Here is a 144,179-nt window from a genome sequence, read left to right on the forward strand (position 1 = left end):
CAGAAAGAGGGAACAGGAGTAGAGACAGGTGCAAGAGATGTGCAGAAAGTGGGAAGAGGGGTGCAGAAATGTACAAGAGAGGTACAGAAAGAAGCAAGAGCTGTGCAGAAAGAACCAACAGAGGTGCAGAAAGAGGCAAGAGAGGTACAGAAAGAGGAGAGAGAAGTGCAGAAAGAAGCAAAAGATGTGCAAAATGAGGCAAGAGGGGTGCAGAAAGTGTGAAAAGTAGTCTAGAAAGAACCAAAAGATGTGCAGAAAGAGACAAGAGAGTTGAATAAAGAGGCAAGAGATGTGCAGAGAAAGGGAAGAAGGGTGCAGAAACAAGCAAGAGAAGTGCAGAAAGAGGCAAGTGAGTAGCAGAAGGAAGCAAAAGAACTGCAGAAAGAGACAAAAGAGGTGCAGAAAGAGGGAAAATGGTACAGAAAGAGGCAAGAGGGATGCAGAAATTTGCAAAAGAGGTACATAAAGAAGCAAGAACAGTGCAGAAAGAACAAACAGATGTGCAGAAAGAAGCAAGAGGGGTACAGAAAGTGGCAAGAGCAGTGCAGAAAGAACTAAAAGATATGCAGAGAGAGGCAAAAGAGGTACAGAAAGAGGCAAGAGATGTGCAGAAAAGGGAAGAAGGGTGCAGAAAGAAGCAAAAGAAGTGCAGAAAGAGGCAACAGAAGTCCAGAAAGAGGAAGAAAGGTGCAGAAAGAAGCAAGAGATGTGCAGAAAGAACCTATAGAAGTACAGAAAGAGGCCTACTTTGACTGTACCATACAACAGACTCATACAAAGTAGCCTAATCACTAATCTGTCTCCCAAGATGTCGTAAAGCTCACTTTTCTCTTGAAGGTTCAATATTCATCGACTGCTCAGAATGTTAGGCCTAACAAATATAAAACAGCAATCCTAAGCATATCACTGTTGTAAGTCTGACCAAGATTTTGAAGGTATCCATACGTGTGTCTTTGCTTTTACCTAGTGACACGTTACATGAAAATAAACTTACAAATACTTGAATACCTGTATTTCAAACAGCATGTTCTTTAAATTTGTGTACAAAAAGGTAGAAGCAAGAGAAGTGCAGAAAGAAGCAACATATGTACAGAAAGAGGCAAGAGGGGTGTAGAAAAAAGCAAGAGAGATGCAGAAAAAAGCACGAGAAGTGCACACAGACCCAAAGAATGTGCAGAAAGAGGCAAGAGGGGTGCAGAAAGAAGAAAGAGAAGGGCAGAAAGAGGCAAGAGAGATGCACAAAGAGGGAAGAAGGGTGCAGAAAGAGGCAAGAGGGGTGAAGAAAGAGGGGTACAGAAAGAGGCAACAGAGATACAGAAAGAGGCAAGAGAACTGCACAAAGAGGCAACAGAGTTGGAGAAACAGACAAAAGAGGTCCATAAAGAGGGAACAGAGATGCAGACAGGCAAAAGAATTGCAGAAAGAGGGATGAGGGGTACAGAAAGAGGCAAGAGGGGTACAGAAATTTGCAAGATAGGTGCAGAAAGAAGCAACAGCAGTGCAGAAAGAACCAAGAGAGGTGCAGAAAGACGCAAGAGAGGTGGACATGTGTGCAGACAGAGGCAAGAGAGGTGCAGAAAGAAGGAAGAGGGATACAGAAAGAGGCAAGAGGGATGCAGAAATTTGTAGTAAATGTGCATAAAGAAGCAAGATCAGTGCAGAAAGAACCAACAGAGATGCAGAAAGAGGCAAGAGTGGTACAGAAAGAGGCAAGAAAAGTACAGAAAGAAGTAAAAGAGTTGCAGAAAGAGGCAAGAGAACTGCAGAAAAAGACAAGAGAGGTGCAGAAAGAGGAAGGAGAGGTGTACAAAGATACAAAAGGGGTACAGAAAGAGGAAAGAGGTGTGCAGAAAGAAGCAAGAGAAATGCAGAAAGAAGCAATAGAGGTGCTGAAACAGGATAGAAAGTTGCAGAAAGAGGGAACAGGGGTGCAGAAAGAGGTAAGAGGGATAAATAAATTTGCAAGAGAGGTACAGAAAGAAGCAAGAGCAGTGCAGAAAGAAGCAAGAGAAGTGCAGAAAGACGCAAGAGAGGTGGACATATAGGGCAGAGGGGTACAGAACGAGGCAAGAGGGATGCAGACATTTGCAAATGAGGTGCAGAAAGAAGCAAGAACAGTGCAGAAAGAACCAAGAGAGGGGCAAAAAGAGCAAAAGAGGAGTGCAGAAAGAGGTAGGAGAGGTGCAAAAAGAAGCAAGAGAGGTACAGAAAGAGGCAGGACGGATACAGAGATAAGGGGGAAAAAAGTACAGAAAGAAGCAACAGAGGTGCTGAAAGAGGTGCGAAGGGTACAGAAAGAGGCAAGAGAAGTGCCGAAAGAAGCAACATGGGTGCAGAAAGAGGCAAGAGAGGTACAGAAAGAGGGAAGAGTGGTGCTGGAAGAGGCAAGAAGGGTGCAGAAAGAAGCAAGTGAGGTGCAGAAAGTGGCAACAGAAGTACAGAAAGAAACAAGAGATTTGCAGAAAGAAGCAAGAGAAGTGCAGAAAGAGGCAAGAGAATTGTTGAAAGAAGCAACAGAGGTGAAGAAAGAAGCAAGAGAAGTGCAGAAAGAGGCAAGTGAGATGCTGAAAGAGGCAAGAGAGGTACAGAAAAGAAAATGGCAAGAGAACTTCAGAAAGGCAAGAGGGATGCAAAAAAGGAAAGAAGGGTGCATAAAGAAGCAAGAGAGGTGCAAAACGAAGCAAGAGAAGTGAAGAAAGAAGCAATAGAGGTGTAGAAAGTGGGAAGACGAGTTCAGAAAGAGACAATAGGGGGGCAGAAAGAAGCAAGAGAGGTGAAGAAAGAGGCAAAAGAAGTGCAGAAAGAACACAGAATGGTGCAGAAAGAAGCAAGAGAAGTGCATAAAGTAGAAACAGTGGTGCACAACCAGGATAGAGGGGTGCAGAAAGAGGGAAGAGAGCTGTAGAAAGAGGCAAGAGAGTTGCACAAAGAGGGAAGTCGGGTACAGAAAGAGGCAAGAGGGGTGCAGAAAAACAAGAAAAGTACAGAAAGAAGCAACAGAGGTGCAGAAAGAGGCAAGAGGTTGCAGAAAGAGGCAACAGAAGTGCAGAAAGAAGCAACAGGTGCAAGAGAAGTACAGAAAAAGGCAAGATAGGTGCAGAAACAAGCAGGAGGGGTGCAGAAAGAGGGAACAAAGATACAGAAAGAGGCAAAAGAAGTGAAGAAAGAAGTAAGAGAGGTGCAGAAAGAGTCAAGAGAAGTGCAGAAAGAAGAAACAGAGGTGTACAAAGAGGCAAGAGGGGTGCAGAAAAAGGTAAGAAAAGTATGGAAAGAAGCAAAAGAGGTACAGAAAGAGGCAAGAGAACTGCAGAAAAAGACAAGAGAGGTGCAGAAAGAGGCAGGAGAGGTGCACAAAGATACAAAAGGGGTACAGAAAGAGAAAAGAGGTGTGCAGAAAGAAGCAAGAGAAGTGCAGAAAGAAGCAATAGAGGTTCTGAAACAGGATAGAAAGGTGCAGAAAGAGAGAACAGGGGTGCAGAAAGAGGTAAGAGGGATAAAGAAATTTGCAAGAGAGGTACAGAAAGAAGCAAGCGCAGTGCAGAAAGAAGTAAGAGAAGTGCAGAAAGACGCAAGCGAGGTGGACAAATAGAGCAGAGGGGTGCAGAAAGAGGCAAGAGGGATGCAAACATTTGCAAAAGAGGTGCAGAAAGAAGCAAGAGCAGTGCAGGAAGAACCAAGAGAGGGGCAAAAAGAGCAACAGAGGGGTACATAAAGAGGTAGGAGAGGTGCTCAAAGAGGCAAGAGAGGTACAGAAAGAGGCAGGAGGGATACAGAGATAAGGGGAAAAAAGTACAGAAAGAAGCAACAGAGGTGCTGAAAGAGGTGCAAAGGGTACAGAAAGAGGCAAGAGAAGTGCAGAAAGAAGCAAGTGAGGTGCAGAAAGTGGCAACAGAGGTACAGAAAGACACAAGAGAGGTGCAGAAACAAGCAAGAGAAGTGCAGAAAGAGGTAAGAGAATTGCTGAAAGAAGCAACAGAGGTGAAGAAAGAAGCAAGAGAAGTGCAGAAAGAGGCAAGTGAGATGCTGAAAGAGGCAAGAGAGGTACAGAAAATGGCAAGAGAACTTCAGAAAGGCAAGAGGGATGCAAAAAAGGAAAGAAGGGTGTATAAAGAAGCAAGAGAGGTGCAAAACGAAGCAAGAGAAGTGAAGAAAGAAGCAAGAGAGATGCAGAAAGAGGGAAGGCGAGTGCAGAAAGAGACAACAGGGGGGCAGAAAGAAGCAAGAGAGGTGAAGAAAGAGGCAAAAGAAGTGCAGAAAGAAGACAGAAGGGTGCAGAAAGAGGCAATAGAAGTGTAGAAAGTAGAAACAGTGGTGCACAACCAGGCTAGAGTGGTGCAGAAAGAGGGAAGAGATCTGTAGAAAGAGGCAAGAGAGTTGCACAAAGAGGGAAGAAGGGTACAGAAAGAGGTAAAAGGGTGCAGAAAAAAGCAAGAAAAGTATAGAAAAAAGCAACAGAGGTGCAGAAAGAGGCAAGAGGTTGCAGAAAGAGGCAACAGAAGTGCAGAAAGAAGCAACAGATGCAAGAGAAGTGCAGAAAAAGGCAAGATAGGTGCAGAAACAAGCAGGAGAGGTGCAGAAAGAGGGAACAGGGATACAGAAAGAGGCAAAAGAAGTGCAGAAAGAAGTAAGAGAGGTACAGAAAGAGGCAATAGAAGTGCAGAAAGAAGGAACAGAGGTGCACAAAGAGGCAAGAGGGGTGCAGAAAGAGGAAATAGAGGTGTAGAAAGAGGCAAGAGAGTTGCACAAAGAGGGAAGAAGGATACAGAAAGAGGCAAGAGGGGTGCAGAAAGAAGCAACAGAAGTGCAGAAAAAGCAAGAGAAGTGGAGAAAGCAGTAAAAGAAGTGCAGAAAGAGGGAACAGAGGCAAGAGAAGTGCAGAACGAGGCAAGAGAGGTGCAGAAACAGGCAGAAGAGATGCAGAAAGAGGGGCAGGTGTACAGAAAGAAGCAAGTAGTCCTCAAGTCAGGCATGTGCCTTTTGCATATATGGTGTCAATCTGTTCAGTAGTTCCTGAGAAAATTGCAGTTAAAAGTACATAAATATCTATATGCGCGCACCGTGCGTGCACGGTGCTCTCACGGGGCGCGCACCAAATGTCCGCGAGCGTAATTCTGATTGGTGGTTAGATGTCAGTCAACATTCCAATCGGTCGAAATCAGGAAGTGTCGGACGCCATTTTGTGTGTGACAGTGAAAAAGAAAGGTGGAGAACGTGAAAAGGGGGCAGGGTAGAGAGTTCCTGACCCCCTAGCCTTTGTCAGGGGGTCCCTGAAGGACCCCGAAGGGTGAAAAAAACATTTTTTTTTTCAAAAAATCGCGGGGTGCGCGCGCGGTGCGTGCACCCCCCTGCCGCCATTTTGAGTTTTAGAGGCAGAAGAGAGCTAAAAACACAAGTGGAGAACATGCAAAGGGGGCAGGGTAGAGAGTTCCTGACCCCCTAGACTTTGTCAGGGGGCCCCTGAAGGACCCCGAAGGGTGAAAAAAACATTTTATTTTTTTTCAAAAAATCGCGGGGTGCGCGCATGGTGCGTGCACCCCCCAGCCGCCATTTTGAGTTTTAGAGGCAGAAGAGAGCTAAAAACACAAGTGGAGAACCTGAAAAGGGGGCAGGGTAGAGAGTCCCTGACCCCCTAGGCCTTCTCAGGAGGACCACGAAAGACCCCTAAGGTCCCCAAAAAAAAAAAAAAAAGTATAAATATTGCGCAGTGCATGCACGGTGCGCGCACCGTGAAAAACCCTTAAAAAAAAAAACATTTTAAACTGTTCATAAGTTTATAGAAGATATTAACTATGCTGTTTAACTTTATCCAAATTAAAAAAAAAGAGCTGAGCCATTCCATATTACAGGATACAGTCAATCTATAACTATATACATAGGTAGTTTATTGTAAAATAAATATATAAAAAATATAATAATACATACATAAATTAGCATTTAATAAACCTTACAAATTCACTAAAATACCCACAGGTTTCACACACGTTATAGTTAGAAATTAGCATTTAAAAAACCTTGCAAATTCACTAAAAAAACATAGGTTTCACACACGTTATAGTTAGGAATTAGCATTTAAAAAACCTTGCAAATTCACTGAAAAACCTTAGGTTTCACACACGTTGTAGTTAGGAATTAGCATTTAAAAAGCCTTGCAAATTCACTGAAAAAACCATAGGTTTCACAGACGTTATAGTTAGGAATTAGCATTTAAAAAACCTTGCAAATTCACTGAAAAAACCATAGCTCCTACCCTGAAAGTTTTGTGGTGATTCGTCAAGCGGGGGCCGAGAAAAAAGGGGGGTCCCAAAACGCGTTTTCCCCATGCAATTTCCCATAGGATCTGTTGTTGAGGCTACAGCCCGAACCGCTGAACGGAATTACACCAAATTTGGCAAAGAGGTAGTCCTCAGTTCGGACTCGTGCCTTTTGCATAAATGGTGTGAATCTGTTCAGTAGTTCCTGAGAATATGAAGGTAAAAAAGTTAGTGATATCTATGCCGCGGAGGATCTGCGGACCGTACACGCACCGTATGCGCACCCTTCCCGAACCGAGCGCGCACCCTCCCGATCGCGTGCTGAATGCTAATTGGCTGTTGAGTGTCTGTCTACATTCGAAACCAGGAACTGTTGGCGGCCATTTTTTGCCTCTGTAGAAGCGAGGCTGAAGAAGCAAGGGGAATAAGTGTGTAAAACATATAAAGGGGGCAGAGTGGAAATACTCTGACCCTCTAGAGGTGCTTAGGGGGTCCCAGAAGCACCCCCTGGGGCCCCCATTTAAAAAAAAAAACGGCGAAATGCGCGCAGGGTGCGCGCATCCTATCGCGTTTGGTGCACGGATCCTCTCGCGTTGGGTGCGCGGATCCAAAAACATGGAAATAAAATATATAAAATAAAGTTTTGAACAAATAGTTAAAAAATTATTTTGAAAAATATAAAAAAATATGTTTGAAAAACCCATTGAATTCAAATAATATTTTTTAATTTTGAAAAGAATTAATTGAAAAAATAAGTTTAAAAAATGGCGATAAAAAAGTATTTTTTTAAAAACATAATTAATGAAATTGACACACTGAATTGGAAAAATATAGAAATCCAATCAAAATCATTAAACATGATATCTTTAGAGATAAGTTATCGATAGGAATTAGCATTTAAAAAACCTTTGAAATTCACTGAAAAAACCATAGGTTTCATGCACGTTATAGTTAGGAATTTGCATTTAAAAAACCTTTGAAATTCACTGAAAAAACCAAAGGTTTCAGGGGCGTTATAGTTAGGAATTGGCATTTAAAAAGCCTTAGAAATTCACTGAAAAAACCATAGGTTTCAGGGGCGTTATAGTTAGCTGGACATTTCCCTCGTACAAAACCCTAGAAATTTCCCTGTTATAGTTAGTTCAGCTAACTATAACTCGCTCCCCCGCAATGCACTGCTGATGACGTCACATATTACATCACTCATGACATGGTTAGTGACATCACTGATCACATCACTGATGACATCTCAAATGACATCACTGATGACGTCATCCATGTGATAAATTAGTGCATCTTCTCACACCCTAATATAAACTTTGATACACCGACTCAAAATTTCAGACGGCCATTTTGAAAACCATAGATACTCCAATACCAATAACTACATACCCACTCATTAACTCTTAGGTCTACATACACCTCCACTCACTCACCTGTACAGTCACTACGTACAAGACTGTCATATGCATTTATACACCTATATAGACACTCACACACTGCCAATCATACATTGAGGTACTGACACACCTAGTCAGTCGTGCAAATAATTAAACACAGTCCAATTTACTCACCTATACAGTTAAACACACTCAAGTTCACTTACTCATAAAAATAGTACCACATTCTTACGCTCTTATACAATCATTGATACAAGCACACACTCATCCATACAACCACTATCACAATCACACACTCTCACATATACCCACTTATATACTCTTACACACATATATACTGCCTTTCACATATGTAGTTAGTCACACATGTACCACTGAGATATACATTCAATCCCTAACACACCCATACATACACTCACCCAACCATACAGTCCATCACAGATGCACTCTTAAAACCATGCACCCATAGAATCACCCACCCACACATCTATGCATAGAATCACACACACCCTACCCACACAAACACTCAGGCATCCATACAGATACTCAGACAACCAATCAATAACCCATATAGACACTCATATAGCTATTCACAAAACCATGCAGCCACTTATACACCAACACACAGACACATACAGACATTCACACAGTTTAGTCACTAGTCTGCAGTAAGATACATTTAATGACTCACTTATAGAGTCAGTTACGCACCTAGAAAATCATCCATTCACACACTTGTACACCCACTCATTCTTCAACAGACCTTTCCCTATATATATTAAACAAATTAAACTGTACAGAAACACATACTCACTGGATGATGTCATCAGTGATGTCACTGACCATGTCATGAGTGATGTAATATGTGACATCATCAGCAGTGCATTGCGGGGGCGCGAGTTATAGTTAGCTGAACTAACTATAACAGGGGAATTTCTAGGGTTTTGTAAGAGGGAAATGTCCAGCTAACTATAACGCCCCTGAAACCTTTGTTTTTTTCAGTGAATATATATATATATATATATATATATATATATATATATATATATATATATATATATATATATATATATATATATATATATATAAATATATATATATATATATTATCTACTGGCGGTCGCCAGTAGATAGTTATAGTTACAACCTAGTTTCCATAGGAAATCTCAAAATTCTATTTTGAATAACTTTGGCGCCGGTTGACGAATCCTCGCTAAATTTTCAAAACTAATGGGGCGCTCTGTTCAGCTCCTACCCTGAAAGTGTCGGGGTGATTCATCAAGCGGGGGCCGAGAAAAAAGGGGGGTCCCAAAACGCGTTTTCCCCATGCATTTTTCCATAGGACCTTTAGACACAGCTACAGCCAGAACGGCTGAACAGAATTACTTGAAATTTGGCAAAGAGGTAGTCCTCAGGTCAGGCATGTGCCTTTTGCATATATGGTGTAAATCCGTTCAGTAGTTCCTGAGAAATAGTAAAATCATATACATATCTGGGCGGAGCCTAACCACACATCTCATTGTGAGATCTGATTGGCTGTCAGCACTTCATCCAAGAAGTGTTGGCAGCCATCTTGGGACCAATATACATGATAGCACCTCATTAAAAAGCATTGCAGTATATAGAAGGTTTTAAGACTTTAGTTACATTATAAATCATTTGTTGATGGTACCATACTCATTTTAGGAATTGTAGTATGTTCTAAGGTGATTTTACCATGTGAAAAAGCCTTCTGCTGGGATATCATGAATCATGTTTGAGAGAAAACTATTTTCACATGCTTTTCCCACAGAGGTTTGGAAGGTGATCTATAAGCTAAACTGAGAGCATGTTTTCTGTAAATTCACATTATCTTTCTCAGTCATGTGAGAATGAAGTCTGACATTCTCAGTAAAACATGTACATCCAACAAGGGCAGAGACTGTCAGTTGATTCCTTTGTGTTCTACTGCAGCTTCCCAGAGTGTTCCAAAGAACAACCAGAGCGCTAACAGTCTTACTTATGACAAAGGTATGGCACACCTGAAGCCATCTTGATTGGAATAAAGTGGTAACATTTAAAACATTTAATTTAGAAAGGAACAAAATGAGAGGGTTCATTTTGCCATAGAATGTATGATTAGTGCTGCAGAAAGAAAAATTAGGGCACATTTTGAGTGACTTCTCAAATCCTCTTCTATTTCATTAAAGAATTCTGACATGCAGACTGAAACATGCACTTTCAATACCAGCAGCAGACTTCCCTGGTGAGCAGTAGCTTTACTACAGTGATCTAATGAGCAACTAGAGTGCTAACATTCTGAATTTATGGCAAATGTGTGACACATCTGAATGCCTTCTTCATTGAATCAAAGTAAAAAAACTGACAGTATGCCTTCTGAGGAGACTGCAGTAAATGAGGAAATTAGGAAACTTCATAACAAGTCTCCCAAGATGGCCACCAGAGACAAAAGAGCCCAAATGTAGCCCAAATATCACCGAGATGTAGCCCAAGTATAGCCCAATGACAGAAATCCCAGAGTGTTTTAAAGAACAACTAGAGCGCTAACAGTCTTACTTATGACAAAGGTATGGCACACCTGCAGCCATCTTGATTGGAATAAAGTGGTAACATTTAAAACATTTAATTTGCAAAGGAACAAAATGAGGGGGTTCATTTTGCCATTGAAATTATGACTAGTGCTGCAGAAAGAAAACTTAGGGCACATTTTGACTTCTCAAATCCTCTTCTATTTCATTAAAAAGTTCTGACATGCAGACTGAAACATGCACTTTGAATACCAGCAGCAGACTTCCCTGGTGAGCAGTAGCTTTACTACAGTGATCTAATGAGGAACTAGAGTGCTACCATTCAGAATTTATGGCAAATGTGTCACATCTGAATGCCTTCTTGATGGAACCAAAGTAAACAAGCATTGAAAATGCAATAGGTCTCACCCTCGTTTAAGTTAAAGCAATTCTGTTTGTAATTAGGTGGCTCTTTAGCTTTGCTTTTATTAGTGTTTTTCAAAATTTCATGTAAATAACATGCATATCTGTATATGTATGCATGCATTTATATTTGTATTTATATAGATATGCAGATTATATATATGTTTATATATGTATGTATATACATATATATACACATACATATATATAAATGCATATATGTGCATATGTGTGCGTGTAGAGAGGTAGAGAGAGGTAGAGAGGTAGAGATGTAGAGGTAGAGACGTAGAGGTAGAGAGGTAGAGGTAAAGAGGTAGAGGTAGAGAGGTAGAGGTAGAGAGGTAGAGGTAGAGAGGTAGAGAGTAGTAGAGAGAGAGGTAGAGAAAGGTAGAGAGGTAGAGAGTAGAGGATAAGTAATAGAGAGTAGAGAGTATAGAGAGAGTAGTAGAGAGAGTAGTAGAGAGTAGTAGAGAGAGTAGCAGAGAGTGAGTAGGAGAGAGTAGTAGTGAGTAGTAAAGAGTGAGTAGTAGAGAGTAGTAGCGAGTGAGAAGTAGAGAGTAGTAGAGAGTGAGTAGTAGAGAGAGTAGTAGATAGTGAGTAGTAGAGGGAGTAGTAGAGAGTGAGTATTAGAGAGTGAGTAGTAGAGAGTGAGTAGTGGAGACTGAGTAGCAGAGAGAGAGTAGTAGAGAATGAGTAGTAGAGAATGAGTAGTAGAGTGAGTAGTAGAGAGTAGTAGAGAGTGAGTAGTAGAGAGTAGTAGAGAGTAGTAGAGAGAGAGTAGTAGAGAGTGAGTAGTAGAGAGTGAGTAGTAGAGAGTGAGTAGTAGAGAGAGAGTAGTAGAGAGAGTGAGTAGTAGAGAGTAGTACAGAGTGAGTAGTAGAGAGTGATTAGTAGAGAGTAGTGGAGAAGTAGAGAGTGAGTAGTAGAGAGTAGTAGAGAGTGAGTAGTAGAGTGAGTAGTAGGGAGTAGTAGGGAGTAGTAGAGAGTGAGTAGTAGAGTGAGTAGTAGAGTGAGTAGTAGAGAGCAAGTAGTAGAGAGAGAGTAGTAGAGAGTAGTAGAGGGTGAGTACTAGAGAGTGAGTAGTAGAGAGAGTAGTAGAGAGTAGTAGCGTAGTAGAGAGTGAGTAGTAGAGAGTGAGTAGTAGAGAGTAGTAGAAAGTGAGTAGCAGAGAGAGTAGTAGAGAGTAGTAGAGAGTAGTAGAGTGAGTAGTAGAGAGTGAGTAGTAGAGAGAGAGAGTAGTAGAGAGTGAGTGGTAGAGAGTAGTAGAGTGAGTAGTAGAGTGAGTAGTAGAGAGAGTAGTAGAGTGAGTAGTTGAGAGTGAGTAGTAGAGAGTAGTAGAGAGTAGTAGAGAGTAGTAGAGAGTGAGTAGTAGAGAGTGAGTAGTAGAGAGAGTAGTAGAGAGGGAGTAGTAGAGAGAGAGAGTAGTAGAGAGAGAGTAGTAGAGAGTAGTAGAGAGTGAGTAGTAGAGTAGTAGAGAGTGAGTGGTAGAGAGTAGTAGAGAGTAGCAGAGAGTGAGTAGTAGAGAGTGAGTAGTAGAGAGTAGTAGAGTAGTAGAGAGTAGTAGAAAGTGAGTAGTAGAGAGTGAGTAGTAGAAAGTAGTAGCGAGTGAGTAGTAGAGAGTGAGTAGTTTAATTTAAAAGGAACACAATGAGGAGGTTCATTTTGCCATAGAAATTATGATTAGTGAGGAAAAAAGAAAAATTAGGGCACATTTTGAGTGACTTATCAAATCCTCTTCTATTTCATTAAAAAATTCTGACATGCAGACTGAAACATGCACTTTCAATACCAGCAGCAGACTTCCCTGGTGAGCAGTAGCTTTACTACAGTGATCTAATGAGCAACTAGAGTGCTACCATTCAGAATTTATGGAAAATGTGGGACACATCTGAATGCCTTCTTGATGGAATTAAAGTAAACAAGCATTGAAAATGCAATAGGTCTCGCCCTCGTTTAAGTTAAAGCAATTCTGTTTGTAATTAGGTGGCTTTTTAGCTTTGCTTGTATTCGAGTTTTTCAAATTTTCATGTACATACCATGCATATGTATGCATATATGTATATGTTTGCATGAATTTATATTTATATAGATATGCAGATTATATTTATATGTTTATATATTCACTGAAAAAACCATAGGTTTCACACACGTTATAGTTACGAATTAGCATTTAGCATTGGCATTTAAAAAACCTTGCAAATTCACTTAAAAAACCATAGGTTTCACACATGTTATAGTTAGCTGGACATTTCACTTGTAAAAAACCAATGAAATTCCCCCGTTATAGTTAGTGCAGGCAACTACAACTCACGCGACCGCAATCCATGTCTTCTTCCATTAATCTTTAGCTATACATATATTACAAATATTTATTTTTCATAAAGACACATATGTCATCAGTGATGTAATATCTGACGTCATCAGCAGAGGATTGCGGTCGCGTGAGTTATAGTTGCCTGCACTAACTATAACGGGGGAATTTCATTGTTTTTTTACGAGTGAAATGTCCAGCTAACTATAACATGTGTGAAACCTATGGTTTTTTAAGTGAATATATATATATATATATATATATATATATATGTATATATATATATATATTACCTACTGGCGGTCACCAGTAGGTAGTTATAGTTAGGACCACGTTTCCATAGGAAATCCGCAACATTCTATTTTGAATAACTTTGGCGCCGGTCGACGAATCCTCGCGAATTTTTCAAAATAGGTGGGGCGCTACGCTCCGCTCTTACCCTGAAAGTCTCGGGGGGATTCGTCAAGCAGGGGCTGAGATAAAAGGGGGGTCCCAAAACGCGTTTTTCCCATGCATTTTTCCATAGGACCTTTAGACACAGCTACAGCCCGAACGGCTGAACAGAATTACTTGAAATTTGGCAGAGAGGTAGCCATAAGGTCAAGGAAGTGCCTTTTGCAGGTCTGGTGTAAATCTGTTCAGTATTTCCGGAGAAAATAGCATTTAAAAGCATATATATATCTATATGCGCGCAGGGTGCGCACACCGTGCGAGCACCCTAACGTGCGCGAGCGTAATTCTGATTGGTGGTTACATGTTAGTCAACGTTCGAATCGGTCGAAATCAGGAAGTGTCAGCCACCATTTTGTTTGTTTTCAGTGCGAGAGTGAAAAAGGAAGGTGGCGAACGTGAAAAGGGGGCAGGGTAGAGAGTTCCTGACCCCCTAGCCTTTGTCAGGGGGTCCCTGAAGGACCCCGAAGGCAAAAAATTTTTTTTATTTTTTTTTTAAAAATCGCGGGGGTGCGCGCACAGTGCGCGCACCCTGAAAAACACACACAAAAAAATTTTTTTTACAAAAAAAAAAAAATAATTCGCAGGGTGAAAACCAAAAAAAAAAAAAAAAAAATAATTTTTAATACGTAGTTTATTGTAAAATAAATATATAAAAAAAATAATACATAAATAAATTAGCATTTAAAAAACCGTACAAATTCACTGAAAAAACCATAGGTTTCACACACGTTATAGTTAGGAATTAGCATTTAAAAAACCTTGCAAATTCACTTAAAAAACCATAGGTTTCACACATGTTATAGTTAGCTGGACATTTCACTCATAAAAAACCAATGAAATTCCCCCGTTATAGTTACTGCAGGCAACTATAACTCACACGACCGCAATCCTCTGCTGATGACGTCAGATATTACATCACTGATGACATATGTGTCTTTCTGAAAAATAAATATTTGTAATATATGTATAGCTAAAGATTAATGGAAGAAGACATGGGTAAATAAGTGTCTAAATACAGTATTAGCATCAGCAGAGGATTACGGTCGCGTGAGTTATAGTTGCCTGCAGTAACTATAACGGGGGAATTTCATTGGTTTTTTATGAGTGAAATGTCCAGCTAACTATAACATGTGTGAAACCTATGGTTTTTTAAGTGATATATATATATATATATATATATATTACTGGAACTCCATAATCTCCTTTTGTCTTTTGAAACAGATGGAGCACGGACCACAATATCAGCGATTTAGAATTTTATTTTACCCGACAAAATTGTACGGCAGCCATTACGCGTTTCAGCCCCGGAGGGCCTTGATCACATGACGCGCTCATGATGGACCACATGATTTTTAAATAGTTTTTTTCCTTTTCATTCAAAGTGACAATGCTATTACAATTGAACGCCCAAACATAGATACATATATCTGAATAGATTAGTATATCAAGTTGCTCTGACCACCAATTGTCTGATTTCATTCATTTTACAATATGTAAACATTTTAGATTTTTGTAGACAGCCAGCTCTGTGCAACATAGCAATGAACAGTGCAAATTTAACATATCGGTATAAATACCTTCCGATTGTACTGTGGAAATTTGGAAAATATATCTGCTTAATGTTTTATCCTGGCATGAATGCCCATTAAGAACCTGATATATATATGCATTTAAAAAACTTCCCTACCTACTACACCAAAAATACAACTTCAAAAAAATGAACAATAGACAATAATTTATAAAATAATACAAAATTAATTAATATATAAACAACTAAAAGAGGCAATCCTATCAATTTAAAGATAAATCAATTAAATAATTTACAATATCAATAATCTAATTAATCCATTAGCAATTTCAACAATTATTTAACATTTTATTAAAAATGATTACATTATTGACCAATAAAATCATTTAAATAATAATCACATTTACATAATAAAAACACAAAATGTGTAAACAATTGAAAATAAATATTAAACATTCTTCCCACCCTCTTTCCCTAGAAACCCATCAAGCTAATAAAATATACATTCAAATAATCTAAAAGAAATCCTTCAATATATTACCAAATAATAAAATACACCACACTTAAAATTAATCACACCCACCTAACATTAAAAAATAAGACCTTCTACAACAAAAACTAAAAAAAACACAAAATAATTTGATAAACAATATTATAAACAAGTAAATTAAAAAAGATTGAAAATACCTACAAAATCAATTATATCATGCAAGTTTTTTTCTGATCACAATATGTTTGACAATATATTTGGGTTTCAGAATATTTTTGAAAACAACATTATGGTTGAAATACGTGTCCAATTAGATCAGGGAGGGAAGGCCATATTAATTTTGCACGACTTACCAGCCGCGTTCAATACGGTGGACCACCGTATACTTCTTCAGCGGCTGGGATTGTTGATAAAACCGCAGATATCCTTCGGTCATACTCCATTAACAGAGAACAATCTGTGATGCTGAACGAGCATAAATGACTCCCCTTCGCCATGCCGTGTGGGGTACCCCAGGGATCATCACTTTCCCCGACCCTGTTTAACGTATACATAACCCCATTGGCCAAACTCATACGCTCCCTTGGTTTCACAGCCATTTGCTACGCTGACGACATGCAAATTCTTGTCTCCCTAGCCACAAAACCAGAGATCGTGGCAGCACGTTTTAACCTTTGCATGAGCCATATCATCAGCTGGATGTAGAATAACTGCTTAAAATTGAACACCGGGAAGACTGAAGTGGTCATGTTTGGAAGGGACACTTCACTTTGGAACTCTGCTTGGTGGCCTGGGACAGCAGGGCCCTGCCCCCAGCCTGTAAAGAAGGTAAAGAACCTTGGAGTCCTGATCGACAACCATCTTTCTCTATCAGATCAGGTCAAAAGCATCACCTCTTCGTGCTTTGACACTTTGAAAATCATTCGGAAGATCCTTCCTTTTATTTCTATGCCCCTCAGGAAAACAGTTGTTACTGCCTTGAGTTTGTAAAAAATTGACTATTGTAACTCACTCTACCTTGTAGCCAAAAAAGTGTGATACATAAGCTGCAGACTCTGCAAAATGCCGCCGTCCGGCTATTACTAAAACTCAATAAATTCAGTCCTATAAGTCAAGTCATTCTGGAACAACTGTATTGGTTGCCCATTCCGGCTAGGATCCAGTTTAAATCTATGTGTATCGTACACAAGACCCTGCACGGGCGGGACCTGCCCAGATCAGCCAACACATTAAGCTCTATACCCCACAGAGAAGCCACCGCTCAGCATCAGCGTCTCTGCTTGTAGTTCCGAGGGTAAAGACGTTGAAATGGGGCGACAGAAGTTTCTGACATCTAGCCCCCAGGTTATGGAATTCCCTGCCCCTGCATCTAAGTAACCAAAACAATCTGCTACAGTTCAGGAAAGAACTTAAGACTTGGTTATTTACTCGTACTCAACTGGCTGGCTGATTTCCCGGTTGCACTCCATGGTAGCAAGCACTAAGATGCCACGGCATACATGTGCTCTATAAAAACCTACATTTAATTTCATTTCATTTGAATTCTGTTTCACACAACAGTAAGGCCTACTAATATCATTCTGTCTGCTGCTTCCACCCCACTCAGCAGAGGGGCTGTCCAGTACTGTCTAGGCTCCGCGCTCTCCCTAGTCATGTCCCACACTGTGCGTGTGACTGTCTGTAAGGCTGTCCAATATTCAAAGCTGTGCGTTCCCTCTCGGTCACTCACCCAGATGTCCAACACATTTACCTTTAGAAGCACAGCTGGAGGTTCCCAGATGGCATGCTCCCAAAGGTGATATTTCAGGGCCATAATGGTTTCATTCCTCAGTTCTACTGTGGGCACAGGAGTGCAGAGTCTCTGTCGCTCTCCGAAACTCAGCGTTCTCTTGCAACCTACTGACCAAAATGATCAGTATTATACATGGTATGTCTTTGGCCTTTTCAGTTCCTATTGGAGCCGTATGTTCACTGGTAACCCTCTTACTCAGATTGTAAACGGGGGCTTAGACAGGTGCAATCGTCCTCTGCTGCAAGCCACACCCCCAAGCCACACCTTCTCACAGAAAAAAGCTTTTTGAATCATTCCCTATGACTGTTGTATCCCTGTGATATTTCAAATCCAAGACAAAGCCATTACACGTCTTATGCATTTCATGGTTTCAACATACTCCTGCACTTCTAAGGGTACTTTAAAGTGCAATATATATGTGTAGTTGGGTTATAACCCAGTGTTAGTTCTGATTTACTCTCGAACGACCTGGGTAAACCATGTTTAAATGTAGATCAGATTCATAAAGCTTATTTCTGAAAAGCTATGAAATCACTCCTCCGTCTCGAGCTAAACATAACTACTCACTGGAAATGCATTTTGAATCAACCTTAGAAATTCAGGAATTATTCACATCTAAGTTAGGAGCTCGACACAACTAGTTGCAGAAAAAATATTAATGGATCATACCTATTGTCACAACACTACTAATTGTTTCTGCTTGTGAAGGTTAATTGCCTTTCCTAGATATTTGAAGAAGGCTCATTAAGTCATAAATTATGCATTTATGCCATTTACTAGAAATTAGGGATCTTCCTATGTTGTGAAAAACATGCATTTTGCACATAATTTGATAAGCTTTTAATTTGTTGTAAAAAAATTATAGTGGCACACATTCTGTCAGGAACTATGTAGAAGTAATTTACACCTGAGAAATAGTGATAAAAGGGCATGCATGCAAATAGTATTTGTGGCGTGGTGTTTTTGAACCTTTGATTACATGCAGATCTGATTTACCCAGTAAAATTAAGAAACTTATTTTGCTGAATAACCCTATGGGGGGGGGGGGGGTGTTAACAATGAAATGGCCCAGCAACTCGCTGCAAGCAATTTAACTGCGCTGAGCTGTGTCATTTCAACAATGCAGGGATGTGCTTCATTAACAAGAATATGGTGCTCTCCTGTGCTCCCTTGTGCTGGTGCTAAAAAAGCTGCCTAGCGCCAACTCAGGCACCCTTTCACCATGGGGCAAGGGTGCCTGCATTGCAGGGATGATTGTGTTTGCGCAGGAAGGAACACATTCCTGAACCAAAACAATCATTAATGGTGTTTTGATCCTTCTAAGTGTGCTGCAGAATGCAGCACACTTAGAAAGAGCAAAACATGATGGGAAATAGAAGTATTTCTCCTTGTGGTGCCACATTAATGCCTCCTTTTGAAAGGTGTTAGTTTTTGCCGCTGCCTCAGATTTACAGATCCATGTAAATCTGGGGCAGTGTCAGAGAGCAATGGGTGTTACCTGGGAATGCCGACAGCAACACCCATTTCTGTCCCCTGTGCCGCAGGAAACTGCTTCGAGGCTGGCCATATTTACAAGACAGCATTAAGCCATGTGAAGTGGCTTGGCCCCACCTTGTAAATATGGAGCAGGGCACAGCGGCAGCGAAGCTACGAAGTGTTGGGGAAAAGTGACGCTCCGGTGGTGATATGCCCTTGCAAATATGCCCCTAGGTTTTACATTCATAGCTGCATTTGAAACTCTGAATTACTGTCTCCAAAAATGTTGACATACAGTAATTGCTTGCCCTATGGCCAGCAAGGAAGAATGAACAATACAAATGCCTCATGGAGGGAACTTTTTTAGTAGTCCCAGAGCAACCAGGGTTACTTGGCTCAGAGTGTAACAGTAAGAGCCTTTTATCTGTGATGTCCTGGGGCTTTATCTTATAATGAACACAAACCTGAGCATCAAGTGCACCTCTTTACCACTTGACCTTCAGGGTAGTAAAGTTGAGCAGTCCAATGCTTACTGAGAGAGATGATGGGAGGTAGAAATTCAGAACTCAATAAGACACATAATAATAGTCAGTAAGTCATTGTCAAGTAATTGCTTCCATTTAAAGGCAGGAGAAATTTACTTTCAACACACAACACAATACTGTCCATAAATATCAGAAGGTAATAATATTGTACTCAGCCATCAAAGATGTAATTGCTGTGCAAGGGCACCAGGTGGTATTGGCTTAGGTGTGTCCCATGGCTTAAGTATATTGTAGACTCAGTGCAAGCTAGGACTCATTTCCCTCTTGGAGAAATGCGATGTGTCAGAATCTTAACACACCCATCTGGTTTCCCAGTCAACTCCTCAAAGTGATTGTGGCTTTGTTTCTGGAAGAGCCTGAATTGCCCCAGATGCAAAGTTCTCTCTGCAGTTTCTCAAAGTTGCATTGTACCATTTGTGTCCTTGGCTGGCAGGGCCCTCTTCTGCTGGCTGGGATGCAGGTGTAGAGGTGTGTCAAAATTAAGTAATTTGCTTTTGTGTAAATATTCAAAATGTTAAAAAAAATTACACAAAGGTATATAAAATGCAAATCCATCATTAGGTGCAATATTTTTGTACAAGAGTCATCCTCGCTTCCAAATTTTTGATGGAAGGACACGCTTTGCAGTAAAATAAAATAGGGCAAAAAATAAAAGGTGCAAGCAACAGGCTCTTGCTTACTGGACATTTGTGCTATTATTGCATGAGATAAAATGTTCCTGCTAATGATGCACAACTACAGGATTTAAAAACAAAAAGAAAAGATGATGGACAGAATGCTGAACAATGAAAACATTCATCCCCAGTCAAAGATCTGGGTTTAACCCGTTGTTATTATGCTCACCACGCCACCCCAGTTCTGCAGCCATGTGCAAATCAGTCTTGACCCAGCTCCTCATGGAAGACTGCCAAGACAAGTCCTCCCTGGACTGGAAACAAGCATCCTGGGACCGGGTTCAGGGTATCACCCCTCATCAGCCATGCTAGCTTGCATCCAGTGGCACAGTAAGCACAGGACCCACATTTTTGCATACCCTTTCCACTTAGGGTGACAAAAGCAAAAAGAACAGATGATGGACGGAATGCTGAACAATGCAAACATTCACCCTCAGTCACAGATCTGGGTTTAATATTTAAATGTGGCCTCTCTTGGCAGAGGAATAAAGGGATGTTGGTGCAGCAGGAGCAGCCTATGTGCCAGTCTTGTCTTCGCAGATGGTCTTGTCAGTTGCAACCTCCAGGTCATCAGGGTACACACCTCAGCAGTGAAGGAGCACTCAAGCTCCAACAATAGCTGTGGTGGTACCAGACCTTCAGACATGGCAACCTGTCGATTTTGCAGTGTTTGTTTATGGTAGAAGGCTTGATGCGGTTCATGTAGAGAACTATTTAGAGATACGGGTAACCTTTCACACACATCACTCCAGGCTCACGCCCCAGCAGTAGCTTACTCTCTCTGGATATTCTCACCCTGGGAGCTCACTGTCCTTCTCCAAAAGCGGCAGGCATACTTCTTTCCTCCCACAGCAGGCACACAGGTCTTTAGGCTTGTAGGCAGAGCCACAGTCCCTACAGCAGAAAGTGAATACTTGATAGCCTCTGCCCTCAAGAAGACTGACTGTCAAGTAGAGGTGTACAAAATTTGCATAGTTTGATGTTGCCTAATTAAGCATACGTTTGGCATACTTACTGTGAATTACACGTAATTACACAAAATTTAAATCCATAATTTAGCACTATATTTTAACGTGGAATACATCCTTGCATCAATTTTTGATGTGAGGAGGCATTTTGTGCTAAAAAAACAAAAGCACCAACCACTTGTGCTTTGTTGTTACCATCTGTTTGCAGTAAATTTGTTCCGCAAATGGTGTGTATTTTTGCAAAGTGGTGAAATGGCATGATTTGGGGATTTTCATATGACAAGCGTAATGCGATTTTCCTAAAAATATGCAAATTACACCAGTGTAATTCAACATGACACAGAAATAATTATTGGTCATGTAAATTCAAAAACACAGTATGTTGCCTCTGTTGCTTAATTTGATACACCAAACACGTCCACTACCTAGTATGAAGGCATACTTGGTGCAGCTCTCCAGGTCACTGGTCAAGTCCTGGACCTAACATTGTAAGAGTCAGTCCTAGGCCTGGGTGCAATCGCTAGATTAGCATGATATCATGCCTAAGTAAAGGTCAGGTTACAAGTCGGGCACTTAGCCCAGAGGTACCAGCCTGTTTACCATGCACTGGACATTCTGGTCCCAACAGCCTCAAATGCAGTTGTGAGCTGTCTGTAGTGCCATAATTCCACATATGCTTTATTTTCTTTTGCATGAATCATGACTCTTCATGAGTACTCTTCATGAGTACAAACTCATGAAAGGAGTTTTAGCTTCTCAGCACACCACAGGGTCACCAGGGACTTAAGTCTTCACCACATGGCCTGACAGTGCAGATCCGTCTCTGGGCTGTAATAAGCAACATCCAGTTTTTCCTACCACAGGTCTTTGAAGTCCTCCTTTTCTGAACAGCTTTTCCTTCATGCAAGTGTACCTTCAGCGTTTATCCTCAGTAATCAGTCCGCTCTTTTCCTTAAGGTGCGCCGAGGAACTTCCTCTTCTGGCAGGTTGCAAACTTCCAGGTACCTAGTACCAGACCTAGCAAGCTGGAATTGACAGTCAGCAAACCCAACCAGGAAGCACAGAATAGTCTGACATTCTCCACTGTTGTGGGACCCCAGATTCTGGTTGAGGAGAAATCTTGGCACAGCAAATGGTACATTCTGTCCCATAAATATTCCAACTATGCGTACTAGCATTATGTAATTCAAAAGATCATCTCAGGAGCCATTTTCGGTAGTTTTTGACTTTTGTGTAGTTCTATGTCCTCTAGTGTCAGCAGGAAGGTGTGGTGAGGTTGGGAGCTGCCTGACAGAGGAGACCTAAAACAAAGGCATATAAGAGAGAGGGGCTTTCCTCTCAGCGTGTTGTGGGTAACTCTTCTGTGGAAGAATGGGGGCGGGATCTTCCCTACACTTTAAAGTGGCCCTCATTCTCCTACCTTCCAAACCCTAGAATCTGTTCCACTACAAGGACCTTGAGATTGCTTTGGAGGAGATCTGCAATATACTTTGCTGCCCAGCAGTATCTTTACGAACTGCCTGTTATGTAGCACTCAGGCATAAGGGATCAAAATAAACTTCCGGTCTGCCACAGTCACACACAAAATATGCACTTAATGCCCATTCTACCCCAAATAAATAGGGCAACCATAGATGTGTCACTCGTGTCTCACATGTATAGAGTGAGGGTTCCAGTTGTTGGGGTCTGGCAGTCCAAATTAAAAACAGGTGAGGCAGTTAGGCAACTCTCCCTAGCAGGTGACCAGTAAACAATCCATGATGTGCCCCCTCAGAACACAGAGCCGTGCTCTGAGTTCCATTGCATGTCACTCTGGACCCTCAGCGCCCACTGTTGTCCTTTGAGATGAGCCCAAACATGCAAAGGACATCGAAGACTTTATATGCGATCAGCAGCTGAGTCATGCAGGGGACTTTTCCAATCCCAGCATATCTTATTTATTTCGAAAATCTAGTCGAACATTTAATTTGTGCATGCTATACCTTTTAATAACGCATCAGAAATGGTACACAAATGTAGGAGCATTTTTTTTCTCTACGCTCTTGGGATCTTACAAATTACACACTGAATCGTCTGCAATCTTACAGGGTTATTAGGCTTGCTAAAATGGCACTTGAAAATATAAAGAAATGCATGAAAAGGGCACAGAGTGGAGAATTTAGCACAGAGAGAAGCCTCATACAAATCGATGTGATACAACTGAACTAAGCCGAGAGAACAGAAAACCAGGCAGGTAGTGTGGTGTATATTGCCTTCCTGGTTTACCCATGTGTGGAATGCCTATTCTTCTATGGAGACGTGTTTCTAGTTGACAGTTGCACTTTCTTTGAAGCAAGTGTCTGCCATTACAAAAACATAACAGGTTTTACCCGTTTCTTGTGAGTAGTATAATTTGATTAAAAATGCCACTTACATGTTTTATGCTAAACATTTCGATAGGCATTCGTTACTTTTGGAAAGTCTCCTTGCACATGAATAGCATAACCTATAAGTCAGATGAGCCGTTTAAGATTACAGCTCAATACACTCTAGGACATTTGCTCACAAGAAAACGAAATGTGTGCTAATATGCAATATGGCATAATGCACTGCAAAAGAAACAGCATTGTGCAGAGAAAGAACATGATGTGTACTGTAAATTTCTGCCCATGACCAACTGCTATAATACCAGTGCTACATTTTACTCCTTAACACACAATGCTAAAACTAAAAAGTGGGGGATGGGATCAAAAAGGAAGGATATAAGGAAAGTACTGAGGAAAGGAATGAAAGAGATTTTATTGTAGAATAAAAAAGGTTATGGTGGCTGCTGTAGTGTGCCTCAAAGCTCTTACCTGATCTATGTCATGGGGTTATGTTTGGGTGCAATCAGGACACATGGAAGGATGGAAACCCATCCCATTTTGCTCTCAGATTTCAGGGTTCTACAATACTAAGAAAATAGTGAGTATATTTTGTTAGGGAGTAGAGTATGGATTATCGACGATAGAGCTCGGCCACTAATCCTAGCTTGTGAAATCAAATAACATGTGACTTGCCGCATGACCACTTGCGTGGTGGCTTACTTGTCCACGTCTCTTTTGGGTAAGTATACTTTTCCTTCGTCTTTTCAATTCAGGTTCATGCATAGGTGCAGTGATGAAAAAGGTCAAATGAAAGTAAAACGTTGGTCCTTATAAACGGCATCTATACCACCAAATTTGTCCACATAACACACTTTTGCATCTATGGCTCTGCAATGGAATAAAGTGCTACCTTTCTGAAAATCCCTTCAGTATCTCATCAGGGTTAAGGAATTTAATAAAAATGCAGTTTGAATACATATCAATTCACGCTCACATCGATATTACACAGACTTGTACCTGAGCGGTTTCCAATACCTATATCTGCTCTCTTTTATAGGGTGGGTTTGCAGTAGCCTCCCTGGATCCATGGCAACACGAGAAACTTCCTCATCAATTTTCTGCTCAGCTCATATTCTTCTGTTATAACCTCAACAGCTCTATCAGAGTTTGCGCAGTATAATTTGTGTCTGAAAATTCCTCGAGCAGTTCAAGGCTGCTCAGAGAGGTGGTAGATGCAAGGTGTACACAGATTAACAACTCAAAACACATTCAGCAGCCCTAATAAAAGAATCTCCAGCCAGACACTTGCTTCAATGAACAACAAGCATTGGCATAGCCAATAGGTCTCGCCTTTGGGACCTTATAAGTGTTTAACCATGCAACAGTTCATGGTGTTGCACCAAGGATATTGTGCTGCATAACTAAATACTTATAAGGTCCCAAAAGACAGGCAGGAACAAAGATAGAGTTGCCTTGAGTTTGATGATGGGGGTTGTTGCAGGTAGAGGAGGGGAGGAGAAACAGCCAGTAGAGAATGGAGGTACGTGAGAGGTAGGTACATGTAGAGGAAGGTATGAGGTAGGAGACATTTATGGTGAGGGAGAGACAGTGGGGACCAAGATTGGTTGTTTCCCATGAGACAAAGGCAAATAAGAAGTAAGACAGAAGAGATTAATGCATTCAGAAAAGAAATATGGGCAGTAAAGGTTACGTGCGGGGGTGACTAACTAACTACACAGAAAGGGGTGGCATGAAGGAAGAGGCGCAGGCAGACAGGCAAGGAGAGAGCCATAGCTACATAGTGTGAGAGAAAGCCTGGCAAGTAGGGGAGGGAGGGACAGATGTGGAGATGGGCTATGGCAGTCACAGAAAGGGCAGGGACAGATTGGAGGAGAGGCGTGAGGGATGCCCTCAAGTTGGGGTGGGGTTGGAGTCAGATAGAGTGAGGGAGTGAGCCAGCAGAGACAAGGAGAAAGTGAAGGGCATGCTCATGGGAGGCAGACAGTGAACACTGACAGGCACAGATGCGATAGGCAGGAATGGAGAAACGTGCACAAATAGAGTGAGAGGGAGGGAGGGCTTGAAGAGAGGCATGTAGTTCTACAAGGTCAAAGAGAGACAGGCTAAAGTTAAAGAGAGGCACAGGCACATGCTGATAGCAATGGGTTTGCAGGCTGAGTGCGAACTGGCAAAAACAGACATGAACAGAGGGAAAGAGATACAGGCAGATTGAATGGAAGTGAATGGGGAGAGTTTTGACAGGGAGATTGCACAGAAGAGGGACACTGGTGAACAGGACATGGCAGAGAGGAGCAGTAGACATGCAGGGAGAAAGGCAAAACAAGCAGAAAGAAAAAAAAATATATATATGTAGAGAGGCAGTTGCTGACTGGAGGGAGACTTAGAAAAAGACGGACATAGAAGAGAGAAAGGGATAATTGGGAAGAGAGCGGGACAATGGAGGAGATATAGGTTTTCCACTGATGGGCAGAAGACGTCGAGATGTGAGTGTGAGAGAAAGAGAGGAGAGAAAATGTGTAGAGAGGATACATACAAGCAAGGAAAGATGGTAGAGAGAGCAGGGTTAAAAGAGAAAGAGCAGATGGCAGAGACAAGGAGCGATGAAAGAGATGGGGAGGACCGGCATGTGGGGAGTGAGAAAGAGAGGTGGATACTGAGCAAGATAGAGAGTGGATAGGCAGCTGGAGAGGAGTGGAGGAACAGAGCCAGGAACTGGAGAGGTGATCTGGAGGCGGAGAGCGCAAGAGGCCGGAAGGAAAGGGAGAGATGCAGTCAGAGGCCCTGTGTCCACAGTGAGCAGTCTGCTGGGGGTTGTGTCCAGAAAGTGTCGCGTGGAGGGGGCGGGGCTTGATTAGGTCGCAAGTGATGCGCAACGAGGACACGGAGCAAGTGCAGTACAGCGAGTGCCAGTATGCCAGAGAAAATAAAAAATACAAATACTGAGTTAATAATTTTTAGATAGGTATTGCAGTGCACATCCTTGTAATAGTCTCTTTGACTGCCTTTAAATTATGCTTAAAAGCAGTGTGCATCCGCGTAATATTACTTGTCTCTAAGCTGTTGTGTCAAACGAACAGGGCTCAGATGAGCAGCTCACACGGGACAGCTCGGGTGAGACTGGATACAGAGCACAGACTTCAGAAGGACAACATTCAAAGTTGCATCAAAGGCTACTTAAATAACAAGCAGCAGCTGTTTTCAAGCACACTCATGCTTTGTGGCACCATCCACCTTGTGGGAGCGAACAACAGCCAATTAGCATGCGCGCCGCTCCTTGCTCCCGCAAGGTGGATGCCGCCACAAGCACGAGTGTATGCTTGAAAATGAGCAGAGCGGCGGCTAAAGGCCCTCCTATGCGTAGGCGAGACCTAAAAACACCAGTAATTCTGCACTATTGCAACTTTTTCTCTGAGGGAAAGGAATTACCAATGAAATGTGTGTTTTTGCTTTATGTTGCTTTGCTATCTACTGATATATTCCATCATGTTTTACTTGGCGAAATGTATCCATTGAAATCTCACCACGTGCATTCATAGCATTTGAGGTAATGCAAATTCACACTAACTCCAGTTTTCAGGCTAATAGTTACCACAACCAAGACAGCAATGAGTGCCACAAGCTTCATCTCAACAAAGCCCATATCACTCTAGTATTGCACGAGACAACTTGAAGGAGCATCAAAGCCTGAGGCTCTCAAACACTTAAGCTTTACAGCCCACTTTAATAACAAAACGAGGGCTCATCTGTCCAAGGCAGTGGGCCCATGGTTTGTGTTCCTGTATGCACAACTAAAAAAAATTTACATTGAGGCTTCTCTCTTTTGAAGAGACGCACAGCCAGGCTATTAATGGGAAGATTGGTGCACAAACGAGTGCAGCTTCCTCATGGTAGCCAGGAGCATCAAACAAAAATTCCAATTTTCATATGGGAACACCACCAGTGATGTTTACTGCCAAGCTCGCCAATCATGAGAATCCCACTCGAGCCGCTGTTGAACGAAAACCCTGCATTTGAAAGTAGAGTTCATAGGACAATCTCAGAACACAGACATAAGTGTTCTTGGCTCCCAGTGCCAGAAACTCTTTTGGAACTCCTAGAAACCAGTAAACAAGGCCCAACCCTTGTCCACGATTATCCATCACCTACAGAACTTCCACAAAAGACAAATATGAAAGCACTTGTCAAACAACCTTCCTTGCCTTAGGTTGGTAATGCTCTGTGATTAGACAAGTCAGCACTGTCTTTAGACAGAGTCTAATGGTCACAAGAAAACGCTGGAGTCTACACTGCAGGTGTGAGATTCGAGAGCCATGGGGCACATCTACATTTGGGTATGGTAAAATTCTTCTCCCCTAAAATCTCCACAAAGAAAACGGAGAAACGATTTTTATTTATGCAAAATGCATAAGGCCACTAGATTGCCTGAAAACTGAAAGCAAGGGTATAGCTTTAATATTAAATAAAGAGATAATCGCACGACTTGGAGGAGAAAATGTCTCAAAGTTGTGGCTCACATTGTTTTCGCTGTTCCACAAGATATTTTCTACTCAACCCAGTATCCAGAGAGAAAAATTATGGAAAGAGCATAACTGTAAATTCTGCTATTCCCGTATTCCAGAGAAGAGTTCATATTTAAGCCACAAAAGGCAAGTAACTCTTTATTTTCCCCATATTTCAGATCAACAATGCACTACCTATGGAGAGTTTCAAGGCACAGTTTTACTGTATTACGTGGGTGGATTTTGGCTTAAGGGGAACACTGCAACTCGTTAACATGCCTAGATATTGTCCACAATTTAGCATATGCAAAAAGCATAACTACTTCATGCGTATGACGCTGTAATTTGACTTCACCAAAGGCCACGAGCAGTGTGTGCAATGGATGAAAACGCCCACAAAATGCTGGCGAGACCCCATCTTACAGTTTGTGAAAGGCAGCTCAAGCCTGCATTGCTACGACGGCCAAGGCTAGCTTGAAGCATTTACAACATGTTGGTACACTGTCCGTGCTCGAGTGTGTGTGAGGGCGACGTCAGATCTAGTGGGAACATGTCGTATGAGTAATGGTTGGTGTTAATAAAGCGATCCCTTCCACAACAGCAGGAATAAAACAAACGTAAAGCAGTCAGTTCACACACCCACAGGTGGGCACCCATGAACGCAAATGAACAGTAGCCTGGAAATGACGGGCACATAAATCGCCCATAAACCCACTTTGAATGATTAGGAAAAAAAGACTAATGAAACAAGAGCTAACGCTGAAGCCGGACGAAAGTGAAAGTGATCGCGATGCACTTAATGAGGCTGAAAGTGATCGCGATGCCCTTAATGAGGCCAGCAGAGTGACGAGATCTGTGGTGGGGGAGGGGGAGGGAATTGAAGCGCGGAGAGAGGCACACAAAGCGCGCGCCCGCGCACATGCACTCAGCCTCTAGGCCGGCCATGGCAGCATCTGGTAGCACTTTTTTTTACCCCTTTACAATAAGTCGAGCAAGCAGCTTGCGCTGCTCTAGGCTCGACCTAAAAAAGTAAGTTTTGTATATGGCCACAAAGTAGAATACAGCACACAACAAATAATTACACAAACTTTGTAAGGAAGGCACTCTAGTGTTGTCCTGGTACATCCCTCAATCCCACTCCCTTATAAAGGGAGGGGGGTTATTCTCCTTACATATGTGGCAATAATTCAGATTTAGAAGTTTTAGAAGTTCCATAATAGCTAACTAAAAAGTCAGTGTCCGAGCACAGTAACACTTGTAGACAGGGTCAGGGTGATGGCCCTTAACCCCCAGCAAGCAACAGGAGTCATGACAGCATTCATAAGGTGATGGCTACTTCGGGTCACAACACTGCAAGGGCAACGGCTCGTTTCTTCACCACAGTGCTGTACCAGGGCGATGGGTCCACTGCCAATGGGGATTGTGAACAGCTCGCATAAGGTGGTGGCTGCTTTGGGTCACAAAACTGCACAGGCGACAGCCCGCTTCTTCACCACAGCGATGTACCACAGCAATGGCCCTTGTCTTCACCATGGCAACCCTCCTGTAGTCTGATACTGCTTGTCTTCACCATGGCAACTCTCCTGGCAACAGGGGTCACAACAAGCAGCACTCTGGTGGACTGCCCGATTGGTGCAATGGTCCTCAACACAAATCCGAAATCTCATACTCTGTTCAGGGATCAACTCAACAGGGACCTTGCTCCCTTCAGGTGCTCTCCTCCTCACAGGGTCCTCTGATCTTAGCAGGCAGGCTGATGCTGATGCTGATGCTCCAGGGCAAATGGTCTTGATTCTCCTGGGTGATATCCCTTCACCCGGCTGGGAGGCTTGCAGACCTCGGTTCCCAGCCCTGGTCACAACGGACAGAACTCGCGTTGAGCTTCTCCACTCTGATATACAGCTCCAGTTTGACAATTTCTCAAGCTCAAGTTCTCCTTTTTATAAACCTTTTCTATTCACAGATGTGATTTAATGACTGACACTTTGCAGTTTGTGATGTAAGGGTTGCCCCTTTTGATGTGCCCACTCTTCTGTCCAGTACTTTGTCCACAAAACACTCTGTCAGTGGAGGAGCAAATCCCAAATTGATAGCCCAGCAGTGTGCCATAGGAATGATTAGAGGAATACAACTCAGTTTCAGTCTCACTGATATATATAATCAAAAGATTACCAAGACCCACAGCCCTACTCTTTATGATTAACCATTTCCTTCCTGAGATGTGGCCAGGTCTCACTGAACAGTGACCTTTACAGAATCAAAGCACCTTTTTGAAGGGCTTAACAGAGCATGGCTCTCCCCCACTCAAGTCAGTCCCAACCAGTTCTCAGGAATGCAGGCAATCCACAAATCTCTTTGGGGTGGCACCTCCACCTCCACATGCCTCTTTAAGGCCTTGGCCTCCCAATATTAAATCTGTTGCCCTCCATGCATTGCACCATACACATACGCACACATACCTAACAACACCACATACACTAATACATGCGCTGCACCATGCTACATAATAATCTGATGTAGGCCATGGGTGCACAACCATTTCCACTCTGAGAACTATCCCCACCAACAATATCAAGCTATTGCTAGTTTCTTGAGCTGTGTAATCTCTCTATAGCCAGTGTTTCTGCTTCCTCTAAGTGGAATAAAGCTCCTGTATCTCCATTGCTAAAAACCCTCACTGCTAATCCCTCATCCTCAGTAATTACTCTCCCATATCTTGACTTCCTCTTGCCATCAAAGTTCTAGAAAAAGAAATTAAGAGAAACGCTTCCCATTTGTTTAGGTTCATATCACTCTAGATTCTCACCATTTGGACGTATGTGCATTACATAGCATGGGAACTATTTTGGTTGTGATCTTAGATGACCTTAGAGCCTTGGTGGTCCATGGCAGCATTGCTGTCCTGGTCATCCATGATCACTTATATATTCAAGAAATATATCAGAGCACACACATGCAGTTTGTAAAGAGTTTGAGTAAATCAATAGGTGAGTCCTTGGTTGCTTGTGCCTTAAGGGATTTTAGTGTTACAGATATAGGATCACAGCCAACATGTGTGTCATCCATTAGATTTTTTCAAGGCTATAATAAAAATACAATAATTCTCAAATAAGTGTCAATTGTTTTACTGTCCATAATTGCATCCTGTGATGGTAAGAAAGTATGATAACATATATTTGTGTGTGCATACAATTGCATCTATTGAGCTCTTGACTACCTTTGATACTTTGGCGCATGATTTAATACTTTCTAAGCTTTAAGATACCGGCATCACTGGGAGAGCATTGGCCTGGATTGCATCATACTCCAATAACTGTAGACAAGCTAGGCATCTTCCCTTTTCCGATCTTCCTTCAAACCTGTATTCTCCGGAGCCCCACAGTGCTTCTCCTTTACTCCTGTTGAAAGATAATATCTCCCACTTAGCCAAACTGATAATTTTATAATGGTTGCCCATTATATCCAATACCAATGGCACCCACATTCTTGTATGCTTAGTTTCCACATCAACCAATTCCTGCACTGATTTCACCTCTTATTAATCAGCCTAGCTTCTTGCAATATGTATAACTTGCTGAAAATTAATGCTGAGATAATGGAAGTTCTTATCATCAGCAAATACCCTTTTATCTGGTGTGCAGACTGCTGGCTCAGTGATCTGGTCCCTAGCAATACAGGATTTTATTTTGATCATTCTCTATCTTTTACCCCAAGAGCAATAATGTCTTGATAAAGTCTCTTCTATCTGTTTTTACCTTCTTAGAATGCATCTCAAAATCACTTCTTTTTTTACGCTCTCTGCGCCTGATGAGGTGTTGAAGTGCTTTACGGTGGGCAGCACAATGCTCCAGAACCTAACGTTAGTGGATAATCCAGTGGTTATTGAGATTAGTCCTGTGCTCTCAAGAACAAACATTCTATTTCAAGTTATTTGTGGTTGATTAAGTTAATAGCAGTAAGGTATTATCATTAGTTTTTAGTTCAAGCAGTAATATTTTATCACTTGGATTAATGTAGATCCTTCTAAGGAAATGCCTCTTTTTGTATGGTCACCCCCTAGAATTTCGAATGATGCTGCTGTTTTTTTTCTTACTCTGAGAGTTCAGTGAGGTCTACTAACCAGATCGATGATACCATGCATAGAGGAGGGAGGAAGCAAGATGGCGGTCGGCTGAGGTGACCGAAGCAGCTCGCAGCACCATGATCTATGAGCCTCAATAAAAGCTATATGGAGCCGGGGAAAAGAAGACGATGCTAGTACCGCAAAGGATAATTCTGGACACCCCACAAAGAGTTCTGGCAGAGTGGTTGCATAACTACTCAACAGTGAGTTCGACAACCGTGGGACAACAAGAGCTATCAGCCGCTTGCTACAAACTGAGCATCGCCTTGGAAGACGCTGCACCCCCCGGTGTTCACTCACAGTTTATCATGAAACCGAAGCCTGCTCAATCCAGGACACATTCGAAGGCTGGCGGCCCAGGGACAGAAGGCACCGGAGCTGCATCTACGGGCAGCACTCTGGAACTGGAAATGGGAACAGCACAGTGCCTGGGACGGGGAGATCTGGCTGTGGTCTGGAATGAGTCCGGAAGGGAAAAGGCGGAGCCACGCCCCGACAACGTCTGCCTGGCCACACCGTTGGGGACCTGCTGAGGAGATCCGGAAGGAAAAATCCAGCACTCAGTGAACCAGCTGAAGTCTCAGAAGCAAGCACGTTGGTAAGGAATATGGAAGTCAATGAGGGAGTAACGACGGAGAAAGCGGCTACAATGGACAATGGGGATGTGGAGATCACAACAGCAGGTGTCAGTCACCAGCAGCCGCACAAGGGGAATGGAGAGGAAAACACAGTAGGGTCAAAAGGCACTAGTGAGGCAGAGGGGGGTACAGCCAGCCACAATAATAGTAAAGTAACAGTCAATGATCCCCATCAATCCCAAGTACAAGTAGCACAAGCAGCACAAGTACAAACAGCAGCAACATTAGTCCCTGCTAAAATAAACCAGATGGAAGGCAAGTGGGCACTATTAGCCCCGGAAGGCAATTCTCAACAAAAAAATTGCACTGTAGGACGCACTATCCTTAAAACACTCTGCTAGCCTCCTTGATGACAGTAAGGAGTTCCGGGCAGGGAAAAAAGGAATGACTCAGAAGCAACAGACTGTTTTTTTCCCCTGTTGGATGGCACTTGCTCAGCGGATGAATCTATTTCATGAACAGGCTCTAGTGAAAGCTATACCAACGATGTGGACTCCGCTGTGACCCTGTGAAAAGCGTGCAGATGATCTAGCTGAGCAGGGAAGAAGGCAAAAACGAGAAAAGTAGGGAAAGAAGACCTGAACTGGGATTACTCTCAAACGTCACAACTGATGGGAGGCGCTGCGGGGAATCTAGATACCGATTCTCAAGATCCTCAAGATAGGTCGGTTTCAACACAGGATGTTATGTTACAAACAATCATGTCTCATCTGGAAGAGACACGGCAAGACAACAAGCGCTTGCAGTTGGCTCTCTGCAAAATGCAGGGTACAGTTCGGAAAGTTGTGAAAGTTTATAACAATATTAGTGAGCGGCTAACCCATTACTGTAACTCAGAGATCAAAGCACAGGAAGCTCTGGCAGAGCTAAGGGGATAAGAGGGCAAGGTTTATCTTGATGCTCGTCAAAGGACTGGAAACATATGAATACTATGTGATTGGGAAATGGGTAGCAATTTGTTACTAAAGGGTGGCTAACGGGCTGGCTGGGCACTCACTGACAAACAAAAAAGGGAAGTAAGGAGCTAACTTGGTTTTAGTATGCTCTAGTTCGCAAAAAATTTCTAAGGTGATCTATGTATCCTTTTTCTTCCTAAATTCTTCGCACTTCACTCTGCCCAACTATATGTTATGATCTTTTATCCCTGCATATAGTCTTAAACCATTGTTTTCTCTTTTATTCTATCTTTAGGATTACATAAGGTGTGTGTCACTGATCATGGTGTTGCACTGCGTCATCACACACACAGACCTTCGGTCTGGAAGCTTCCACGGTGGAGGGTGAGCAAGGGGGCTGGGGGTTTGGCGGGCAGGGGTGGAGGAGGAAGGTGGGCAGGTCAGGTGGAGGGACAGAGAGGCAGGGGAAGGGGGTGAAAAAATAAAAAACAAAACCAGGTATACATAGCAATGAAGGAAGGGATATGATTGAGAATTGGGATAAGTAATAGCCAATAATGAGGCAAAACAACAGGACATTATGGATAGATTTAAGATATGTTCAGTCAATGTGGGTGGCCTAAATGATAAGAAGAAGAGAGATAGGGTCTTTGAAATACTCAAAACTATTAATGCAGATGTAATCGGCTTGCAGGAAACGCATATATACCTTGGGGCAACATTCTTGAGCTTAGGGGCTATAATCTGGCAATATGCACCTCCCAAGCTACTATGATTAGAGGAGTTGCTATATATTTTAAGCAACATATTGGTATGGCTATGCGAACAGCAGCGGATAAGTGGGGGCGATGGGCAATCGTACGGTTACCTACGGGGGTGACAGTTGTGAATATATATGGGTCTAACCAAGACGACGCAAATATGTGGGAAGAACTTGAAGTTGAACTTGCCTCCTGTCCAGAACCAGAGATAGTGTGTGGTGATTTCAATATACATTTAGAGGTGGCAAAAGCCCAAACTCAGACCCAGAAATATGAAGGGAGGAAACCCAAAGTATATAGGGCACTGAATGCCTTTAAAGCAAGCCATGGATTGTTTGATTTGTGGGTAGAAAACATTTCAAATGACCCTGGATATACTTACTACTCTCACCCCGTAGGAAATTTGTGCGCTTGGACTACTTTTTAGCATCATGTAAAGTGGTGGATAAGCTGGATAATTAAAAAACCTACCACAACTCTTTTCGGATCACAACCCCTTGGTGTTGGAGATAACTGGATTGCATGGCACTTACAAGCAGAGCACTTGGTCATTTAACAAAAAGCTACTTGCTGATGAGGAATTCTGTGCCCATATTAAGCAATGGGCTACAGAATTCTTTGATAGCAATAGGTATAGCGCTACTCGTGGGATAGTATGGGACACTTCTAAAGCTGCTCTGAGGGAGAAGTTATTAGTTTTGTAGGGAGATGTCGGAAACAACGAAAGGCAGAGGTCGATCGATTATTAGGGAAGTTGGCGGAACTGGAGGCAGAGCATTTCAAATTAATAATCAAGGGAGACCAGGAAGACTTAGTTAGGGAGCATTTGACAAAACTAGCTCTAGTACTGGCGGAAATTAATAGCTTTTTCCAGGAAAGGGTGGTCCAAATGTTCCAAGCCTATTGGGGGGAAATATATGAATACGGCAAGACAACAGGGAGGCTATTAGCACTGAGAACGCGGCAAAAAAGCGCCAGGAGCAACATCTTAAAAATTAAGAATAATAGGGATCAATTAGTGACGGGTCCGGAAAAGATATGGAGGTGTTTGAGGAATTTTACAGAAGCCTGTATCAAGCTGACAATCCTGAAACAAGTCAGATAGACCCAGACACTAGAAGCCCTGTATTCTCTAGAGTAGACGAAGCTCCAGCTCAGGAACTAGACTGAGAAATTACTATGGAAGAGGTCCAAGAGGTGCTAGGGTCCCTCTCTGCCATGAAAGTAGCAGGCCCGGATAAAATACCAGTAGAAGTGTACAAAATACTCTCACACGAGGTTCTCCAATTATGCACAACCTGTTTTTGGGTATACAGTACAGCGGGATCCCACCCTCATCATGGCAGGGTAAGGACGTGGTAGTATTAAAAAGGGTAAATCAGCAGAACTACCAACTTCATATCGCCCGATATCGTTCATGAACTCAGACGTAAAGCTATACTCAAACAAAAATAAGAGCCAAGCGACTGCAAAAGATCATACTGGCATTGATATCACGTTGGCAACATGGCTTTGTCCCTGGCAGGGGGACCACAGACCACACCAGGCGAGTTATTGCACTGCTCGATATAGCAGAAGCAGAATCTAGAGAGCTGGCTGTGGTCCTCCTGTACGCGGAGAAAGCCTTTGACCGGGTATCATGGCAATATCTGTGGGGCACTCTGGCAGAGAGAGGGCTTGGTCCAAGGTGTGTGAGAGCTATCCAAGCTATGTATTACAAACTTCACTCACAGTTGCAAATAATGGGCAACACGTCAGGGAGGATCGAGATTGCAGAGGGACCCGGCAAGGCTGTCCCTGTTCCCTCATCTTATTTGTCATTTATCTGACCCGTTTATTAACCAAATTTTAAACAATCAAGCAATTAAACCCGTAATCACTAAAGGTTATGAAACTAAGATCCTTACATACGCGGATGACATTGCAATAGTTACACCAGATCCTCAGTTGGCAATTAGGGAAATAGAAATTATGGCAGAGGAGTTTGGGAGGAAATCTGGATACCTTTTAAATAAGGTAAAACTCAGATTATATGCTCTTCCCAGTGCCAGCTACTAGATCCCCGCGCATGTGAGGTGGCGACTTATTTAGGAGTTAACATAAAATCTTGTATGGATAGTCTATGGGCGGCTAATATTGATCCGGTTATGGGAAAAATAAATGGGAAACTTAAACGGCTGGATAAACTGCATCTCACAATAATAGGTAGAGTCATGTAATAAAAATGAAAATATTTGCGAAGATATTATATCTCCTCTGAGCAATACCACTGGAACTAGTAGAAAGTAAAATAAACAAAATCAACGCCATGATTACCAACTTCATTTGGGGTTATCAGAAGTCACGGTGCACTGAAGTATCTGACACTACCAAGAGAGCGTGGTGGATGGGGAGCCCCCAATATTTTACTGTATTATTGGGCCACTGCAGATGGGTATTTTACTTCTTACAGGTCAAGGTAGAGATGCGATCTTGTGCTTACCTACAATCTATCAGCTGGCTATTGGGAAGGACGCAGAAGGGCTCTTATTAAGGTAACTGGAATCAAGCTGCCATAAATAAAACACGCTTTAAGTGTGTCAAGGGAGCATGGAAGGTATGGAAAAAGATAAATAAGCTCTTTAAAATCTCCAGATATAACAAGTATACCTTGCTATGGCACTCAGATCTGCTACCGCAAGCATTATATGATGGCATGGTTAGAAATTGGGAATGGGCGGGGATAGAGCAGGTGGCAGATTTATACCACAATAATGAATATTCAACATTTACAGAACTTGCTCAGAGGTTTGGTGTCAACAAGAACTCACAGTTTAAGTATATGCAGATACAGATTTGTATAAGATGCCTCCCCAAGGGCTCTATCAATTTGGAGGAAACTCCAATACTAGGAATTATGAAACACCAGGATAGTAGGATTAGAGACTATTTTCAGGAACTAATGAAGACCCTCCCAGATGATATGGATAAAACTGAATCAAAATGGGTAGAAAAGACGGGTAACGGGGAGATTGATTTGGACAGGGCACTTGAACTAGGGACAAAGATCTATTTGTCAGCCAACCTAAAAGCTCAACACTACAAAACCCTGTATAATGTGTATTACACACCAGCTAAGCTTTTTGGTTGGGGGAAGAGGGAGACTGATAAATGCCCATGATGCCAAAGTGGACCTGCGGACATTATACAGATGTTCTACTCCCGCACGAAGATAGCATCTTTAAAAAGTGATATAGAGGACCTTTGGTTACAGACAATGAATAAAGAAATAAAGATTACCTCAGTTGCGATGCTACTAGGATATGATAGTAGGGCAAATCTTGATACATCACAGAGGGACTTTGTATTTATAACATTAGCTGTAGCGCGTCTGCTGATAACTACTGCATGGAAAGATAGAGAGCCCCCTACATACCATCTATGGCTTCACCGGTTACTGAATATTAGTCGGCAGGAAATTTTCTTATATAAATGTAAAGGACAAAAAGCAATGAGGAAAGGAATGAAGATATGGGAGCCCCTATTGTTATGGATGAATAAGAAAGGAGGATAGGAAAGAATTTATAAATATGTAAATATGGAATGTCAAAGGCAAAGTAATCTACTGTGACTATTGCTGTAAACATAAATACAGTGTAACAGTATTAATTCACATAACAATGTATAATCCTGAATTTCAAAAGAAAAAAAAAGTGGTCTACTAACCAGATCTCCGTGCCAGAGCCCGAACCCTAAAGTGTATTTAGAATTGGCTGTATCCCAATGGAAAAGCCTAATTTATCGGTAAGTCTCTAGTATATGGTACCTTGGTATCTAGAGCATGTAAGTTAGAGTGGTACCCCAGGGCTTGCAGCGCTGTTTATGCCACCCTGGAGGTCCCCAATGCAAAGCGAGTACACCAGTCTGCCACAACAGCTGGAAGAGCAGTCATACACTCTAGCCCGACGTTGTCATTAAAACAATGGCAAAGCCACTACTTCCCCTGTATATATGTGTCAGTCACCCCTCTGGAAGTCCTACCGAGTCCTACGGTAGGGTGTAACATATGACATAGACAGGACATGTAGTTTACATGTCCTGACAGTAAACATAGAAAACACGTTTTTTACTGTGGGAAGAATTAGTCGCCCAATTGGATTACAAGCTGACCCTTCAGCTGTGCTAACTCCTGAACAGTATAATCAAAGTGGGCATGCCAAGGTATCAAACAATTTGTTACATTTAAGTTTGACTTGTGTCTCAAGTCAAAATTAATGTAACTTGTTGCAGTGTGCAGCTTTTACAAAGCTGCCACTTTGTGGTCTTTGACTTCCCTGGCACACCTGAAGCCTGTTTCACGAGACAGCTTTATGCCTTCCTGGAGAGACATGCCGACGACTCTCAGGGAGGAGAACACTGAGGGATTGAATGCTTTTTCTTTCTAGTGTCTACATTTTTATAAAAATACAGTCTGATTTTATAAATTGCTATTGGATTTCATGAGCATTGTGTCGATTTCTTCTTCAATAGTTTTGATGGTGTTTAATTGCTTTACACATCTTTCACTGTGTAAGCCTTGGTGCTTAGTGGCACAGCTGCCCAGGAATGAGCTGAGGGTTTTACAGATGAAACATACTGGACCTAAAGGGGTAAGTGTATTACATGGTGAGATCGCACAACCATACCATATAATACACTCCATTTCCTCACACTCACTCATTCTTGGACTCCCGGCGTTCTGGGTTACTCTGTTGAACTCAGAAAGTAGCAGTGAAAGTTATCTTACAGTTTCCAAATTACATACATATTTTTTTGTACCTAGCTGCCGGTTCCAAGTCACATTAAATGTAAAGCCTTCTGCTCAATCCATCGTTTCTTTCATCTTAACGGCCTATGCTATTTGCAAAAGAAATGTATTCGCTATTCTTGCTCCCACTCTCTCAAGCCTTCCACTCTGTGTATTCTCTCTCGAGGATACAATGTTCTTTGGCTGGTGACTGCTCCCTCTGTCTGGTTGCCAAGGCATTGAACGTTCTTCCCCTACATCCAGCTTGTCTCTGCTAATATAGATTCTGTAGGATGCTAAAAGCCGCTATCTTCTCTATGACTTATTAAGATCTTCTGTCTCTTCTTCTGTTAGTCTTTAGTAGTTCCCTCTTGCCCTTATAGGTGAGAGCCTGCTCTAGAAATTGCATACTATATCAAATCACATCATGTATCATATCATATAGTATAGTATCCTACTGTACCACATTGTGTATAGTGCTGCTAACATGGGAAGTCATTAGGAAAGAAAAGCAGCAGGGTGGCGTGTCTCCATGTCTCTCTCTCTCTCTCTCTCTCTCTATCTATATATATATATATATATATATATAAATATATATATATATATATATATCTATATATATATTACCTACTGGCGGTCGCCAGTAGGTAGTTATAGTTAGGACCCCTTTTCCATAGGAAATTCGCAACATTCTATTTTGAATAACTTTGGCGCCGGTCGACGAATCCTCGCGAATTTCTCAAAATAGGTGGGGCGCTACGCTCCGCTCCTACCCTGAAAGTCTCGGGGGGATTCGTCAAGCGGGGGCTGAGATAAAAGGGGGGTCCCAAAACGCGTTTTTCCCATGCATTTTTCCATAGGACCTTTAGACAGGGCTACAGCCCGAACGGCTGAACAGAATTACTAGAAATTTGGCAGAAAGGTAGTCCCTAGGTCAAGGAAGTGCCTTTTGTAGGTTTGGTGTAAATCTGTTCAGTAGATTCTGAGAAAATAGCCTTTAAATCAATATATATATCTGAGCCAGCTTACGGTACGCTTACCGTAAGCTTACCGTACGCGTACGGTGGCGTGCGCGAGCGCGATTCTGATTGGCTGTTAGATCTTAGTAAACATTCGAATCGGCCGAAACCAGGAAGCGGCGGCCGCCATTTTGTGTGTTTCACTCAGAAAAAAAAGAGTGAAAACAAGAAAAGGGGGCAAGGAGGAGAGTTACAGACCCCCTTACATTTGTGAGGGGGTCAAAGAAGGACAGAAAAGTACAAAGAAAACATTTATTGATTTTTTAAAAAATCACGGGGTACACGTACGGTAAGCTTACGGTAAGGGTACGGAGGAAAAAAAAAATTAAAAAAGAAATGAAATGCAGATTTAAGAGTTTAGATATTAGGGGGCTCTAAAAAGAGCCGTTGTGTTTATGAAGTGATTTTTTAATTGGTACCTACAAGTAAGTACCGATGCAGAGTCTAAGGTTCAAGAGGAAGACTCTGTTCCCTTCATCATTGAAGTGCACACCATCTCCTCTATAAATGTCTTGCATGTCATAACGCAAGTTGTTGTGGTAAATGGCACCCATACCATAGTCACGGAGGAAAGCAGAAACAGATTTGTTGACGTGCTTTCTTGCTTTGTCAATTTGCGGACAGAAATGATTGGACCAGTTCCATTTTTGCCTTTGGCATATGTTGGAAAACACAAAGGCAGTTTTAGGAAAAAGTGAAAACAGTTGTGCAAAGGTGTCCTTCATAAGCATTTCCAGACCTACCCCAGTCAAAGTGCCTAGGTCATTGCCACCACAGTGCACTATTATGAGGTCAGGGTGTTGGATTTGCATGAAGGATTTCACCAATGGCATCAATTGGTGCCACTTTAACCCTCTCTGACCAATCCATTTAATGTCTACATTTGGCAAAGCAAGGTCTCTCACCATACCTGTTTTCTCTGCAAACTTTTCACTCCAGAAGACATAGCTGTGCCCTACAATCCACACTGTGAACATCTTCAAAGGAGAACTGGATGCACTCAGGAGGTGTCTTTCAGTAGAATGGCAATATGAAAAGAAAGACAGTTTGGAAATGGAGGCATACATATTTTTTTCAAAACAAAAAGAACTGATTGGCTGTTTCATACCATTCTAGAATAAAAACTAGGCTGTATGTGTAAATTAATAGAAGCATGTTTTGTATTGGTACAAAAAAATGTGTTACCAAAGAACAGTACTATGGATTTGCTGTTAGGTTTGAAAAGTCAAGCACTCTTGCTCTGTGGAATTGAAACATTGTGTGGCGAACTTCTGACCTAACTCCACACAGCAGTGTTCCATGAGCTGTTGCTATGGTAGCAGGCAGAAGTCAAGTTGGGGGAAGGGTACTAGGCAGAAGTCAAGTTGGGGGCAGGGTACTTTTGGAAAAGGGTTGGTTTTCAACCAATAGAAATGTGTGATTACATTTGAAAAAAAGGGGGAAGCACTGAGATTTGAAACTTACATGTATATGTGTGGAAAAATAGAGGGAAAGTTTGCCATTATCTGGTTCTGCTGAGAGGAGAGAGGTGTAGAGAACAGAGATCCTGGCTCTGATAATCTGCTGTTTGAGTGCCACATTTCTTTCACAACTAACTAATTTTAAAGGTGAGTTTAGAGTTTGAGAGGGGATGTATATGGTAAATTAAGAAATGAATAATAGAATTGGAATTCCTTTTGTAGAAGTTGTGTTTATTATTTTCTGTTTTGGGAGAAATTTAAATGTGAGGAACATGTAAAATAATATGGACTATTTTTTCATGATAAATTAAGGTGTACTGGTAAAAATAAGGAATACTTTAAGGGTTTGAGGTTGCAGTCAGTAATGCAAATACATTCAGCATCACTAAGGCTGGTTGCCCTTGCTGGAGTGTAGGCAGTCACCGAGGATACACATGGTGGTGGTCTGAAAAAGCAGTTTGGACATGGGCTTTTTAAAAAAATCTAAAAAGTGGATTCATAATGTGTCAGTCTGTAAAAGTGATTTTCACTTGCCAAAAAAAAAGAGCAGTAAGTGGGCATTTAAATTGGCAAAGAAATTTCGTTTTGGGACTAATGTGAAAACATGACTCTGTGTGCAAATAGGAATTACAGGCAGAGATTTATTGCGTTTTGCTCTGGTGATTTCACAGTTGCATTAGTAGGAAAAAGGGGGAGCGATTTTTTGGGGGAAGAAGCAGACTCTTAGCACACACCCAGCTCCTTTCCATGTATAATCATGCACAGTATTTAGAAGCGAGTGGGGTTTTGAGGTTTCAGTCTGTAATGCAAATACATTCAGCATCACTAAGGCTGGTTGCCCTTGCTGGAGTGTAGGCAGTCACCGAGGATACACATGGTGGTGGTCTGAAAAAGCAGTCTGGACATGTGCAATTTAAAAAATCTAAAAAGTGGATTCATAATGTGTCAGTCTGTAAAAGTGATTTTCACTTGCCCAAAAAAAAGAGCAGTAAGTGTGCATTTAAATTGGCAAAGAAATTTCGTTTTGGGACTAATGTGAAAACATGACTCTGTGTGCAAATAGGAATTACAGGCAGAGATTTATTGCGTTTTGCTCTGGTGATTTCACAGTTGCATTAGTAGGAAAAAGGGGAAGCGATTTTTTTGGTGCAGAAGCAGACTCTTAGCACACACCCAGCTCCTTTCCATGTATAATCATGCACAGTATTTACAAGCGAGTGGGGTTTTGAGGTTTCAGTCTGTAATGCAAATACATTCAGCATCACTAAGGCTGGTTGCCCTTGCTGGAGTGTAGGCAGTCACCGAGGATACACATGGTGGTGGTCTGAAAAAGCAGTCTGGACATGGGCTTTTAAAAAAATCTGAAAAGTGGTTTCATAATGTGTCAGTCTGTAAAAGTGATTTTCACTTGCCCAAAAAAAAGAGCAGTAAGTGTGCATTCAAATTGGCAAAGAAATTTCGTTTTGGGACTAATGTGAAAACATGACTCTGTGTGCAAATAGGAATTACAGGCAGAGATTTATTGCGTTTTGCTCTGGTGATTTCACAGTTGCATTAGTAGGAAAAAGGGGGAGCGATTTTTTGGGGGAAGAAGCAGACTCTTAGCGCACACCCAGCTGCTTGCCATGTGGAATCATGCACAGTATTTAGAAGCGAGTGGGGTTTTGAGGTTTCAGTCTGTAATGCAAATACATTCAGCATCACTAAGGCTGGTTGCCCTTGCTGGAGTGAAGGCAGTCACCGAGGATACACATGGTGGTGGTCTGAAAAAGCAGTCTGGACATGGGCTTTTTAAAAAAAATCTGAAAAGTGGTTTCATAATGTGTCAGTCTGTAAAAGTGATTTTCACTTGCCAAAAAAAAAGAGCAGTAAGTGTGCATTTAAATTGGCAAAGAAATTTCGTTTTGGGACTAATGTGAAAACATGACTCTGTGTGCAAATAGGAATTACAGGCAGAGATTTATTGCGTTTTGCTCTGGTTATTTCACAGTTGCATTAGTAGGAAAAAGGGGGAGCGATTTTTTGGGGGAAGAAGCAGACTCTTAGCACACACCCAGCTGCTTACCATGTGGAATCATGCACAGTATTTAGAAGCGAGTGGGGTTTTGAGGTTTCAGTCTGTAATGCAAATACATTCAGCATCACTAAGGCTGGTTGCCCTTGCTGGAGTGTAGGCAGTCACCGAGGATACACATGGTGGTGGTCTGAAAAAGCAGTCTGGACATGGGCTTTTTTAAAAAAATCTGAAAAGTGGTTTCATAATGTGTCAGTCTGTAAAAGTGATTTTCACTTGCCAAAAAAAAAGAGCAGTAAGTGTGCATTCAAATTGGCAAAGAAATTTCGTTTTGTGACTAATGTGAAAACATGACTCTGTGTGCAAATAGGATTTACAGGCAGAGATTTATTGCGTTTTGTTCTGGTGATTTCACAGTTGCATTAGTAGGAAAAAGGGGGAGCGATTTTTTGGGGGAAGAAGCAGACTCTTAGCACACACCCAGCTCCTTTCCATGTATAATCATGCACAGTATTTACAAGCGAGTGGGGTTTTCAGGTTTCAGTCTGTAATGCAAATACATTCAGCATCACTAAGGCTGGTTGCCCTTGCTGGAGTGTAGGCAGTCACCGAGGATACACATGGTGGTGGTCTGAAAAAGCAGTCTGGACATGGGCTTTTTTAAAAAAATCTGAAAAGTGGTTTCATAATGTGTCAGTCTGTAAAAGTGATTTTCACTTGCCAAAAAAAAAGAGCAGTAAGTGTGCTTTCAAATTGGCAAAGAAATTTCGTTTTGGGACTAATGTGAAAACATGACTCTGTGTGGAAATAGGAATTACAGGCAGAGATTTATTGCGTTTTGCTCTGGTGATTTCACAGTTGCATTAGTAGGAAAAAGGGGGAGCGATTTTTTGGGGGAAGAAGCAGACTCTTAGCACACACCCAGCTCCTTTCCATGTATAATCATGCACAGTATTTAGAAGCGAGTGGGGTTTTCAGGTTTCAGTCTGTAATGCAAATACATTCAGCATCACTAAGGCTGGTTGCCCTTGCTGGAGTGTAGGTAGTCACCGAGGATACACATGGTGGTGGTCTGAAAAAGCAGTCTGGACATGGGCTTTTTAAAAAAACTGAAAAGTGGTTTCATAATGTGTCAGTCTGTAAAAGTGATTTTCACTTGCCAAAAAAAAAGAGCAGTAAGTGTGCATTCAAATTGGCAAAGAAATTTCGTTTTGGGACTAATGTGAAAACATGACTCTGTGTGCAAATAGGAATTACAGGCAGAGATTTATTGCGTTTTGCTCTGGTGATTTCACAGTTGCATTAGTAGGAAAAAGGGGGAGCGATTTTTTGGGGGAAGAAGCAGACTCTTAGCACACACCCAGCTGCTTGCCATGTGGAATCATGCACAGTATTTACAAGCGAGTGGGGTTTTCAGGTTTCAGTCTGTAATGCAAATACATTCAGCATCACTAAGGCTGGTTGCCCTTGCTGGAGTGTAGGCAGTCACCCAGGATACACATGGTGGTGGTCTGAAAAAGCAGTCTGGACATGGGCTTTTTAAAAAAACTGAAAAGTGGTTTCATAATGTGTCAGTCTGTAAAAGTGATTTTAACTTGCCAAAAAAAAAGAGCAGTAAGTGTGCATTCAAATTGGCAAAGAAATTACGTTTTGTGACTATTGTGAAAAGAAATGTAGTAATATATTTAAATAAAATGAAGGAATTTTTTTTTAGTTTTTTCCAGGTATTGCTGAAGAGCAGTGGACAAAATTTAAGATGCCTACAAAATCCAGAGTTCAAAAAACGCACAAAAAAAACCTATATTTGAAGACAACTAGAGGACCAAAGTTAGTAGAAGATGCTCATGTTGGGAAAAAGAAAAAATCTTCTGGTAAGCAGAAAAAACAATATATAAAAAATATATTCAAAAGAATGAAAAATGTACAAAATGTCTGTACTCGAAAGGATGTTTTGAACAAAAAAGGAGAGGAAAAAATTGACAATTTAGTTAATGCAAATATACCTTCAGCAACTGAAAAGATTTATATAAATAGAGAAACAGCGTTTAAAGAGATACGTAGAAAAATGTTTCAGAGAAGAGTTATGTCCAATTTGATGAAGGATGTGAAGAAATATAAGAAAAAGACAAAGTTTTATGAAAGAAAAAAAGAAATAGAAGCCATTGCAGCAAAGGCATTAGAATTAAAAAGGAAACTATTCATTTTAATTTTGAATAGGATGCGTACATTAGACAAAATGGTTAATGTACTGAAATCACATAGCAAAAGGAAAAGAGTAGTGAACAGAACAAACTTTTGTAAAGTGTTTTTAGGAAAGTGGATGCATAGTTCAAGTAGTGAACCTTTTTTTAATGAAGAGAGCTATTTTCAAAGTAATAGTTTGCTGCATGCAGTTGACACCAGAGGTCGTTCTTACGAAGTAAAAAATGGTTGCATAATGGAGAAGGAGATAATGGTTCCAAGAGATGAGGTACAAGTGATGGCAGATGAGGCTATGGGGAGACGTCCTAAAGCCCCAGTGTACACTTGGAATTGTAGTAGTATTTGCACTGTGCGTCAGGAATCTATTGACAAATTTCGAGAGTTTCTAAGAGAATATAGTAAAAAAAGTATAAAACAGAAGATTAAGGTGCTTCAAAGTCTGGATCCATGCAGAGTGAGAGAGAATACTGGTTTGCAGGGTCATTCTCTGGCTTGTCTATCTAGAAAAGTGTGCAATAGTGTTTTCCATCATTTTAGGATGCTGGCTGTTCATCATACTGAAATGAGAAAGTTTGTGAGACGGTTGTATTTTGCCAAAAGTCCAGCAATAAAGTTAAATGAATTGAATAGGGCTCTGTTCCGAGGAACGGTATCAGATGTAGAGAAGGTTGTTGATGAAATTCAGTTTTGTTACTTTGGTCCTGAACAAAACAGTGCAGAGAAGGACACAGTAAATGAGGAAGAAGTGGAAGAGAATGTAGAACCCTCTGTAAGTAACACATTTAATGATCACATAACAAAATTTGCAATAGTCTCTAATGAAAGACCAAATTTTACTTGTATTTGTTGCCGCAGAACTCATTATAGAAAACAAACTAGGAATGTTGATCTCTACAGAAAGAGTGAAAATGAAGATAATTATAAGTGGAAGGATTTTGCCACATATATATTTCTAGAAAATTGTTTTGATTTGGGTGAAGATCAGTGTATTTGTAAATACTGTTACAACAAGTTAGAGGAAAATAGAATGCCGACCAGAGCTGTACATAATAATTTAGAATTGGATGCTATTCCTGCTGAACTTTCTGAATTAAATACATATGAGTCTATACTCATTCAATGTGTTCATCCGTTCCAGACCATAGTACGTATGGAGCCCAAAACTGGTAAATTACCTCCTTCTGATTTACTGAGAGGTTTAAAAGGAAGAGTGGTGTATTTGCCCTTGGATTTGAAAAAAAATATGGAAACTATTGATGCGGATACTTTGGAAACTGAACCATTAGTTATTCTGGTTAATGGTGTACCTACAAAGAATAAGAAGATTTGGCAGGAGCTGGTAGATGTGCGGAAAGTACAAAGAGCAAATTTGTATTTGAAAAGGAATAACAAATGGTATGAATCAATTTATATAGAAGAAGAAGAAGAAGAAGATTTACAAGAAGACACAGAAACACCAACTGGACAAATTGAAAAAGTGGACAAGTCAAAGGAAGAAGAAATTTATGAACATTTTAGCATACATCCTCTTCATTCAAAAGAAGTTATGGGAGATAATATTGATCTCTTTCAGATGAAGAAAGCAAAAGGAACTCCCGTGAGTGTATGGGAGGAGAGCTTGGAAGCTCGATGTTTTCCCCAGCTGTTTCCTAAAGGAAAAGGAGGACGATACGATGAACGTCCAGAACAGATTCCAGCTTCTGAGTATCGGACTACAAGACTATATGCTGAAGATCCCAGATTTCGACAAAGTATTCCTTATTTGTTCCATCTTTTATTTGAAAGCGACTTGTCTGCACTGTCTTATGCAGTAACTCACATTTTAAAAAGTGGAGTACATTTACAAAATGTGTCTGCTAAGGATTTTATGGAGAAAGTGCAGCACCGAGATGATCATTTGGAAACACAACTGATCAATCTGATGGCTTGTCAGCGTGGGACAAATGAATATTGGTACCGACGCCATGGTGAACTAAAATGCATGTTACGGAATTTAGGAACACCAACATGGTTCGTTACCCTAAGCTGTGCGGAGTACGCTTGGGATGATTTACTGGATTTTCTACGAGAGGCAAATTCAAACATTAAAAACATCGAATACAAGACAGCAGGAGAACTGTGCTCATTGGATCCGGTTAATGTTTGCAGATATTTCAATCATAGATTTGAGGCTATGATGTCCTTCATCTGCAATAAAAAAAATCCACCTCTTGGAGAAGTAGTAGATTTCTTTTGGAGAAAAGAGTACCAGGCAAGAGGTGCTCCTCATATTCATATGCTGTTGTGGATCAAGGATGCCCCAAAGTTTGGAACAGATACTGATGAAGAAGTGTTATCTTTCATTGAAGAATATGCAACATGTGCTATACCAAAAAGCACAGAAGAGAAAAAGTTAAAGGAGCAAGTTTTACGTTTCCAAAGTCATCGGTGTGGAAAATACTGTCGACGGAAATACAAGAGCAAAGATAAATACTACACTAAATGTCGATTTGGATTTCCTAGACCTGTTCTTTCAAATGGAAGAGTCAACAGTTTTATGTCAGCTGTGAGACATACTATCACAAGAAAATCACCTAAGAATACCTACAACCAAAAAAGAAAAGAAGAATCAAAAAATATAAATGACTACAACCCAGTCATTTTATCCATGTGGAACGCTAACATGGATATACAGTATGTAGCTGACAATTCCATTGCTGTTGCTCGATATGTAACGTCTTACATTACGAAATCAGAAAAAACAGAATTGAAGGAAATGTGGGAAGAGATTTCTCACGAGAAGACTGTCAGTAAGAAGCTGTACAGTTTCAGTTTGAAGATGTTATTGCATCGAGAAATTGGATCCTACGAATGTTCAGATAGGTTATCTTCTGCAAGTCTCTACTCGAAGTCAAGAAGAATAATTTGGGCAAGTTTAGACCTTGCAGCAATGAGAAATCGGGTACTGAAATCTGTTGGAGAAATTGAATATTTGGCCGAGAATGACCCAGAAAGTACAGATATTTTGAAATCAAACATGTTGGACACATATTATCCCAAGAGAAGTCAACATCTGGAGAACATGTGTCTCTATGAAGTGCTGCAGAACTACATTTATTCACGGAAAGCCGCAGAAGACATCAACAATGGAAAATATAAAGTCGTTGGTGAGGAAGGATGTTTGGTGAAGCAAACAAAAGGAAGTTTGATAAATCACAGGAAGCTGAGTTGCGACACTACTGACAAGAAGGAATTTTACTACTTGGCTCTTTTACAGTTGTTTAAACCATGGCGTACAGAGGATGAACTACTGGGAGAATTTCAAAGCTATGAAGATTCTTTTAATGCTTGCAAAGACAGCATACAATGCAGTACATTCTCAAGTTATCTGCAAATGTTAAATGAAGAAATTGAACAGGAAACTACAATTGCAGCAGAAATAGCTAGAGACAGTTCTCAGGACAGCCAAAGTTCAGGAACACTCAGTCAAGATCCCCTAGGACAACCAATCGTTGAAAATGAAGCATCAATAGCCATGAATGAAGTGGAAACGGCTATGAATCAAGCTCAAGAAGAATTTATAGACTTAGAAAATTTGGAAAGACAACTGAATCAAGAGCAGCAACAAATTTATGAAGAGATCAGAAACAAAATTGATCACGGATTTCTACATGAAAAAAAAGAGTGCTCATGCACATCATTTCATCCAATCAGGATGTATGTAAGCGGACAAGCTGGAACTGGAAAAAGTTTCCTTATAAAAGTCATCAGAAGCTACCTACAGCAAAAAACAGATTCTACTTTGTCTTGTGTGGTTACTGCTCCAACTGGGTTAGCAGCATATAACATAAAAGGAATCACTTTACATCATTTGCTAATGTTACCAGTGGAGCATGAGAACAAAATACAATACAACAAGCTAACTGGAGAAGCATCCTTGGAAGTTTCAAGAGTATTGAAGAAGATGCAAGTTCTCATTATTGATGAGGTGAGCATGGTATCAAACTTAATGCTTGCCTTTGTGCATTTAAGAATGCAGCAAATTTTGAAGACAGACTATGACATGTTATTTGGTGGAAAACACGTCATAGTTTTTGGAGATCTTTTGCAACTTACTCCAGTTAAAGGACAACCAGTGTTTAATACTGTCACACATGAAGACACGAAGAAGTCATTGGGAAGCATCGGAAATACAAATATTTGGTCCTTCTTTGAGTACAAGGAACTTACTACTAATATGAGGCAAGCAAGCGATGAAGAATATGGAAGTATTCTGAAAGATATCAGAATTGGACTACTCACAGAAGTTGGCAAAAAAGCATTACAGAGTCGGCTGCTACATAATTTATTTCCAAAGGAAGAAATAGTTGCAGAGAAAATATACAAGAACATTGCAGAAAACAAAAGTGTCATCTGCTTAATGCCAACTCTACGTGAATGCTCAATATTTAATGAGGAGCTTTTGAAATTGGAAAAGGAAGAGATCAGGAAATTGGAAGCAGTGGACAAAATTGAGGATGGAAGAATTACTGTCACAGTAACAGGCAAACTAAAAAATAAATTGGACTCACTAGAGAAGAACATCTCCAAAACAGCTGGATTAGAAAAAAATCTATATGTTTGCATGAACTGTAGAGTATTTTTAAGAAGAAATTTGGATGTTGAAAAAGGTTTAGTTAATGGAGCTATGGGAAGAGTTGTGGGTTTTATTAATTATCAGAAAAAAGATGGAATTGAATGTTTAAAAATAAAATTTGATCAGATAGAAGAAGTTAAAGATATTTGTCGTTGTACAGTTCGTTTCATGCTTGTGAAAGACTTATATGTACGTAGGAAGCAGTTTCCGTTTTCTCTAGCATATGCTGTAACTATTCACAAGTCTCAAGGAATGACTGTAGATTGTGCATTTGTGAACATTGGTTCAACTGTGTTCAAAGAAGGTATGGCATATGTTGCTTTGTCACGAGTGAAAACATTATCAGGTTTATTCATGATAGACTTTGATGATTCAAAAGTTAGTGCTGATACAAACTGTGTAAAGGAGTATAATAGATTAAGAAGAAGCTATGCTCCTCATTTAGGTCAGTATCCTGTGTTGGAGAAACGTGTAGTTTCTCGTAAAAGAAAAAATGAGAATATCTGTAATGAAGATGTAGAGAAGAGGAAAAAAAAGAGGAGTGATGTAATTGCAAGCAAAAAGAAAAAGGAAAATGAAGAACAGGTTGTAGGATGTCATTTTGAAAATAGCTCTGGTGTCAACTGCTACGCAAATGTAGTGCTGAATGTTGCATTTTATCTGGAAAGTTTGCAAGAGCAGATAATAGTAAATCAGGGAAAAAGATTCTGTTCTGAGCTGAGTCTCCTTTTTCAAAAGCTGAGTAAAGATAAAACTCAAATAGAAAGTGCTACTGAAATTAGAAAACTTTTAGATATATGTTCAGGACGAACACAGTTTTCTCAAAATGAACAGCAAGATGCACACAAATTTTTGATGTATTTTCTTCAAGTACTGGAAGTAGAAGAAGTTGCAATAGATATTTTATTTGGTCTCTCTTATAAATGGGAACATAGTTGTGAAAACTGTTATAATATATGTGGCTCTAATGTTGATAATGAAAGGTTTATTTATTTGACATTGCCAGAGAGTAAAACAGTCACTTTTGCAAAATTAGTTAAAGATGCTAATCATAGCATGAAATGCGGTGAGTGTAAATCTGACATGTTTTCAACATTAATTTTAAAGGAATACGGACAGTATGTAATTTTAATGATGCAACGATGTAGAGCTGATGGTTCAAAATTGGATACTTTAATAAAGAAGTTTACAGGACAGCAATTATCAATTTCAGGAAAAACTTTTGTAACTGTTGCAATAATTGTCCATGATAGACCTACTGTTACTTCTGGACATTACACAGTTTATCTTAAATGTGAAAAAGGCTGGACACTGTGTAATGATTCCCAATTGATTTTCAAACAACGTTTGCCTTTTGATTTAGCAAATTCCTATCTAATCTTCCTGAAACCTAAATTTTAGAGAGACTTGGCAAGATCTGGACAAAATAATTTTACCATTTTACTGGATTACCATTGGAATTTTCTAAAAAAAAAGATTTTTTAAATTATCATTTGGCCTAATGGAAAGATAACCAATTGTAATGTGGACTTTTTAAATTTTTAATGAAACTTTCAAAAACCAATAATTTAGAGATAATCGGTAACATCTGCACAATTTAAATTTTGGAATGTTATTGGAGTGCCATTGGAAATTTTTTCAAAAATGATTTTAAAAATTACTATTTGGCCATGCGGAAAAGTAACCAATTCTATTGTGGACTTAATAAATTATTCAAAAAAATTTCGTGAACCAAAATGTTACAGAGAATCGGTGAGATCTGGACAAATTAAACTTTAGAATTTTATTGGATTACCGTTGGAAATTTAATCCAAAAATTTTTTTTAAATTACTATTTGGCCTAAAGGAAATGGAATCAGATGTATTGTGGAGTTATTTGAGATATAATATTGTGATTATACTTCTGAAACAAACATATCAGACGGTATTTTAAAGAAATAAGTATTGGTATTAGATGATATTTTTTTAGAATATTATGTATTTTTTATAATGTTAAGTTTAAGTAAAAAGAGATTCTGGGCTTTTTTAATACAATCTTTGAGATTGTTATTTTTTTTTGCCCGCTGTAAAATGATGAATGCAATTGCTTTCACAATTTATAGTGAAATGCAATATATTCTGAAAACAGCAAAAATAAGGCAAAAATATTTTTTGATAAATATGTAAATATGTGTACTGTATTATAAAATGTTTTAAAAATATTAATACTTTTTTCTTTTTTTTCAGATTGAGATAGAAAATTTTCGAAAACTAGAACCATTTTTAAAGCAATTTTTTTTTAAAACAAATGAATAAATATTTTTTTGAGTGGGTATGGTAAGTCAATAATAATAATTGTAGTCTCTCAAGGACCTTGTAATGTGATAATTGATTTTTAGTGTTTTTAAAAAAAAAAAAAAAAAAAAATTACGCGCACCGTACGCGTACGGTAAAAAAAAAAAAAAAAAAGTTTTTAAAAACATATATAAAAAATAGATGAAAGGTAAGGTTGTCTCTTAAAAGAGCCGTTGTGTTCATGCAGGGACAGAGGAAAGAAAGATTGGGAATATTAGACGGTACGACAAGTGTGCTGATCTATTTTACTGTTCACTAGGGAAACACTGGTCTCCCTATAAGTAATTAGATCGTGACAATGGGCGCACCGTACTTCAACCCTCGCAAACCGAGGGTTAATTTCCAGAGGGCCAGCAAAAGGAGATGCTCCCCCCACAGATGAAGGGCTCACCTGACCTGCAGAAGAAGGAGTCAGCCCTGCAGATGATGGTCCAGGCTGAGCTGCTGTGGATGTGCTTGGTTCACTTACTGAAGGGTTACCTCCAGTAAGTCGAGCATGTGTCCTCTTGTGTACATCCTTGAGGTGCCTCATCATGGTATGATTCCCAAAGGAATACTTCCTGTCAGGATTACCTCTTGAAAGTACACGCTTACACAGCCTACAAGTTACTAAGGGTGCATTTACCTTTTGCTGGCCTTCAGGAAAAGTAAAATAATCCCATACATAAGAAGTCTTTTGTTTCCTCGCTCTCTGCCTCAAGGTAGTGCTGCTAGTGCTAGCCTCACTCTCAGAAGGGCTCTGCTGGTCTGCCATCGTATCACAAAGACAACCCAGCTCCTTCTCCTAAGGGATCACAAGCAGAAATGAGGGGAATGGGTGTGGTGTAGGAGAGTTCTAGAACTGAAAGTAGTTTCAACCAATCAAAAGTTGTGTTTCATGATCACATGACCTACCGTACGCTTACGGTACGCTTACGGTACGCTTACGGCAAAAGTGCGCATGCGCGTAAAAAAGACACGCGCTTGCGCGCATGCGCATAACAGTCACTACCCGACACTTCCGCGTAACGTGCGCGTGTAGCGTACAGGCGTACGCGTCCCACGCGGAGTACGCGCGGCTACGCAAATTGCGTAACTATACGCAAACAGCGTAGATAAATTACGGGCGTTGCGTAAACCATACGCTTACCGTAAGCTTACGGTACGCGTACTAAAAAAAAAGGAAAAAATGTACTGGAAAAAATTATAACGTTTATTTTATGAAATATATTTAAAAAAACATATTAAAGAATTTTAAAAATTTAACCATAGTCTTTATAAAAGGTTAGAACATTAAATTAAAAATATGTTTAAAAAAATAGAAGAAAAAAAAAATAGCATTTAAAAAACCTTGCAAATTCACTGAAAAAACCATGGGTTTCACACACGTTATAGTTAGGAATTAGCATTTAAAAAACCTTGCTAATTCAATGAAAAAACCATAGGTTTCACACACGTTATAGTTAGGAATTAGCATTTAAAAAACCTTAGAAATTCAATGAAAAAACCAAAGGTTTCACACACGTTATAGTTAGCTGGACATTTTACTCGTAAAAAACCATTGAAATTCCCCCGTTATAGTTAGTTAAGCTAACTATAACTCGCGCGCCCGCAATGCACTGCTGATGACGTCACATATTACATCACTCATGACATGGTCAGTGACATCACTCATGACATCACTGATGACATCTCAAATGACATCACTGATGACATCACTGATGACATCATCCTTGTGATAGAGTGGCAGACCTCCTCTCACCCTAATATAACCTTTGATACACACATTTATAAATAGAGACTACACTTTTCAAAACAATGGACATACCAATACCAGTTACAACAACCTCTTCAGTAATTCTAAGATCCACATACACATCCACTCATTCACCAACAGTCCTATACAGTCACTCATACATGTACTCACTCATCATATGTACTCATACACCTATACATCCTGTTACACATCGCCACTCATCCATAGAGTTACTCACACACATAGTCACTCATGCTAATAAAGAATCAAACATCCATTTACTTGCATATACAGTTATACACACACCACCACACTTACTTCTACGGAAACTTGCACATACTTAGTCTTTTAAACAATCACTTATAGAAACACATACTTATTCATACAGGAACTCTTTCAATCTCTCACTCTCACATATACTCACTTATATACACCAATAGTCACATATACTAGTTTAAAACATATGTAGTTACTCATAAAGACACTGTAGAGACAGTCATTCACTCACTAACACACCCATACACACACTCATCCACCCATGCAGTCCTGCATACATACTGTCTTCAACACATACAAACAGTGAGTCACTCATTCATGCACCTATGCACTACGTAATACCCCCCACCGAACCATACAGACACTCAGACTCATACTCAAAAAAACAACTAATAACCTATATAGACACCCATGTAGCTGCTCACCAACCCATGCAGCCACTTATACACAAAGTGAGAGACTGATACAGATATATACATATTTAAACATTACTCACTAAGCCATGTATTCACTATGATACACCTAATCAGTCAGTTACACAATCAATTTTTCAAAAACAAATCATCCATTTAGACACTTATATACCCATTTATTCTTCCATCGACCTTGAGATATACATATATAAAACATATTTAATTTTCAGAAAAACACACATTCACGGGATGATGTCATCAGTGATGTCATCAGTGATGTCATTTGAGATGTCATCAGTGATGTCATGAGTGATGTCACTGACCATGTCATGAGTGATGTAATATGTGACGTCATCAGCAGTGCATTGCGGGCGCGCGAGTTATAGTTAGCTTAACTAACTATAACGGGGGAATTTCAATGGTTTTTTACGAGTAAAATGTCCAGCTAACTATAACGTGTGTGAAACCTTTGGTTTTTTCATTGAATTTCTAAGGTTTTTTAAATGCTAATTCCTAACTATAACGTGTGTGAAACCTATGGTTTTTTCATTGAATATATATATATATATATATATATATATATATATATATATATATATATATATATATATATATATATATTACCTACTGGCGGTTGCCAGTAGGTAGTTATAGTTAGAACCTAGTTTCCATAGGAAAAGCATTTTTTGATTTGCTAATAACTTTGGCGTCGTTTGACAAATATTTGTGAAATTCTTCAAAAAAGATCTTTCCAGGTCCTCTCATATCCTAAAAGTTTGGGGGTGATTCGTGTAGCAGGGACTGAGAAAAAAGGGGGGTCCCAAAAAGCATTTTCTCCATGTTAATTTCCATAGGAAATTTTATTACAGGCTACAGCCCGAACTGCTGAACCAAATTACACCAAATTTGGCAAAAAGGAAGAGCTCGGTTCAGAAAGCGACCTTTGTTTTAAATGGTGTACATCTGCTCAGTAGTTGCTGAGAAATTCAAAAAATAGAAGTCAAAAAATCATTTTCCCATTGGAAACTTTAGGCAAGGCTTCATCCCCAACTGCTGGAAGGAATTACACCAAATGTGGAAAAAATTAGTGTTTGAGTCAGAAAGCATCTTTTTTTTTTAAATGGTGTAAATCCGTTCAGTAGTTGCTGAGAAATTAAAAAAATAATAGTTTTGATATCTGGGGCAGCGGTGGGTTCGCGCACCCTCCCTCGCGCTTCACTGTGATTGGGTGCCACGTCCACGAGCTTCACTGTGATTGGCTGCGAACACTCCAAACCAGGAAGTGTTGGCAGCAATCTTGTGACTCGGTAGAACCGAGTTACAAGAAAACAGTTGAAAAAAGATTAAAAGAGAAGAAAAGGGGGCATGGTAGAAACACCCTGACCACCTAGTCCTGCTCATGGGGGTCCCACAAGGACCCCAGGCCTAAAAATATTTTTTTTTTATAAAATAAAGTCAGAATGCATGCTGGGTGCGCGAATCCGGACATTTTTTTTTATTTTTTAAATGAAGCGGGGGCTCCCCCACTTCATTTAAATGAGCCCCCGGGTGGGCCAGGTTCTGGGGGCCATCCTATAATTCTATTGCGGGGGCCTGCATGGCCTAAGCCGGCCCGGTGGACCGCCACCTCCCATGTAAATTAGGTGCAGGTGAGCCACGGCCCTCCCGCAGCCCCTGTTTTGGCTTGTTTTGTAATTGTTCGGGAGCCTACGAGGCCACCCCAAGTCCCGGGGATCGCCACCCTCCGGAACTTTTATTAAATAGCATGGTGGGCCTCGCAGGCCTCCCCGAAGCCCCGGGGACCCCCTCCTCCCCGGGTCTTTGAAAATAGAGGGAGGTGGCTGTGCGGTCCCCCTTCTGGAGCGCTTGATGGCCCTGGGGACTGCCACCCCCCATGGCCGGCTCCTGCAATGTCCCGGGGTGACATTGCCGTTTGCTATGACAGGGGGGAGAATGGCTTCCACCATGTAATAGTAAACCGTGGTTTGCTTCGTTGGACCGAGAGGAGGAAAACCTCGTCTCGCTTCAATAAAGGAAGGAGATTTGCTTTTGGGCAAGGGAAGCTGCATGTTAGCAGCTCCCGTTGCCCAAAAGCAATGCCGGCTTCCGCATGAGTCGGGGAGCCGGCGGGACCGTGGGGACATTAGGGCCCCCCACGGCCCCCAACAGTGAGGCCAGGCCCTGGGGTATGAAAATTAATGAAAATTAACGTTTAAAAGAAATAAAGTTTGGAGTTGTGAAACCCCCGTCCACCCCCCACAAACAAATGTGATAGCAACCTTCTGAAATCTGGAACGTAACAAATTGGCTGATCTCGAACATTTATAAAAGTCAGGATGCATGTGAGGTTGGACAAATGAGAATCATAGTCGTCTATGGATTTACATATAAAACATTTTATTTATACAAAACATCAAAATAAAAGTAGGTACAGCCATGGCGTGTTATCCCTTGACAATCTGTGAATCCCAGCCTGCAAGACAAAAAGTAAGATAAGATTGTGTGTTATGCGCCCATCAAAAGAGAGAGAGAAAGTGAGAGAGAGAGGAAGAGAGAGAAAGTGAGAAAGAGTGAGAGAGAGGAATAGAGACCAAAAGAGAGAAAGAGTCAGAGAGATAGAGAAAGAGTGTGAGAGAGAGAAACAGAGAGAGAAAGTGTGAGAGAGAGGAGGAGAGAGACAAAGAGAGAAAGAGTGTGAGAGAGACAAAGAGAGAAAGAGTGTGAGAGAGAGAAAGGAAGAGATGGAGAGAGAGAGTAAGTGCCGACACTCCGGACAAAACTCTCACAGCTCACCTTTCCGCCAGCGGTGTATCTCTAACCATGTGTAGGACATACTGCAGCCCTCAAGCTCACTCATCTGAAACATAGTATAGAATCAGAAAAGTAGATACAACTGCACACGCCTTCAGCGCTGGCCCGCCCCTGCACACCCAGGCTGCTGCACACTATCCACTCCCACCACCCAGAGGTGTCTGCCCATCCCTGTGCACCCAGGCCTCACTGCTCATCTTTCGCTACCTGCGTGTAGAAAAGAGGGCCCACCACGTGCCACTGCAAGCGTCAAGCAAGAGGTCCACTGACAGGGCACCCTCCACATCATGCAGCCCCGCTACGCAGGCCACCAGGTCTCAAATTTGGTGCTGTGTCTTGATTTTACCACTGCAGAGGACATACCAGTGCACCCGTCATCATCGCAGGTTGCACACCCGCTCAGCTCTTGCAGTGCCACTAACTCTGTGACCAGCGAGGCCATGGCACATGGCGGTAGGCCCCCACTGTTCGATGGCTCAGGCCTATTCTGCTGTCCAGCAGGGCACACAAAACCTGACCTGTCTGGACTGCCGGGACAGGGCATCATCGCACGCTGCACACCCGCTCAGCACTTACGGAGCCCCTACCTCAATGCACCAAGTCACCATCGGCCGCAGTGCATCTGGTGCTAGCAAGTCTGAAACGGAAATGGGGTAGAGCACGTACACCCGATCTTTTTTATTGGCAGGTTCACGTGTCCTGTAACGCCTGTGCTTGATGAGTGTGGTGTGGGTGTAAACCAGCTGTGAGGGAGTGGCTGTGGCGTACTAACAACTAGACCTGTGACCAGCTGATCACTGCAATGAAAGCCTGGGCCATGTAGCGCTGTTGTCTCTCCCTGTAAGCGTAAGGGGAGTGGGCTGACCTGGCATATGCCAGTCCTGCATGAGGCTGTGAAGAATGACTCCGGAGCTGTGGGCGTGGTTCCGTCCTGGGCTGTATGAGGAATCAACTGATGCAGGTGTCTCTGTTGTAGTGCTGCCACCACCCGGGCCGCAAGCGCCAATGTGTCACCTTGTGACCCAAGTCCCACTACATGGTCAAAATGGAAGATTGGTGGAATCACTAATCCTACTTTCATCCAACCTTCCACACAGGAAAGATCGTGGACATGACACATATGTGCGGATATAAATGTTTATTGCATATTTAGTAGAGTGTTGCAGCTGTAGCAATACAGGGCCATGCAAAGTCCAAATTTCAGTTTTTGGCACATGGAGGGCAGCCAGTTAGAGCCAAGCTCGTGCTCGGGGGTTAGGCTGCGCCAACATATGTACTTATCTAATCACTCCGCAAATCCCCAAGCACTTATAAATTCACTATATACTCTCCTTGCAGTACTCTAATGATGCAGTCTATACACATGTACTTATACAATGACCGAGACAAAGTTACATAACTGAAGATTTCCCCACTGCCAGAGGTAACATGGTTGCGTCCTCTGTCCACAGCACTATGTAATGTGGTAGGGCCCAGGGACAGCATCTTGCATACATAATGAACACACGGACTTAGTTAGATAGATAGTGGAACTGAGTACGGGCATGTGTGCTCGGCTCCTTTTTATTTCCAGGGTCACATGCCCAGAGAGGTCTGTGCAGGATGCGTGTGGGGTGAATGAGTGTAAGCCAGCCCTTAGGGAATGATTAGTGCTGGCAACAAGTACAACAGTAATTATCGGATCACACACAGAGATTTAATCATAAAGGGTCTATGACTTGTGCTGCACTAAGGTAGGGGCACCAGATGTGAAATAATACACAAAAGATTCTATCATAAAGGGTCCATGAGTTGTGGTGCACTGAGATATGGGCATCAGAAGCATTCAGCGTGTGCACAGCCAGCGATGATGCGTGGTCCGGGAGGGCCGTACTGATAGCAATGTCTGTTGCCTACTTTACTGCGTCGTCTGCAATCGCAATTCGATCTGAATTGTGAGCCCTGCTATCCACAGTGTAGATCGAAGGCAGTAGTTAGCACAGACATCGAGGAATACTTTTTGTCACTTCCTCTTGACAAAATCAGAGGACATAGAGTACAATTCTGTCTGCAATTAATAAATCAAGACTGAATTAAAATTGTGAGGTCTGCTTGCCGCAGAGTAGGTGTATGGAACAAAAGATGAAATATGTATGGACTACATTGTCGAAATATGTAGGTTTCAGGGACGTTATAGTTAGTTGCTGTGAGAAGTTGGCCTGGTATATGCTGGTCACTAGTTAAAGTGGCCAACTTGCACCAGTACAATTCAACTCTTATGGTAGATAGGTTTAAGACAACCTTTTAAAGAAAGCTATCCTAGTGGTATCTGTGGAGAGCAGCCTTCAGGCTAAGTCTCAGAGGAATGTAAACCAGCTTGTTTTACCTTATAATCTCTTGAATCACTAAATGAAAGGACACCACACAGGTATATATACAAAATATATATGTATTTATTACTAGACACACTCTACTAATCTGTTTATGAGATTAGAAGTCAAGGACATATGCACAAATCAACATTTCACAACAAGTAAAGCACTTATATGGCTTGGGCCCTAGGGGTGTACCAGACCATATACTAAAAAAGAGGTATAAGAAGAACGACTTGAGAAGGGAGAAGTCCTAAGGTCTTCAGAAGTGCTGGGGCCTCACTAATCCACCCAAGGCAGGTAAGTAAAGAACGCACGGGGGACGCATGCAGTGTGAGAACACAGCCGCGGATCCCAATAGACTTCAATGGAGCAAGTCGCAGTTGGAATTTTAAAGTTTTAGGATACTTCGGGAGAGTCTACAAGCAAGTCGCTACTTTATTTTCTCAATCAATCAAGCTTTATTCGGCAATTAAGTCATAAAAGCACATTTACAAACATTGCATAAAACAATTAATAAATTACCTAAAAAAAATTAAGATTACTATTAAATCTATAAACAACCGTTGAACAAGCTGTTTTTTTAAAACAATGAGAAAGAAGCATAATTTGTAGGGCCAGCCCGTAAGCACTTATATTACACAAGTATTAGCATGGTGTAGCTAAATGGTTACACTACTTTGATTACCTTCATATAATAACTACTTCAGGTAAATTTAACTGAATACAGTTTTGTTTTAGGGGGGGGGAAATTACAGCGTGCCTCAGAGCTTTTGACCTTATGCCCCAGGCCCACCCTAAAAATTTAGCCACAGCTATACAGATCGGGGGTGCGGGATCTGTGCACAGAATGCGGAGGGCTATAGCATATCTTCTGATACCCAGAAGTCTACAGATTGGTTTTATCCATATTCCCCGGGGTGCTGCATACATTGGACAAAAAAATAATACATGTTCTACAGTTTCGCATTCTTCAACACATCTATAACATTTGTCGTTCTTGGTTCCTTGTACCCCCCATCTAGAGGTGAATTCTGCAACATGTAGAGTACCCACCCGTATCTGGAAATATAGTTTACGATCTAAAGATTTTTCAATAGTATCCCAGTACTTCTCTAGGGAAGGATAGGCTTTTAAATCAAGAAAACGGCATGATAGATGGGTGGAAAAGCCTTGAGAAATTTCCATCTTATAGACCCATTCCCAATACATTATTTTCAACTTGCCTTTGGATGGGAAAACAGCATTTGCAGGATCTTTCCAAAGTTCAATCAAGCCTATACTACCCAAAAGAGATTTAATTCCCTGTAACCAAGTTATTTTGTGGAACCTATCAGATTCTATTATATCCACGAAGCCACTCCTGTAATGCAAGTCACTTACAGGGTATGTAGTTCTAGAGCCAACATACACAGGAGCACTGGAGTACTCGAGTTACCTCACCCAGGGAAGCCGGGTGCATAAGTGTCTTTTGGTGTCAGGTCGCAACGTCGTTTTCAAAGGGAGCCAAAGAAGACTTGCTGCTTGTGAAGACAGGAGAAGTGTCTGGTGGAATCCAAAGCTGGATTCTGAAGAAAGAAGACCTGAAAGCAGAAGAGACAGTGTTCAAAGTCACTTGCCAGTGACCCGGGGCCAGGAAGCTGGATGCCCACAGTAGTCAGGTGATTTCAGGTGATCATGGGTGTCTTGACTCTTCAGCCACGAGGTCTTGTGGAAAGTGAAGAAAGTCAGCGGTGCAGACCAGCAAGAGCTGAAGGACTCACCCAGCAAGGGTAAGTCAGGGCAGACCTGGAGCAACCAGAGGAGCCCTTTGGTTCTGTAGAAAAGTCTTCAGGGGACCCACAAGCCAACCGGCAAGGGATCGCAAAGATGCCTCAAGAGGATTCACTCACCAGGAGCCCACGGTCACTCGGGACAAGGAAGGCCTCTGATGTTCAGAGGAAATCCTGCTGGAGGCTTGGGCCACATGTAGTCCAAAGCACAAGTTCGTAGAATGTCATGAAGGGGTTGCACTTGACAATAGTGCATGGTACCCAGGTATTGCTGTTCCTCATCACTGGGGACTCAAGATGGCCATTGAGAAGTCAGGAAATCTACTTCTGGGGCTGCAGGGACTTCGGACTCCGGTGGGAGTGGGAAAGTTTGCGACCATTGATGCAACATTTTTGTGCCTGCCAAAAAGGGGAGTCACTCCTTGACTCCAAGGGAGATTCTTCAGTCTTCCAAAGGTAGTGGAACATCAAAGGTCCAGGATTCTTCTTCAGAGCGTCATCCAGGGATATCTAGTTTGCAATGGCAAGGGTTCCCTAACTTATACTACCAGGAAGGGAGGGACTAGCTCTATGACCACTCCTATGGGAGGGTCAGGGGAGTGGGTGGCTACACCCACTTCCCTTTGTCCAGTTCCATGCCAGAGCTGGGGCTGGTAGCCCCTGAACCGGTTTGAGCTGGCATATGCACAGAGGAGCCTACTGCTCCCCCAGTGCAGGACTTCAAAGCACTCTAGGAGTGCACCCACCCAGCCCCAATACACTAAATCCTGTCTGGAAGGTGGTTACACCTCCCTGTGACAGGATGCCTATTGTTGGGCCTCCTCCACTGCAAGTATCGGTCAGCAGCAGGAGGGCAGCCCAGTGTTTGTGCTGGTGGCATCCATTTTGTGATGCCAGGGCTCTTCAGGATTCTACCGTGTTTCCACAGTGTGTACATGTCTATCCCTCTAGAAGAGTGGGATCATACTCCCACACCAGTTACTGTCCAAAGCGTTTGACACCAAACATAACATGTTTTGATGCAGCCATCCCAAAGTTAGCATTTACCGCTAGGTTATAATGCACTTAAGAGTATATGGTTTAACCGCATCCACAAACAGCTACAGAGAATGGACTCTGAGAGCTGCAGAGGGGCCCTGCTCAGGCAGAGGCACTCCCTCACATGGAAACCAAGCACCCTGCTCTCAGGTTTGTTAGGGCCTGCCTTAGAATGACTGATAGGTTTATATGTGTGTGTAAGGTGAGATATAGGGAACCTATACCTCATTGAGGAATGCTAACACTACCTCACCCAGGCTGCAGTAGCAGGCCTGTGGTGTCAGATTTAGTCTGCTTCCCAGGGGTGGCATAATACAAGCTTCTGCCCCTGGTAGGCCTGTGATGTACCTATGCCCTTGGTACCTAAGATACCATATACTGGGGGCTCAAAAGGTACCACGGTATCCAATCACTAGTGCATCTAATATGCACTCCAATTTGTTTAGAGAGAACAGAGAGGCTGGGGACCTGATTGGCAGGGTCCCAGCCAGACTATAGCCAGAAACCAGTGTAAACATCAGAGAAAAGTGGGGGCAACATAAGTGCAGATCCTACTCTCCTACACAACCCCCCCCCCCAAACGCAGGGACACTAAACTAACCTTGACCAATTGAGTCTTCGTGTTCTAAGTGGAAATACCTTGAGAGTCCATCTGCATTGGCAGGTTGGGTCCCAGGTCTATGTTCCACTTTATAGTCCATCCCCTGTAGGGAAATGGACCACCTTAAAAGTTTTGGGTTTTCACCTTTCATCTGTTTGAGCCATAGGAGGGGCTTGTGGTCAGTCTGAACAATGAAGTGAGTGCCAAAAAAGTATGGCCTCAGCTTCTTCAGGGCCCAAACCACAGCAAAGGCCTCCCTCTCAGCTGACCAACGTTTCTCTCTAGGGGTCAGCCTTCTGCTTATAAAAGCTACTTGCTGGTCTTGACCTTCATCATTCAGTTGAGACAGTACAGCTCCCACACCCAGTTCAGAAGCATCAGGTTGGACAATGAACTTTTTGGTGAAGTCTGGACTCTTTAAGATGGGGGCAGTGCACATGGCCTGCTTTAGGTCTTCAAATGCCTTCTGACAGCTAGCTGTCCACTGAACCTTTTTTGGCATTTTCTTTGAGGTACGATCATTTAAGGGAGTCACTATAGATCCATATCCCTTAACAAACCTCCTATAGTACCCAGTCAGGCCTAAAAAGGCTCTCACCTGTGTCTGGGTGGTTGGGGCAACCCATTCCATGATGGTTTGGATTTTGCTCTGTAAAGGCTGAACCTGGCCTCCACCTACAAGGTGGCCCAGGTACACAACCTGACTCTGCCCTATCTGGCACTTAGTGGCCTTGATAGTGAGGCCTGCTTTTTGCAGGGCCTCCAAAACCTTTCTGAGGTGGACCAGGTGATTCTGCCAGGAGGAACTAAAGACAGCAATATCATCAAGATAAGCTGAGCAATAGGTTTCCATCCCTGTTAGAATTTATTCACCAACCTCTGAAAAGTGGCAGGTGCATTCTTCAAACCAAAGGGCATCACCACAAAGTGGTAGTGCCCACCAGGGGTTGAAAATGCAGTTTTGGCCTTGGCATCCTCGGCTAACCTGATCTGCCAGTAGCCAGCTGTTAGGTCAAATGTACTCAGATACTTGGCTGAGGCCAAAGTATCAATCAGTTCATCTGCCCTGGGAATTGGATAGGCATCAGTCCTGGTGACTGCATTGAGGCCTCTGTAGTCTACACAAAATCTCATTTCTTTTTTACCACCCTTGGTATGAGGTTTGAACTTTGAACACAAGGACTACTGGACTAGCCCAAGGGCTACCTGAAGGCTCAATTACACCTAGTTCCAACATTTTCTGGACTTCGGTCCTGATACAGTCCCTGACATGGTCAGGTTGCCTGTAGATTTTACTCTTGACAGGCAGACTGTCTTCAGTGTCCACCTCATGGGTGCACCAGGAAGTCTGACTAGGGGTCAGGCTAAACATATGTCTAAACTGTTGCAAGACTTACCTGCACTCAGTTTGCTGATGATTAGTGAGGCTGCTTGCCAAAGCAACACCATCTACTGACCCATCATCAGGGTTCTGTGAGAGCAGGTCAGGGAGAGGGTCACTCTCCTCCTCCTGTTCCTCATCAGTTGCCATGAGCAAGCCCATGTCAGCCCTCTCAACATATGGTTTCAATCTGTTGACATGGAGCACCCTAAGGGGGCTCCTGGGAGTTCCAAGATTCACCAGATAGGTGACTTCTCCCTTTTGCTCAACAATTGTTTGGGGGCAACTCCACTTGTCTTGGAGAGCTGCTGGGGCCACAGGCTCCAACACCCACACTTTCTGTCCTGGCTGGTACACAGTCAGCACAGCCTTTTGGTCATGCCAAGTTTTTTGTAGTTCTTGGCTGGCCTCCAGGTTTTTGGTTGCCTTCTTCATGTATTCGGCCATCCTGGAGCGGAGACCAAGTACATAGTTCATCAAATCCTGTTTGGGAGGTTTGAGAGGTAACTCCCAGCCCTCCTTCACCAAACATAATGGACCTCTTACAGGATGCCCAAACAGAAGTTCAAAAGGACTGTAACCAACCCCCTTCTGTGGAACCTCTCTGTATGCAAACAGAAGGCAGGGAAGTAAAAGGTCCAATTTTTGCCTAAGCTTTTCTGGGAGGCCTTTAATCATTCCCTTTAGGGTTTTGTTGAAGCGTTCAACTAACCCATTGCATTGTGGGTGATAGGGAGAGGTGAATTTATGATAAACACCACATTCCTTCCACATTGCTTTTAGATATCCTGACATGAAGTTGGTACCTTTGTCAGATATGACCTCCTTTAGGAAACCCACTCTGGAGAAAACTCCAATGAGGGCTCTTGCCACCACAGGGGTTGTGGTGGTCCTCAGGGGAATTGCTTCTGGGTACCTGGTGGCATGATCCATTACCACCAGGATAAACCTGTGCCCAGATGCTGTTGGAGGGTCAAGGGGACCAACAATGTCAATCCCTATCCTTTCAAAGGGTACCCCCACCACAGGTAGTGGTATCAGGGGGGCCTTTGTTGTGCCACCTGACTTGCCACTGGCTTGGCAAGTGACACAGGAGCGACAAAACTCCTTGGTGTCCTCTGACATATGTGGCCAATGAAAATGTGGAACAAGCCTGTCCCAGGTCTTGTTTTGGCCCAAGTGTCCTGCTAAAGGGATGTCATGTGCTAGGGTCACGAGGAACCCCCTAAACGTCTAAGGTATTACCAACCTCCTGGTGGCTCCAGGGGTAGGATCACTAGCCTCTGAATATAGGAGTCCCTCTTCCCAATAAACTTTATGGGACCCACTAGCACTACTAGCAGCCTCAGCAGCAGCCTGCTGTCTGAGGGGTTCAAGAGAGGGGCAGCACTGTTACTCCTTGTTTAGATTTTCCCTAGAAGGTCCCCTGCCCCCAAGAACTTAACCTGATCAGGCTCAAGTCCCTCTGGGGCAGTTCCTTCTTCAGGATCTGCGTCTCCTCCCTCAGGAGGGGAATCTGTGATCTGAGACAGAGGGGAAGGCACTGCCTTAACCCTACTGCTCCTCCTCTTGGGTAGCATCTGGTCCATAGTTTCAGGATCCAGAGCTGGTTCAACTTTATGCATTTTGGCCTGTGACCTGGTCACAGTAAAGACCTCTGCAGATATGCCCAACATCGCAGCATGAGTCCATAACTCTACTTCAGACCAGGCTGAAGTCTCTAGATCATTGCCCAATAGACATTTAACATGGAGGTCTGCACTGACTACAACTTTCTTAAGGCCAGTTACCCCACCCCAGGAGATATTCACAACTGTCAGACTATGGTTGGTCCTGACATTGCTTGCATTGGTAACCTGGTACATTTCACCCAGGATGATCTGCCCAGGGTCCACAAGATTCTCTGCTACCATGGTGACACTAGCACCTGTGTCCCTGAATGCCAAAGCCTGTTTGCCATTTATTACAGGCTGCTGTTTGTATTTGCCCAGATTATTGGGGCTCACTAGGAAAGACATATCAATGTCTCCATCACAAATCAGCAATGCCTGAGTGGGTACTCTGACTAGGCCAGAGTCCACTTCAGAACCCAGGGTCAACCCTACTACACCCTTATTCTGATTACCACCTCCACCAGTAGCTGCACTAGGGGGAACAGTTGCCTTAGGGGCAGGAGTGGTGGTGGTTTGGTCTTTGGACTTGTTACAATCAGAAGTCCAGTGCCCTTTCTGTTTACAGAATTTGCACCAGGGCTTCTTTTGGCCTTTCCCTTTGTTAGACTCTGAATCCCCACCAGATGCAGATTTTTGGGGCCCTTGTGAAGGCTTCTGGTCTTTTGACTTATCCCCACCTTTCTCAGAGCCTTTAGGATCCTGCTTCTTAGTGTCACCCCCTTGGTTCTGGGTTTTCTGCCTCACCCTGGTTCTGACCCATTTGTCTGCTTTCTTTCCCAATTCTTGGGGAGAGGTCAGATCAGAGTCCACCAAGTATTGATGCAACAACTGGTTTTGGCAATTATTAAGGATCTGTTCTCTCATCATAAGATTATACAATCCCTTAAAATCAGTAACTCTACTACCAACCAGCCAACCCTCCAGAGCCTTGGTTGCACAATCTACAAAGTCAGTCCAGTCCTGAGTCTGTGCATTCTGGGTGTCTCTGAACTTCAACCTGTACTGTTCAGTGGTTAAGCCAAACCCATCTATCAATGCACTCTTCAGGACTTCATAATCATCAGCATCCTCTTCTCTAACAGTGAGGAGCTTGTCTCTTTCTTTATCAGAAAAGGTGAGCCACAAGATTGCTGCCCACTGTTTCTGGGGGACCTGTTGTACTCTACAGGCCCTCTCCATAGCAGTTATCCATTTGTGGATATCATTCCCATTCTGGTAGGGAAGAACAACCTTGGACAGGTTCTTATGGTCTGGAATGTAATCTCTGACTCTGGGGACACTGTTGCTGCCACCAGGGGGTTCTAACACCTCTTTTCTAGAAGCTCTCTGGAGCTCAAAGGCTTCTCTATCTAATGCCAACTGCTTGGCCTTGAGGGCAACTCCTGCTTCCTCATACTGCAGCAGTTTGTACATTCTTTCAGAGGAGGTCTCTCTTCTAGGAAGGTATAAGTTCCTCTGCTGGACAGATTATCTGCCAGAGTGATAGGAGTGGTCAGATTCCCTTGAAGGGGACCTATGCCCATCTTCCACTCTGTCAGTTCTCTTAGGGAGAATTCCTCTGTCCTTTTCAGACCCATGTGGGTCTGGCCCTTCAACCACAGAGTCCAAATTATCTTGATTTTCATCATCTGACCCAGAAACTATAGCTGACCCACCCCCTGATTCAGACCCCTTAGCTCCTAGAGCTAATTTAAGATCATCTGCTGTCAGCAGATCTATCAGGTGTAGTGTGGAGGGACTCTGTCCTATCCTCAGGTGCCTTGCAGCACACATGACTTTCAAGTCAAAGAAAGTCATGTCCTTATACTGAGGCTGGGTGGACCCACTGGCTCCAACCCTTAAAGACATTCTAGTGTTGTGCAGTGTTGTACTACCTACACTAGTTTGTGGCCTACTGATCGTAGCTTGAGCTGTAGCAAGGGTGTGCTATCCCTTCACACACAGCTCTAAGTTCAGTAGAACTTATTGATACTAAGCTTGACATTATATGTACCTTCAGTACCTTTAGTGGCTTTCAGTTAGTAATTCACATTTTCTGGTATAACAATGGCAAGCTGTAATCCAACACGCTGCCCACCAATGTGAGAAGTTGGCCTGGTATATGTTGGTCACTAGTTAAAGTGGCCACCTTGCACCAGTACAATTCAACTCTTATGGTAGATAGGTTTAAGACAACCTTTTAAAGAAAGCTATCCTAGTGGTAGCTGTGGAGAGCAGCCTTCAGGCTAAGTCTCAGAGGAATGTAAAGTAGCTTGTTTTACCTTATAATCTCTTGAATCACTAAATGAACAGACACCACACAGGTATATATATAAAATATATATGTATTTATTACTAGACACACTCTACTAAGCTCTTTAGGAGATTAGAAGTCAAGGACATATGCACAAATCAACATTTCACAACACGTTAAGCACTTATATGGCTGGGGCCCTAGGGGCGTACCAAACCATATACTAAAAAAGAGGTATAAGAAGAACGACTTTAAAAGGGAGAAGGCCTAAGGTCTTCAGAAGCGCTGGGGCCTCATTAATCCACCCAAGGCAGGTAAGTAAAGGACTCACGGGAGGCGCATGCAGTGTGAGAACACAGCCGTGGATCCCAATAGACTTCAATGGAGCAAGTCGCGGTTGGAATTTTAAAGTTTTAGGATACTTCGGGAGAGTCTACAAGCAAGTCGCTTACAGGGTAAGAAGTTCTAGAGCCAACACACACAGGAGCACTGCAGTACTCAAGTTACCTCACACAGGGAAGCCGGGTGCATAGGTGTCTTTTGGTGTCGGGTCGCAACGTCGTTTTCAAAGGGAGCCAAAGAAGACTTGCTGCTTGTGAAGACAGGAGAAGTGTCTGGTGGAATCCAAGGCTGGATTCTGAAGAAAGAGGACCTGAAAGCAGAGGAGACAGTGTTCAAAGTCACTTGCCAGTGACCCAGGGCCAGGAAACTTGATGCCCACAGTAGTCGGGTGATTTCAGGTAATCACGGGTGTCTTGACTCTTCAGCCACGAGGTCCAGGAGGTGTTGATGACAACCAGGAGCTGGATTCAGAGTATAGGAGAAAGTCTGCAGGTTATTGAGGTGTCAGTAATAAGATTGGAGCCAACAAGCTTTGGCAACAACAAGTCTCGGGGAAAGTGAAGAAAGTCAGTGGTGCAGACCAGCAAGGTCTAAGGGACTCACCCAGCAAAGGTAAGTCAGGGCATGCCTGGAGAAACCAGGGGAGCCCTTTGGTTCCATAGAAAAGTCTTCAGGGGACCCACAAGCCAACCGGCAAGGGATCGCAAATACGCCTTGGGAGGATTTACCCTCTAGGAGCCCACGGTCACTCGGGACAAGGTAGGCCTCTGATTTTCAGAGGAAATCTTGCTGGAGGCTTGGGCCATACTTGGTCCAAAGCACAAGTTCATAGAATGTCATGAAGGGGCTGGACTCGACAATAGTGCACGCTACCTGGGTATTGCTGTTGCTCGTCACTCGTGGGGTCCACTCACCTCAGCTTTGCTGGGGACTCACGATGGCCATTGAGAAGTCAGGAAATTTACCTCTGGGGCTGCAGGGACTTCAGTCTCCGGCGGGAGCGGGAAAGTTTGCAACCGTTGATGCCTGCCAAGCAGGGGAGTCACTCCTTGACTCCAAGGGAGATTCTTCAGTCTTCCAAAGGTAGTGGAATGTCGAAGGTCCTGGATTCTTCTTCAGAGCATCGTCCAGGGATATCTAGTTTGCAATGGCAAGGGTTCCCTAACTTATACTACCAGGAAGGAAGGGACTAGCTCTATGACCACTCCTATGGGAGGGTCAGGGGAGTGGGTGGCTATACCCACTTCCCTTTGTCCAGTTTCACACCAGAGCAGGGGCTGGTAGCCCCTGAACCGGTTTGAGCTGGCATATGCACAGAGGAGCCTACTGTTCCCCCAGTGCAGGACTTCAAAGCACTCTAGGAGTGCACCCACCCAACCCCAATACACTAACTCCTGTCTGGAAGGTGGTTACACCTCCCTGTGACAGGATGCCTATTGTTGGGCCTCCTCCACTGCAAGTTTCGGTCAGCAGCAGGAGTGCAGCCCAGTGTCTGTGCTGGTGGCATCCATTTTGTGATGCCAGGGCTCTTCAGGATTCTACCGTGTTTCCACAGTGTGTACATGTCTATCCCTCTAGAAGGGTGGGGTCATACTCCCACAACAGTTACTGGTGTGGGGGTATGATTCCAAAGCGTTTGACACCAAGCACAACATGTGTTCATGCAGCCATCCCAAAGTTAGCATTTACCGCTAGGTTATAATGCACTTAAGAGTATATGGTTTAACCGCATCCACAAACAGCTATAGAGAATGGACTCTGAGAGCTGCAGAGGGGCCCTGCTCAGGCAGAGGCACCCCCTCACATGGAAACCAAGCACCTTGCCCTCAAGATTGTTAGGGCCTGCCTTAGGGGTGACTGATAGGTTTATATGTGTGTGTAAGGTGAGATATAGGGAACCTATACCTCAGTGAGGAGTGCTAACACTACCTCACCCAGGCTGCAGTAGCAGGCCTGTGGTGTCAGATTTAGTCTGCATCCCAGGGGTGGCATAAGAAATGCTTCAGCCCCTGGTAGGCCTGTGAAGTACCTTTGCCCTTGGTACCTAAGGTACCATATGCCAGGGGTTCATAAGGTACCACAATATCCAATCACTAGTGCATCTAATATGCACTCCAAGTTGTTTAGAGAGAACAGAGAGGCTGGGGCCCTGATTAGCAGGGTCCCAGCCAGACTATAGCCAGAAACCAGTGTAAACATCAGAAAAAAGTGGGGGCAACATAAGTTCAGATCCTACTCTCCTACAGTTGCCTACTGGACTCTGAAATTAATGAATAAAGACTGAATTTGAATTGTGAGCCCTGCTGACCACAGTGTAGGCCGGAGGATGCGGTCAGCAAAGGCCCACAGCCACGTGGCGTTGACTTTAGCTGCACAGATTGGGAGCATTTGGTTTTCTTAACCGATTATAGTCTCTTACACAATTTGCATCGGTACTAATCTTCAATTGTGAGCCCTGCTGACCTCAGTGTAGGCCAGAGGAAGTGGTCAGGAAGGGCCCACAGCCAAAAGGCGCTGACTTGAGCTGCACAGAGTTAATGGTACCTGAAGCACTCAGCGTGTGCACAGCCAGTGATGATGCGTGGTCCAGGCAGGTTGCACTGGTAGCAATGTCTAATGCCTACTGGACTGCGTCATCTGCAATCGCCACTCTATCTGAACTGTCAGCCCTGCTGACCGCAGTGTAGGCTGGAGGCAGCGGTGAGCAAGGGCCAACATTCACGTGGTGTACACTTGAGCTGCACAGTTAGTGGCACCTACAGCACTCAGTGTGTGCGCAGCCAGTGAAGATGCGTGTTCCGGGCAGGCCGTACTGAGAGCAATGTCTGTTGCCTACTGGACTGCATTATCTGCAATCGCACTCGATCTGAATTGTGAGCCCTGCTGGCCGCAGTGTAGATCGAAGGCAGTAGTCAGCACAGACATCGAGGAATGCCTTTTGTCACTTCCTTTTAACAAAACGCAAGGATATAGAGTACAGTTCACTCTGCAATTAATAAATCAAAACTGAATTCGAACTGTGAGCTCTGCCGTCCGTGATGTAGACTGCCATTCAGTGTTACTTTGGACTTTCAAGATGAGTTTGGTCATTGTACCAAAGCTATAACTGATATAAAACAAGTTCTTGAAGCAAGGATAGTAAAAGGATATTATGTAGGTTTTAGGGACGTTATAGTTAGTTGTGTACTGGACTCTCCAATTAATGAATCAAGACTCAATTTTAATTGTGAACCCTGATGACCGCAGTGTAGGCCAGAGGCAGCGGTCCACAAGGGCCCACAGCCACATGGTGTTGAGTTGAACTGCACTGTTAGTGGCACCAGAAGCATTCAGCGTGTGCGCAGCCTGTGATGATGCGTGGTACGGGCGGGCCTCACTGGAAGCAATGTCTCTTGCCTACTGGACTGCGTCATCTGCAATCGCGAATCTATCTGACTTGTCAGCCTTGCCAACCACAGTGTGAGCCGGAGGCAGCGGTCAGCAAGGGCCAACAGCCACGTGGCGTTCACTTGAGCTGCACAGAGTTAGTGGCACCTGAAGCGCTCAGCGTGTGCGCAGCCAGCGATGATGCGTGGTTTGGGCGGGCCGCACTGGGAACAATGTCTTTTGAAAAATGAATTCTGCCTCAATAAGGCCACGTGGTGGTGACTTGTGGTGCACTGAGTTAGTGGCATCACAAGCATTCAGCGTGTACGCAGCCAGCGATGATTCCTGGTGCGGGCGGGCTGCACTGGGAGCAATGTCTCTTGCTACTGGACTGCATCATCTGCAATCGCGAGTCGATCTGAATTGTGAGCCCTGCTGTCCGCAGTGTAGATGGAAGGCAGTAGTCAGCGGAGACATCGAGGAATGCTTTTTGTCACTTCCTCTTGACAAAATCCGAGGAAATAGAGTACAATTCTTTCTGCAATTAATAAATCATGTCTCAATGTAAATTGTGAGCTCTGCTGACCGCAGTGTGGGTAACAAAAGATGAAATATGTATGGAATACATTGTCAAAATGTGTAGGTTTCGGGGACGTCATAGTTAATTGCCTAATGAAATGAATGAATCAAGACTGAATTTGAGTTGGGAGCACCGCTCACCGCAGTGTAGGCTGGAGGCAGCAGTCAGCAAGGGTCCACAGGCACGTGGCATAGAGTTCAGCTACACAGTTAGTGGCACAGGAAGAATTCAGCATGTGCGCAGCCTGAGATGATGCGTGGTCCAGGCAGGCCACACTGATAGCAATGTCTTTTGTCTAATGAATTCTGCCTTAATAAGGCTACATGGCGATGACTTATGGTGCACAGAGTTAGTGGTACCTGAAGCACTCAGGGTGTGCACAGCCTGCGATGATGCGTGGTTCAGGCTGGCCCCACTGGGAGCAATGTCTCTTGCCTACTGGACTGCGTCATCTGCAATCGCGAATCGATCTGAACTGTGAACCCTGCTGTCCGCAGTGTACATCGAAGGCAGTAGTCTGTAAAGACATAACTCTGTGGTGCTGTGCCGCTGGGTTCGCAGGGGACCTATGTTGAAGAGGCCCGCAGTCACGGCGGCGGCCTCATGGCAGGGTGAGGGCCGCCGCTCTGGCAGACGCGTTGGCCTTCCCAGAAGTGAACCATGCCCAGAGCCCCGACCTATTTATTCACACTTCTACGCTAGAGTGGCGTACGTTGGACCAACCCACTCTGCTTCCAGTTCTGCTTACAGGGGACGACAGCACAGCTACATGACTGAGATCTTCCCCACTGCCTGAGGTAACATGGTTGCATCCACTGTCCACAACAGTACAAGCACCAGCAGTGTATGTACACATGGAGAGGTCTGTGCTCTGCATAGTGAGGTATGTCCAGCACATTACCGCTACACTTGGCATTGTGTGCATTGTTATTGATGGGTGACTTGCATCCTTCACACATACTTCATTCCCACATCTACCAATATTCAGCTATTGTGTGGCTGAGGGGCCATGCCGTATTGGGAATGTTCGCTGTTCTGTTCTGTTCTGCTCTGCCTCAGTGATAGTAGGGGGAGGTCCGAGGGGGAGGTCCTGGGATTGGTGGTGGTGGGTGTTGTGGCCTTCTTGGGTGTCGGAGCTGCATGATCAGTAGCTATATGACATGTGTTGGTCTTCACATGTGGTTTTGAGCTGGGCTCCCTTTTACACTGTAGGTAGTCGTCCTGCTTTACACCACTAAAATGCAGTTGTTAAATTCCTACTGCTAACATGGCTTATCGCCTGTTTTTGGATTGCATCACAAATTTCACTGGTCGTTGACAATATCGGGAAGTGGTGTTTTTGTGTTATTTTTGCATGGGAACGCCTACTCCGCATATCATTGGCGTTAGTTGTCGCTCTCATTTGTGGCGATTTTTTTGCGGAAGCTATTGCTGGAAAACTGGCGATATCTGCTGTTTTCACCAGGTCGAGAATGGGACGATAATTTAAAATCACTGAAAAAATCATAGGTTTAATGAACATTATAATTAGAAATTAGCATTTAAAAACCTTAGAAATTCACCGAAAAAAACATAGGTTTCAGGGACATTTTAGTTCGAAATTAGCATTTAAAAAACCTTTGAAATTCACTGAAAAAAACATAGGTTTCAGAGACATTATAGTTAGAAATTAGCATTTAAAAAACCTTAGAAATTCACTGAAAAAAACATAGGTTTCATTGACTTTATAGTTAGTTGGACATTTCACTTGTACAAAACCAGAGAAATTCGTCCGTTATAGTTAGTAGAGCTAACTATAACTCGCGCCCCCACAATGCACTGCTGATGACGTCACTTATTACATCCCTCATGACATGGTTAGTGACATCACTGACGACATCACTGATGACATTACTGATGACATCGTCCATGTGATGATTTTATGCACCTCTTCACACCCTAATATAACCTTTGATACACCCACTCTAAAATACAGACTACCATTTTTGAAACCATAGACAAACCAATAGCAGATACTACATAAAAACGTACTAATTCCTAGGTATACACACACACCCATTCATTCACCCATACAGTCAGTCATACATGCAGTCACTCATCAATACAACACTATCATATGCACTCATACACCTATACAGACACTCACTCACTGCCACTCATCCATAGAGTTATTGACACACCTAGCTACTCATGTAAAGAATCAATAACACTGCCATTTACTCGCCTATACAGGTATACCCACACCACCTCACTCATTTATACAGATACTAACACATACGTACTCTCTTATACAATCACTGACACAAGCACACACTCATCCATACGGGCACTCTCACAATCACTCACTCACATATAGTCCTTTATATACTCCAACACTCACATATACTGCCTTTCATGTAGTTACTCACACATGTACCACTGAGACATTTAAACACTCACGAGCACACCCATACACACACTCACCCACCTATACAGCCATTCACAGACACACTCTTGAACCGATACACCCAGTGAATCACCCACTCACACATCTATACACAAAGTCACACACCCCCACCCACCCACACAAACAGTGAGGCACCCATACAGAAACTCATGCAATCAATAAATAACCCATAAAGACACTCATGTAGCTACTCACAAACCCATGCAGCAGATTACACAACAGACAGAGTGATACAGACATTCAAACAGTTTAGTCACTAACCCATGCATTCAGAAAAGACACAATTATTCACTCACTTATACAGTCAGTCACACACCTATTAAATCCTCCACCCAGGCACTTATACACCAACTCATTCTTCAATACACCTTGGCATTAACATATATAAAACAAATTTAAACTTTACAGAAACACATATTCACTGGATGATGTCATCAGTGATGTCATCAGTTGTGTCATTTGAGATGTCATCAGTGATGTCATCAGAGATGTCACTGACCATGTCATGAGTGATGTCATATGTGATGTCATCAGCAGTGCATTGCAGGGGCACGAGTTATAGTTAGCTGAACTAACTATAACGGTAGAATTTCTATGGTTTTGTATGAGTGGAATGTCCAACTAACTATAACGTCCCTGAAACCTATGTTTTTTTCAGTGAATTTCTGAGGTTTTTTAAATGCTCATTTGTAACTATAACATCCCTGAGACCTATGTTTTTTTCAATTAATTTCAAAGGTTTTTTAAATGCTAATTTCTAATTATTTTCTTCTTTAAACCTATAGTTTTTTCAGTGGTTTTAAATTATCACTTCATTGTCAACCTAGTGAAAACAGCCAATATCCCCAGTTTTCCAGCAATAGCTTCCACAAAACTTTTTTGTCACAAATGAGAACAACAACTAACGGTAATAATATACAGAGTAGACGTCCCCGTGCAAAAATTAACACAAAAGCACCAGTTCCCGATATTTTCAACGAGCAGCCAAATCTGGGGTGCAATCCAAAAACAGGGCATAAGCCACATTTGCAGTAGGTATCTAACATCTGCATTTTACTGGTGTAAACCAGGACGACTACCTACAATGTGAAAGGGATCGCAGCCCAGAATCACATCTGAAGTGCAACATATGTCATAGAGTTACTGATCACGCAGCTCAAACACCCATGAAGGCCACAACACTCACTGCCACCAGCCTCAGGGTGTCCCCCCCGACCACCCTGCTCCCTACTACCATTGAGGCAGTGCAGAACAGGACAGCGGACCTTCCAAAAATGGCATGGTACCTTAGCCACACAATACTTGAATGTTGGCAGATATGGCAAGCAAATATGTGTGAAGGACGCAACTCATCCATCAATAATAATAATGCACACAAGTGTAGCGGTGATGTGCTGGACAGACCTCACTATACAGATCATACACCTCTCGTTCTGTACATATACTGCTGGTGCTTGTAGTGTTGTGCACAATTAACGCAACCATGTTACCTCAGGCAGTGGGGAAGATCTTGAACATGTAGCTGTGTTGTCCTCCCCTGGAAGTGGAAGCACAGTGGGCTGGTCCAATGTATGCCACTCCAGCGTAGGAGTATGAATAAATAAGTCGAGGCTCTGGGCGTGGTTCACATGTGAACTGTGAAGACCAACGAGTCTGCCAGAGCGGCGGGCCTCACCCTGCCACATGGCTGCCGCTATGACCGCGGGTCTCCTCGACACTGGCCCCCTGCGAACCCAGCAGCACAGCACCGCAGACTTATGTCTGTGCAAACTACTGCCTTCAATCTACACTGTGGACAGTAGGCATCACAATTCAGATGGAGTAGCGATTGCAGATGACGCAGTCCAGTATGCAAGATACATTGCTCCCAGTGCGGCCCTCTTGGACCATGCATCATCTCAGGCTGTGCACACGCTGAGTGCTTCAGGTGTCACTAAGTCAGTGCACCATAAGTTATCGCCACGTGGCCTTATTGAGGCGGAATTCAATAGACAAAAGACATTGATCCGAGTGCGGCCCCCCCCGGACCACGCATCATCGCAGTGTACATACACGCTCAGTGCCAAAGGTACTACTAACTCAGTGCACCGTAAGTCATCGCCGCATGGCCTTACTGAGGCAGAATTCAATAGAAAAAAGACATTTCTCCGAGTGCGGTCCCCCCGGACCATGCATCATCACAGGGTATGTACACGCTGAGCACCAAAGGTACTACTAACTCAGTGCACCATAAGTCATCGCCACGTGGCCCTTTTGAGGCAGAATTCAATAGACAAAAGACATTGGTCCGAGTGTGGCCCTCCCGGACCACGCATCATCACAGGGTACGTACACGCTGAGCGCCAAAGGTACTACTAACTCAGTGCACCATAAGTCATCGCAAGGAAGAGTGAACAGTTTTATGTCAGCAGTGAGGCATACTATCAATCGAAAATCACCCAAAAATACTTATAATATAAAAAGAACAGAAGTACATTAATGATTACAATCCGGTGATTTTGAAGATGTGGAATGCAAATATAGACATACAATATGTTGCAGATAACTCAATTGCTGTTCCTCGCATACTATCCAAATAGAAGTCCATACCTGGAAAACATATGTCTATATGAAATACTGCAACATTATAGTTTTTAAAAAAAGTTACAGAAAAAATAAATGAAGGAAAATATGCTGTAATTGGATCTGATGGATGTTTTTTAAAGCATGCCAAAGGAAATTTGATTAATCACAGGAAATTAAGTTGTGATACTCCAGATAAGAGAGAGTTTTTCTATTTAGCTCTTCTACAACTCTTGAAACCTTGGCAGACTGAAATGGAATTACTTGGAGATTTTAACTGCTATGAAGATTCTTTCAATGCATGTAAAGATAGCATTGAATGTACAATTTTTCCAAATTATCTCCAAATGTTGAATGAAGAGATTAATCAAGAAAAAGCTATTGCAGCTGAAATTGCTAGAGATAGTTCACAATTGGAAATAATTTGCTGCTTATCTGTTTGTGAAAGGTCGTTTTGAGTTAGGTACTGTACAATGCATTTGTAAATATTGCTACAATAAATTAGAAGAAAACAAATTGCCAGCTAGAGCTGTCCATAATGACTTAGAATTAGTCGCTATACTTCCCAAACTTAAGATTTAAATACATATAAGGCCATCCTTATACAATCTGTGCACACTTTTCAGGCTATAATTCGTACGCAGACTAAAACAGGTAAGCTGCCTTCAACAGATCTATAAAGAGCTTTAAAAGGAAGAGTTGTGTATTTACCTTTAGATTTTAAGAAAAATGTTGAAACTGTTAGTGCAGAAAGAGATGATACTGAACCTGTAGTCATTCTTGTTAATGGTGTACCCAGAAAGAGTCGAAAAATATGGCAAGAGTTAGTACATGTCACGAAAGTCCAAATGGCTACATTATATCTGGTGCAAAAAATATTTACTATAACATTGTAAATGTAGAAGGAGAGGAAATGATTTTAGAAGATGAAACACATATTTCAAGTGGACAATTCAAGAAAAGAAGAAATTTATGAACATTATACTATACATCCTCCACATTCAAAAGAACTGATAGGACATACTATTGTATTGTTCCAGATGAAAAAAGCAAAACGAAATCCCATGAGTGTGTGGGAAACAAATTTGGAAGCTCGTTGTTTTCCACAGCTCTTCCCTACTGAAAAAGGTAGACAATATGATGAACGACCAGTTCAGATTCTAGCTTCAGTATACCGTACTTTAAAACTGTACTCAGAACAACCAAGATTTCCTCAGTGTATTCCATAAATGTTTCATCTTTTGTTCCATAAACCTACACTGCGGTCAGCAGAGCTCACAATTTAAATTGAAACATGATTTATTTGTTATAGAGAATTGTACTCTGTGTCCTCAAACTTTGTCAAGAGGAAGTGACTATAAACATTCCTCGATGTCTGTGCTGACTATTGCCTTTGATGTACACTAGCGATAGCAAGGCTCACAATTCACATCGAGTTGCGATTCTGTGGCTCATCTGCACCACGCATCATCGCTGGCTGCGCAGACGCTAAATGCTTCTGATGCCCCTATCTCAGTGCAGCACAACTCATGAACCCTTTCTGATACAATATTTTGTGTATAATTTTACATCTGCTGTCCTACCTCAGTGTATCACAAGTCATGAACCCTTTACGATAGAATCTTTTCTGTATGATTTCATATCTGGTACCCGTACCTTAGTGCAGCACAAATCATTGACCCTTTATGATTGAATCTCTGTGTCTAATCCCTTGATTACTGTTGTACTTGTTGCCAGCACCAACCATTCCTGGAGGGTTGGCTGAAAATCACTCCACACGCATCCACCACAGATATCACTGGACATGTGACCCTGGTAATAAAAAGGAGTCGAGCGCACATGCCTGTACTCAGTTCCACTATCTATCTGTGTCAGTGTGTTCATTATGTATGCAACATGCTGCCCCTAGGCCCTTCCACATTAAATAGTGCTCTGGACAGCGTATGCAACCATCTTACCTTTGACAGTGGGGGAAAACGTTAGTTATGTAACTTTGTCTCGGTCATTGTACAAGTACGTACGTAGCGACTGCATCATTACAGTACTGCAAGCAGAGTGTATAGTGAATTTATAAGTGCGTGAGGATCATCGCAGTGATTGTATAAGTACATATGTTGGCGCAGCCTAACTCCGACAACAAGCTTGTCTCCAATTGGCTGCCCTTCATGTGCCAAATACTGAAACTTCAACTGTCCATGGCCCTGTATTGCTACAGCTGCAACACTTCACTGAATGTGCAATAAACATTCATATCCACACAGATGTCTCATGTCCACCATCTTTTTTGTGTTTAACTATGGATGAATATAGGGTCAGTAATTCCCCGTACCTTCCATGTTGGCCATATTGTTGGACTTGGCTAACAGAGTGACACTTTAGCTTTTGCAACCCGGGTGCTGGTAGCACTCCAACACGGACACCTGCCACAGCCACTCCCTCACAGCTGGTATACACCCACACCACACCCATCCAGCACAGGCGTCACAGGACACGTGACACTACTAATAAAAAAGACCGGGCGCACGTGCTCTATGCCATTTTAGAGTTGCTCGCAAAGCATGCACTGTGGCCGGCACAGTCACACCACCACGGTGATGACCTGTCCTGGTGGTCCGGACACTTGATGTTTTGTGTGCTCTGCTGCACCGCAGTGTAGGCATGAGCCCAACAGAGCCTCACTTCTCACTGAGTTAGTAGCACTGCAAGCACTGAGTGGGTGTGCAACCTGCGATGATGATAGGTGCACTAGTATGTCCTCTGCCATGGCGATATCAAGACTCGATTCCAAATGTAAGACCTATAAGCTTGCAGAACAGAGCTGCATGATGTGGAGGGTGCCGTGACCGCGAAAAGGTGAGCAGTGAGGCCTTGGTGCGATCGTCGGGCAGATACCTCTGGGCGGCGGGAGTGGATGGGGTACAGCAGCCTGAATGCAGAAAGACGGCAGTGCGATTTAGGCCTAGGCACTCGTATATACTCTGCCACAGCATTGGATTCGTAACGTGGGCACTGATGCAATGCCCGAGGAGCAGGTGCCAAGTTCCAACTGTGGGCTGCTTTTTAGAGCAGTCTGGGGGGCAGATTTGGGCGGTGTCGCTGTTGTTTGAATGTAGCCAGCGGCCCAGTGGGTGTCTGAATGGCCTTTCCGGAGGCAGATGGGCGTCATTACCTCATGTTTAGCAGCAGGCAGAGGTGTCACTTTCTTTCTCTTGCAGGGCCACCGATTAATGTATGCATACCTAGCAGGACAGGGGGCCTGAGCAGAAGTGGTCTCACTTGTTTTTAAGTCACCAGTGTAAACAAATCCGTGTATTTTTTGTATCTCCCCCACCCCCCCTTTTTTAAATAAAATTTCACCGAAGCAGTGTTTTGAGGAAAGGCAATATGCAAATGTGGGCCACTTTTTATTTTAGCGTGCCGCGGCCGATTTCGAATTCTAATCCAACGCTGCTCTGCCATTACTAATTCTATACTATCTTTCAGATGTGGGAGCTTGAGAGTTCCACTAGGTTGCGGCACGTGGTTGGAGACAGAGCGGTAGCATAAAGGTAAGCTGTGACGATTTTGTACACAGTGTGGGCACTCAGTGTCCCTCCTCATCTCTTCCTTTCTCTCCCTCACACTCTTTCTATCTCCCTCTTCCTCTTACACAGTTTGTCTCTTTCTCTCTCTCTCTCTTCCTCTCTCTCTGTTTCTCTCTCTCTCACTCTTCCTCTGTTTCTCTGTTCCTCTTTCTCACACTCTTTCTCTCTCTCTTCCTCTCTCACTGTTTCTCTCTCTCCCTTCGTCTTTCTCACTCTTTTACTCTGGCTTCTTCTCACTTTCTTTCTTTTTCTCTCTCTCTTTCTCTCACTCTCACTGTTTGTCTCTTTCTCTCTGTCTTCTGCTCACTCTTTCTTTCTTTCTTTCTCTCTCTCTTCCTCTCTCCTTTGATGGACGCATGACGCACAATGTTATCTTGCTTTTTATCTATTCTCTGTGAATCACGAATCGATGTTCACCACCCCCCCAACACCACCAAAGCTGAACGTGTGAAAAATCTGCGATGATGCGTGGCCATCCTCAACACATAACCAAGTTCCTTCCGCACATGGTGGACCCTCTTACACAGACGCCGGTGGTGGAAGGTGAGCAGAGAGACTTCTTTCATCAGCAGCGGGCAGTCACCTCTGGGCGGTGGGAGTGGCTTCTCAATTCTTTCTTTCTCTCTTGCTCTCTCTCACTCTTTATCTCTCTCTCTTCCTCTCTCTCACACTGTTTCTCTCTTTCTATCTTCCTTGTTTCTTACTCTTTCTCTCTTTTTCTCTCACTCTTTCTCCTCCTCTCTCTCTCACTCTTTCTCTCTTTGTCTATCTTCCTCTCTCTCACTCTTTCTCTCTTCCTCTCTCACTTTCTCTCTCTCTCTTCCTCACTGTCAATCTTTCTCTCTCTCTCTTCCTCTCTCTCACACTGTTTCTCTCTTTCTTTCTTCCTTGAAACAGAGAATTACGCGTGTGCAGTTGTATGTACTCTGCAATAACTAAATCTATACTATCTTTCAGATCACTAAACTTGAGGGTGCAATATGTCCCGGCACATGGTTGGAGATACACCGGTGACACAAAGGTGAGCTGTGAAGATTTTCTCCAGTGTCAACACTCCCTCTCCATCTCTTCCTTTCTCTCTCTCACACTTTCTCTCTTTCTCTGTCTCTTCCTCTCTCTCTCATTCTTTATTTCTCTCTTCCTCTTTCTCTCTCTCTCTCTCTCTCTCTCACTTTCTCTCTATCTCTTCCTCTCTCTTTCTTTATCTCGCTCTCTTCCTCTCTCTCACACTGTTTCTCTCTTTATCTCTCTCTCTTCCTCTCTCCCACACTGTTTCTCTTGTTGTCTTCCTCTCTGTCTCACTCTTTATCTCTTTGTCTGGCTTCCACTCTCTCACTCTTTCTCTCTCTCTTCCTCTCTCTCACTCTTTCTCTTCCTCTCTCTCACACTGATTCTCTCTTTCTATCTTCCTCGTATCTCACTCTTTCTCTCTTTCTCTCTCTTTCTCTGTCTTCCTCTCTCTCACACTGTTTCTCTCTTCCTCACTCTCTCTTCCTCTCTCACTCTTTCTCTCTCTCTCTCTCTCTGTCTCCTTTGCTGGACGCATAACGCATCATCTTATATTTCTTTTTGTCTTGCAGGCTGTGAATCACAAATGGACCAGCGATGACATGCCACGGCTGTACAACGTTCTATTGTTTGTTTTGTTTTAATCAAATGTTTTATATGTAAATCTATACATGACTAAGATTCTTATTTTTCCAACCTCACAAGCATCTTTTTATTAATAGTTCATAGAGGGACACTTCCGGGCCCAAGAAGGTTGTTGGGGGTATGCTTGTGATGTGGGAAGAAGGTGCTTTACCTGCTAATGTGGGGAGACGCAGCGTGAAAGGGGTATCTCTCACAGAAAGAGCTCCGATATGTTTTCAGAAATGCCTCAGACAGATGCCATCTGACGGACTGAATCACAAAATGGCTTTTCAATGCTCATATAGTGTGACTTATGAACAGTTCGTACCCAGGCTCGCAGAGAGACAACTGCGGCCCGACCGCTCGACTCACAGAGATAGAACTATGAGCCGTCCGCTCCCAAAGGAACAGCAGCGTAGTAGCTTGCAGAGGTAGGGGAACGGCAGCGTACTAGCTCGCAAAGGTAGACAGCTGCGAGCCGACGGACTGGCTTCTAAAGACATAGCTGCAAAGTGGTGATGTTGGGCACAGTGAGCATGAAAGGGTTATCTTCCTGCTGGTGTCCTGGAGGGGAAGTCGTGCTGCCTGGCACTCACCTATTTCTTCTTTATTGTTAATAAATCTTAAACCTGCGTTCAAATTATCAGTACACAGAGCTCCGCTATATTAAATTGCTCCCGGAACCTTTCTTTTATATTTTCACTCGATGCGAGGCACAAGATGGCTGCTAACAGTTCCTGGTTTCAAGTGTTAGCAGCCAATCAGAGGACACTTCCTGCCTTGAAGTGTTAGCCGCCAATCAGAGGCGAGCTTGTACTCGGGAGTTAGGCCCCGACCAGATATATATTTCTATTTTGTTCCTTTATTATCTCAAAAACTACAGAACGGATTTACACCATTTCTACAAAACCACGCTTTCTGGTCCAAGACCTCTCTCCCTGCTAAATTTGGCGTAATTTCATTTAGCAGTTTGACCTGTAGCCTTGTCTAAAGTTTCCTATAGAAAGTGCATTGAGAAAACATGTTTTGACACCCCCCTTTTTTCTCAGCCCCCCCCCTGACCGATCACCCCTAAACTTTCAAGATAGGAGCTGATCAAAAAAGAGAAACTTTTTGGGAAATTTTGTAAAGAATCATCAAACGACACCAAAGTTATAAGCAGATGGAGGGCTCCAGGAGGGGAGCCACGCAACCCCCCTCCCAACATGAGTGAAGCCCCGAGACTGCGGGGAACCCAGTGGGCCCCCGCAGCCCCAGCGAGCCCCCGCTATTATTTTTTAAGAAATGCCCCCGTGACCTAGCCCACCCTGGGGTCTCATTAAAATAAAACACGGGAACTCGCGACCCCAGCGCAAATTGCGCTGATTTTTTTTTTTAAGATGTTTTTTTATACCCTGGGGGTCCTTCTGGGACTCCCTGAGCAGGACTATAGGGTCAGGGTGTTTCTACCCTGCCCCCTTCTCTTCTTTTCTGTCTTTGTTTCTAGCGACTCGCTTCTACCGAGCCACAAGATGGCTACCAACACTTCCTGGTTTGGAGTGTTTGTGCACGGGACTTAAACTCCTCCCAGATATCAAAACTTTTATTTTTCTAATTTCTCAGCAACTACTGAACGGATTTACACCATTTAAAAAAAAGGTCGCTTTCTGACCCACGCACTACCTTTGTGTCAAATTTGGGGTAATTCCGTTCAATAGTTTCAGCTGTAGCCTTGCACAAAGTTTCCTATGGGAAATTGATTTTTGACTCTTATTTTTTTAATTTCTCAAAAACTACTGAACGGATTTACACCATTTAAAAAAAGGTTGCTTCCTGAACCAATCTCTACCTTGCTGCCAAATTTGGGGTAATTTCGTTCAGCAGTTCGGGCTGTAGCTCGTCACAAAATTTCCTATGGAAATTAACATGGGGAAAACACGTTTAGGAACCCCCCTTTTTTCTCAGCCCCCACTTTACGAATCACCCCCAAACTTCCAGGATAGGAGCTGACCTGGATAGAATTTTTTTTGGGAGGCTTTCGCAAAGATTCGTCAAACGGCGCCAAAGTTATTAGCAAATCTCACTTGACGAAGTTTTAAACGCATTAAAAGAAAGTAAAGGTTCCAAGGCACCAGGTCCTGACGGGGTCCCTGTAGACATATATAAACACAATATAGATCTTTGGGCCCCAATTCTGACCCGTGTCCTTAACGCAACCTCCTCACAGGGCCTTATTAATAGTTGGTCAGAATCCATTATGGTCCCTATTTTTAAAAATGGCAACAGACAGGATCCTTCCTGCTACAGACCAATTTCACTCCTAGATTCACTAGGCAAAGTAGCAGGAAGGATTCTCCTCACAAGGTTACAAACTTGGGCCACAAAAAAGAACGTTCTGTCCGATTCACAGTTCGGCTTTAGGGAAGGACTGGGGACAATAGACCAGGGGCTTAACCTGGCGATTTTGTTGGGTAAATATACGAGGGCGAAAAGAGGGAAAGTTTATTTAGCGTTTGTCGATCTCTCTTTGGCCTTCGATTGCGTTTCTCATGGGAAACTATGGCACACCTTAAAAGAAATGCAAGTAGAAGATTTGCTAATAGACTTCTTGAAGGCTCTATATAGTAATGCCACAGCCCGAGTCCGGTTTGGTAGAGCTGGTGAATGCACCTCTTCATTTAAAGTTCTTAGAGGGGTAAGACAGGGCTGCGTCTTGGCTCCATTCCTTTTCACACTATACACTAACGGCCTCGAGAAGGCCTTATTGAAAGGAAGCCAGGACGTCCCCCAGGTCCAACAAGATCAGGCCCCTAGACGCATACCAGCACTACTATACGTGGACGACGCTGTTATTTTAGCCAGGACCCCCCTAGCCCTACAGCAGGCATTGGATTTGTACAACAAATACATGCAAGATATTGACATAAATATCAATGCCTCAAAAACCTTTGTGATGAAATGTGGGAAAGGTAGCAAAAAGAGCAAAGATATCTATTTGAATGGGAGCAAATTGGCTACCACATCCACTTACTCATATTTGGGTATCCTCATAGATGACAAGGGCCTATGGGCCCAAGCAATCACATCAAGAAAACTACTTTTTGTTAGAGCCACAACTGCCCTTGTTAATTTTGCCCAAAAACTAGGAAGAAGACCGCCCCTGGAATTGATAAAAATATATAAGGCAAAATGTATGAGTGTAGCAACATATGGGGCAGGGATATGGGGCCATCGGAATGTCTCTGAACTGCAAAAAGTGGAAAATACTTTTCTTAGATATCTATTGGCGGTTCCTGCTTCCACTTCCACCTACGTCTGCCATGCTGAGTTGGGAGTTTCTTACATCACGGATATTATAAAAATACAACCCCCAATTCTCTGGCATCGTATTTGGAAGTCAGAGTCAAACTGCCTTAACCAGGCAGTCCTTCAGGATGCTCTTAAATTGGACCACTGCCTCGACATAAAATGGATCAAATACGTGAAGGATTTTATGACAGACATTGGCAACCCTGAATATTTTAGTAATCCTTCTTCCATGTTAGCTATTGCAAGGAAAGATTTTAAGAAACATTGTTTGATTCACATGGAGAGCCTGAGATTTGCGAGTGAAGCCACAAAACTGTCCGTTTCCCACAATCTTATGATATCAACTTCATTTGGCATGCAATCGTACCTACAAAAATCCGATAAAAGTTACGATCGATTTCTTTTCACTCGCTTTCGACTGAACATTTTTCATAGGCTGGTGACATTTCCAACTGTTAATAATTGGTCAAATGAATTACCATATTGCCCATGTGATTCTGTTTCTGTGCAATCAACCATCCATGCCATTTTATTTTGTAAATTTTATGAAGAATCGAGAAGGAAATGGATAAAACCAATACTCAAAATATGGGGTATTCGCCAATGTCGCCCAGCATTTTTGGCCCTTCAATGTCTTGATAACGATTGCGTAAATTACAATATTACTGCCTTTTTAAAAAGCCTGATTAAATGTCGAAATAATATTGACTTAGGTTCATCGTGATTAGAACAAATAGTAGAACGTTACACAAATGATACCAAACGCTGTTTTGGATTATCCCCCAAACATCATAACAATGCAGTAGGGGGCGTTTGTTTCTTCTTTTTGTCCTAAAGCCGTAACTTAATCTCATTGCCCCAGCATAATGAATGCTAAATATGGGACTAATGTTTCACCATTTTAATTGCTCATTTTTATCTTTTGTAGATATATTTTTATAAACTATCTGTTTTAAAATGTTTAAAATGACTTGTTAAACTGTATATGCTTTTATGGATAGAAATTAACTGTCCGAATAAAGCTTATTCTGATTCTTATTAGCAAATCAAAAAATGCTTTTCCTATGGAAACTAGGTTGTAATATATATATTTTAAATATCATTTAGAGCATAAAAGGAAGTAATCGTAGTAATTCATCCTCTTTTTTGCCAGTTTGACTTTGGTGATGTAGCTGTGTGAAACCACAACAATGAGCACAGGAAGGAGCTCCCAGGCAACATTTTTCTCTAGAGAATCATCTTTATAGGTAACCCTTAAGACTTATCACTCTAAAGATGTTGACACCATCCACATCACACTATGAAACAAAGAAGACATAAGATTGAGAAAAGGGCAGTGCTTTAAAATTAACACATTGGCAAAGCCAATAGGTGTCATCTGTGGGACCTATTGGCTTTGTGGGTGGTTTTTAGCACTACTGCACAGCATCCTTGATGCAGTGGACCAGGGCTAAAGAATAAAGAAAAAAGCATTTGACACAGCCATCCACGTAATTTTGTAGGCACATGCACCATGCATTTGTGCACCTACAAAATATTGTGGATGTTTTTTTCTGCTTAATTTCTGAATTGAGTTTTATTAGTATCTAAATTAAAAAAAGTCTGAGGGTATTTAAAAACACATGTGTGGGAAGCAGTGAGGTGGAAGCAACACAAGGGGTGGAAGCAACACATGGGACTGAGGGGAAGCAAGCATGGGGGAAGAGGGGGAACAACATGGTGGGTGTGGGTGGATGGAGGAGAAGCAACAGGTGGGAGAGCAACATGGAGTGGGTGGGGGAGAAGCAAGTGGGAGAGCCGGCAACACGGAAATTATGGGGTAGAGAGGACTAGCAGTGGGCAAGGGAGCAGGATTCAGATGCGATGAAGCAACACAAATGGCACGGGTAAGTAGAAGGAGCAATGGGCCAAAGAGCAATATGGGGTGGGAGGGCGAGAAGTACACCAACGAAAAACTATGCAGGATTGTGTGGAACTACAAAAGGGTGAATGCAACATAGAGGGATGCAGAAAGACTCACACAGACAACAGAGAGCTGGGGTTTTGAGAAGCGCATGAGGGAGGCATCTGAAAAAAAACACATGCACTCTCATTGAGTGCTTAACTGGCAAAAAGAAAAAAAGTAGTGCTTGAAAAGCAACAATGGAAGCGTTGAAACCAGCCAATCAAAAGTGATGATAAATAGGCACTTCTCTATGGAAGGGGCAAATACAAAACTGACAAGCTCGGAAACGAGTAAGAAGCAGACAAATTAGAGTAACGGGAAGACCAACCAATGGTAAGCAATGTGATTGGCTCCAAGCCCATGTATGTTCTTGGGAAGCCCACAGCCTTTCTCACGCTGAACTAGGCAAGCTCTGTCTAATGGGAACTCCAGTGGGAAGCCAGGGAATTATTCTGTGTGCCCATGCCAATAAAAACTCAAATTTTAAGGTTTAATCCAATATCTTCATTTTACTGCACTAACTGTAGACTAGAATGATACACATCTTGGGGCCTTATTTAGAGTTTCACAGCTGGGATACTCCGAAACAAAGAAGCCGGATGTCCCATTCACCGTGTTGCTAAAAGCCCCTATCTTCTCTATAACTTATTAAGATCTTCTGTCTTTCCTTCTTTCAGTCTTTAGTAGTTCCCTCTTGCCTTTATAGGTGAAAGCGTGCTCTAGAAATTGCATACCATATCAAATCATATCATGTATCATATCATATAGTATAGAATAGCATAGCATAGCATAGCATAGTATAGCATAGCATAGTATAGTATAGTATAGTATCCTGCTATACCACATTGTGGATGGTGCTGCTAACATGGGAAGTCATTAGGAAAGAAAAGCAGCAGGGTGGCGTGTCTCCACGCTGCAGTCATGAAGGTCTCCATGGAGCCAGATGTGTGGCATGTGACGAACGAATCCAAATAGGACCTAAGACAGAACAATCGATGACTATTTGTAGATGAAGAGGAATTATTTAGCTTTACCTCCGAGAAAAAAAGAGGTGTTTTGCACATTCAGCCATGATGTGCAAATCATTGATGAGCGGGTTATTTCGGTTTATGGAAGCGCCATTGAGGTTTTTGAGGTAACAGGACACCAGAGAGCCTGAAAGTGTCTGTAAGCTATGAAGGTTGTCCCAGTTGTGTCGTGTGAGGGCACAGGTCCGCACTTTAGAAGATTAAGCTTTGTTTTCGTGGTATCAGTAACAGTGTAGGAGCGGCATTGAGAGAATTTGAAGAGTATAATACTTGTGTGAAAGTGAACTGCTTAACTATTTACTAATCACGTTGTCTTTTTAACCACAACAGGGACGGATGGCGATCCTTCACAGAGACTCACCACAACAGACAAAATAGGTGTGGCATGACCTCGGTTCCATTAGACGAGGCCAGGCTGAGACCTGTGGTGGCCCATCCAAAAGACGTGCAGCATGTCACCCACGAGCAATCCTCCCCAGGGCACTTCATGGCTAGACAGAAACACACATCACCGCCGGAAAATCTGCCAAAACAGAGATAAATCGGAAAGTGCTACAGGTCGCAGAAAGGTCAGCTTTGTATTGTATTCACACAAGGGTCGTGTGAAGAAATCTGTCAAGCCAAGAGAATTACTTGAACATTTGAGGCCAGCACCTTTCTCCTCACAGGAAAACCGTTTCTGCCCAATAGGACTGGATTTTATTGTTCCAGTGTTTATTGCTTTGCTCTTCTTTGAGGTATCTTTAACGTGTTTTTGAGACAAATATGTCCTAAAAATTGATTCTCGAGCAAGTCATTTAAGGAAATGATTGACTCGGATATTTCTGGATACTTTTTAAGGGCTAAATGCAGATCATCTTGGAACCTGATATTTAATAGAAAGGTCTGTTGCAAACTTGTCGAAAGTGACCTATGTTTTTCTTCACCATTTGCCATTGTTAACCCACTAGTAAGTCATTTTGGCTGTGTCATGCTCGGGTACTGAAACCACATTTTTTTTCTAGAATGAAGTTCTGGTTATTAATCACCCCTCTATCTACGTTTATATGTCGCTTCTTATACACTTGCAAACCTCACCGATGAGTCTCTTGTTATAGGAAAACACCAAAACGGAACTATAACGACTGGTGTGAGCATTAGCACTGAAAGGGGAAACCAATGTTTCACTGAAAAGTCCAAAACCAAGATTTTTCAGTGATCAATCTTCAAACCAATTGCTTCAATAATCGATTCACGGGAGTCCGTTTCAATAGCTATAGGAACTAGTTTTTGCAATAACAGTCTTTCCCTATTTATGGTGCTGCCTAAATGTTGCTTACCAACATGGCGATATGTGTGCACTTTACTGCACAACATTTTACCTAATGACAGAGCTGTCCTTCTATACTCCCGCCTGCTAGTCATCATTGGCCTTTCCAAGGGAAGTGGAAGTTGAGCTTTCAATAGGGCATTGAAGGAAAGTTATAACTTTAATAACAACCCAGACACACACAATAACGTGTAATACCCTTTTTCTGACACTAACAGCAGCAAAACAAACTTTAAAAGCCTCTTATCTAGCATTGGGATTCAGTGGAAAAGATCAGAAGGTCCAAGATATAAATCTATGACTATACTAATGCCCATGACCCGTACAGACCCGAAGCTGGAAACTGACCTTCAGACTTGGAGGGAGATGTATGGGTCCTACTGTGTGCAGAGTAACTGTGATGCTTTTGACTAATAACATACAGATATGCCGTCAAGTGAAAACTTACTGCATGACCGTTGATGGTTTACACAGGTCACATCACAGCCTAGCGACCTTGAGCAAAGATTTAAAAACCTTGTGATATGCTATTATGTGCCCTCTGAAGTCCTTAACGCCATTGAGTTGTATTGTGGTTTATTTGAAAATAAATAAATAATATATATATATATATATTTTTAAATATCAGTTAGAGCATAAAAGTAAGTAATCTTAGTAATTCATACTCTTCTTTGCCAGTTTGGCTTTGGTGATGTAGCTGTGTGAAACCACAACAATGAGCACAGGAAGGAACTCCCAGGCAACATGTTTCTCTAGAGAATCTTCTGTATAGGTAACCCTTAAGACTTATCACTTTAAAGATGTTTACACCGTCCACATCACACTATGAAACAAAGAAGACATAAGATTGAGAAAAGGAGAGTGCTTTGGGACCTATTGGCTTTGTGAGTGGTTTTTAGCACTTCTGCACAGCTTCCCTGATTCTGTGGACCAGGGATAAAGAATTAAAAAAAACATTTGACACAGCTGCCCATGTCATTTTTTAGGCACATGCACCATGCATTCCTGCACCTACAAAATAGCGTGGATGTTTTTATTCGGTTTAATTTCTGAATCGAGTTTGATTAGTATCTAACTTTTAAAAAAGTGTGAGGGTATTTTAAAAAAACAAATGTGGGAAGCAATGAGATGAAAGTAACACAAAAAGTGGAAGCAACGCAAGGGACTGAGGGGAAGCAAGCATGGGGGAAGAAGGGAAACAACATGGTGAGTACAGGTGGATGGAGGAGAAGCACCAGGCGGGAGAGCAACATGGAGTGCGTGGGGGAGAAGCATGTGGGAGAGCCGGCAACAGGAAAATTATGGGGGTAGCAAGGACTAGCAATGGGCGAGGGAGCAGGATTCAGGTGGGGTGAAGCAACACAAATGGCAGGGGTGAGGAGGAGGATCCTTGGGCCAAAGTGCAATATGCAGTAGGAGGGCGAGAAGCACACCGCCAAAAAACTATGCAGGATTGTGTTGAACTACACAAGGGTGAATGCAACATAGAGGGATGCAGAAAGAATCACACAGACAACAGAGAGCTGGGCGTTTGAGAAGTGCATGAGGGAGACAGTTGGAAAAAGCACATGAACTCACATTTAGCGCTTAATCTAGGCAAGCTCTTTCTAATGGGAAGTTCAGTGGGAAGTCTAGAACCATTTTGTGTGACCATGCCAATAAAAACTCAACTTTCCTTTCAGATTTTAAGGTTTAATCCAGTATCTTCATTTTACTGCAATAACTGAAGACTAGAATGATACACATCTTTGGGCCTTATTTAGAGTCTCGCAGCTGGGATACTCCAATACAAATAAGCCAGATGTCCCATTCACTGTGTTACAAGTATATTTAAGCCTATGGCACTTGCAATACGACAAAAGAGACATCCATCATGGTTTGACAAAGTATTCCATCCTTAAGGTGCTTTATATCCTAAGCAATTCATCAAATATGGTAAGAAGCGTTTTGTGGGAATGTGGTCACTGATACAAAAATCAGTGGAAGGTGGAGACATGGGAACAATTGACTCTCTTTGAGGTTTTCTTGATTATCATTCTACTAGCAACCACCTTGCTACTCATGACTGAATGCCCAGATACCTCCACAACCCTGCAGAATACACAAGCAGCAAATGAGGCTGACAACCCACAATCTTATTACAGAATAAATCAATTACATTTGAACATTATTATACTTTACCCTAAATAGACAAGAAAAACATGGCGCTGTGAAAGCCATCAATTAAGAATTAGGTCCCGATCAAGATCAGGCCGGTAATACCTTTTATGCATAAACTCTCATTAGTGCCTAAATCATGATTATAGTGGGGATACAGATGGCAAATGTTTGCTCCTGAAAACTTCTGCAGATCAGAGGTACATATGGCGCACATGTGCTGCTTGCTCGGATTGAAATTGGGAATAACATTCAATGTTAATGCATTGTTCCCCAGTCAAACATGTTCAACACATAATCAGATGCAAATTGCACTTCCAGTAATTAACAAACACCATGCAATTGCAAATAACAGGGTCTACAATTTTCACCCTATTTTAGTAGCCATCAGAACACAATTGTAATAACTTATTACAGCTGAGCGACTAGTCATTTCTTTATCACTGGCGACTAGATGTATCACAAGTCACCTGTAATAAGGAAATTAGAGAAAGGCTTTTATACAGAGTTTACAGATCCTGTGTATTATAGTACACCACTATGCTTGATTAAATGCCATTCATGGTAAACATTTACAGCGAATGGTGCCATTTACTGTCAAATGTATCATGAACAGACAGGAATAACAGAAAGCAAACAGCTGTTGTTCACTGTGTTTTGGTTTAAATACTTTCTCACACCAAATATTCACACCAGGATACATTTTGCCCTAAAATATAGTGCAAAATGATGGATATGTATTTCACGTACTTATGCAAAATTTTGCGTAATTTTGTGAAATCTCACATGGTTACGCAACAGCAAATTATGCAAATTTCACATTATTTTCTAAAACACAACACAAGAAACTACATACCATAACATATCTTTCATCTTACAATTATGCAAAATTTCAAATTCAAATCAATATATGGGCATCATTCTGTAATAATTACAATCTTTGATTGCAAGCACTAGGATCTACCTTTCCATCCAGCAAGAACATGCAGGTGAACTACGTGCATCACAAGAGGCGATCCCTGACTTCTTCCCAAGTGGACACCTGTTATGGTCCTGCTCCTTAGACCAAAAGCTACATCCCCATGCCCTACAATGCTGTCAGAACTGTTAGCCTTCACCCCAACCCAGTGTCAACGCCCTCTCATGGAATGAACATTACTGTCTGCCAACATCAGTGCTGTTCTTAAGGTGACTGTGGAGAGGACAAATCTCATTGAAACAGTTGCTGTTGCCTGCTCTCCTGCCACAAGGGCAACCATGAGGCTACTGGTCCTTTGCCCTCCCCACTACAGAATGATGATGATGCAAAAGCCCATATTGTGTTGATAAATAGGTCATTGTCTACATTTGATAGATGAAACCCATCCTGAAGAAACATATGGTCAACTCTCACTAATTTATGTGGGATGTGTTTTAAGTGACCCATTCCAGTGCATTACTGTCCATTTCAAAACGTAGGCGCCAATATGACAAATGAATTGTCCTTGGCTTAGATCTCCACACCCCAGACCTGCAATGGAATCTGTTGTGATCACGTTATTTGCATTGGGGACTGTCCACCCCAAACCAGGCAAACTCCCATAAAATGCTCTCAATCAAGTACAGTTGACCAATTTTTACTATATAATTTCCACCAAGGTGCACAATGATGAGAATAAGGAACACTAGTCCCTCTTGACCCTATGCTGTCTCAAACGCCTCACACAGCCCTGACATCTTCAAACCACCAATCTGGAACCACCTGAATAAGAATTTCATTTTTACTGATAATTGGGCTTACCCTGGCAGGACCTTCCTGAAAAGAAATGTATGGTATGGTGTACCTCCCGCTGCACTGGGATTTTTTTTCAGAACTCTGATGAAGACAAGCCATCAGCCACATTATTATAGATATGTGATACTAGAGGTTGGATGAGCCAAGAAATTAAAAAAGAGAACAGAGCCAGAGTTGAGCCAAGGATCTAGCTTGGCTCATAAAAACCGTGTACAAGCCAAGCCCTGAAAATTCTGTTCTGTAAATCGTACAGTAAAAGATGTAAATTATGATAAAGTCTTCAAAATTTGAAAACATGCATTTGTTTACAATGTGATGCTTTGACATCATTATGTGGTAGTTTTTTAGCATGCACTAAGAACCACCAATGGCGACGGTGTCTTTGGTGATGGATGAATGATGGAATGAACCCAGATCTCTTGACTAGGGGGGAATGTTTTGATTTGTTCTGCATTCCGTCCATCAATTGTGCCGGGTATGCCCAGATGTGGGTCCCGGGCTCCCTGTGCCACTGGATTCAAACTACCCTGGTTGATGAGGGGTGAAACCCCAAAATCTAGGATGCTTGTTTCCGGTCCAAGGAGGACCTGGTTTGGCAGTTCAGGCTAGACTGTTCCCATGAGGCACAGGGTCAAGATTGATTTGCACATGTCCAGGTCTAAACTGGAGTGGCACGGTGAGCAAAAGAATGATGCATTTAACCCAGATCTCTTGACTGGGGATGAATGTTTTGATTTGTTCTGCATTCCGTCCTTCAATTGTATGTCTTTTGCTTTGGTTAGCCAAAAGGCAAGACAATTTTCATGTGAACCCTGTATGTGGCCCAGATTATTACAGAATAACACTATAGTCTATTAAATCAAACACAATAGGTTTTGTACAGCTGGTATTCTGAACTCACACATTTGAAAGTGCTTTCAGGTAAGATCATGAAGAAAAAGGAGGTTTGGTGAGATTAAAGATTTGCTTAGATCTCACAATTGAAGCAAGAAAGTCACAATTTATCCAAGCTTTCTGGTTTAACTTTTCACAAACTAGCAAATAAATGGCTATCTACTTCTCTCTCCTTTTTTGTGTGAATGCTTTATTTCTACCTCTTTGTCCATTTTTCTGGAGGTTTTATGTAGCAGGAAAACTCCACTGGCTCCCCATACAAAAGAGATGCCAATTCAAGCTGCTGACCCATGCTCACAAGGCTCTACATAACCAAGGACCCCACTACATTAACCACCGCCTGAACTTCCATCAACCATTGAGAAGACTACGCTCCACCTCCTTTTTAATTGCCCATACTCCCCGCATCTACCTAAGCAAAAGTGGAGGACACTACATCTCCCATATCGCAGCAAAGACCTGGAACAGCCTCCCTACACACCTCTGGACCATCACCTCACTTCTGGAATTCTGAATGGCCCTCAAGACCTGGCTGTTCAAATAAGCCTCTGGGTCCTGCAAATGCCTGGATAGCTTTTTAGGTGATTAGCCGCTCTTTATAAATCCTGATTGATTGATTAAACACACACTTGGCCCAAAAGTACTGGAGCGGTTTATATGAGCACCAGTTACAGTACACAAGGTCACATTCATGTTTTTTAGCCATGGTTAGATTCAGTAAATTGCTTAGAATCACCAGATGTTGAGCCAACGCCAAGACTTGAACCTGGTTCCCCAGTTCCAAAGTTGCCAGCTCTGGCTGTAAATCCACATGCTAGGTAGAGTGAGGATGACAGAGACAAATTAAAACCTGGCTCGTTATGAGATCGAGGTTCCAATAGGACCTTGAGCTGAACCAGAGCCAGGCTTTAGGCTAGAGCTAACTTGAGCTGATAGTGGTTCACCCACTTCTACCTGATACATGTCTGACTTTAAAAAGCACATTATACTTCAAACATAGCAGCACAAGATACCTCAACACAATCAGGAAATGTTTTCATATAGCCTTTTGTGTTTTGGTTAGCTCGGATCAAAAGACCACGCCCCTGTTCCTCAAATTCCACAACCAGACTGACACCCCGACTACAATAGGGAACAATTCTAAGAATGCAATATTCTTTAACAGGCCATATTTCTGCTATGTGTTAGGCCAATCCCTCTCCACAATTGGTTCCCCTAATACTGCAACAAAACCAGTACTACCTGCCATGTCAGTTACAGGCCAAGAACCTGGCTCGATACTAGGGGAGAGGCCACACCACAGAACCATTAAACGGAACAAGAAATTAAGTCCATGTATGTAAGTATTCCCTCACCTTGGCTGACAGCCTTGTGTGGTGATGTTTCTGTAAAAAGCAGGTCAATGCAACAGGCAATTAACTTGGAGAAAGGGCGGTCCCAGGCAATGATTCTCAAGGCAAAATCGAGTTGATCTACCACGGCTTTCGGCTGATGCATTGTACGTTTTTTATGTCAAAACTAAATGAATGGATTGTAGGAAATCCTGGTTCTTATCCTTATCTACTCCCACCTGCAATCTCAATACCCAGAAAAAAGATGTATGTCATACGTTCTGCAGTTTTATCACTTGCCTAGAGTACACTCAAATCTTGTAGAGGACAAACTTTGGCTGTAGGAGACTGACCATGCTTGCTTGACCCTTCTACCCCCATAAGGAATAAGGCATCAATATAATGTTTCACTTTATAGAAGCCTGACTTCGCATAAAATATACATTCCAGGCATGAACTGTACTGTTCAAAATAGGAACAAGAAATTGAAAAACCCATTAACATGCATTTATTCTAGTAATAAGCATTTTCATATTGGAATCCTAGCAAGCATAGTCCTCAGGGTGTACAAGAAGCAACCTACAAGCAGACTGTATGGCTTTGCCAAGAGAGCACCAAGCCCCCACATCATTAATTTAAGGCCTGGTCAATAGATACATATCAGAATGAACAGACCAGGGGTCAATAGCATCTTTGACAACAGAGCCTTGAGGTGCAGATATTTTATGTATCAGCCTATCTGCACTGCTCGAGAAAAACGCACAAACCCCTTGGTTTCTTGAAAGTGTCAGCAATTCTCTCCATTGACAACACTTTGTGTAGTTCTTTGGCTACCTCCCAGGGTTGCACCAATACAAATAGTTGATTCATACCTTATAATTTGTATTAGATGATAAATCAGATGCTGATGTCCTAAAACTTTAAAACCCAAAGTACAAAACTTGTGTCAAATTGTTGTTGAGATAGCTATGGAGCCATGGAGCAATTTCTCAAACTTTTATTGGGCAACTTGTTGATGGACATGCTGGCCACTTTTCCCTTCTCCTTGGCTTTTTTATGGCAATTAAACTTGAGGTGCCATACAAGTTTTCAAATGGAACAAACATGTTTGAGTTTGCCGGATCCACAGGGGCTTATGCAGAGCTTCCTGTCAAATAGCTAACTATATACTTTCATCATACCCGGGGCTAACAAAAGAAAGGTGCACAAACATAATATCGAGTTTTTATTGCGGAGTACAAAAATATCGATTTAGAAATATCAAAGGTACTAAATATCAACATCAAGAATATAGGTGACCAGAATATCAACATGAAGGTAAGAAATATCATTTTTGTTAATATCGATGTCAGTAATATCGTTTGTAAAAATAATGTTGTTAATAATATCGATGTTTATATTAGTGTTATGTATTTTAGTATGTATTATAAATATATGTGTTCTATATTTTTTGTTAAGTATTGTATTTAAAAAAAAAATATATGTATTAGATTTTTTAAAGTTATTAAAAAAAATTAAGTACATTTTGCGTTTTTGTTCCATAGCGAGTTGTGGGTTTAAAAGGGAATAGGGTGGGAAGTAATTTAATTTTAATAAAGTAATTATACATTTTTGTTTATTGGTATTGAAAATTAATTTATTGGTAATTAATTATTAATTGGTAATTAATGCTTATTAATTGATTAATTGATAATTATATTAATTGTGGGTTTTTTAGGAGCGGGTTGTGGGTTTATAGGGGAATAGAGTAAGAAGTAATTTAATTTTAATGAAGTAATTATAAAACTGTATTTGTTAATATTTATAAATAATGTATTATTAATTAATTATTAATTGGTTCTTTAATAATAATAAAAAAACATTTAATTGATAAGAATGTTAATTGTAACCCTCTGCTATCCAACACTTTCCCTACAGTTACACTCTCTGGAGTGGGAATAGTAATTTTAACCGCTTCGCTATCCAACACTTTTCCTACTGTTGCACTCTCTGGAGTGGGAATAGTAATTTTTACCTGTACGCTATCCAACACTTTCCCTACTGTTGCTCTCTCTGGAGTGGGAATAGTAATTTTTACCCCTACGCTATCCAACACTTTCCCTACTTTTGCTCTCTCTGGAGTGGGAATAATAGTTTTAACCCCTTCGCTATCCAACACTTTCCCTACTGTTGCTCTCTCTGGAGTGGGAATATTAATTTTTACCCCTTCGCTATCCAACACTTTACCTACTGTTGCACTCACTGGAGTGGGAATAGTAATTTTTACCCCTTTGCTATCCAACACTTTTCCTACTGTTGCACTCTCTGGAGTTGGAATAGTAATTTTTACCCCTACGCTATTCAACACTTTCCCTACTGTTGCTCTATCTGGAGTGGGAAAAGTAATTTTTACCCCTTCGCTATCCAACACTTTACCTACTGTTGCACTCACTGGAGTGGGAATAGTTATTTTTACCCCTACGCTATCCAACACTTTCCCTATTGTTGCACTCTATGGAGTGGGAATAGTAATTTTTACCCCAACGCTATCCAACACTTTCCCTACTGTTGCACTCACTGGAGTGGGAATAGTAATTTTTACCCCTACGCCATCCAACACTTTCCCTACTGATGCACTCTCTGGAGTAGGAATAGTATTTTTATCCCCTCCGCTATCCAATATTTTCACTACTGATTTAGTTAATGTAGTGTATAATTCATTTTAAAAAGATTAAAAGTATTCAAATATTTTGATTTGTTATATATATTTTTTATATTTTGATTTATAATATTGGTGTATGTGTATATATATATATATATATATATACATCCAAACCAGAACGACCTTTTTGCTGGAGTTTGTTGTCCCGTAGACAGGTGGTGCATCACGCCGGGCAGGCCTCCCGGAATTATAAATCCACACTTGAAAATCCTCAAGGAAGACGCACTCTCGAATTTCAACCCAAATTAGATTTATTTAGCAACCGTTACGAGTTTCGACAGACTAGCTGTCTTGTTCACACAGTGCATGAAAGTGCAACCAGGTCTTACATGGGAAAAGAAAGTAAAAACGGACTACATTTGGTAATGCAACAGCGGCGGCCATTACTTAATGGCTAAGAAACCTGTGTATATAAGCTATACTAGTAGCATAAAATTAAAATTCCTGGTTCATATGTCGCTGTATGCAAACAAAAAGATACAAGTGATCAACCACAAAGTTATTCAGCATGAATATGCGCAGAGTAGTCAGAATAATTCTAACATGTGTGAGACCAACAAGATAATCATACCATAATGGTGTCCAATCGATACATAGTGCTGTTGCACTAAACCATAATAGCAGTGCAATAATAATGAACAGCATATGTATAGTAGAAATATAATACTTTGTAGTTTTGTTATGTTTTGTTGTTTTTCATACATAACCTAGAAGTTTTTGTGTCAAACGTATAGTACATAGATTGTATCAATTATACATGCATTTGTCGGTCAAAAAACCATATTGTATCCAAATACAGCACCATAGTGGTGTCGATATTCAGTCCGTTATTGCCCAAACAAGACCTAGTTTTCTCAATAGTGTCCAAAGTGAAAAAGAAAATTGAAAGAATAAGAAATTTTTTTTTTGAAAGAATAAGAAAAACACAGACTTAGCTGGAGTGGACCCACAGGCCAAGGAAGAAAAGGGTAGGGAGGCCGGAACGGATAAGACAGTCCGCAAACGGTACGACCCTTCCTTTCCTCCTGTGAATAAAGAAAAAAAATGAAAAAATCAAGTGATGATTAAAAGAATATGAAACTCACTTTTCACAGCACAGTGCTTTCATATGGTTAAAAAGACTTATCATATTATAACATGTTACAAAATACGGACATGGAATAGTCAATTATTCATTACGTAAATGTATACTTAATTCTTCGTCAAGATTGTGGCCCCTGGGATATTTTGTTTCTAGTTCAATTATCCATTTAGATTCGCGTTTGCGAAGCTGTAATACCCGGTTACCCCCTCTGGGTCCCGAGTGTACTTGCTCAATCACAAAATAACCCAAAAGAGAGCTGTTTGAAAGATGAAAAGATTCAAAATGTCTGTCAATGGGATAGTGGGTGTCTTTTTTGTTTATAGCCCGCATGTGCTCTAATACTCTTTTTTTAGCCATACATGTGGTGCTGCCCACATACCACATGTTGCATGGACAGGTCAAGACATACACACAAAACGGAGTAAGGTTTGTCCAGGAATCCTGAAATGTTTAGTCATATGACTATTGTGACACGCCTTGCAGTGTCCGCAGGGATAAAAACCTTTTAGATTATGTTCGCTACTGGACTGTTTAGGAGTTATGTCATTTTGAGTAAGTATATCTCTCAAACTCCTGCCTTTTTTGTATGTGATTCTGGGTCTCTGGGAAAAGGTTTTCCCGATAATAGGATCACTGGTAAGTATGTCCCATTTATCAGTCAGTATTTTTTGTATCTGAGATGAGTTACTATTGAATGTGAGGATGATTCTACTTTCCTCTTGTTTATTGGTGATAGTAGTTTCTATTTTTTCACTTAACGTTTGTTTTCGATCAACTTGATTTACTCTGTTTAAAGCTTTTTGCAAAACCCATTTAGGGTAACCTCTCTCTTTAAATCTTTTGATCATGACAACTTTTTCAAGGTCGAATGCTGCTATAGTGCTGCAGTTTCTCCTCGCTCTCAACAGCTCCCCATATGGGATACTCCACTTGAGTGTATCCGGGTGTTTGCTGAGAGCGTGGAGAAGGGTGTTACCTGCTGTTGTTTTTCTAAAGAGGCTTGTGTGTAAATCTCTACCTTGAGGTGTTATTAGTAGATCGAGAAATTCTATTTTTTCTTTACTCATACTACTAGTAAGAGAAATATTGAGATGGTTGCTATTAAGTTTTTCAATGAATTTTCTAGCTTCTTCCTCAGTGTCAGACCAAATGAGGAAAAGGTCATCAATGTAGCGCAGAAGAAGTTTGACTTTGCTAAATGATGAGATTAGGGAGATGTCATTTCTTATATCTTCTTCCCATTTGCCTAGAAAAAGATTCGCAAAATTTGGAGCAAAGCAAGTCCCCATAGCTGTACTGAGGACTTGCTTGTAAATAGTGCCATCAAACATAAAAATGTTATTTGTGAGGCACAGATGCATCATCTCCAAAAGCATATTGGTGTGTTCGAGAAATTCAATAGGTCTCTTTTTCAAGAAATGGTGACATGCTAGAATACCTTGTCCATGATCAATAATCGTGTAAAGAGAACTAACATCTAAAGTGATCATAAGGTCGGTGTTTTCCCATCTCACACCTTCCAATTTGGTTAAAAAGTCTTTAGTGTCTCTTACATAGGATGGGAGTAGTGCAACATATTCTTGGAGAAAATTGTCCACATATTTAGAGACATTCTCTAGAGCACTGCCAATAGATGATACTATGGGTCTCCCGGGTGGTATAGTGGGGTTTTTGTGGACTTTAGGTAAAAGATACAATATGGATAGCTTGGGGTAATCTCGTTTTAAGAAACAATGCTCTTCCCAAGATATATAGCATTTTTGTTCCCATTCCTTAAGCTTATCCCAAATTTCAAGAATGCTTGCATTGTACATATCAACATTGGCTTTCATATAGAATTTACGATCATTTAGTTGTTTAGATGCCTCAGTAATATACATTTGTTTGTCCCAAAGAACAATGTTTCCTCCTTTGTCAGCGGGACGGATAATGATGTCAGTGTCGTCCGCTAGTGATTTCAACAATTTCTTTTGATCAAAAGATAAGTTAAAAATGACTCTTTTGTTTTTTTGATGTTTCATTTTGATCAATGCTTGTGTGACCACCTCATGGAATGTGTCTATATTGTCGTGGGGGAGATTAGAGTAAAAGACTGAGCGAGGTTTGAAGTTGGTAGCTGCGCTCGAGTCCGTGGGGATATCAAGATCGTATACTTCACTAGATGTTGTATTGACAAAAATATCCCCGATGGCTAGATCTTGACTATCCTGTAGAACATCTGCATCTTCCACAGTCAAATTGGAAAATGGGTATTCTGCAGGGTTAGTTCGCTGAATCGCTTGAGCATCATCCCGTTTATATAGATAATGCCACTTTTTGAGTTTGGCTTTTCTAACGAACTTGTATATGTCCACACGTGTGTCAGCATAATTAAAGATCTCAGTAGGGCAGAAAGTCAATCCTAGACATAATGTTTTTTTCTCTAAGTAAGTTAGATTACGATTACTTAGATTTATTATAGTTTTGTTTACCATGTCCGGATCCATTACTTCTTGTCCTGTGAGCCTCTTGATTTGCTTCCGATGGGCTCTTTTGTTTTGTTGTTTAGATTCCTTGTGCTTTCTCCATTTTCGTCTCTGTTTGCTCCTCCCCTCCCTCTTCCTCTTCCTCGTCCCCTGCCACGTTGTGTTCTCCCTCTTCCTTGGGATGGTTGGGTTATAACTTTGGATACCTGCCGGCCTTTCCTCAAGACCCTGAACTCGTCTAAAAAAGTCGCTGATCTTGCAGGTGTGTTTCTTTCTGTGGTGGAACTAGCCGTGGAAACGGATCCTTCAGTATCTCATCCACTCGTTTCTGGTAAGATATTGTTAACCTCACTCTGAATATTTTGGATCTCTTCTCTATTTGATGGTAAATCGTCATATAGATGGTCATATTTGTGACTGTAAGTTACAATTCTGCCAGTCTCATAGTCGACACAATCTCTGTGTAACTTTCTTTGCTTGCGGTTCTTAATATCTTCTTCATGCTGTTGAAGTTTCCGTTTCATTTCCATTATGAATTTATTGATGAGATCTTGTTCATCACTTTTAGTTAGTTCCCTTTCAATGGTTTTAATTTCAGAAAGAATGACCTCTCTGTCCTCCCATGCATATTTTATTAAAATGTTCAGCATGTTCTTAGAGCTTGTTGCAGAATTTTCTTGCCATTCTTGTAGCATGCGGGGATTTGGTGATTCATAGGATGGCATGATGTATATGCGCAGACCTCGCGGTATCATTTGTTTATCTACATAGTCTTGTAGGGAAATGGCTTCCCACCATTTTGCCGTTTCGGATTTCTTCAGTTTTTCTAGACGTCGCAGTTTTGCGTTGAGTGTGGTGTCTGCCTGTTGTGCAGTTGTTGTGGTAGTCCCTTTACCAGGTGCTCTTGCGAGTAGTGTCTGGGCTGCTGCACGACGTTCTGTTTCCATATCCATATTGTAACAGGTTATGTGAAATGTCCTGTATAAGGATCCACTATTGAAGATAGTTCCTTCTACTGTTAAACACTCTAAATGTTTGGGTTGAAATACCCTCCAGAGTTAGGAGGTTCCTGTTGCCGCTTTAAATTCAGATAAATTGTTTCCGAGGTTTGTCCGATATTCGTTTTTCCTGTTAACATACAGGAATAAACATATATGTTATCTCTGAGAGCTCCGGTGTTTTGATAACAAAATGAATTGAATGTTATACCGGTACCGCGAGCAGTCAAAATTGATCTTTGTACTCTTCTGAAACGTACTGCAGAATGCACGGGTCTCAAAAGGGCGTCTGGCGCAAAAGGACGGGTCGCGCTTCCTCCGAAATCACTCCCCGCTACCCATGAGTCAGAAACCGCCCGGGGCAGAGATCACGTACCTCTGAGACGCGCTGAATATCGATGACTCCCTTGATGCGTAGAAAGTGTGTTAGTCTCGCTCCAATAATCAGCGGCCGGCCGATAAACTCCTCGTTATCAAATCCACACCAGAACGACCTTTTTGCTGGAGTTTGTTGTCCCGTAGACAGGTGGTGCATCACGCCGGGCAGGCCTCCCGGAATTATAAATCCACACTTGAAAATCCTCAAGGAAGACGCACTCTCGAATTTCAACCCAAATTAGATTTATTTAGCAACCGTTACGCGTTTCGACAGACTAGCTGTCTTGTTCACACAGTGCATGAAAGTGCAACCAGGTCTTACATGGGAAAAGAAAGTAAAAACGGACTACATTTGGTAATGCAACAGCGGTGGCCATTACTTAATGGCTAAGAAACCTGTGTATATAAGCTATACTAGTAGCATAACATTAAAATTCCTGGTTCATATGTCGCTGTATGCAAACAAAAAGATACAAGTGATCAACCACAAAGTTATTCAGCATGAATATGCGCAGAGTAGTCAGAATAATTCTAACATGTGTGAGACCAACAAGATAATCATACCATAATGGTGTCCAATCGATACATAGTGCTGTTGCACTAAACCATAATAGCAGTGCAATAATAATGAACAGCATACAAAATCGTAAAAGATAAATAATCCATATCAGCCTATATAGTGGCTAAACCATGGTTATACGTTGAACACATTCATATGTATAGTAGAAATATAATACTTTGTAGTTTTGTAATGTTTTGTTGTTTTTCATACATAACCTAGAAGTTTTCGTGTCAAACGTATAGTACATAGATTGTATCAATTATGCATGCATTTGTCGGTCAAAAAACCATATTGTATCCAAATACAGCACCATAGTGGTGTCGATATTCAGTCCGTTATTGCCCAAACAAGACCTGGTTTTCTCAATAGTGTCCAAAGTGAAAAAGAAAATTGAAAGAATAAGAAATTTTTTTTTTGAAAGAATAAGAAACACACAGACTTAGCTGGAGTGGACCCAAAGGCCAAGGAAGAAAAGGGTAGGGAGGCCGGAACGGATAAGACAGTCCGCAAACGGTACGACCCTTCCTTTCCTCCTGTGAATAAAGAAAAAAAATGAAAAAATCAAGTGATGATTAAAAGAATATGAAACTCACATTTTATATATATATATTTAGAATGTTTTATATGTTTTTAACAATTTATAAGTTATTAGAATAATTATTTAGAAATATTATTAAGTAAGTATATATATATTATATTTTATACATATATATGCTTCATTTATTTTTACATCATATGTTTTGGTTATAATTTTAAACATTTTAAAATAATTTTAGCTATGTTTTTTTTAATTATATGTATTATTTACTTCATTTTACATTATTTTTTAAACATTAAAAAAACGATAGTCTTAACAACAATATTTTTGAAAACAATATATTTTTTATTTTATTGTACTTAGCATTATGTAGATAGGACTTCGATATTCTGGACATCGATATTTTTGTGTCGATATTTTTGTACCTCGATATTCTGAATGTCGATATTCTGTCAGTGATCCCATTCTCTTCTGCTTCCATATTCCTCTTCTTTGCTCATATCAGTGGGAATACCTTCACAAAATCCCACTAAATATCTTGTCCTTAGTTTTCTAAATGCATGTGGGCCAAAGCTGACGGGGTCGAGAAAGAATGTCTATTTGCATCCAATCCTTTTGGGTGTATTTGTCTCAGTCATCGCACTCACTCCTCTCACTTCTAGTCCTTTGACTCTAGAGAGATTGCCGTGGCCTTATTCCCAGATGACACTTCCCCAGGATCTGCTGTAACTGGTGTGCTTACATTCTAAATTGTCTTAATCTCCTTCCCTTTACTTCTCTCTTCTGCAATATGAACCACCTGTTTCTGCATGTCAGCAAAAGCAACAGCCACACTATTGGATGAATGTTATGGTGTAGTCCAGACATTGGTGGTGGTAGAAATATTTAGGTCTCCTGCCAATTGAGCGAGTAAATTGGCGACCGAGCTCACGCATCCTTGTCATATTAATGTTATGAACCCCGTTACTTCCATCCGTTTGTGCTGTATTCTGTATTACTTGCTTTTTTGGGGCTGGGGGCTGCCCAGAATCACTCCTGGGGTGTCCTATGAGGACGCAATATTTGAAGCCATCTTGTATTAATTTCCTTTTGCCTTCGGGATGAGTCCCTTCGTTGATTGACTAATCTCACCAAAAACCTCCAAACATCACAGTTCTCATTCTCTTTCACTTGGTTACTCCTGCTACCCTTGTTCTCAGACTGCGGCTTCGTGATAGAAGGAGCTCGGTCTCTTGCTGCTCTCCTCTAGGCTTCTTTTCTCTATGGAGACCATCACAGAAGGACCTTGGATGCTCTCCTCTTCCCCCTGACCATGCTAGATACAAGTGTTCGCAGGTACTACCAAATAATTCTTGGGTAGCCTGCCCCTCTTTTGTTTTTAGCCAGTATATATTTTTTGGGGGTTTTGGGCGAAGGCACAACAGCTCACAGGTTTTTAAAAAAATATGACAAAACAAGCATTGACAAAACTGAAAGTCTACAGTGAACACCCGGCCTATTGGATTTGCCAGTGCTTGTTTTTGCCTCTTTTGTGCAAAAGAAAGTACATGTTTGGAAGATTGAGCAAACATCTTTGGACCCGTTTATGTTGCAAGAGTGGGGGAGGGGAAAATAGTTTAAATGAGCAAAAGTTATAGGAGAAAAAATGTTGAACGCATCAGGCTTCGGATACTGTTTTTTTTCCGCATTGTAGCCGGAGAGGAAATTCAGAAGGCAGCTGTGCAACCTCCGTGAGTTCCCAGTTGTGCACTTGATGAAAGTGTAACATTTTTAAGTCAATTACCACAGGATCATTAGCTTTCTGTGCAATTACAATTAGATCACACTGGAGAGGAATACTTGAGTTAAAACAAAGTTTTCTAGATGAAGGCGTGCTTCCCAGAAAATGGCTGCCTCCCGCAGAGACACATTCCATTAGCACACACTGCGAGCTCTCTGCGCCTATTGTCAGAAACACAGTCACTCATTACAAAGCAGAAATCCATTGTCATCGGCACACTTCATACCCAGCTGCCAAATGGGAATTAGATTGTTCTTTTAGTGCGCTCACGTAATACCAGCAATAACGCCGCGGATGATCTATGCACGAGGACGGGGAAATAATCGCATCTGCGCGAGGAGCAAAGTTTTCTGCCTGCCATTTTAATTTCATTCACTGATGAAGTGGGGCTTATTTGCAAGCCTCCGAATGGGATTGAACACAATGCAATCAAACTTTACAGCTGTTGTGAATGCGCCAGGTATCACCACTGAATGGAGCTCGGCTCTGCCTCGTTTTTTTAAAAAGGGTAAAAAAATCCTATTGATGGGAAAGAGGAGAGAGGTGCTTTTAACGACATTTTATTATTGTGCCCTGCAAAAGAGTCCTATTGTGCGGGGTACAAAGCACTCGTCTGCTGCCACAAAGAGGCTTTGAAAATGCTGTCTGTTTTATTTGTGGATTCAATATAATGCAAGAATGTCAAGGCACCGCGAAGACCATTGAAGAGCACAGAGGCAGAAAATTCAAACAACAATGTAACCTGCTCAAAAATGGAACACCATGAGTTGACATGCTGCGGCAGGTTAGTTCGAAAAATGAAGAACAGCTTACAGTAACAAGATAAGCATTTTAGAAAAAATATGGCCATCAGTGCTGCTGAGGATACAAGCATGTGTATGGCTGACAGCAAAAGACATTCTGTAAGACCAACGCCCCAAACTCTAGGGGGGATATGTACAAGGGGATTACAGCACCAGAACGTCACTTTTTTGACGTTCTGGTGGCGCAATGCCCTGCACCATATTTACAAAGCAGCATTAAGACACTTTGCATGGCTTATCGCCGCTTTTTAAATATGGTACCCTTTCATGCAGGTATCTGCGAATAGGGCGTGCAATGGGTGTTGCGGTGGGTGTTCCACCGCAACACTCATTGCTTTTTGACTCTGCTCCAGATTTACAAGGATGGGTAAATCTGAGGCAGCACTAAAAACGAATGCCATGCAAAAGCATACATTAGATTGGCGCAGCGAGGAAAAAGACTTTTATTTCTCCACATTCTGCATCACACATAGAAAGAGCAAAATGCCATTAATGATTGTTTTTGTGCCGGGAGGTGCCCCTTTCTGCACAAAAACAATCATTAAATAATGGCTATTTGCTATTGCAAATCACCATTATTAATTGTTTATGTGCATTCTGCAGCACACATAGAAGTGGCAAATAGCCATTATTTAATGATTGTTTATGTGCAGGAAGGGGCACTGTCCGGTACAAAAACTAACATTAATGGCGTTTTGCTCCATGTATGTGTAATGGAGAATGCAGCACACATAGAAAACGAGAGAACATAGAAAACAAGATTGTTTATGTGCAGAGAGGGAAACCTTCCTGCACATAAACAATCATTCCTGCAACGCAGGCACCCTTGCACTGTGGCGCAAGCGTGTGTGTGTTGGCACTAGGCAGCTATTTTTAGAGCAAGGGCAAACATAAGGGTACGCCGTATTCTTGTAAATACTGTGCATCCCCGTGTTTTTTTAAATGACGCAGCGCGTCGCTGCAAAATTTGCCGCAGCACCACGCTATGCCATTTCCTTGTAAGTATGCCCCTAGGTTTAGGTGTAATTCTGTTATGACTGCTTAATCTTGTGTAATTTTGCATTACTCTTATTATGCAAAATTATGCCACATTGCAAAATGACGTGCCGTTAGTGGCAAACATTTAGCATGAGTGCATGGTAGCAATGCTGGCGACCAGTACGCAGTTGGCTGCTGTTTACTAGAAATGCACCCTCATATCAAAAATGAATGTGAGGATGAATTTCATGCTGGTTTTCCGTTTTACATAATTACACGTTATTTAATGTATTTTTCCAAACAAATCACATCATTAAGTAAATGTAAATGTGCTCACCCCTATCAAATGCCACATATGATGAAATGGTGATATGCAGAGTATTATCCTTATAGGGTCCACCTCACAACCACAAGCTACCACGCAACTACCTGTGGCCACATCACAAGCAGTATCCATCACTACATTAAAACACACAAGCATGCATGTTTAATATAGAAGTCAAGGAATGCACGTTTTTAGCTATTTTGTTGTTTACAATTCATTATTGTGCAGAGTGGGATGGACTAGCATTTAAATCCTAACACAGCTGAATAACGTCAAAGTCAATGACACAAAACTAAGGGCCACATTTACAAGAAACTGATCCATTGGCATTGATGTGTCAGTTTCCTTGCACCTGCTCCAAATGTCCATGTGACACCATGGATGCACTGTATTTGCAATACAGAGCTCCACGACGCAAGGATTAACAGATGCGTCAGAAATTCGGACACATCTGTTGGTGCAAAAGTGATGCATTGCTGGACTTAGTCGTAAAACTGATGCAACTCCAGCAATGCATCAGAACACATAGGTGAGTCCCATTGTCAAAGCCCTGTGTCATTCCTTACCCCTAGACTGAGCAAGCATAAGGACTTTGACGCAGTGAAGTCATAGGGTGATGCGGTGAAATGTAAATTTCACTGTGCTAGTTCTACGTGACTTTTTGTTATGGGAACGTCTACCCTACAGACATTATGACTGGTACAGGTCTAATGTGATGCAGTGCTCTACAAACTGACACATTGGACCAAATGGGAGAATAGCCATCACAACGCAGATTTTTACTCCGCGTATTATTACATCACATGTGTTACAACGCATGCGATGTAACTACGCGTATCCATGTAATAGCTATGGAAACTGAGGCTGTTTCCTCACAACGACGTGCACCGCCCCTGGAAGCAGAAAGCGGGAACCGGGAGCAGAGACGGCGACGCTGGAACCATGAGGAAAGAGGTAAGGCTGAATGTGCTTGAGGTAGTGTCGTAGTAGGGTTAGGGGTAATGTAGGGGTGGGAGTAGTATGGGTAGTGTTGTAGTGTCTTAGGTTTTAGGGTAGTGTAGGGGTGGGAGTAGTGTGGGTAGTATTGTAGTGTCTTAGGTTTGTGTTTAGGCTAGCGTAGTGTTTTAGGGTTTAGGGTAGTGTAGCAGTGTTTGTGTAGTGTAGTGTTTTAGGATTTAGGGTAGTGTTTTATTGTTTGTGTAGTGTAGTGTTTTAGGGTTTAGGCTACTGTTAGTTTTTAAGGTTTAGGGTAGAGTAGTAGTTTTTGTGTAGTGTAGTGTTTTAGGGTTTAGAGTAGTGTTGTAGTGTTTGTGTACTGTAGTTTTTTAGGGTTTGCGGTAGAGTAGTAGTGTTTATGTAGTGTAGTGTTTTAGAGTTTAGGGTACAGTTGTAGTATTTGTGTAGTGTAGTGTTTTTGGGTTTAGGGTAGTGCAGTGTTTTAGGATTTAGGGTAGTGTAGTAGTGTTTGTGTAGTGTAGTGTTTTAGGGTTTAGGGTAGTGTAGTAGTGTTTTAGGGTTTAGGGTCATGTTGTAGAGTTTGTGTACTGTAGTGGTTTAGGGTACTGTAGTAGTGTTTGAGTAGTGTAGTGCATTAGGGTTTAGGGTAGTGTTGTAGTGCGCATGTGTAGTGTTTTAGGGTAGTGTGGGGGTCGTGTATGGTAGTGTAGTGTAATTGTAGGGAGAGGAGTGGGGGGCAGGGGAGGGTTGTGTAGGGTATCACTTACCTTGCAAACTAACCACGAGTATAGTTTTACCACGCATGCCTTTGCGTTGTAATGGCATGCGTGGTAAAGGCATATTCGTGGTAATAGTTTGCGATGTAATGAAATGCGATGTCATTGAAATCGCGTAGTAATACCCGAGTTGTAATGGTATGCGTGGTATTAGTATGCGATTTAATGACATACATGCAACCAAATGTTTCAGTTTATAGATATGGTGCAGTGTGGTGTACTGATTATACTGTCACTGCATAAAAAAAGTGACTCAGCGGCTGCATACGGGGCTTGTAAATGAGGTCCTAAATGACAACTGTCTTCTTTTGGCATCCACTTTTGTCCAACTGTACCTGAACGTTTCAGTCCAATGTCTCTATGACAAGAGAACCGCATATCTTTCATGTGCCTACTGGCAGATTGACCTTGAAACGGACTTAAAGATGTCCAGGCAACATTTGATAAAATAGAATGAAAAAGTCAAACTGTCAATATATGACAGTGTAGAAATCAAGAAATTGGAAATAAAAAAGGAATATTGGTGTGTATATAAGGAATTAGAGATGGTATTTATCATTAATAGGGTAGCTTTCCACATAGGGGTTCCAAGTGGCATCAAATAGACAGGGAGACAAAAGCTTGAACTACCTGTGATATCACTTGGAAAACTGAGGTAGAAACTCCTGTTATTGAGATGCAGCATATCTCTCATACCGCAGAGCAAGAATAGAGAAGTTATGGGCATCCACAGACCAATATTTTACTTAACTCTCATCTCCCCTGCTGATTACCTGCCTACTGTAATCAGCAGCCCTCCATATATTACAAAAAAGATTCTTTGCATCCTACCACCCATCCCAACCACCCTCCTCTACCACATATTTGGGGAAAAAGGCCTGTTATTCTGCAATCTCCCAAAACTTTCAGCAGAATCCTAATCTTGTCCACACAAACATTTAAATATTTAGCACTGGCCATGTTGCACGATTCCTTCTACAAATGCTTTATGGTTGGATGTCAGGGCTGGTCCGATGGCTGGTACGATCTTCTATGGGGGCCTCAATGGGAGCTGTGGGTTGGCACTCACACAGTGATTGGGTGGCTGGCTGCAGTGTAACAAGCAGCTACTTGCACCACAACTGGCCTTTTCAGTTCGTCAACATTTTTCCCTGTGAACATGGGATCCCATGAGGTGGGAGGTGTGACTAAATATACATAGACAGATGTATATTCCGGCTCTATGTACCAACATCCCACAGCAGGAGTGTTGGGCTTAGCCGTCTGCAGGGTCAGCCTCAAACTTTTGTGCCTTAACCCCCCTGTTTTCTGAAAAGGTTTTGTTGGCATATAGGACTCTGTGACCTTTACTACTGCTAACAGTGCTAAAATGGTTGTGCTCTTTTCTTCAAACATGGTTAAATTGCCTTACACATAATTGACACATTTAATTTACTTGTAAGTCCCTAGTAAAGTAGTACTATATGTACACAGGGCCTGTAAATTAATTACTACTAGTAGGCCTGCAGCACTTATTGTGTCACTCACGTAAGTAGTCTTTTTAATCTTGTCTGGGGTCTGCCATTGCAGCCAGTGTATGCAGTTTTAAACTGCCATTTCTACCTAGTAAAATAAACCTTTTGTCAGGCCCAAATCTTTCTTTTTAATACATATGTCACTAGTTAGGTAGGTCCTAAACAGCCCTTAGGGAAAGATTCATTGTATTGTGTTTAAAAAGTTGGATATGTCCCTTTTAGTTTTACATGTCCTGGTAGTAAAAAACTCCTAAATTTCTTTTTTACTACTTCATGGCCTACTGGTTCCATAGGATAACAATTGGTTACCTTATTACATTTAATAATTGATAACCTTTGATTGGGAGCAGGTAGGAGAGACATGTTTGGTACCTGAGAAATTCTAATTTAAACTCATCTTTACTAGGAAAGTCAAAGTTTAAGTCACAATTCTGAAAATGGCTTTTATTTTTTGAAAATTGGCATTTTCTTGTCTTAACCATTTGGTGCCTGCAGCCTGTTCCTGGTCAACATGAATAGGTGTAGTTTAATGTTTGCCTTTGTGTATTCCTTCCAGATGGCTTCCCAATAGGGGTTCTGGGTTTTGGCAGGATGGACCATGTCTGGCAGGATGGGGGCGGAGCTGTTACCTATCACACTTGGACGTCAAAGGCACTGTCACTTCTGCAGCTAAGCGTCCCTGTTCCGGGCATGTGGCGCAGAAAAAACAGGCAGTAAGGAGGAGGAGGAGGAGGCAGGGGACACAGTCTAGTCTTTCTTTGTTTCCCTGTGTCATCGAAGCCTCCAGGAAGTTTGCATCAGTTTCAGTTGGGATTCTCAGGCATTTATATCCAGTCACGTCCTACTCACATGAACTCAGTTCAGCTAAAATCAATTATACAGTGGTAGATAGAGAGTTTTTGGCAATCAAGTGTACATTTGAAGATTGGCGACATTATTTACTGGGGGCCCAACAGACTGTAACAGTACTTACTGATCATTGCATTCTACAGTTTCTAAAATGTGTTGGGACCTTGTCTGCTCAACAATTAAGATGAACACAGTTTTTTCTGATTATGACTTTGTTCTCACTTTCCAACCCAGGAGGGAAAGTGTTAAAGCAGACGCTCTCGCTCGATATGGGTATGAACCATTTGACCACTCAAATCATCTTCCACATATAATACCCGCAGACAGACTACAATGGATCATAACAAATCCAGATATGTATCTCAGTTCACCAATAACAAAGCACAAAAGAAAGCAAAATGTTTCTAGAGCAACATACCAGTGTAAGAAAGGATCATTTACATTGCATAAATGGGGGTCTATACTTACCTACGCACAGTCTACAAGAACATGCTCTTGATTGGATTCATTCAGGTAAGGTAGGTAGCTGGTCATCCCGATGAAAAGAGAACCCTATACCTTTTATTGAGACATTTCTTGTGACACAACATGGAAAAGATTTATGGAAATTTGCAGCGTTTGTGCCCAGGGAAAAGTTGCACATGCTGCTCCTATGGGATTCCCTATGCCTATTCCTGTCCCCCATGGCCTTGGCATACTATGTCATTAGATTTTATTGTGAAATACCGAGGAACACCTACAATCATTTGACAAAAATTGTGTATTTTACTACCTTCAAAGATCTTCCTACAGCTAAGCGATTGGCAGAGGTATTTACACAGGCCATAGTAATCCAATTACATGGTGTACCTTCTGTACTTACTTCCAATCATGGTTCAGAATTCATCTCATTTCTGAAAAATGTGGGACCTGAGGTACGACTTTCCCCTAGTCATCACCCACAAACAGATGATCAAACTGAGAGAATGAATCAGTGTCTGGAACCGTATATCAAGTGCCATTCCTAACAAGACAGCTCCAATTGGCGAAATTCCTTTTGGACTTCAGAATTTGCATATAACTATTCCACAAATAAATCTTTAGGTTGTCCCCTTTTTCTCTATACATTTGGCTTTCACCTTAAGATGGAGAATAGTAAAATGCAAACTCCTCAATTAGTACCTGCTGCACACATTTTTTAGTAACATATAATTACATAAAATACATCAGATCACTCAGGTGACCATACGACAAGCAAAGATATAAGAGGTATGCTGATAGACACAGAACACCAGAGCAGATATATTCAGTTGGGTAACTAGTGGGGTTAGCCACAAAACATTTATGTTTCAAGGGGAAATACATTTCACTGCAAATTTACCAGTACACCCAGTTTTGCATGTCTCTTTGGCCAAACCATTTACAGATGGCACATGCTTGGATACTATCCCACCAGTAGTAGAAGTTGGGGATAAACCAGAATATGAAGTGAAAGCAATTTTGGATTCAAAATGAGTGAGAAAATGTATTGCTGTCTCATTGACTGGAAAGGTTATGGTCCAGATAGTAGGTCCTGGGGGCCTGTAGGGTATTTGCATGCACCCCAGTTGGCTAGAGGATTTCATGTTTAATATGCAGATAAACTGAAGCAGGTGCAAAGAGTCTTGGGAGGGGTGTACTGTCACGGCTGCAGCCATGCGTCCCCATATGCCTGCCGCATTTGTTGAAGGTCACGCTTCTGCTTACTCCTCGTGACTGATGCTGAAATTCCTCCTGCTAATTTATTCCGGCATATCCAACTTCCTCCTCTTTGTGCGTCTTACTCGCCGGCATTTTGTGCTGTTTGCACTTTTCTGGAAACCTTCAGAGACAAAAACGGTACAAGAGGGTTTACTAACAGCTGACTGCTCTTCTGAGTTGATGAGGTGCATGATTACAATATGTTGTTGGATATGTATTCAACGTCCAGTGCTGTGATTCCTGAACTCCTGTGGGAGGGGATGATTCATGCTGAAAAAGAAGGAAAAGACTGTTATTTTTTTGATTACACTTCTAAAGCACAGTGATTAATAATTAATTATTTCTGAGCCTCTTCTGGCGACCCATGAAATATTTTTAAATCACTACACCTATGGATAATATTTTTGGGAGACATTGAAGGAATGACTTAATTCGATTCATATCGGGTACGAATTAGACAACTATCCCTTATTTTGTTTTGGTAAACTTGGTAGCTATAGTAATGTCCTCGTTTGTTAATGTTTCAGACGTACTCTATTTACCTATATTCGGTTTTTGTTTATGTCCCTTAGGATTTACACTGCATGATACAGGTTCCAGTTGATAGTTGATAGATTCTAGTGGGAAAATGGGAGGTATTAGGGAAGAACATACATAACATAAACTGACATACATTTAAACCCCATGAATGGTTATGTATATGTCTTTGAAGGGCAGGTCCTAAAAAAAATATTGTACTCTTATAGATGCACAGCGATTCATGAACACTGAAGCAATTTGCAGCAAGTAGAACTGATGCAGTCACCTTGAATGGGCCGGGGGGGGGCATCTTTTTTTACTCCTCTTCTCCTTTCCCCTCGATGCTTCTTCTACAGGATGCTATATTCACTTTTTAGGTGGTTACAGGGCTTTGGTTGCGTAGGGAATCAGCTACCGGCATTACTGTCTCACTTCCACAAGATTTCACAGCTAAGTCAGAATTGGTTGTGTCCAGACATTGAAGACACTGGCTCAGTTCACACACAAAGGATTTCACATTGGCCTATTATGCCCCCAGACAGACGGGGACTAGGCCAGCAATGCAGGAAAGTCCAGACACCTCTGTAGGGGGAAACTTCAGAAGATTCTCCCACTTCAAAGTGAGCGACAGGTATAAAAAGGGGACCCTAAGACCCACTCTTCGGATCACTCTTGGACCTGTGGATATTATTGAAAAAGGACAGCCCCACTGTGTGAAGTCTGCTCTGCTGCCCATGGCCTGCTTTGTTGCCCAAGGACTCTTTTACTGCTGTGAACTGCTCTGCTGAGGCCAGCCTGCCTGTTTGGACAAAGAACCTCCAGAGTGTCTCCATGGGTCAGTTAGGTGACCTCCTGCGGCTCTACTAGCACCGATGTAGCGCAGCACACATCAACGCAAACAACCGGCCCAGCTTGACAAAACTTGCTGGATCTCGATGAGGTACCACGCATTTCAGTGGCTTTGCAAGCGCCGGCTGAGTGAAACGCTTCTCAACGCCAACTACTGGCCTGGCTCAACGTTGTTTGAAGATTCTCAACTCAGGACTGTGCATAGCAGCTTCTGCTCTGGGACTATGCAAACACCGACCAAGCGCGGGGCATCTCAACATCGACAATCAACCCAGCGACACACAAATCCTCACAACTTTGAGCATCAATGCCTAAGATGCAAGATACTTTTAACAATGGACTGAACTCAGTCCGTGCTTCATCGCAGTTGGCTTGAACTCAGACACTGTCCATCACAAACAGATAAACTCAATTGGAGCTTCATGCTTCTAAGCACTACTTTACTCCAAAACCTTTAAAATTGATTTTTCACAGCTCCACTAATTTGATTTTGCCATTTTCATCTTAAATATTTTATTCAAGTTTAATCTATTTTTCTGGATTTGTGTGGGATTTTCCTTGTGTTGTGTTTTTACTTTATTACTGTTTGAAGTGCTGCATAAATACTGTACGCATTGCCTTTAGGGTACGCCTGCCTGTCTTGTACTAAGCTACCAACGGGTTAAGCTCACAGGGCTCACACCCCCCCCTCGATAAGCAACCCAATTTCTCACAAAGAGGTAATTTGCAAAAGACTTAATACTCAGTCATCACCCCTCACTACTACACACTGAATGTATCCTATTCCTGATAAATATTTACCTTGACCAAAACCTGTTATTTTCCAAGACAAATCCTACTACCATAATAAGGTAATAGTCATGTGAACATGCTGTGGCTGCTAATTGGGCTATCATTTCATGGATGCCTTTGAGACCAAACACATAGAAAAGGCGTGTAACCCCATCACACTCCAAATACTTTTAAGATGCAAAATATTGATGACATATTCATAATGATGTTAAGCACTTAACTGCGATGGAAGAACTGTTTAATTCCACTGCAATATCTTCTCGGTGTGGTGGGCAAAAAAGGTTATCCACAGCAATACTGAACAAATTCCATCTGGTGTGAGCATCCGTAGGATTTTCTTTTTAAGAATAGTGCATGGACTTAACGGCTCTACTCATATCCCAGCATTATTATATTTTTGATCAGTGTGACTTGTAGCATAAGCAGTGAGTTGACATCACACTGATTGAACGGGGTACACTGTGATTAATACCCAGGGGAATATCTCATCCCTCTCAGGATTGTGATGCTCAAGTACGGGCATGAGCCCATGCGCAGAATGAAGTGCTCACATTCATAAAAGTCAAATTTCTATTTTTCTGCCCTCCCGGGATCTGATTGGAGGGTTTATATATATTTTTTAATTTGTTAATTTTTTTAAGAAGTGGATGTGGCTCTCCCTGGCATTGGGCCATGTCTCTGCTCCCAAACTCTTTCTGCCCCTCTGGTGGAGGTGGTTGGGGTTTACCCCTACTCTGCTCCCCAAAGAGGCAGAAAGCCCAGTATTTGGTATTTGGTATTTATTTATTATGCATGATTAATTAAAACCGTTGCATATACAACAATAAAATTCCGCTCGTTCCATAATAAAATCACTATATACAAAAACTTATTTCTCACAGACAATACGATTGTTGAGACAATCCAGGTTTTTTAGTCTCTTTGCGGTAATGTCAAGGAATTTAATCAGTCTACAATTAAGCTGTACCCGATCTGGGTTAAAACACAGCATTAATGCTTGTCTGCATGATCTGACACCATATTTTATGAAGACGGGTTTTAAAAGGGTACACCTGATGTCTTTTAATTTCTTGCAAATACATATAATATGGATTGCATCTTCTGTACCATTACTGCATAGCCGGCATTGCTCGTTTTCGTCTTTTCTCTCCCAGGGAGGCAGGAATTGATTGAAGGGGCCTGCCCCCAGTCTTAATCTGAGGAATTTTTCCTTTATAATAATTTTCAAGCCCACTTTCAGGTAGGGTTGAGGTGTTAATTTATTGTAGGTGTGTAAGACCATCCAGCCATGGGATCTGTTAGCTAGGGTTTTTTTATCCTCTATTGCAGATAGAGTTCGGGTTACCTTTGTGACTGATTTTTTAAAAACTTGATGATTATTCTGAATTTCCCACAGTTCTGATAACCCCAGCTGTTTGATCGCTTCTTGAAAGTATTCGTTTGCCGGTGTTTTTCTTGGAGAGGAAAGTTCTGTCCAGAGTAGCTCATTCAGGGTACCCTTGTCATCGTGTTTAATTTTATGCAAGCATTTCACATAGGCTCCCATACGTTCTAAATACTGTTTTTGAAGTCCGAATTCTAGTCGAATTTGGGCAGGGGAGGCCGTTCTAGGGAGGTGGAAAATTGCGCGATATGCCTTAGATATTATGTTATCAAGAGTTGCGGCATCTTTTCCCTTCAGCGCTTCACTCCCATAGAATATGGTTGGCTGAAATTTTGCTTGCATAATCGTAAGCAAGGGATCGAGTGACATATCCGGCAAGAGCTTTTTAAGGGGTTTAATTGTTAAATATGTTGTTACCCCCTTTCTCCGCACGGCTTCTATTTGTGGTTTTCCTGAGTTATTTTGATCCAGTATGACCCCTAAGTATTTATAGCTGGTGCCTTGATCCAGGTGATGACCTTCTAGGAACCAGTTGAGGTCTTTTCTCTTGTGGTAATTGACCGCCATGGTTTTTGTTTTGTTATAGTTTATTTTTAGGGAGTTTTCTTTTGTGAATTTTAAGGTGGCATTCAGTAGGTGTTGAAGGCCAACAGGGGTCCTGCTTATCAAAACCAAGTCGTCCGCGTATAAAAGGCAAGGTAGAGGAATGTTTCCTAGTTTGGGTGCGTGGCCTGCGCTATTGCTCAGTATCTCTGGTAGGTCTGCAAGAAACAAGTTGAATAGCATGGGCGCTAAGACGCATCCTTGTTTGAGTCCTTTTGAGGTGGGAATTCTTCTTGATGTTTTGCCACCGTTTGCAAGTTTTATCTTAACCCATGTGTTAGTGTGCAGATTCCTTATTTGGGAAAGTAGATTGGGAGGAATACCCTGGTTGTCGAGTTTTTGCCAAAGCTTGGTACGATCAACGTGGTCGAAGGCTGCTGTAAAATCTATAAAACATAGAAAAAGCGGGTATTTTCCCTGTTTGGCAGCGTCCATGAGCAGGGTCAGTGCCATTATGTTGGTTATAGTTCCTTGCCTTTTTCGGAAACCAGTTTGGGTCATAGGTATTGCCTTATTTTCTTCAGCCCAGGTAGATATATCTTTTAGGAGGAGCCCTGCAAAATATTTAGCCTCTGTATCAATCAGGGTTATTAGGCGATAATTTTTTGGTTCAGCCCTAGCCCCTTGTTTGTAGATTGGGCTTATTATTGAGCCTCTCCATGAATCTGGAATTGTGGAATTCATAACTGCATATTGAAAGATGGGCTCCAGTGCTTTGCTCCAGAAAACCGGATCACTTTTGAACAGTATTGGAGGTATCCCGTTAGGGCCCGGGGCACCTGATGGTCGGCCCTTTGCTATTTGGGTCATTATCAGTTTGGTGGCTTGGGCCGTATTCTCTCCATTTGCGGGCAGTTCTGCTAAGGGTTCTTTAGGATGCTCTTTGTATTGGTCTGGAGCTATTCTCGTATAATTATCAGGTGGTGCTGGTTGATTTTTGACCTTGTTGCTACTCTCGAAAATTTGATGTTTGGGGCGGCTTATTGGTTCGTCGTTATTGTTGAAGTGGTTGAAAAGAAAGTTTGTCCAGGCCTCTTCGGAAATGTTAGAATTAATTCCGCAATGCTGTGGTTGCTGCAATTTGTTTATTGATTGCCAAAATTTAGCGCTGTTTTTTTGTTTGGCATCGTAAATCAGTTTGACCCAGAAATCATTGTTCTTTATTGTTTTTCTTAGCCAGCTTCTCTTTTTTAGGAGGGCTTTAGTATCACGTAGAGAGTTTCGCAGGTTTTGGTTACCAGGTTGTCTCCGTATCTGTCGAAGTGTGTGATTTATTGTTGTTTTTAATTTTTTTGAGTCAGGACTAATATTTTTCAAATTTGGCGGTACATTTGAGTATTTTTTTGAGCTTTTATTTACAAGAAGTCTTTTTCTGAGAGAGAGAATGAAGGTCTCCCATATTTCCAATGGGTGAGCAAGATTGGCTTGTGCTTCCTTCAGCGCTTCTTTAGCCTGTGCTGATACATTTTCTATGTTTGTTGAGTTGCACCTAATACGATGAAGGTTTAATGTTCCCACAGGGACAATGGCTGTTTCAGCCTCCTGATGTAATATAGCTGTGGAGTGAAGTACCATCTCTTGCGGCATATGATCGCTGTGGGTACTACTGCCTATTCGAAACGATGCAATTTTGTTGAACATAGTTAATGTAGTAAAGGTATAATCAATCGTCGTTGATGCTTTAGGTGAGTGGTACGTTGGCGCAGGGGGGTTGTCTTCTTTGAGGCGACCATTGATTGCCCTCAGGTTGAGATGTTCAAGTTCTGACAGAAGGAGTATTGAGCTCTTTGTTGATTTATTTACCAAAGGGATGCCTTGGTTTGGGACTCCCCAGATGCCAGTCAGGTCAAGGCAGAGGTCGTCTTCCTGTGTTGTCCCTAGGAGGTGCATATTAAAGTCTCCTGCCAGGATGACTTTGTCGGTGTTTTCCTCTTCCATTATTCTTGATATTTCTTTAACCACTTCCTTTGATGCTTGTATTTTGTTTTTCGGGTGGAGGTAAATATTTATCAATATTATCTTTTGGGTTTTCTGGTCAAGAGACATTTTAATTACTGTGGCTAGTATGCAACTTGGGGAAGTAATTTGGATTGTTAACTGGCGCATCTCACCGAGTTTAAGTATAGAGGAGAGAAGGAGTAGGCCGCCCGATCGGCGTCCAAATTTGGTATTCTTTATTGCTGGTTTGTAACATGAGATATATCCTGGGAGGTCAAAAGGTGTGTCCTCCCAGGTCTCCTGAAGCAAGATAATATCAAACGTTTTGAGGTAATTCAAAAATTCTGGATCACTTTGCTTGGAATTTAGGCCATTAATGTTCCAGGTGATTATTTTAATTTCATAAGGGCCCTTGTAGGTGGGAAGTGTAGGCAATGTATTTTGTCAGTTTGAATTTGTTAGTAGAATGGTCCGGTGCAAGCCTTGCTTTTCATTCGTGACCACAGAAACCTTTGGGGCGAGTTGGTTGACTATTGGAGAGCAACTTCTAGCGCCTCTTAGGATTGACGTCGTTGTGCGGCATGGACTGTTTAAATTTAGGAATGGGGTTGGGTATTGTGGTTTGGGGACTGTTGTTAATGCAACCCCCCAGTGTTGAAATATTGTAATTTCGTTACTGATTCTAGATGCTATCTCCGATGTTTTCCAGGTTGTTTTGGAGGCTTCCGTGTTTGTTGAGTTGTAATTTGATAAGAATTCAACAGACAGTAGGTCAGAGCTATGGATCGTCGTTAGTGATGGAATAGCTTGCAGCAGGCGTAGTATATTCCCTCTGTTTAGGATGTCCATCCGGCCTCGCGACTTATATTTGGGGATGAAAATAATCGTTTCGGAGGCCTCTGCTTCGTTGGAGTCGTCAGTTTGATGTTTGTTAAGGGAGGCCGCGTGTCCGTCCTGGGGTGGAGAGAAACTGTCTTGTGCAGGGTTACCCGGTCTGCTTTTTTCATTTTCTTTTAAAGATTTGTTTTGGGGGTACAACCCTTTGTCTTCTAAGCCTCCGGGTAGGGATGAGTTTTGGGTTTTCGAAGATTCGTAATTTTGAGTTCTTGCCATCGACTCTTCGTCTTGGGAGCACTCATTTACTTTATTTGGTATTTGGACCTTTATTTGCTTGATTGAAGGTTCCTTGTTGTCATAAGACTCCTGGGTTATAGGCATTAGGGATCTTTCCAGTGTGGAGCATTCGTTGATTGTGTCGTTGTCTATTACGCTTGCCCCTGGGTGGTTTGTATAGGAGCAAGCTTGTATATCGTTTTGCGACATTTTTCCAGTTAAAGTAGGATTACTTGTGGTGGTTTCGTCTGGGTGGATCGTAATTAATTTTTGATTAGATGTTGTTTTTGATTTCGTTACTCCGGGATCTTTTGACAGCCAGGTAAGCAGAGGTTGGGCAGGAGGCACGTTCCTCTTTTTTCTCCCCTTCCTTTTGTTTTTGCGACCAATGTTTTTTCCTGTGTTTTCCTTGCTTGGGGACTGTTCGTTTGTTGGCGCTTTCCCTAAAGGGGAGACTTCAAGGGGTTGCAATTCCCTGCACTCCTCTATTTCGTTCTGCTTAGTTGGTGATAGGCTCTCAGTTGGAGATAAACTCTCCAGATGTTGTGGTGTTGTATTTGTTTTCTCCTTTGCGAGTAAGGCTGGACTTCCTCTAGCTTGGGATGTGACGACAGCTATAGACAGTATGTCACTGAGAAGTGACGGTAGCATGGAGAGTTTGTCTATGATTGGGGCACAGGAACAGTCTTGACGAAAGAGTTTGTCGTTGAGTGCTGCTTCCTGTCCTCTTCTGATTAACCCATTTAGGTCGGCCAGCTTTGTGTCAATAGCAGATGTGAATTCTGCTAGGGTTTGAAGAACTGACAGCTGTAGGTCCATTTTATGCGACTGGTACTTTAAGGCTTCTGTTGAGTATTGCATAGTGCAGAGAATTGTTTCCCAGAGTACATCATTAGGTTGTTTACAGTTATCGCTGGCTTTTGCCTTTGTTCTGGTTGTATTAATTTGGGGCTTGTTGTTATATGAGGCTACTAGTTCCTCCCATTCTTGGGAGGCTAAAAAGGACATATCACAGTCCGAGTTATGGGTGGTCGCCGGATTGGTCCTCGATAAGGGTTTTATGGCTCTTTCACGTTCCTCTTTCTCTGGGAGTGTTGTATCTTTTTGGAGCCAGTCTCTATTAGTTTGCGTATGTCTCTGCCATAAAATTGAGTCATTTCCATCTGGTCGTACTTCACGTACTTGAGCAGCCGGTCGTTGTGGTTGATTGTGGGGAAATTGCAGCTGGGTAGTCTCTAAAGGACGAAAGTCATCAGTTGTTTGATTTTTGCATTCTTTGATTATTAAGCTGTCTAAAGAGGGGGGACTAGCAGGTGAGAAAAGAGATTGTTCCGAAGTTTGGTTGAGTCGATTCTCAAGGACCTGTTCGTTTGCCTGATTGATGCTTGTGTCGGCATTTGGCAGTTGTGATGGTAAGTTGCGTGTAGGTATAGACTCCGGGGAGTGAGGGTCCTTTGGTTTAGTCGGGAGCTCATAAGGTCTGGTTATTGCTGTATTTTTTAGAGGGTCTTGCTTTAGCGTTGATAATAAGATTTGTTTTCCGTTTATTGGTTGCAATAGGGAACAGTGAGATTGTATTTGCTTTTGGTTTTTATCGATTTTATTGGCGAGGACCGCTATTTCCGGATTACCGGGTGGAGTGCGGACTTCTGTTGCTTCTACTAGACCTGAGTTTGAGTCTTTTGCCCTTTCTAAATTATCAAGGTTTACTAGGTCACGTTCTTTTGTAGGCAATGCGTTATGTAAATGCCTGTTATCTGATTCGTTTTGTTCAGGTTCTATTTGTAGTTTTGAGTTGATGTTTTGTGAGTCCGTTGAGTGGATTTGTACCACTGTTTGCTTTGGGTTTAATTTTATTTCGACTTCAGAGGTAGAATTTGCTTTAAAGTTACTTGGGTATAAGGGTGTTTGCAAGCCTTTAATGTCACTTGTCTTAGAGAATATTATGGATGCTGGGTCTTTCAGAAACGCAAACTTGGTGAAGATCTTGGGTTGGAAAGAATACAAGTTCTTTTGTTTGGGGGAGTCCTCTATATTTATTAAGCTCTTGTTTCCAGGGTTTAGGCGTGGGCCAACCATATGGGAGGACGGGTAAGTAGTTGCTGTATTTAGCTTTAGCGTTTCGTTTAGCGATGGCGCAGCTAACTTTGAATAGGTTTTGGGGGGGGTTTGACCTGGATTCCAGTTGACTATCTGATCTTCCGGTAAAGTTGTTATATTGCTTGGGTTTAAATGTAGTATAGAGTTATTGGTTGTCTCTAGCTTTGCGTTTTTTGCTTTCTGGATGTGCGATTCGTCATTGACAAAAACCTCAGGGCAACATTCGTAATTTCCATTGTCTAGCGTTTTTTTCCTTTTTGTTGGTTTTTTTGCTTTTTGTGCTTGTTTGGTGCTAGGTAAGTCTTTTCTTGTCCTACCGGATCTCATGTTTATCCCTGTTGTGGACTTTTGGATTAAAATCCGATGAGCACTATATTAGCTGGGGAGCGGGCTGTGTTAATCTTGGCCAATTGATCCTGGCCTTAGTTTAGCTTGTTTGCATGCCAATTTTCTAGCGTCCAATAAAGTCAGCGCCCAAAGTCTACGCTTAGCCGTGGCCCAGGCCCTCCTCCGTTGTCCACTCTTATAGTTATCTTGCTATTTCTGTTGTTCTTATTATTGATCTTATTACTGTTTCCACATGTAGATTTAACAATAATAATAATAGCAGCTAAAGTTTCTCACCGGTTTAGGCAACGGGGGCTAAGCCTGTTGTCCTGGCTGGTTGGCGCCGTCTGGTGAACCTCCGTCCTCTGGGGGTTCTGGAGGTACCTTCTCTTCTCCTCTCCACACCTCTGCTCCTCTGTACCTCTACACGGCTAACAACTCAGTTGGCGGTGCCGTGGTTGGTGCGTTCCGGCACTGGCCAAATTTGGGCGCGGTTTTGACCCGGCGAGCCCCCTCAGCCTAACCTGAGGCAGCTGGCTGTTAGCTCGCCGAGAGTTCCCAAGCAGGCTGTCCGGCTTGAACCCAGAGCGTCTCCGAGGCAGCCCACAGCCCACTACTCGGGCCGCTGGTCGCGGATGTGAAGGGCTGCAGCTCCGGGGTTCGGGTTGAGGGCAGTCGAGGGCAGTTCGAGCAGTTCAGGGTCAGTTCGGGTCCTTCTTCCTCCGGACTGTCCTGTCTTTTCCTCCGACCTGACAATCAAACTGAGAGGTGGGGGAACTTGTGTTAGGTCAGCAGTTCACTCAGCCTACACCTCTCCCACCGGTGTCCTTTCTCTTCCCAGTCTTTTTACCGGGCTCTCTACCAGGACAAAGCTGCTTGCACCCTGCCGCTGGCACCGTTGCTCTCTCAGTCGAAGGTGTCGGCTTGGAGACGGGCAGGCGGGTGAAGCGGGTGAAGAGCAAGGCTATTTCACGGCGGCTCCCAAGCTGCGAGCACTCTGGAGAGACCGAATCGAGTGCGGGAGTCAGCCAGGGAGGCGCAAGGGTCCTGAAGGTGGGTTCGCAGACTCAGGCAGTAGGTGGGGTGAATCTCGCTGCAGCTCCGCAGGCTCTGAAAGTGCACCGAAGGTGCTCTGGGGACCGTCAAGAGAGGCCAGGCCCCCCCTGACAGGCGCTACTCCCCCTGAGGTCCTGGCGTCTTCCAATAGCTTCAATAGCACCGCAGCACAGCGTTTGCAGCCGCCGCCGCTCCGTTAGTTTTCCGTGACACTGCTACGGTTCTCTATGACTCTCTGCTGCTCTCTGGTGGTCCAAGTGAAAAGTGAACACGAGTGAAATGATGAGCAGTCTAAGTGCGTCTAGGCTGCCATCTGTTTTAGCCCAGTAGAACTGGGGTGGCGTAGTGGGCAAAAGAACGATGGATTTAACCCAGATCTCTTGACTGGGGGAGGATGTCTGCATTGTCAGCATTCCGTCCATCATTTGTTTGTTGTAACGCTTTTCGCCCTAAGTGGGATGGGTATTCCCAGACGTGGGACCCGTGCTCACTACGCCACTGGAGTCAAGCTATCCTGGCTGATGACGGCTGATAGCCAGAAACCGGTCCTAGGATGCTTGATTCCGGTCCAGGGAAGACATGGCTTGGCAGTTCGGGCTGGACTGTTCCCATGAGGCACAGGGTCAAGACTGATTTGCATATGGCCATGTCTAAACTGGGGTGGCGTAGTGGGCAAAAGAACAATGGATTTAACCCAGATCTCTTGACTGGGGGAGAATGTCTGCATTGTCAGCATTCCGTCCATCATTTGTTTGTTGTAACCCATATCATACCAGGCCTAACAGTCTTTCTACCATGAGGGGAAGAATACCCACTACGCACCTGGGAATATTTGTTAGAAAAACAATACAAGGTGGGTGGAGAACTGGACAGGCACCAATCCACCTTATGCTGGGCACAGCAGTCATTTTGCCCCTCCAGGGAAAATGAGTATAAAATAAAGAATAGGTGCCCATGCACTGTGGATGCCCCACCCTATAAGGTGACTTATAGTCTTCCAGACCTGGCCAGGGGGCATTTCAGTAGTTTACCCCCAATCAGCTCCCTTGGAGGTGTTAGAAAGCCCACTGAGTGGTTTACCCTAATCTGCCCCCCCCTTCTGAAGCCCAACAGTATTTTGCCCCCTACGGGTGGAAACTGGGGGTTCAACTCATAACTGTAATAGCTCTCTACACCATGCCATGCTTTAAAACAATATTTGGTTATCAGATAGACCCTATTGAGACCATGTGCCTACCATTAAAGGCCCAACAGTCTATATGCCCGCCATGAAGGAAGACTGGATAATTTAACTCTGCACCGCTGGGTTGCTGAAAGTCCTCTGGTTGGCAAAGGTATTTTTTTTTTAAATGGGATTGGGATATCAATCAAGGTACTCCCCCCCAAATGTCCCTATAGTGTTTGTCTCAAGACAAGAACAGATGTTCCAGGAACCATGCAGAAACTACAGTGATAGTACAATGATTTTAAATGGTTTTAGTTTTCATCTCTACTGTCTTGGACGTTAGTGGCTTTTTTTATTGGGAGATGTGTGGGAATGCTAAGTGGTCGGAATTTTCCAGATCCCATCAGATTCCAGAACACTCCTCATAGGAATGTGGGGAAAACGCATGATCTTAGCTAAAGTTTGACGCTTGCAGGGCATTCTGAGTAAGAACAAATAGTGAGTCTACACAAAAGGCACACTGCCTGGACTGTCCTGGGTGCATAGTTTTCAGAAATGTCTGGGTGTGGTAGGTTTCCTTAGGTGGTGGCCGAGCCTGGGACCAAAATACTGCAGGTACGCATATCTCCAAAATGGGTCAGTTTTCAAGACAAAATCTTGATATCTGCACACTGCATTTTAGGAACCATCCTGTTGCAGTCAATGGGCCATCTCACACAAGAGGGGTGCCATTTGTATTGGGAGAAGACTGGGAATATAGAATAGGAGATTTTTTTTACAATCAATTGAATTACTATTCATTTTTTGGTCCCAAATGTATTCTAATCAGCAAAGAAGAACACATTTTTCATAACACCCCATGAATAGAATCATGATATTGGTAATTTCATTATTATTTGTGTTCAACAGTTAGTTCCTTTGGGAAAGCCATGGGCCGTCTATATAAATAATCTCTTGATGAATATGGAATTGTGTGTACTATTCAGAAACCTAAAGTTTTTTTAGTTTACCCACAAACTGAAAATATGTAAAAATCACAAAATAATGGAAAAAAGGACTGCTACTTAGAAGAATGTATTTCTTTAAAATTATTTTACACCTCTGATTGTTCCTTAATGCTGGGATGGTGGTGATATTAGCACCATAAACCTTTTGTTAATTCAATTTTTAGAAACAAATTATGCTTTTTTGCACTTAAAAAAACAACATGTTTGCTATATTTTGGCTATTCATTCATGTACCTACAGGGGAACCACAAACGCAAAGTCCCTTCAGAATCCCAAAAATGTGGGGGGAAAAGGCCATAGGAGTTTGTCTACGTTCCTGTTTTTTGGAAACAAGTTATGAAGGCGTTATCGCAGAGTGCCCCAAGCACCCAAAAAAAAGGGTTTAGCTCTAGGGGAAGATGAGCCTCAGAAGTTAAGGAGTTAAAAGGTTTTTATATTGTTGATGTAGCTGAATAACCTTCACACAAATCAAAGGCGGCTGAGGCATGGGGCAGGATGAAAGGCAGAAAATGCTTCACAAGATTTGAGAAACTAGCAGTGGCCCAATCTGTCTCAGAGAAGGTGCTGCTGACCTGGCATCAGAATACTTAAAAGGGACAGTTAGTGGGAAATAAGGACATTTGTTACACCAATGCAGGAAGAATACTTCATCTGAAGATAATGACATTTCTGTGTCAAGCGAGTTTTTCACAAGGGAATAATTGACGTTTCTCCAGGGCCTGGATGTCTATGCAAGGTGCCATTCCCAACAGGGGCATTAGTGTGCTGATGTTTTTCACTGGCCATATTCCCGCCACAACTCGGCCTCCCCTGAAATCAAGGTTAATTACCATCAGCAGGCATGTCACAAGATGGTGGCATGTTGTCCCTAGTGGCACTGTGGTCCTGATCAAGGTCCACTAGGTCATTTATATATGTGCTGCAAGATTCATTGACTAGAAGATAGCACTGAACACTAACTACGTTAATTAATAACATATCTTTTAGCATGTATTATTTTTTGAACTGTGGTTTTGCAGGGGCATATTTATCATACTTTCAAGCAGCGTAACACAGCAAGCCACCTTGCTGTGCTGCGTGAAAGGACAGGAATGCGCCACATTTAACATCATACGATGCATCCTTTCCTTACACTGCTGCACTTCTGGCTACCTCGCACCAACACAGGTCCCCATGGTGCAAGTGTGCCTTTGTTGTATGCAGGATTGTTTTTGTGCAGGAAGGGATACCTTCCTGCACAAAATAAATCCTGAGAGACATTTTCCTCTCTCTATGTAGAAATTGGAAATAAAGATATTTCTGCTTGCTACATCTGACCTGGTGTGGCATAACATTTTTATGCAAACCCATGGGTGGATGCGGGGGCACACCCGGATCCACCCATGGAACCCCTCTCTGAGGCCTTGTGTTACTCCAGATTTATCAAGCCATGCAGGGCCACCTTAGGCGGCCTTGCGTGGCTTGATAAATGTGACATTAGTGTTGCGTCACACTTACACCCCCTAGCGTGGCACAAGGGCAACACAATACTATGATAAATATGCCCCACAGTGTTTTAGTGGAGCTGTTCACCTAATGCGTATTAAGCGTCTTCAGGTTCTACCCTTTTATGTGACTTTTTGTCAATAACAATCTATGAGCTTGATTCATAAAACAAAATGTTCCCATATGGGTTATTAAACGTGGTATACGCCTGTCTTATATGGCAATCGTAATATTTCTAAATTAACAAACATGCATTTAGAAAATGTAGCACTGATGTAGCCATACTTCCATATGAATAATATAACACTCTGCACGTGTAGTATTATATGTGCAAATAATACTACAATGTGTAAATGTGGGAATGTTCAAGGACACTATTTTTTTTAAACGTGAAAGCTAATAAAACAAGAAGGAAAAAGCCAAAGTGCCAGTACCAATAATAGCACATCAGATCTGAAAAGAAACACACACACACTTATTCCAACAGTAATTAGTCCATGTCCATCTTGGTTGCTGTAACACTTAGGCAGCTATAGCTGAATATATCATGAATGGGTAGAGTTAATGTTCTCGACTCCACCTCTAAACAACTTGATTATTAAGATACATGAATTTGGGGTTTAGAATAATACATCTATACTTACCTACAGATAATTAACATTATAATACTGTCATAATCAATATTTTGCCACAATGATAATATAGATCTCAGTATAATATATTCATGCAGCATGCCCCTGCATCTCTCTTTTTCATAACTATGAATTTAATTTAGTTAACCTTACCCTATTTTTAAATACGTATCTTTTACTATTAGCATAATTAAACTTTACTCTTACCTCTACTTTAGTTCTGATGTAATTACCTATGAATAATGTATCTACTGTAGTCAAGCACAAAGTAGTGAATCCGAAATAGTGGGGCTGCAGCTAGGGACAGGCTATGCCATGATTGTTCTGATCATTAGGAACAAGAGGATGAGAAGGGAAAGCATATACAGAAGACGAATCACATTCTTTCCCTCCAACTGTGATCTTGACATTGTTTGTGCTAGGTTGAGCTCCCCCACCATCTTTCCCTACATAAACATGCACTCTATGCAGCCTTTCCAGGAAGCTGATGACTTTTAGAGAACTCATGGCCTTGCCGATTCAGACGCCTGCACCAGTTCTTGGCGTGCCTATGTGTCTTTGGTTTACATTAGGACATCTTCTGAATTAATTCACTCTGCCGTGATCAACATTGTGAGATAGAGAAATTGTCACAGTTACCAGGCCATCGATTTTGGCTGATACATGTTCAAAATAATTCTAAGTGTAAAATGAATGGTTTTGGTATGAGTCCTTCATGGTAATAAAGGCCTTGCACTGTGATATGGTTTTAAGGATATAGCACTGGTTATTTTACATGGTGGTGGCAGCTCTGTATTTATTTATTATTTTTCAGTTTCTATTTTTCTACACTGTTTGTTTTGGATGCTTCTGCACATTTTCTTTTTTTTGCACATGGTTTTGATTGGTGATATGGTGGAGTTTCTTTATGGAGCTAGTTTTGGTGATAGAGAATTTTGAAGCTATTGCTTGTTTGACAAGGAGTTCCTGACCCTTATATATGTATCCTTATATAGAAACCACCCAACTTGTTGCATTTGGTCACATAAGGGAACATTGATAGTTATTAGGCCCTGAAGAAGGTGGTTGTAAAAATTTAGATTCCACCGAAACGTGTGTTAACAAAGATTGTTTGAAAAACCTAAATCAAGAAACAACAATTGAAGTCTAAAGATGAGTGGTCTCTTTGCTGGCCCGTCAAAGTTTATCTATTGTTCAGATGGGACCTTATTAATGTTTGTTTGAAGTGTGCATGAGTGTGGTACTAAATGAGGGAAGTGGTGAGTGTGGAACAAGCTGCACAAGCACTTGGAAATGCATTGTGTTGATTTGGATTTTGTATTGATGGCATTGTTCATGGCATTTATATTATAATTGTTGGGGTCTGTTTTATACATTGCATTTACCAAAATGAATAAAATAAAAAAGTGAATAAAATATTTTGTGGAGTGTTCAGACCATATTGGATTAAATGCATGTTATGTTGGAAAATAGATTAAGCTGCAACTGTTTATACTGACTGCCAGTTGTAAGCTATTCTAAGGATGCTGCAAACATGTTTATGCTATTTTCTTTGGTGCAAGGCATGGTAGCTTAATCTTTCACATCTTAGTAACTGCAGAACATCTACATGCCAGAGACTATTGACAAAGCGACTCCTTGATGAGTATCAAACTCCACCTACCATACGCATGTTGACATATTTAATTTTAATTAATGCATTACAATTATTTCACACACTTAAAGCATGTTCACACAAACAGCGTACATGTGCTGTCACTTGTGATGAACTATTGTTTCTAAAAAAAAGTCTACAGAGAGTCTTTTAGCTCTCTCAATACTTAACATTGGCTGGCGTCATTGTCACTCTTATTTTCTTCCTTTTCAGAAAGTGAGAAATTGTCAGTGTGTGGGCTTTACTTTGTCTCCATGTATTTGTTTTCTTCCTTGGAGCATAGACCAATTTAGGATTGATTTCTTGACTAGTGTACTTCCAAGCTTCTTGCACAGGCATCCTATTATTTGTTTTGGGCTTTTTCTTGCAAGACAACTTGAGAACATCAGAGTTGAAGCATGCGCTTCCTGATATTTCCAAGAGCAGAAAGTATACAACTAGCAATTTCAAAACTTTGACATGTTACCAATTTCTGAAACATACATATCGGCTGTGTTTTGTTTTTATCGTGAGCTGTAAACATATTCCCTTTAGTTTACGAGTGTTGCCATACAGCATGTTTTTTTGAATTAATGTTTGCCACTGTCATATTTACTTATTTGTTGACATCCTCTTTGATAGAGAATAATTTAATCAACCTCAAACATGCTGTAATTTCAAAAGGTTCATGTTTCACCTTTACCTCTATCCACTACTGAACACTAAGGGGCCCATTAGGATGGTGGGCGGTGGCACCACCGCGGCGCTGGTGGTGCGGAAAAATGTATTTTATCGCCCGCGAGCAGCGGACCTCATGCCCACCATATTAGTATGGCCAAACATAGTCCGTTTCCCGTCCACCACGGTGTGACGCGAACCGCCATCAAAGTGCGCCTGCCACCGCGGCGGTGTGAGCCAATGGAGACTCACCGCCGTGCGGAATGACTTCTGCCCCGCTCCACAAATTAGGATGCCCCAAACAACCAGTCGCACCGCAGCAGAAAAACCAACCAACCAGAGACGGCGGAAGCACGACAGCAGAGCGCAAAACCAGAGTCCTGGTCCACACCACCCGGACACAACCGCAATGGACCCAGCCCTACACGTTTTTCCAGTGCTGTACCTGATACATCACCAGCAACTCATGGACCGCCGCAGACGCTGCCACAGGTACGCAATAACACAACCACAACACAGAAATCATGGGCTGATACAGGGTCCAAATCCACATGAGACACCCCGGTGGGGATAGGAACACATCCACAAGTGTACCCACACATGACCCACCTGCCACCAAGTCACCCCTCCGCATCCAGGACACACATTTTCCGCGATCATGCAGCAATGTCCCGGTCACGTCACTGCATCGGTGAAGACAAGGGAATACATGCACACAATGCAGAGGGCAGGGGCAGCGCAAGGCATGGCCAGGCCACAAAGAGCACAGGGCCACACCTCCACCCTCCACACACTAGCCCCCCCCTTGAAGGCACTTGCCATGTGCCACTCCTGTGCACCCCCATGCCCAACAACAAGCCAGGTGAATCCACACCCTACACCACACACCAAACAACCAGGGTGACAGCCACAGCAGGAGTGGCTGCAGAGGTAAACACTGCACAGAAGCACAGGGCCAGGGAAACATACACACCACAACAACACCACACTCATGGCAATAAAAATGAGTACAAGTACCAAATGAACACTCACACATACAAGGAACAAACATCCTACTGGACACACAGCCTGCCAAGTCACACAGACATACCCCATACTGACACACAGACACATACACACACCACGTGCACACAAATGGAAGGCCATGGAGAGAACCAACAAGCATGTGTAAATCACATGCAAGACAAGGAACATAGAACAACACCCTTAGCCCATCAAAGCACACATGGCTGGTACAGTGAGTGAACTGAAACCACAGACAGCTCAGTGCAACAACACAGGGAGACAGCAAGGCTACCCATGTATAGGCACAAGGATGAAAGGAAGGCCCTGAAGTCAAACTGTGAACAGCCACACTACTTCACAGGAGTACGCCAGCAGCTCAACACACAGGACCTATTGACACACTCCATGACTGCCAAACACTAGTATGAATCTACACATATACCCTCCTCACACAGGCAGCACACAACACCAGTGTCAAACACACTGAAGGGTGGCAATACTTGCCAGTCAATACACAGACAAACAATCACACACCTTGGGGGTAGCCACAAACATCACACGCACACACACACAGGGATGCCAGAACAAATGCCTGCACAAAACAACAAACACATAACCCAACAGAAACACACACAGAACCACAACAAGACCACACTGCACACTTCTTGACCACCCAAGAGCACACATTGAAAGTAAGCCATGGGACTAGGATGAATGGCCATCACAAGATGACCACACACATACACTACTGGGCACACATAAAGGAAGAATACACATACATGATGACCCTGGCCAGCCTGCCTGCAATACTGTATGCAGAAACCCACTCTGTGCTGGCAGTGCCCACCAACCTGACATGTGTACAATATAGCCAACATGAACAAATTAAGAAACTGACAACTGCTTTCCATTTAAAATTGACATCATTGCCCCCACAAGTATCAGGGTCAGGAAGAACTGAAGTCCCTGTCACCCTTGTAAAAAATAGAGTAAGTGAGCCAAGATATTGGCTATGTTGAAGTGGCACACAGAGCATGTGGCACAGTAAACCATATACACACAGCAAAATAACTTTATTCAGTAAGAACACTGACAAAACAGACAACAGGAGCAACTGTCTTTATTCACATATTGCACAGATAGGCACCAAGAGTAGAGAAGAGCAAGGCACAACATGCAGAGTATGTCCATGAGAAGCTGCACAGGCAAGGGGCACACAGCAGTGAATGACAAGGCCAGTGGGCAGGGCAAAGTTCAGAGTACATCCATGAGAAGCTGCACAGGCAAGGGCAAAACAGCAAGTCCAGTGGCCAGAACAGGGTGCAGAGTATGTCCATGAGATGCTGCACAGGCAAGGTGCACACAGCAGTGAATGACAAGGCCAGTGGGCAGGGCAATGTGCAGAGTATGTCCATGAGAAGCTACGCAGGCATGGGCAAAACAGCAAGTACAGTGGCCAGTTCAGGGTGCAGAGTATGTCCATGAGAAGCTGCACGGGCAAGGGGCACAAAACAGTGAATGACAAGGCCAGTGGCCAGGGCAAAGTGCAGAGTATGTCCATGAGAAGCTGCACAGGGAATATTTGAAGACATCAAAAAGCAACTAGGCCCGTGGCAAAAATGAAGTGCAGAGTATGTCCATGAGAAGCTGCACAGGGAATAGTTGAACAGAGCAAAGAGCAACAAGGCCAGTGGCAAAAACGAAGTGCAGAGTATGTCCATGAGAAGCTGCAGAAGCAAGGGCCAAACAGCAAGTCCAGTGGCCAGTTCAGGGTGCAGAGTATGTCCATGAGAAGCTGCACAGGGAATAGTTGAACACAGCAAAGAGCAACAAGGCCAGTGGCAAAAACGAAGTGCAGAGGATGTCCATGAGAAGCTGCACAGGCAAGGGGCACACATCAGTGAATTACAAGGCCAGTGTGCAGGGCAAAGTGCAGAGTATGTCCATGAGAAGTTGTACAGGCAAGGGCAAAACAGCAAGACCAGTGGCCAGTTCAGGGTGCAGAGTATGTCCATGAGAAGCTGCACAGGCAAGCGGCACACAGCAGTGAATGACAAGGCCAGTGGGCAGGGCAAAGTGTAGAGTATGTCCATGAGAAGCTGCACAGGGAACTGTTGAACACAGCAAAGAGCAACAAGGCCAGTGGCAAAAACGAAGTGCAGAGTATGTCCATGAGAAGCCACAGAGGAAATAGTTGAACACAGCAAAGAGCAACAAGGCCAGTGGCAAAAACGAAGTGCAGAGTATGTCCATGAGAAGCTGCAACACAGACATAGACTACAACATGACATTCCACAATTGCCATGAGCCCATGCCACCCACCATGTTGTACTTTGGGGCTCAAAGACTGGTGCACATTGTTGTCAGATGTCTAGGCCTCCCAAATCTGAGTGCAGGCAAAGGACGCATTGATGAAGGCACACTCAGATCAGGCACACTGCCGTTCCCTCCCATGGGATTCCCCAGACTACCCCAATGCAGACGATACCTTAGGACCACGACTCAGAATGCAATGGGAATGCACAGTACTCAAATGACCTTTGTAAATACAGGTAGGGCAAATGCGTAACAAATGCACCCAGCCCAGCAGCCACTTACATACCACTGCATCACACTACCAACATCACATAGGCCAGCGCTGGCACATGCTCTGTACACATGCACCCACTCCCAGCCAAAGTCACCCTTCCCAGAATGCTCATCCCTGGCTTGCTGCTGATGCTCCTTCAAATGTGCATCCAGCTCAGGCTGTGTCACCACCAAGATGTGGCCCATTAGTGGTGTCATGCTGCGCCATGCCAAACGCCCAGTGCGAGGAAGCAGCCCCAAGGTCATCTCCGCCACGTTCTTTGCCAGTCAGATGATGTCGTCCCACCTCTTGTGGCAGTGGGTGCGCCGTCGGTTTGAGACACCCAGAGCCCGCACCTTGGCTGCAATGGCCCTCTACACGGCCTTATGCTGGTGTATCTTGAGCTGTAGGCATGGGAGACAAGAGGGGAAATGATCAGTGACACAGTGTTATGTACATACATCTCTCAGTACAGCAGCAAGATACAAACTCATAACAAATCCGCAGATATGTCTAACAGAGACAAGAATATATCTCCCATGGTACATCTGCATGGGAAAAGCTGATGTAAATGCATGCAGGTGTGAGGGGGAACACAGTCCCTGCACATCTCACACACATGCAGGATGCCAGCACTGAAACCCCAGTGTAGCCTGCCCACATCTCAAGTCCATTTTTAGGTTGAGCAACACATACATCACATATCAACCTGTGTTTGGGTTTAGACTCACTGTGTCCAAGACTGCGCAGCCCTCAATGTCCCTGCCCTGTGAATAGATAACTGTGTCATGGATGTCACATTGAGGGACATGATCTCACAAATCCAAAATCCTCATCACAAGGCGGGTTGTGTGCAGTCTACAGTGCTGAGATGGAGTGCAATGAGAAAAGACTGATGTACTAAGTTTCAGTGAAGTTATGTATCCTTGTCTTTTTGGGCAGGGACTGTGCAGGCCAGCTGGGCTCACACAGAGATGGACAACAGGGGCACATTCAGCCCTGACATCTTAACAGCTAGCATACCCAGAGAGCCTATCACGAATATAGAAGTACCTACAAATAGGCATTATGACAAAATCGCCAAGATTCAAGAAGGGTATTCATTAACAACCTGGAACATCGCAGGTCTTGGAAATAAATTAGGTACTCCCTTTTGGCTAGATTTCATTAACCGCGGAAGTGACATAATTTGCTTCCAAGAAACATGGAGCACAGATTATGTCGCTGTGGAAGGTTATACCTCATATTGTGTTAATGCGATACCCTCCTCAATGGGTAGAGCCAAGGGTGGATTATTGTTGCTCATCTCAACTAAATTGATTGGATGTAAAATTATTTCTTATTCTTCCATTGACACCCATAGTCAAGTTCTGCGCCTATCATTCCCTGTTGGAAAGGATTTGGTATTAATTAATTTTTACAATAATAATTTTCGCAGGGACAGGGGAGCTTGTTTAGTTTCACTGGAAAAAGAGTTGGACAAGGTATTAAATATTTCACTTAAGCTGACTGTTGTTGTGTGGGTAGGTGATTTTAATATCCAAGCTTGTCCCACCACATTTATTAACTCTTGTGGTTATATGAAGTTTTACTCAACCACCGCAGGGACTAAGGATGATATGTTACATTTCCCACACTGTGATTACGGCATGACCCTTAATGCTTTAATGGCCAAACTCGATCTTGAGCTATTGGATTGCACCGAGAGAAAGGGCCATATCAAATGTCCATCATTCACTGGTCGAGAAGTAAATAGTAATATTGATCACATCTTACTAACTAGGAATAGTCCATATGTGGACCTTTGGATAACCGAACAGGTGGTTAGTGACCACAACAGTATTTCCATAGACCTGTTGGCATGGGGTAACAAACTGACTAATAAGGATTATACAATTACAGGTATCCTCCCTATCAGGCCGAATGGTATGAGAATTAAATGGGATGGTGTAGACCCATATAAGATCCAATCGGCTGTGGTTAGTAGCTGTAGAGACAGTATTAATTACTGTCTAAGGGATGAGGTTACCCCTGGTAAATTATGTATGGAATTCTCTAATATTAATAAGGTGGTAAGTGATATATTAACTCGGAAATCCAGAGGTCCAAAACACGTCGGTAAGAAGTGGTTTAACTCCGAATGTACGGAGATATTAACTAACCTAAAGTCAGTTCTAAGGTCCAAGCCTCGTGACCAAATTTTAGTCCGCAAATTGCGATATGCCTATAAACAAGCTGTCCTTGCCCACAAAAAGGCGATGAGAATAGATGCCTGGGATAAGCTAGGCTTTGCAAGTGACACTAAAAATGTAAAACTTTTTGGGGAAATTATAAATAGTCCCTTTTTAAAGGATGATCATATCCCTGAGCTGACGTCCTATTTTAATTGCACGGAGTGGATAGAACATTTTTCTAATATTTTTAACCCAGATAAGGTTTTCTTAGATCAGTTTTTATCAAATGATTCCATTTGGCCACTTATGCCATTAATGATTGACGTCGATGAGGTGCAAGAAGGGAGGGTAAACAGTAAAGGGGGCAAGACACCAGGTCCGGATGGTGTCCCGATTGATTTATATAAAGACGAAATAGATCTCTGGGCACCAATCCTGACAAGAATTTTTAATGCTGCATCTGAGGGGAATTTTCCAAAATCATGGGCTGAATCATTGATTGTCCCTCTATATAAGAAGGGATCACGATCTGAAGCATGTAATTACCGTCCTATTTCATTGTTAGATTCTTCAATTAAAGTACTAAGTAGGGTACTTTTAAAAAGACTGGAAGATTGGGCTGCAGATTCAAATGTACTGACCCCAGTTCAATACGGGTTCAGGAAAGGCATTGGGACTATCGAGCAATGCCGTAATCTGGATTTGCTTATCAATAAATATACTACAGTGAAAGGAGGTAATTTGTTTTTATGCTTCGCTGACTTGAGCAGCGCATTTGATTTAGTGGACCACTCGCTCCTTTGGTCAGTACTGCTCGACCTTGGAGCACCGGAGGAGATTGTATTTTTTCTAGCAAGGTTATACGAAAAACTTTCTTGCAGTGTACGCTACGGGCCCACTGGCGAGCGAACTCCCTTCTTTACTGTGCGTAGAGGCATAAGGCAAGGATGTGTTATGGCACCCTTTTTATTCTCTCTTTTTATTAATCAAATTGCATCTATTTTAAACAACATCCCAGCCGATGCCCCCAAAATTGACAATATGGTCGTTTCAGTATTGTTATACGCGGACGACGCTGTCCTAATTTCCCGCACCCCTTTGGGACTACAACGTCTCATCAACGCTTTTACTCATTTTATAAATGGCAGGAAATTGCTGATTAATAAATCTAAGACTTTCACAATGACATGCGGTAAAAAATTGAAGTCACCATGTTCCTTTTTCCTAGAAGGTTCAAAGATCCAAGCTGTTAAGACATTCTGCTATTTAGGTATTAATTTTGATGGCAACGGCAAATGGACTAACGAGCAAGTAAATATTGGACATAAAGTAAATAGGAATTCTAATGGTATTTTTCGTTTTGCAACGAAAATAGGGGACCATAGAATAAAGGACATGGTCACCATATATAATGCGAGATGTGTTTCTTCAGCTCTATATGGAGCTGGATTATGGGGTTATTCCTCTACTGCCCAACTCCAGATAAATGAAAATAGTTTCCTTAAACGACTGCTATGTGTCCCGGCTGCAGCTTCCACAGACTTGATTCACCAGGAAACTGGCCTCAAATATATTTCTGATTTGGCTGCAGTACACCCCCTATTACTATGGTGTGCAATATGGCATAAAAAGGAAACTGCGTTCACACAGTCTGTAATTAAAGACTGCCTTAAGTTAGATCTATGTCATCGTATTCCGTGGTTAAATTACATTATTTCTTGGTATAATACTCTGTTTGGAATTAATATTCATTCAGAGTACATAATACCTCTTTCAAAGAAGGAAATTAAAGACACCTTTATATTGTATAAGATGGAAGAAAGAAGTCAACAACTTCGGACCCAAAAAACTTCTGTGTTTTATAGGCAGCTTAGTCTTAAGAGTGGGCTTCAGTCGTACTTGGTGGATGTGACTAATAAATCGCACCGATTTGTTTTAGTACGTTTAAGACTAGGCATTGTACATCATCTAGTATCCTTCCCTGTAATAGGGGTAGGTTCCAATTTAAACTGCCCATGTGATAACGTCTCTAAACAAAGCTGTTGCCATTTCCTGCTATTCAGCAAGTTTTACGTCTTCTTAAGGAAGTTTTATTTGAAACCTATCCTTTTAAAATATAATATCCGTTTAACAGCAGACGCTATGAACTTATTATGTTCACTTCAAAGCCCAGATGTCTGCTTCTATGTTGCATCTTTTATTTTGAAGTGTAGAGCTGCCAGGAAATCCATAATTTTATGATTATGAGAAATGCGTTCTATAATGGCTATCATGTAGATGTGTATAAGTTACTATGATTATATGGTGGTGCTCTAGATAGCCTTATGTTTTCACATGCTATCTTACACATAGTTGTAATAACTAGTGTAAGGTTATCCTGTTACGTTTGAACTAGTGCATTAGTTTTACTATGGCATGGGGGTGTCTTCTATCATGTCATGGATTTTATACTTAGGCATACGCCACTTTATTTTTGGCATGGAATGATTCCTAAATTACGGAATTCTTGTTCCTGAGTAACAATATACTAATGTAAATATATATGCCTAAATTTTGTACTACACACATATTACTTTATTAGCAAGTGGAGTTTATAATTCCGTTTGATTCTAAGTTTACTTTGCAACATCTATTTACTTATTAGCGACATCTGTCGGATTTTATTTTATCCTACTGATGTGTATTCATGTAAGGTACTTTATCACTCCGTGCGAGATACTGGTCCCAGTTCAGTGATCTGTCATTAGTTTGTATTAAGTCAAATATATGTCATAAATTTTTATTGTATATTATTATGTGTGTTCAGCTTATATGGTTGTATTTATACTAACCGAATAAAAGCTTTTTGACTTGACTTGACTGATGTACTAAGTTTCAGTGAAGTTATGTATCCTTGTCTTTTTGGGCAGGGACTGTGCAGGCCAGCTGGGCTCACACAGAGATGGACAACAGGGGCACATTCAGCCAAGCAATCACTGTCCTGACTCCTGCATGAACAACTTTCTGCATCACTGTATGGCAACACAACACAGGTCACTCAAACATACATGTGCAGGCATTGGGTACACACACCTTCCCCCTAGAGACAGCACGTTAGGCAGTGCATGACACAACCACACACTCTCTGGGCACATACTGCATCAGTCCAACTACATGTGTGCCCCCCTGCCCTCCCCCCACTGTTTAGGATTTATCACAACATTTGGGGCACCATATAGCCTTGGATACTCTGTGAGCACCTCACCCACCAGGAACTCCAGCTCCTTGCTTGTGAAGGGACTGGCACAAATCTTTTCTGTCCTTGCCATCACTGTGGACATGAGACAACAGCGGCGGAATTGGGTGGTGAGGGGTCTCTAGCAGCAGTCCCTGGAGGCAGCAGCAGGTGAGGGGTCACTGGCAGCAGTCCCTGGAGGCAGCAGCAGGTGAGGGGTCTCTGGCAGCAGTCCCTGGAGGCAGCAGCGGGTGAGGGGTCTCTGGCAGCAGTCCCTGAAGGCAGCAGAAGGTGGGTGGTCACTGGCAGCAGTCTCTGGAGGCAGCAGCAGGTGAGGGGTCTCTGGCAGCAGTCCCTGGAGGCAGCAGCAAGTGAGGGGTCTCTGGCAGCAGTCCCTGGAGGCAGCAGCAGGTGGGTGGTCACTGGCAGCAGTCCCTGGAGGCAGCAGCAGGTGGGGGGTCTCTTGCAGCAGTCCCTGGAGGCAGCAGCAGGTGGGTGGTCACTGGCAGCAGTCCCTGGATGCAGCAGCAGGTGAGGGGTCTCTGGCAGCAGTCCCTGGAGGCAGCAGCAGGTAAGGGGTCTCTGGCAGCAGGCTCTGGGAGCAGTGGAAATGTGAGGCTCCCTCCCACACATATATAGCCCCATGGGGTCGTTTGAAAGGTGCCGAGCTGCAGCAATTCGTGGTCCAGTTCTGCCTTTTTCAAATGCATCCAATGACCGCCTCCACGGTGGTGGAGCACGTCTACCGCGATTTTCAAAATTGCATCATGCCACCGAAGTCAAGGTTCCCATTGGCTGTAAGGGCATGCTCCATGGCGGTGACACACCGCAGGGGCCAGGCAGGTGCTATCGCAATGGTGCATCTTTCAATTCCATCCAATGACCGGCTCCGCGATAGCGGAGCACGCCTACCGCGATTTTCAAAATTGCATCATGCCACCGCAATCAAGGTTCCCATTGGCTACCGCAATTTGGGTGCCATACATTCACATGAGGCACCGCTATTTGGGTGACGGAGCATGCCAACCACCATTTGGGCATGTCTCCATGGCTATCACTACCGAACTTGTGTATATGGGAATTGCTGGTGACACACCGCTGGGGCCAGGCGGTAGCTACCACGATTTGGGTGCCATACATTCACATGAGGCACCACGATTTGGTTGGCGGAGCGTGCCAACCGTCATCTGGGCATGTCTCCATGGCTATCACTGCCACACTTGTGTATATGGGGATTGCTGGTGACACACCGCTGGGGCCAGGCAGTAGCTACTTTGATTTGGGTGCCATACATTCATATGAGGCACCGCGATTTGGGTGGCAGAGCTTGCCAACCGCCATTTGAGCATGTCTCCATGGCTATCACTACCGCACTTGTGTATATGGGGATTGCTGGAGACACACGGCTGGGGCCAGGTGGTAACTATTGCGATTTGGGTGGCGGGCATGCTAACCACCATTTGGCAATACATGGATATGTATCTCTATCGCACTTGTGTATATGGGGATTGCTGGTGACACACCACTGCAGACAGGCGGTAGCTACCGTGATTTGGGTGGCACGGCATGCCAACCGCCATTTGGCAATACATGGATATGTATCACTACTGCACCTGTGTATATGGGGATTGCTGGTGACACACCGCTGGGGACAGGCGGTAGCTACCACAATTTGGGTGCCATGCAATGGCAATGGCCATCTGGCAAACATCAACAGTGCATAGTGGCCATATTGTAAATGGGACACCATTGTGCACACAATGCCAATGTTCCATTCACTCCACTGGTGACTACACATGCCATGTTTGTATATGTGATTTTGTAGATTGGCATGTACTCCCTCACATGTCACTTGTGATATTGATGGCCCTGTACACAGGACAGTATTGTTATGGACTCTACAATGTGTACACATGTCAATGTGTTGAGTTGCTGTGACAATCACAGCAATGTTTGTCTCAATGAATGATTTTCTTTTTTGCATGTCTTCTCATGTCTGATCATGCACACAATCATAATTTCTGCTCAGACTGTGGTCATTGTGTTGTTGATGTGTGCCAGGTTCAAATGACGCATGAAGGTGTGTCAGGTACAGCAGCTAGGTATGAGACAGTGCGGGTTGATTTGTTACACATATGCTGGATGCTATACTCCCAGACGTGCCCATGGTAATTGTGGTCATATCCCTATGTGCATTCACATTGACTGAGGTGGTGTTTGAGGGACTTGCTTTGTGTAAATTTACAAGTGTGCCATTTGTGTAGCTGAAGGTGTCCCTACATGTAGGCTGGTCTGTAACTCAATTTTGATGACAGTCATTGTTGGCGTTGTATCATCCAGAATGTGAGATGCTGTGCCCATCTCATGATGTATTGCATTGACATGTGTCCACTTTCATCTCAACTAGGAGGAGACCAAATCTGCTTCATCACTTGACATTGCTGGAAGACATGGAGGATGAGGCGATCATCTGGAAA

Source organism: Triturus cristatus, chromosome 8 (genome assembly GCF_964204655.1).
Source record: "Triturus cristatus chromosome 8, aTriCri1.1, whole genome shotgun sequence".
In the NCBI taxonomy this organism is placed as follows: Eukaryota; Metazoa; Chordata; class Amphibia; order Caudata; family Salamandridae; genus Triturus; species Triturus cristatus.